The 144,179-nt window shown below is 38.0% G+C and overlaps 2 protein-coding genes and 1 non-coding gene across 4 annotated transcripts; all 3 read left to right on the top strand.

Annotated features, from left to right (window-relative positions):
- The first annotated feature begins 31,335 nt into the window (after positions 1–31,335).
- Positions 31,336–103,626, top strand: mmp2 (matrix metallopeptidase 2). The gene is made up of 16 exons (XM_061964534.2): positions 31,336–31,388; positions 63,858–64,235; positions 74,448–74,621; positions 81,112–81,483; positions 81,576–81,802; positions 87,486–87,634; positions 88,828–88,956; positions 89,192–89,365; positions 89,753–89,926; positions 91,765–91,938; positions 92,009–92,164; positions 92,237–92,363; positions 93,954–94,090; positions 97,506–97,665; positions 97,741–97,850; positions 102,696–103,626. The coding sequence occupies exons 4-16, from the start codon at positions 81,331–81,333 to the stop codon at positions 102,797–102,799; spliced, it is 1,974 nt and encodes a 657-aa protein (XP_061820518.1). The 5' UTR covers positions 31,336–31,388; positions 63,858–64,235; positions 74,448–74,621; positions 81,112–81,330; the 3' UTR covers positions 102,800–103,626.
- On the top strand, positions 71,787–71,857 carry trnas-gcu (transfer RNA serine (anticodon GCU)). Its single transcript has one exon. It is a non-coding gene; the product is annotated as a tRNA-Ser (tRNA).
- A 1,535-nt stretch (positions 103,627–105,161) lies between the features above and the next one.
- On the top strand, positions 105,162–137,941 carry lpcat2 (lysophosphatidylcholine acyltransferase 2). 2 transcript variants are annotated; one of them, XM_072913391.1, is made up of 15 exons: positions 105,162–105,198; positions 106,288–106,386; positions 106,629–106,771; positions 108,529–108,746; positions 114,599–114,711; positions 115,978–116,038; positions 118,325–118,383; positions 118,561–118,595; positions 118,706–118,760; positions 121,593–121,675; positions 121,762–121,887; positions 121,962–122,115; positions 126,434–126,532; positions 130,663–130,804; positions 132,763–137,941. In XM_072913391.1, the coding sequence occupies exons 3-15, from the start codon at positions 106,689–106,691 to the stop codon at positions 132,939–132,941; spliced, it is 1,407 nt and encodes a 468-aa protein (XP_072769492.1). In that variant the 5' UTR covers positions 105,162–105,198; positions 106,288–106,386; positions 106,629–106,688; the 3' UTR covers positions 132,942–137,941. The 2 variants fall into 2 exon arrangements, with proteins under 2 accessions (XP_072769492.1, XP_061820517.2); XM_061964533.2 differs by lacking the exon at positions 105,162–105,198 and having other exon boundaries at positions 106,102–106,386.
- Positions 137,942–144,179: the final 6,238 nt, after the last annotated feature.

Here is a 144,179-nt window from a genome sequence, read left to right as displayed (position 1 = left end):
TTTAATTCAAAAAAATAATATAAGTCATACAATTTAAACTGAATAAACACAAAATAAAACAGACAAAAAAATGAATGCATTTAGTTTAGAAAAAAATTACAAAATAAATAAATTATATTTTTGGGTTAAAAGCAATTTGCAAAAAAAAAAAAAAAAAATTTAAAAAAATTCAGGCAATTTTTTACTTAACAGTGTAAATGGGAAAAATCCGAATTTTTATTATAACTTTGGGTTGCACACTACTTTACTGTTTGGGTCTTAGGAGATCACCTGTGACACACCCAATAATAGTACATGTTACTTTACACACACTGTAATTTAAATTATAAATTGAAAAATATAAAGATAACAAATGTAAAATTACTAGATAAAAACTTAAACTTAAACGTTACAATTTGAATTGAATCAAATAAACGCATGCAGCTTAATTAAAAGTCAAAATAATGATAATGTTTTACTTTTTCACTCAAAAAAATAATATAAGTTATACAATTCAAACCGAATAAACACAAAATAAAACGAAAAATTAATGAATACATTTTAGTTTAGGGGAAAAATGCAAAATAAATCAATTATATTTCAAGTTAAAAGCAATTTGCAAAAAAAAAAAAAAAAACTATTAAAAATTCAGACATTTTTTTACTTGGGAAAATGGGAAAAATCCGAATTTCAGATTTTTTTAAATATTATAAATTGAAAAATATAAAGATAACAAATATAAAATTACTAGATAAATACGTTTTCATTTTTTGTACCCCTAAGAAAAATGAGGACTTTTTAGTTCAAAGTAATTTTGTAAAAAAAAAAAAAAAAAATTTACATTTTATTTTTAAACTCATTTTTATTGTCAATGAGTAAGTAAAAAAAATAAATAAAATAAACAAGTGTAAAAAAAAAAAGCAGTGTAGGATATCTCAACATTATGAAAAAACTCAATTATAGAAATGAACGTAGAATCGGATTTGCTGCACGTGCCTTACAAGTGGTGGCAAAATCTTTGACCCTGATTTTCATCGCCTGCTTTGCTTGGTTTACTTTAAAAGTCATCACTTTAGCCTCTGTGCTAACACAACCATGACCCAAAAGGCCAAAAAAAAAAAAGTCAACCCCCTCGTCTGCAGCGAGTGTGGGGTAACGTCCACGCCGTACCTGCTGGGAGGAGAGGAGGGTGGGTGGGTGTTTGGGTCTGACCCCCTGACGGCGCGGCGGCTCCTGCAGGCCTGAGTGCTCGCTCTCACCGCCCGACTTAAGAGGCGGCACAGAGATCGCTTTCATTGGGCTTGGCGTCCTCGTGAGTCCAGCATTTGATCCCCTTGAATTTGGAAAACCGTATCCCCCCTTCCCCCCCTGCCCTCCTTTGATTCACATTTTAAGCAGAATCTGAATGGAGGGTAACATTTCAGCTCTCGCTGTGTGTGTGAGTGTGTGTGCTAAAGCAACCCTTTTAATTGTTGCTTATTCCCTCGTTGTTGTGTTTATTCTCACTGATGATGTGTATTTTAAACATTGGATGTTATGCAACAAAATGTGATTATTACTATTCACCATATTCTTAAATGTGTTTTTTGTTCAGTTCATTCAGGTGGTTACCTCAAAATATTCTTAACAATGTTTCTTTTAATATTGAATAGTCAATATTTTACCCAAAAAAATCCTAAAATCCTCGTTTTCCTCATTCCTTGAAAGGAATAATTAAACATTATGCTGTTTTTTTAGGATTTATTGCAAAAACGCCAGTTAAAGATCCTCTAAATAACAAGATGGTTGTGGTTTTTTTTTTTAGGTTTCATTGCAAAAACACCAGTCAAAGATCCTTTAAATAACAAGATGGTTATGGTTTTGTTTGTTTTAGGTTTCATTGCAAAAACACCAGTCAAAGATCCTTTAAATAACATGATGCTTCTGCTGTTTTTTAAGGATCTATTGCAAAAGCACCAGTCAAAGATCCTCTATATATAATTAAACATTAATAATAATTAAAAAAAAAAAACATTTAACTCATTTACAATATTCAAACAATTTTTTTCATTTATATTATTATTTTACAAAAAAAAAGCCAAAATATTGACTTTTTCTAAAATTCCTAATTTTCCTCATAAAACAAATCACACTTGATAGTAATAATTAAACATGATGCTGGTTTTTTAGGATCTATTGCAAAAAAGATCCTCTAAATAACATAATGGTTATGTTTTGGGTTTTTTAGGTTTCATTGCAAAAACACCAGTCAAAGATCCTCTAAATAACAAATTGGTTATGTTTTTGTATTTTTTTAGGTTTCATTGCAAAAACACCAATCAAAGAGCCTTTAAATAACAAGATGCTTCTGCTGTTTTTTACGCATCTATTGCAAAAACGCCAGTCAAAGATCCTCTAAATAACATGATGGTTATGTTTTGGGTTTTTTAGGTTTCATTGCAAAAACACCAGTCAAAGATCCTCTAAATAAAAAAATGCTTCTGCTGTTTTTTAAGGATCTATTGCAAAAGCACCAGTCAAAGATCCTCTATATATAATTAAACATTAATAAAAAAAAAAACATTCAGCTCATTTACAATATTCAAACTGTAAAAAAGCCAAAAATATTCACTTTTCCTAAAATTCCCAATTTTCCTCATAACGCAAATCACACTTGATAGTAATAATTAAACATTATGCTGTTTTTTTAGGATCTATTGCAAAAACGCCAGTCAAAGATCCTCTAAATAACAAGATGGTTATGTTTTGTTTTTTTAAGGTTTCATTGCAAAAACACCAGTCAAAGATCCTATAAATAACAAGAAGCTTCTGCTGTTTTTTAAGGAGCTATTGCAAAAGCACCAGTCAAAGATCCTCTATATATAATTCCATCCATCCATTTTCTACATTTAGCTCATTTAAAGTATTCAAACTATTTTTTTATTTATATTATTATTTTACAAAAAAAAAGCCAAAAATATTCACTTTTCCTAAAATTTTTAATTTTCCTCATAACACAAATCACACTTCATTGTAATAATTAAACATTATGCTGTTTTTTTTAGGATCGATTGCAAAAACGGCAGTCAAAGATCCTCTAAATAACAAAATGGTTATGTTATTTTTTAGGTTTCATTGCAAAAACACCAGTCAAAGAGCCTTTAAATAAGATGCTTTCGCGGTTTTGTAAGGATCTATTGCAAAAGCACCAGTCAAAGATCCTCTATATATAATTAAATATTAATTAAAAAAAAAAAATTAAAAAAAAACATTCAGCTCATTTACAATATTCTAACTGTTAAAAAGCCAAAAATATTTACTTTTCCTAAATTTCCCAATTTTCCTCATAACGCAAATCACACTTGATAGTAATAATTAAACATTATGCTGTTTTTTTAGGATCTATTGCAAAAACGCCATTCAAAGATCCTCTAAATAACAAGATGGTTATGTTTTGTTTTTTTAAGGTTTCATTGCAAAAACACCAGTCAAAGATCCTATAAATAACAAGAAGCTTCTGCTGTTTTTTAAGGAGCTATTGCAAAAGCACCAGTCAAAGATCCTCTATATATAATTCCATCCATCCATTTTCTACATTTAGCTCATTTAAAGTATTCAAACTATTTTTTTATTTATATTATTATTTTACAAAAAAAAAGCCAAAAATATTCACTTTTCCTAAAATTTTTAATTTTCCTCATAACACAAATCACACTTCATTGTAATAATTAAACATTATGCTGTTTTTTTTAGGATCGATTGCAAAAACGGCAGTCAAAGATCCTCTAAATAACAAAATGGTTATGTTATTTTTTAGGTTTCATTGCAAAAACACCAGTCAAAGAGCCTTTAAATAACAAGATGCTTTCGCGGTTTTGTAAGGATCTATTGCAAAAGCACCAGTCAAAGATCCTCTATATATAATTAAATATTAATAAAAAATAAAAAAATTAAAAAAAAACATTCAGCTCATTTACAATATTCTAACTGTTAAAAAGCCAAAAATATTTACTTTTCCTAAAATTCCCAATTTTCCTCATAACGCAAATCACACTTGATAGTAATAATTAAACATTATGCTGTTTTTTTAGGATCTATTGCAAAAACGCCATTCAAAGATCCTCTAAATAACAAGATGGTTATGTTTTGTTTTTTTAAGGTTTCATTGCAAAAACACCAGTCAAAGATCCTATAAATAACAAGAAGCTTCTGCTGTTTTTTAAGGAGCTATTGCAAAAGCACCAGTCAAAGATCCTCTATATATAATTCCATCCATCCATTTTCTACATTTAGCTCATTTAAAGTATTCAAACTATTTTTTTATTTATATTATTATTTTACAAAAAAAAAGCCAAAAATATTCACTTTTCCTAAAATTTTTAATTTTCCTCATAACACAAATCACACTTCATTGTAATAATTAAACATTATGCTGTTTTTTTTAGGATCGATTGCAAAAACGGCAGTCAAAGATCCTCTAAATAACAAAATGGTTATGTTATTTTTTAGGTTTCATTGCAAAAACACCAGTCAAAGAGCCTTTAAATAACAAGATGCTTTTGCGGTTTTGTAAGGATCTATTGCAAAAGCACCAGTCAAAGATCCTCTATATATAATTAAATATTAATAAAAAAAACAACAACAAAAAACCATTCAGCTCATTTACAATATTCAAACTGTTAAAAAGCCAAAAATATTCACTTTTCCTAAAATTCCCAATTTTCCTCATAACACAAATCACACTTGATAGTAATAATTAAACATTATGCTGTTTTTTTAGGATCTATTGCAAAAACGCCAGTCAAAGATCCTCTAAATAACAAGATGGTTATGTTTTGTTTTTTTAAGGTTTCATTGCAAAAACACCAGTCAAAGATCCTATAAATAACAAGAAGCTTCTGCTGTTTTTTAAGGAGCTATTGCAAAAGCACCAGTCAAAGATCCTCTATATATAATTCCATCCATCCATATATTATTATTTTACAAAAAAAAAGCCAAAAATATTCACTTTCCCTAAAATTTTTAATTTTCCTCATAACACAAATCACACTTCATTGTAATAATTAAACATTATGCTGTTTTTTTTAGGATCGATTGCAAAAACGGCAGTCAAAGATCCTCTAAATAACAAAATGGTTATGTTATTTTTTAGGTTTCATTGCAAAAACACCAGTCAAAGAGCCTTTAAATAACAATATGCTTTTGCGGTTTTGTAAGGATCTATTGCAAAAGCACCAGTCAAAGATCCTCTATATATAATTAAATATTAATTAAAAAAAATTTAAAAAACCCATTTAGCTCATTTACAATATTCTAACTATTTTTTTCATTTATATTATTATTTTACAAAAAAAAAGGCCAAAAATATTCACTTTTCCTCAAACTCCTAATTTTCCTCATAACACAAATCACACTTGATAGTAATAATTACACATTAGGCTGTTTTTTTTTTAGGATCGATCGCAAAAAAGCCAGTCAAAGATCCTTTAAATAACAAGATGGTTATGTTTTGTTTTTTTAGGTTTCGTTGCAAAAACACCAGTCAAAGATCCTTTAAATAACAAGATGCTTCTGCTGTTTTTTTAAGGATCTATTGTAAAAGCACCAATCAAAGATCCTCTATTAAAACATTAATTAAAAAAAAAACCCATTTAGCTCTTTTACAATATTCAAACTATTTTTTTTCATTCTATATTTTTAACATTCAAAAATTTCCTGTTTTTTTTCCAGAAATTTCATTTTCATATAGCCTCAAACTTCCATAATTCCAGCATTCCATCCATCCATTTTCTACATTTAGCTCATTTAAAATATTCAAACTATTTTTTATTTATATTATTATTTTACAAAAAAAAAAGCCAAAAATATTAACTTTTCCTAAAAGTTTTAATTTTCCTCATAACACAAATCACACTTCATTGTAATAATTAAACATTACGCTGTTTGTTTTAGGATCGATTGCAAAAACCTCTAAATAACAAGATGGTTATGTTTTTTTTTAGGTTTCATTGCAAAAACACCAGTCAAAGAGCCTTTAAATAACAAGATGCTTTTGCTGTTTTGTAAGGATCTATTGCAAAAGCACCAGTCAAAGATCCTCTATATATAATTAAATATTAATTAAAAAAACAAACATTTAGCTCATTTACAATACTCTAACTATTTTTTTCATTTATATTATTATTTTACAAAAAAAAAAAGGCCAAAAATATTCACTTTTCCTAAAACTCCTAATTTTCCTCATAACACAAATCACACTTGATAGTAATAATTACACATTAGGCTGTTTTTTTTTAGGATCGATCGCAAAAAAGCCAGTCAAAGATCTGTTAAATAACAAGATGGTTATGTTTTTGTTTTTTTTAGGTTTCGTTGCAAAAACACCAGTCAAAGATCCTTTAAATTACAAGATGCTTCTGCTGTTTTTTAAGGATCTATTGTAAAAGCACCAGTCAAAGATCCTCTATATATAATTAAATATTAATTTAAAAAAACTAAAAAAAAAAACATTTAGCTCATTTACAATACTCTAACTATTTTTTTCATTTATATTATTATTTTACAAAAAAAAAAAGGCCAAAAATATTCACTTTTCCTAAAACTCCTAATTTTCCTCATAACACAAATCACACTTGATAGTAATAATTACACATTAGGCTGTTTTTTTTTAGGATCGATCGCAAAAAAGCCAGTCAAAGATCCTTTAAATAACAAGATGGTTATGTTTTTGTTTTTTTAGGTTTCGTTGCAAAAACACCAGTCAAAGATCCTTTAAATAACAAGATGCTTCTGCTGTTTTTTAAGGATCTATTGTAAAAGCACCAGTCAAAGATCCTCTATTAAAATATTAATAAAAAAACAACATTTAGCTCTTTTACAATATTCAAACTATTTTTTTTCATTCTGTATTTTTAACATTGAAAAATGTCCTGGTTTTTTTTCAGAAATTTCATTTTCCTATAGCCTCAAACGTCCATAATTCCAGCATCTTTCCCATTTAGGTTGAATGTGCTAATCTCGTCTTTTGTTGAGTCCTACAAAGTGTTTGTGCTGTAAGTGTTGTGCTTATGACGAAACAGCTGTCAGATTGTAACACACATCTTAGTGTGAGTTTTGATGACCACATTTGGAGGTATTAGAATTGCCATGTCTAATCTCTAATGCTAACATGCTAGCATGTGTACAGCATACCTAATTTAAATTAGCTTCCAGCTAGCGCATTTTAAAGTGGAGCCTTAAAAGTGGCGTTCTAAACTTAGATGGATGTTTTGTGAGGTCTAAATCACCTGTTTGATGTATAACCATGTCAGTGATTGACTTCTTTTTACACTTAAATGTGGGATTTGTGAAACCTAAATCACCTTTTGATGTATTAATATGACCGTGCTTAGCTTATTTTTGCACTTAAATGTAGGTTTTGAGATCCAAATCCCCATTGTGATGTGTTGCTATTCCATCTCTGAACTTCTTTTTACACTTAAATGTTAAATATTACTGTGCTTAATTTCTTTTTACACTTAAATGTAGGTTTTGTTCCATCGAATCACCTTTTTATTCGTCACTGCAGCGCTTAACTTCTTTTTACACTTTCATATAGGTTTTGTTAGATCTAAATTATGTTATGATGTGTTACAATTACAGTTTTTTAACTTATTTTACACTTAAATATGGGTTTTGTTCAATCGAATGACCTTCTGATTTGTTATTGCAGCGCTTAACTTCTTTTTACACTCATATGTAGGTTTTGTGAAACCTAAATCACTTTCTCATGTATTAATATTACAGTACTTAACTTATTTTTGCACATACATGTAGGCTTTATGAGATTTAAATCACCTTTTGATGGGTCATTACATCTATGAACTTATTTTTACACTTAAATGTAGGTTTTGTGAGCTCTAAATCACAATATGATGTGTTAATATTATAGCGCTTAGCTTCTTTTTGCACTTCAATGTAAGTTTTTGTCAGATCTAAATTACCTTTTCATTTCTTATTGAACTTAACTTCTTTTTTACACTTGCATGTAGGTTCTATTAAAACTAAATTATGTTATGCTGTGCTAATATTACTGTGCTTAATTTCTTTTAACACTTAAATGTAGGTTTTGTGAAACCTAAATCACTTTCTAATGTCTTAATATTACAGTGCCTAACTTCTTTTTGCACTTAAATGTAGGCTTTATAAGATCTAAATCACCTTTTGATGTGTAATTACATCTTAAAACTTCTTTTTGCACCTAACTGTAGATTTTTGTGGATCTAAATCCCCTTTTCATGTCTTATTGCAGTGCTCAACTTCTTTTTACACTTGCATGTAGGTTCTGTCAGATCTAATTTATGTTATGATATGCTAATATCACTGCGCTTAATTTATTTTTTAAGCTTAAATGTAGGTTTTGTTCAATCGAATCAGCTTTTTATTTGTTATTGCAGCGCTTTACTTCTTTTTACACTTACATGTAGGTTTTGTGAGCTCTAAATCGCCTGCTAATGTGTTGATATTACAGTTTTTAAATTCATTTTACACTTACATGTAGGTGTTGTTAGATCTAAATTATGTTATGATGTGTTACAATTACAGTTTTTAACTTATTTTACACTTAAATGTGAGTTTTGTTCAATCGAATCCCCCTTTGATTTGTTATTGCAGGGCGTAACTTCTTTTTACACTTGCATGTAGGTTCTATTAGATCTAAATTATGTTATGATATGCTAATATTACTGTGCTTAATTTCTTTTTAAGCTTAAATGATGCTCTAAATCACCTGTTGATGTGTTGAAATTACAGTTTTTAACTTCTTTGTACACTTGTTTTGTTCAATCGAATCACGTTTTGATTTGTTATTTCAGCGTTTATCTTCTTTTTACACTTACATGTAGGTTTTGTTCGATCTAAATTATGTTATTATGTTTTACAATTACAGTTTTTAACTTATTTTACACTTAAATGTAGGTTTTGTTCAATCGAATCACCTTCGGATTTGTTATTGCAGGGCGTAACTTCTTTTCACACTTGCATGTAGGTTCTATTAGATCCAAATTATGTAATGATGTGCTAATATTACTGTGCTTAATTTCTTTTTTAAGCTTAAATGATGCTCGAAATCACCTGTTGATGTGTTGAAATAACAGTTTTTAAAACTTATTCTTACACTTGTTTTGTTCAATTGAATCACTTTTTGATTTGTTATTTCAGCGCTTAACTTCTTTTTACACTTACATGTAGGTTTTGTTTGATCTAAATTATATTATGATGTGTTACAACTACAGTTTTTAACTTGTTTTACACTTAAACGTAGGTTTTGTTCAATCGAATCACCTTCGGATTTGTTATTGCAGGGCCTAACTTCTTTTTACACTTACATGTAGGTTCTATTAGATCCAAATTATGTTATGATATGCTAATATTACTGTGCTTAATTTCTTTTTCAAGCTTAAATGATGCTCTAAATCACCTGTTGATGTGTTGAAATTACAGTTTTTAACTTCTTTTTACACTTACATGTAGGTTTTGTTCAATCGAATCACTTTTTGATTTGTTATTTCAGCGCTCAGCTTCTTTTTACACTTACATATAGGTTTTGTTCAATCGAATCACCTTTTGATTTGTTGTTGCAGCGCTTAACTTCTTTTTACACTTACATGTAGGCTTTTGTGGAACCTAAATCACTTTCTAATGTATTAATATTACAGTGCTTAACTTATTTTTGCACACACGTAAACTTTATGAGATTCAAATCACCTTTTTGATGGGTCATTACATCTATGAACTTCTTTTTACACTTAAATGTAGGTTTTGTTAGCTCTAAATCACCATATGATGTGTTAATTGAATAGCGCTTAACTTCTTTTTGCACTTAAATGCGCTTTTGTCACATCTAAATGACTCTTTAATTTCCTATTGCAAGGCTTAACTTATTTTTTACACTTACATGTAGGTTCTATCGGATCTAAATTGTGTTATGATGTGTTACAATTACAGCTTTAATCTAATTTTACACTTTAATGTATGTATTGTCTGCTCTAAATCACCGTTTGATGCGTTGATATCGCTGTGCTTAACTTCTTTTTACACTTACATGTAGGTTTTGTTCAATCAAATCACTTTTTTATTTGTTATTTCAGCGCTTAACTACTTTTTACACTTACATATAGGTTTTGTTCAATCGAATGATGATGTGTTGATATTACAGTTTTTAACTTCTTTTTACACTTACATGTAGGTTTTGTTCGATCTAAATTATATTATGGTGTGTTACATTTGCAGTTTTTAACTTATTTTACACTTAAATGTAGGTTTTGTTCAATCGAATCACCTTCGGATTTTTTATTGCAGGGCTTAACTTCTTTTCACACTTGCATGTAGGTTCTATTAGATCTAAATTATGTTATGATGTGCTAATATTACTGTGTTTACTTTCTTTTTTGAGTTTAAATGTAGGTTCTGTTCAATCGAATCACCTTTTTATTCGTTACTGCAGCCCTTGACTTCTTTTTACACTTACATGTAGGTTTTGTTAGATCTAAATTATGTTATGATGTGTTACAACTACAGTTTTTAACTTATTTTACACTTAAATGTAGGTTTTGTTCAATCTATTCACTTCTTGATTTGTTATTGCAGCGCTTAACTTCTTTTTACACTTACATGTAGGTTTTGTGAGCTCTAAATTACCCGTTGATGTGTTGAAATTACAGTTAACTTCTTTTTACACTTACATGTAGGTTTTGTTCAATCGAATCACTTTTTGATTTGTTATTTCAGCGCTCAGCTTCTTTTTACACTTACATATAGGTTTAGTTCAATCGAATCACCTTTTGATTTGTTATTGCAGCGCTTAACTTCTTTTTACACTTACATGTAGGTTTTTGTGAAACCTAAATCACTTTCTAATGTATCAATATTACAATGCTTAACTTATTTTTGCACACACGTAAGCTTTATGGGATTCAAATCGCCTTTTTGATGGGTCATTACATCTATGAACTTCTTTTTACACTTAAATGTAGGTTTTGTGAGCTCTAAATCACCATATGATGGGTTAATATTATAGCACTTAACTTCTTTTTGCGCTTCAATGCGCTTTTGTCACATCTAAATCTTTTTTACACTTACATGTAGGTTCTATTAGATCTAAATTGTGTTATGACGGGCTACAATTACAGTTGTAATCTTATTTTACACTTTAATGTATGTTTTGTCTGCTCTAAATCACCGTTTGATGCGTTGATATCGCAGGGCTTAGCTTCTTTTTACACTTCATGACGTCCTTCTCAAACTCAAAGGCAAACTTCGGTGTAAATCCGTCAGGTAAACAGAAACAAAAGAGCACATTTCCTCGTGGCAAATATCAAATGAGCACCGCGCTCCCGTCAGTGCCATGTGCGGCTGACAGGAAGTTGATCCCTAACCTGACAACTTCCTTTCATGGAAGGTTTAAAGCTGACGTTGACACGTCGGTATACCCAGAAGATGCTCTTGAGGGGCGCGGTGCTGCGCGTCTAAACGAACGTTTGTTTGAACAAACGCAGCAGATGTTATTCCCGTGTCGCTAAAACTCCTTCTCGCCCCCTAAAAAAATAAAAAATATAAAAATAAAAAAAGGCTTCCTCGCTACGGGGGAGATCGAGTGACAGGAAGTAAAGAAGATGGCTGATGACGCTGAGTGATGCGACACCTGTGATACCTGTTTCCACGCAGCCTCCCCGGAACAACACCTGGATTTGTTTGACTCCCTCTCTTGTTGACGCTATAAGCCGCCATGTTTACACGCGTCCCCCCGGGGGGCTGTTTTCACTTTCCCCGCAACCAAAATAGCAGTCGTAACCCCTCCTTTTCCTCCTTTTCTCCCTCAAAACAACATCTTCTCGTGCCTTGATGAGGATAAGAGGAGGACAAGACGAGCTTTGGGGGATTAAGAGACTCTAAACTGCTCCCTACCGTCTGTCTTGAGGAGCGGTGACGACCGTGGATTAGGAGGCGTGTCTTCCAATCAGGTCACATGACACCGGGATAAGCAGCTTCGGCATTTTGGAGGTTAACGAGCACCTTAAAAGTGTGTGAAATGTGTCAATCATAAGTCCGCCGCGTCACAAATCCATCAAATCTGTTGTTTACTTGTGCGATTGTGTCTTAAATTGTTGCTCTTTTGTTGGTCCAACTTGACCTTTTTAAGCCCGGACCGCATGTTGAACCTCATAAAGGTCATGTGACCACATTCTCACATCTTGTTTGCTGCACCCAAAACGATTTAACATTAAAAATAAGCATTGGTGTTGTTCTTGGTTTTTTTAGAGACCTCTTCAAAGATCCTCTATATCAGTGGTCCCCCAACCACCGGGCCGCGGCCCGGTACCGGTCCGTGGATTGATTGGTACCGGGCCGCAGGGGCGCCGCTAGGTATTTTGGGCGCCATGAAAAGTGTCATGACTTGGTCCTGGGGTTTAGTTTTTCTCGAAGGCAACGGAAAGTTGGCTCGGGCGAGACGGGAATGCAGGTACATTTTTATTTAAACACTATAAATACAAAACAAGGAAGTAAACAAAAGGCGCGCACAATGGCGGAGAACACACTATGAAACCAAACACTTGCACAAAGGCAAAAACTATGAACAACAAAAAACACTAACTTTGGCAATAATAAACAAAACGTACTCTGGCATGGACAAAAAGGAGCAGCGTGAACGATGGACATGAAAAAAGAGTCAGAAATGTGCAGAAGCATAAATGTGGGGATGTCACCAGAAAGACAAACTGAAAACACTGAACTTAAATACTACAGACATGATTAACGAAAACAGGTGCGTGACACAAAACGTGAAACAGGTGCGTGACGTGACAGGTGAAAACTAATGGGTTGCTATGGTGATAAACAAGAGTGCACAATGAGTCCAAACGTGGAACAGGTGAAACTAATGGGTAATCATGGAAACAAGACAAGGGAGTGAAAAGCCAGAAACTAAAGAGTCCAATAACTAAACAAAACATGACTAAGACAAAACATGATTACACAGACATGACAGAAAATAATCTTTACAGGGCCCCCAACACACATGTCATTATTTTTTCTGTATTATAATTTCATCATCATTAGGGGCCTCTCTGGGCCCCCCTCCATCATGGGCCCCTAGAATCCGTCTCCTTTACCCCCCCTTTATGGCGCCCCTGCCGGGCCGCCCAATATATTTATTTATTTATTTTTATTAAATCAACATAAAAAACACAAGATACACTTACAATAGTGCACCAACCCAAAAAACCTTCCTCCCCCATTTACACTCATTCGCACAAAAGGGTTGTTTCTTTCTGTTATTAATATTTGTGGCTCCTACATTATATGTCAATATATATCAATATACAGTCTGCAGGGATACAGTCCGTAAAGCACACATGATTGTATCTTTTTATGAAAAAAGAAAAAAGAAAATAAAGAAAATCACCTCCTCCAGTCCGTGGGCCAAATTTTCAAACGTTGATCGGTCCGCAGTTACCAAAAAGTTGGGGACCACTGCTCTATATCATTGTTTTTCAACCTTTTTTGAGCAAAGGCACATTTTTTGTGTTGAAAAAATCCGGAGACACACCACCAGCAGAAATCATTCAAAAACGGAACTCAGTTGACAGTAAAAAGTCGTTGTCGCAATTGTTGGATATGAATTCAAACCATAACCAATCATGCATCAATATAGCTCTTGTCTCAAAGTAGGTGTACTGTCACGACCTGCCACATCACGCCGTGACTTATTTGGAGTTTTTTGCTGTTTTCCTGTGTGTAGTGTTTTAGTTCTTGTCTTGCGCTCCTATTTTGGTGGCTTTTTCTCTTTTTTTGGTATTTTCCTGTAGCAGTTTCTAAGCTTTTATTGTCCGCTATTCCGTTAGCTACCCGTGCTATCGGCACGCTGGTGCTCTTTTGTTTGTATCCCGCATGATTTATGGACAATATATAATTTCCTTACCTGCACTTTGCCTCCAGAGTTCCGTCTGCATCCTGGGAGAACGATCCACGCAGTAAAAATGACCATAAACGGCAATTCTCATAAAAAATGTCACTCATATCTTGCTTTTGAGTATATTTTAATTGAATAAAAATAATTTTGATCAGTAGTTGGGAAGGAGGAGGACAAACCAGCAGTAAAATTTATAATTTTTGACCAATTATTGGGTCAAGGAGCGCTAAATTGCGCAACCCAATAGTTGGGTCTGGAATAACCCAACATAACTCAGCTTTTGTGTTCAATAAATTCAACCCAATAGTTCGGTTATGAATCAACCAACATTGAGTTAGCATAACTCAACTTTTGGGTTAAATAATTCAACCCAATAGTTTGGTTGGGAATAACCCAACATTAAGTTATCATAACTCAACTTTTTGGTTAAATAATTCAACGCAAAAGTTGGGTTGAAAAAAGTAACCCAAAATGTTGAGTTAAAATAACTCAAATAAGGGGTTTGTCTTTTTCTGAAACAGCAGTTGGGTTAAAATTGGGTTATTTTTTAATCCAACATTTTTTAGTGTGTACTCAAAGATCTTCTTCTTGACAGGAGTGCTGTGCTGTTTTTATGAATTTTACTGTGAGAACACTAGTCAGAGATTGTTGATATGACAGGAGGGTTTATGATGTTTCCTGCAAACAGACTTATCAAAGATCCTCTACATGACAGGAATAGTCTGCTGTTTTTAAGGACCTACTGTGAGAATGCTTTATAACAGGAGCACTCTACTGTTTTTAGGAACCTGCTTCAAAAAAATGACACAAAGATCCTCTTTCTGACAAGAGCGCCCTGTGTGTTTAGGAACCGATGGTGAAAACACTAGTCAAAGAGATTTTATATAATATGAGTGGCCGCCTGTTTTTAACGAAAAATTATGATCAAAAATCTTCAATATGACATATAATTATGCTGTTTTTAAGGATCTACTGCCAAAAACCTAAAGTCAAAGATCCTCTATTTATGACAGGAGCACTTTGCAGTTCCTGTTCAATTTAACTTTCCTCTTTTTCTTTTTCTTCTTCATTGTCTTCCTTATCTTTTTAATCATAGTCTTTATTTTTGTGTTGTCTTCTTATCTTATTTTTCTTCTCCTTTCCTATTTTGTATTTTTCTTTTTCTATTTATTTCTTATTTTATTAAAACATTTTTGTATCTATGTGTTTTATTTTTATTTTTATCTGCATTTTGTTTTTGTTGTTTGTTTTCTTCTTCTTTATTTTCTTTTTCTTCTTTTTTCTTTTTTTCTATTTTTTTCTCTTCTTTATTTTATTTTTCTTCTTTTTTTTCTTCAATCAATCAATCAATCAATGTTTATTTATATAGCTCGAAATCATAAGTGTCTCAAAGGGCTGCACAAGCCACATTCTTCTTTTAAATGTTTTTGTTTTTAATCTTCAATTTCTTTATATCTCATCTTTATCTTCTTCTTAATCTTTTTCTGTACTTGTTTTCCTATTTCATCTGTAGTATTTCTATTTTCTTGTATTTGCCTTTGTTTTCTTCATTTTATTATATTTTTCTTCTTAATCTTCATTTTCTTTATTTTTTTTTTTCTTGACTTATTTTTTTCTAATTCTTCTTCTTCTGGTACTTCTATTTAATATTATTATTATTATATATGTTTTTCTTTCTTTCTTTTTCTTTTCTATTTTCCTTACTTTTTTTTTCTTTTGTATTTCCTTTTTTTTCTTTTTTTTCTTTTTTCCTATTTTTTTTTTCATCTGTTTTTCTTTTTCTTTATTTTGTTTTTTTTCTTCAATTACTTTTTCTTGACTTATTTTTTCTTATTATTCTTCTTCTGGTACTTCTATTTAATATTCTTAATCGTATTCTTCTTTATTTTTCCATTTTTCTTTCTTTCTTTTTCTTTTGTATTGTCATCTTTTTTCTTTTTCTTCTTTATTTCCTTTTCCTTTTTTCCTTTTTTTCCCTATCTTTTATTTTCGTCTGTTTGTCTTTTTCTTGATTTTCTTTTTTTCTTCATTTACTTTTTTCTTTTTCTTTTTTTTTTCTTTTTTTCCTCCTTTCCTTCGTCTTCCTCTTCGTGTTCTTATTTTTCGTCTAAACTCTTCACTATTGCATCAGCAAAGAAAGAGGAAAAAATTATACATACTCTGAAAGGATAGATTATTCGTACACTACCTATTTCCTGTCGTCTTTTCTCCTCCCTCCTTCCATCTTGGCTAAAGACCGATCAGAAGTGGTCTTTGACAGACAACGAACCTCCCCCAGGTTCCATCACGACACGTTGCCTGTCGTGTGACACATTTTACGGAAGGGCGGGCGTGTTGCTTGTTTTTGTTTGTTTGGTTTATTCATTGTTTCTTTCTTTAATGAAGCGATGCCTGGCAGATTGCAGACAACCCACTTCTGTCAGAGGGAGGAAGTATAAAGTAGGCTAAACCTCAGGAGATGGGCCTTGCTGTAGTTTCCAGCTTGCAGGCCAACATTTGGACTGGTGGTGAACAGAAGCATTCACAGTATTTATGGAAGGAAGTCTACAGAAGTTTGTCAAGATCAACCCATTTATGGACAATAATGACAATGCAAAAAAATGTTGATGCTGAGTAAATTTGTTGTAGCTTGATATGACAAAAAAAGTGTGAGTACATTTCCTCAAATAGTGCTCCCATCTCCTATAGATTTTGGATTTTTAAAAGGTCTCAATAATGATGTGGAGGGGGGCGTGGCCTGCGGGCCTGCCGCGAAGCGGGGTGGGGTGTGCAAGGACCGGCCTCTAAGACAGAGGCAGGTGAGTAGATTGCCCAGCTGGGCCTTGTTATCTAATCACCTGTCGCCTTTATTAGCAGCAGCCGGGACGAGACAAGTGGTTGGAGTTGAAGCCAGAGAGAGACACACACGGATGAGACAGAGTCTGCTGGAAAGCAATTCTGACATATATATGTCAATAAAAGACGTGCTCAACCCTGTCTACCGGGCTCCCGAGAGATCTGTCGGCACCAGGAGAGCCCCCCACACACAGAGACACTCACAAATGACAAATAGCAAATGAAAAAAAAAAGGTCTGCGGGCTATAGAGCGTTTTCTATCCGGGCTCCAGTACTCTGGAATAACCTGCAGTTAGATAACAGTTAGAGATGCCACCTCAGTAGAAGCATTTAGCCCATGTGTAATGTTCATATTGTTGTTACTCAGCCAGCGTTTGTGGGTCTGATGGACCCGTTGCATTTTGTGGCTTTTAATGCCTCACAATCAAACACTTTTATGTGAAAATACTGAACAGATGTTTACCTTATCCCAATAAACATCTGTTCAGTATTTTAGCATAAAAGTGTTTGATCGTGAGGCATTAAAAGCCACAAAATGCAACGGGTCCATCAGACCCATAAACGCTGGCTGAGTAACAACAATATGAACATTAAACAGATGTTTACCTTATCCCAATAAACATCTGTTCAGTATTTTAACATACAAGTGTTTGATTGTGAGGCATTAAAAGCCACAAAATGCAACGGGTCCATCAGACCCATAAACGCTGGCTGAGTAACAACAATATGAACGTTGCACGGAAAATTTCTCTGCCAGTTTCTGCATCCCACAGGGATTCTTCTTTTGTGTTTCTGCACCTGTGGTTCCCACACAAGGTTGCAACATTGTTTGTCAACACTGTCTGCTCTCATTTTCTCACACATTTGACCCTCTGATGTTCTGTGTACCTACATTCTGATATATGTTCTTCACAGAAAATGAATGAGCCAAAGTCCGTGAGTCTCAGTTTAAAAAATTAAGTAATTGTATAATTTTTCTTTGAATAAAAAATGAAAACGGGTCCCACAGACCCGAACACCACATAAGGGTTAATTCCCATCTTAAAACTCATTTGTATACTCTAGCCCAGTGGTCCCCAACCTTTTTGTAGCTTGAAATTTTTTAATTTTTTTAAATTCTTTTTTAATAAAGAAATACAATCATGTGTGCTTACGGACTGTATCCCTGCAGACTGTATTGATATCCATTGATATATAGTGTATATATTGTGTTTTTATGTTGATTTAATAAAAAAATAAAAAATAAATAAATAAAAAATAAAAAAAAAATTTTTTTTTCCTTGTGCGGCCCGGTACCAATCGGTACCGGTCCGCGGCCCGGTGGTTGGGGACTACTGCTCTAACCTTTAAATAGACCACTCTTTTAGACCAGTTGATCTGCCGTCTCGATTCTGCTCTGTCCCCCTCTCCTGCCTTGAGAGGTTATTAGGGGACCACAGTTGAGGCGCTAGCTGTTCAAAGTGGGGACCCGGGGTGGACCACTGATCTGTGCATCAGTTGGGGACATATGCGCTGCTGACTTGTCTCCACTCAAGATGATCCCCTGCTGGCCCCACTATGGACTGGACTCTCACACTATTAACTAGATCCACTCGACGTCCATTGCACGGTCCCCTCCAAGGTTTCTCATTGTATCCCATTGGGTTGATATTTTTCTTGCCCTGATGTGGGATCTGAGCCGAGGATGTCATTGTGGTTTATGCAGCCCTTTGAGACACTTGTGATTTAGGGCTATATAAGTAAACTTTGATTGATTGATTGAAGACCTCTGCTGTGTACAGTACTTTATGATGATGGCAACAATTTGACCTTGGGACTGATTAAGTCACATTTAGGGAACAATTTAGGTTTTGAAATTAGAGCAAGTTTGTAAGCCAACCAAAAACGGGATTGTGTTCAAGTTTGGAGATTCCGCAGATGAATAAATGCCTGTTACTCTCTGCAGCTGAGCAAATAGGGCGCTGTGTTTGAGGACAAATGGGACACTAAAATCCGCACCATAAAGATGAAGAGATAATCCACACCAATCCAAGTCGCTGCTCTGTATTAAATATAAAACGTATGTAGCGCCCCCTCTTGGCGGTGGCATCACAGCGACATCATCCAGTGATGTCACTGTTGCGTCAGAGCGTTATTGTTCATTTTAATGAGTTGCCGTCACGTCTCTAGTCTTTGCCTCTGCGACAAAATGCATCTGTGTTCCCAAAAAAAGGTCTCATCACGCACTTTCTTCAAACCTGGGGGGCTGTGGGAGGGGGGGCTGCACCACATCGCCTCAGGACACAACCCCCAGCCCCCTTTAAGTGTGAGGACAAGCTCCTCTTGCAGTGCTGCTGCCCTCCCCAGGAAGCAAGGCAGCAGCTGTTCTCTGCATCAAAGTCAAGTCAAATAAAAATAATAATAAATAGATCTGGATATAAATCATTCAGCTTTTGTTCCGCTATCACAATTCTTTTTTTTTTTTTGCGCACTGCCTTTGTTTCCCCGGGTGACGAGAGTGGGAACGTGCGACTTCCTGTGCAGGTTGTTTGTGCAGCTCCATCACTGGGAGGCCTCAGATAAGGCACGACACACGGCTGTCATGCTCCCTTTTAGGCAAGAGCACTTGAAAGATTGTCCATTGAAGTCTGCTGTGCTCCACTGTACTGGAGCTCATCAAGTCCTAGATTTAAATAGACAATCCCTCGAAGCATAATCGTGTCATAAACGTACGGAGACACGATGGATATCACTACTTGAATTCATACCCTTTTAGTTTGCTGCCTAACCAGGATTCCAAAGAAACAAAGAAAACATAACGTTTGTTTAGAATGCTGGACAATATTACAAAAAATGTAGTTAAAGGGGAACATTATCACCAGACCTATGTAAGCGTCAATATATACCTTGATGTTGCAGAGAAAAGACCATATATTTTTTTTACCGATTTCCGAACTCTAAATGGGTGAATTTTGGCGAAATAAACGCCTTTCTAATATTCGCTCTCGGAGCGATGACGTCACAACGTGACGTCGCATCGGGAAGCAATCCGCCATTTTCTCAAACACCGAGTCAAATCAGCTCTGTTATTTTCCGTCTTTTCGACTGTTTTCCGTACCTTGGAGACATCATGCCTCGTCGGTGTGTTGTCGGAGGGTGTAACAACACGAACAGGGACGGATTCAAGTTGCACCAGTGGCCCAAAGATGCGAAAGTGGCAAGAAATTGGATGTTTGTTCCGCACACTTTACCGACGAAAGCTATGCTACGACAGAGATGGCAAGAATGTGTGGATATCCTGCGACACTCAAAGCAGATGCATTTCCAACGATAAAGTCAAAGAAATCTGCCGCCAGACCCCCATTGAATCTGCCGGAGTGTGTGAGCAATTCAGGGACAAAGGACCTCGGTAGCACGGCAAGCAATGGCGGCAGTTTGTTCCCGCAGACGAGCGAGCTAAACCCCCTGGATGTCTTGGCTCACACCGTCCTGAAGATGATCAAGAGAAGAATATCGACCCTAGCTTCCCTGGCCTGCTGACATGAGGGTATGTCTACAGAATATATTAATTGATGAAAACTGGGCTGTCTGCACTCTCAAAGTGCATGTTGTTGCCAAATGTATTGCATATGCTGTAAACCTAGTTCATAGTTGTTAGTTTCCTTTAATGCCAAACAAACACATACCAATCGTTGGTTAGAAGGCGATCGCCGAATTCGTCCTCGCTTTCTCCCGTGTCGCTGGCTGTCGTGTCGTTTTTGTCGGTTTCGCTTGCATACGGTTCAAATCGATATGGCTCAATAGCTTCAGTTTCTTCTTCAATTTCGTTTTCGCTACCTGCCTCCACACTACAACCATCCGTTTCAATACATGCATAATCTGTTGAATCGCTTAAGCCGCTGAAATCCGAGTCTGAATCCGAGCTAATGTCGCTATAGCTTGCTGTTCTTTCCGCCATGTTTGTTTGTGTTGGCTTCACTATGTGACGTCACAGGAAAATGGACGGGTGTATATAACGATGGTTAAAATCAGGCACTTTGAAGCTTTTTTTAGGGATATTGCGTGATGGGTAAAATTTTGAAAAAAACTTTGAAAAATATAATAAGCCACTGGGAACTGATTTTTAATGGTTTTAACAATTCTGAAATTGTGATAATGTTCCCCTTTAAACCTCATTTTAGTGGAAAAAATATACTGTAAGGGCAGCACGGTGGAACAGGGGTTAGTGCATGTGCCTCACAATACGAGGGTCCTGAGTAGTCCTGAGTTCAATCCCGGGCTCGGGATCTTTCTGTGTGGAGTTTGCATGTTCTCCCCGTGACTGCGTGGGTTCTCTTCGGGTACTCTGGCTTCCTCCCACCTCCAAAAACATGCACCTGGGGATAGGTTGATTGGCAACACTAAAAAAAAAAATTTGCCCTAGTGTGTGAATGTGAGTGTGAATGTTGTCTGTCTATCTGTGTTGGCCCTGTGATGAGGTGGCGACTTGTCCAGGGTGTACCCCGCCTTCCGCCCGAAGGCAGCTGAGCAAGGCTCCAGCACCCCCCGCGACCCCAAAAGGGACAAGCAGTATAAAATGGATGGATGGAAAATATACTGTAACATAATTCATAGATGTATTTTGTTCCTTTTTCATATGGTTAAGATGCAAGATGACTTATGTTGTTATGGCTCGTAATATTGTGGCTTTTTTCCTAATTATTTTGTCTTTATTGTCGTGATATTGTGAATTTATTTTAGTAAAATTCAGCCCTGTGGTTCGTTACATTATGACTTTGCCATATAATTTATTTTTAATATAATTGTGATATTTGTCTTTATAAAACACATACTTTCTTCTCGTAGTATTGTGATTTTTTTTTTTTTTACTCAAACTTTTTTCTCATAACATAATGACGTCAGTGGAGTACAATTATGAAATTTAAATTTTTTTCCCCCTTACTTATATTTATTCACATTAAATTTGGACGTTTTTTTCCTGATCAAATTAAAACTCATGATATTGTGAACTAACTTGAATAAAATTAAGCATTTTTTCACATACAATTAAAAAATAATATAACTCTTTTCTCACTTAATTCTCATAAATTAGGAAATATTTGTCCCGATAAAACTACAGCTATGATGTCATGTTATTGTGAATTTATCATAATAAAATAAAGTTAAACATATATTTTTTGTACTTTATCCTCATAAATTAGCAAATAACTTCCTGATAAAATTATAGCTATGGTATCAGATTATTGTTAATTTATCATAATAAAATAAAGTTAAACATTTTAAAAAAAATAATGTATCCTCATAAATGAGCAAATAACTTCCTGATAAAATTACAGCAATGATGTCCTTTATTCCAGTAACATTTAGACATGTTTGTGATTATAAAGTGAACGACTCAGCCTTAAGAAGATTTTTTTTTTTCGTAAAAATTACACCATTCCTTATAATATGACTTTACCATAGTCATTGTACTACTTTGTGAGGTTTTTTTGTTTGTTTTTTTCCATAAAACTATGCCTTTTTTTGTTGTTGTAATATTGTACATTTATTCAGGAAAATTAAGACCTATTTGTCATGCAAGAATATGACTACAAATTGTATTATTGTGGATTTATACACATACAATATAATTATTCATTATTATTTAGTGTTAATATAAATATAATTTTTGTAGTATTGTGATTTCAAACATGTAAAATTGGGACGTTTTTAAAATAAAATGACGCCTTCATTCTTGTAATCTTTTGAATTCACCCAAATAAAATTAGGACTTCTTTTTTCGAGCAGGAATATGACTTAAAAACAATTGTAATATTATAAATGTATGTACCAGCAACTTGGCACAGCCATTGAAGAGGAGTGGACCAACATTCCACAGGCCACAATCAACAACCTGATGAACTCTATGCCAAGGAGATGTGTTGCACTGCATGAGGCAAATTGTGACCACACCATTTACTGACTGCTTTTCTGACCCACCGCAGATCCCCAATAAAGCAAAATTGTACATTTTAGGTTGGCCTTTTATTGTGGGCAGCCTAAGGCACACCTGTGCAATAATCATGCTGTTTAGTCAGTATCTTGATATGCCACACCTGTGAGGTGGGATGCATTATCTTGGCAAAGAAGAAATGCTCACTAACACAGATTTGTGAACAAAATATTTGAGAGGAATATATATTTTGTGTATTTAGTAAAGGTTTTAGATCTTTGAGTTCAACTCATGAGAAATGGGAGCAAAAACAAAAGTGTTGTGTTTATATTTTTGTTCAGTATCACAATTTAATGTGCAGCCACAATAAGGTTTGTGAATGCTACTCTTATTTTCACTTTACTAAAGCCACAATTTTCCAAGACAAGAGGCATAGGCACAGGAGATCGCAAAAAGCCGCTGCCTGACCAGGGCTCAGAAAGACTCCTCCCATCCCCACCAAGGACTGTTTTCACTGCTGGACTCTAGAAAGAGGTTCCGCAGCCTCCGACGCAGAACCTCCAGGTTCTGTAACAGCTTCTTCCCTCAGGCCGTAAGACTCTTAAACGCATCATAATTAAATTATCCCCTCAACTTCCCCCAAAATGGATTAACTCGCTGGAATAAAAAAAACAATATAACATACATCCATAAACGTGAACGCATGTGAACAAGTGCAATATATTTATCTGTACAGTAATCTATTTATTTATTTATATATATTTATATATATAAATAAATAAATAGATTACCCTGTGATGAGGTGGCGACTTGTCCAGGGTGTACCCCGCCTTCTGCCCGATTGTAGCTGAGATAGGCTCCAGCGTCCCCCGCGACCCTGAAGGGATTAAGCGGTAGAAAATGGATGGATGGATGGATGGATATATTTATATATATTTATTTATTTTATATATATATTATATATATTATTTATATTTATTTATTTATTTATATATGCACCTTATTGCTTTTTTATCCTGCACTACTATGAGCTTATGTAACAAAATTTCGCTCTTATCTGTGCTGTAAAGTTCAAATTTGAATGACAATAAAAAGGAAGTCTAAGTCTAGTCTAAGTCTAAGTCTCTAAGTCTAAGTCTATAATTTAACATAAGTCAAATTTGTGAGAAAAAAGTGTGTTGAAAAAATATGAACTGTGTAGAAAATCACAATCACAACAAAAAACAAAAGTGTTGCGTTTATATTTTTGTTCGGTGTATTTTAATATTGTGATTTTGACTGTTCAAAATGTTGACCTTTTCTCTCGTAAGATTAAGCGTTGATGCTTGTTTTTATTTGAATGAAGTCCGTTGAAATTAGGAGTATTTTTCTTGGGGAAAATATGTAAAATTGTGAATTTATACACGTAAAAGTGTGACATCTTTTAGTAATACTATAAATGTATACACGTAAATGTTTGGCTTTTTTTTCCTCACAAAATCGCGCTTTAACTCTGGTAACATACTAAGATTTTTGGGAATTTAAAAAATTCGGACCAGGCGTCCTAAACTGTAATATTACAAATGGGTGTTGTTTTCACCCATGTTTTCCATAATATTGTCAATTTATTCCAGCAAAATGACAACTGTATAACAATACTGTGTTAAATTTTTTTTTTTTTTTTTACTAATTAAGAGTATTTTTTTATTCGATTATTTAATTTTCTTGTATGGTTAGCATGGAAAACGACATGTTTCGCTGAGAGATGATGAATTCAAAGGAACTAATGGTAAAAAATGACAACCATCTTTGTTATTTCATGGCTGAGCAGAGCTACTGTAGTGTTTAATTAGTTTGAGCGTGTTCATTCTACTTCTTTTCTCGGCCTCTCATACGTCTTTCTACGCTCCGGAGCTTTCCAGCTTTAAGTACTTTAAAGTGACACAATGCAAATAGACAAACAATAAAGGGCGCTTATTAAATTGGATATTGCAGTAATGCATTAGTTGACGTGAAAGACTCCAGTGGAGATTCTTTGTGTCTCGCAGCTGAGAGCTGATAATTGAAAAGCCGATAATTCAATGATTCCAGCTTTATTATTTAGTCTTCATTTCCAGAATAACAATAGCACGGCGTATGATAATAAGATCAAAGGCAGCAAGCTAATAATGTGAGGGGTGATGTGTGTGTATGTGTGTGTGGGAGGGAGTCTTTTGCAGTGTGTCAGTCAAACACTTTCAAATGGTGTCTAATTCCACTCGCTGTTTTCCACTTCAATGGCGCCTGGCTGCTCCTCCAAAAGTGTCTTTAATCAATTCTTCAGCATTAAGGGCTTAGAGTTCATGTTCAGCTGTGTCCGTTTTTATGATAACATCCACTACCACTTTTAATAAGCCTCGTCTTACATTCTCGCTACATCGCTGAATTTGAAAAGGTGACTCACTTTAAGCACCTTTGTCTGCCAAAACGTGCATTTTTTTTTTGGTTTCTTTAATGACATCTGGTCATAGGTGACTTTTAATGATGTCAACTTATGTTCTTATATATTGTACTTTTATGCCCACATACGTTATATTTACACATCAGTAAAAGCATTGTAATGTGCATGCCAGACCAGTAGTTGGCGACATTATGAGAATGAGCAAGTTTTTAAAAGAAAAAAAATCAAAATTTTACCTAATCAAATTCAATAATGTTTATTTTATTTATTTTACCAACATAAAATAACTTACTACGAAAGCAATATTACGTCACACACATAATTACAACAAAATGTTGTTATTCCATTTGAACAAAATAATGTATTCTCTTGGGGAAAAATAATGCATAGTGTTATAAGAAATCCTTGCAATTTTACAAGAACAAATATCTTTATTAGTAAAATCTTGCAATATTCCTAAAAATAAAGTGTGATCTGTACGAATAAACTTGCAATTTTCCAAAGAAAAATGTTGCAAAAACAACTCAGAAAGTTACTATGAAAGCAATATTATGTAAACCACATTATTACGGGAAATAAACCTGCATTGTTTGAAAAAAAAGTTTCATTACTCAATATGACCAAAATAAAGTGTAAATAAAAATGTTGCAAAAACAACTCAGAAAGTTACTATGAAAGCAATATTATGTAAACCACATTATTACGGGAAATAAACTTGCAATGTTAGAAAAATAAGTTTCATTACTCAATATGACCAAAATAAAGTTTATTTGTAACATTGTTTTATAAGAAAACCTTACAATCTTACAAGAAAAAATTACGTTAGTATAATAACCTTGCAAAACTACCAAAATAGTCTGATTTGAAAAAAAAAAATGCTGAGGAATTTACCTGTGATTTTCCCAAGAATAACTCAGAAAGTTACTAAGAAAGCCAAATTATGTTAACCGCATAATGCAGAGAAATTAACTTGCAATGTTACAAAAATACTTTTTTTTAAATCAGTCAGTATGACCAAAATAAGTTTGCATTATAATGAGGAAAAATAACTTAGTCTTACAAGAAAATCTTGGAATTTTACCAAAAATGATTGGTAATTTTTTTTTAAATAAATTCTGGAATAAACTTGCAATTTTACCTACAAAAAAGCTGCTAATTTTAAGAAAAAAAACTTGGAAATTTACTATAAAAGGAGCATAATTACGAGGAATACAAAAAAAATACTCTTATTATGCATTAACAAAAACTTGTTGTAATCGTATGAGGGAAAATAAAAAAATGTTACAAGAAAATCTTGCAGTTTAAAATAATGTTAATAGAATAAACTTGCAGTATTAACCCGGGACGGCGTGGCTCGGTTGGTACATAACTTTCCTCCAGAAGGTCTTATCTTTGTCCATGTGATGTCAGATGAAAACATTTTTTTTAGCTGTTTGGCCACAATACCCAGCAATATGTTTGGAGGAGAAATGTGAGGCCTTTAATCCCAGGAACATCAAGCCTACCACCAAGCATGGTGGTGATAGTATCGTGCTCTGGGCCTGTTTTGCTGCCAATGGAACTGGTGCTTTACAGAGAGTAAATGGGACAGTGAAAAAGGAGGATTACCTCCAAATTCTTCAGGACAACCTAAAATCATCAGCCCGGAGGTTGGGTCTTGGGCGCAGTTAGGTGTTCCAACAGGACAATGACCCCAAACACACATCAAAAGTGGTAAAGTAATGGCTAAATCAGGCTAGAATTAAGGTTTTAGAATGGCCTTCCCAAAGTCCCGTGTGGACAATGCTGAAGAAACAAGTCTATGTCAGAAAACCAACACATTTAGCTGAACTGCACCAATTTTGTCAAGAGGAGTGGTAAAAAAAAAGCGCCTTATTGCAGTGAAACTTGCCAAGGGACATGTAACCAAATATTAACATTGCTGTATGTATACTTTTGACCCAGCAGATTTGGTCACATTTTCAGTAGACCCATAATAAATTCATAAAAGAACCAAACTTCATGAATGTTTTTTGTGACCAACAAGTATGTGCTTCCATCACTCTATCACAAAAAAATAAGAGTTGTAGAAATGATTGGACACTCAAGACAGCCATGACATTATGTTCTTTGCAAGTGTATGTCAACTTTTGACCACGACTGTATATGTGTGTGTATAAATGCGTATGTATATATATATTGTATGTATATATATATATGTATATGTGTATATGTATATACAGTATATAAATAATAATATAACGTAATAGTGCTTCATTGCAGAGTCCAGTCCAGGTGTGTGCATCGCTAAGTGTCTGCTGGGCCGTGCATCCTGCTGGGAGAACATCCATCTTCCCCCTTGAGGTTGACACCGCGTTTATTCCCACTTTCATTTGTCATGTCCACAATCGGCGGCATGAATAGCGGAGCCATCAGCGTGATGGACGCCGCCTCTCATTAAGATGAAAACAAAAGCTACAATCGAACATGTGATGACGGTCACTCTTCAACACAGGGAGGGTTTTCTCCTTAGTTTTTTGTTTTCGGAAAGTCAACTCAGGATGCTGTTTGTTTGCTGAAAACAAAAAGAGTGCTTGGCATGTGAAGGAAATCCCCTTAGAGAGGAGTTATTCAAAGGCATGCAAATGACATCGCCAGCCACGTGCTGCTACTGTTCATTTCGGATCCGCTTAATTGCTTTCTTTTCGAAAATAACTCGCCGCTTGTTTACTGCTGGAACACACGAGATGAACTGCATATGATGCATCCATTTTTTTTAAATTTAATTTAATTTTTTTGCACTTTGCATTACTTCACAGGCTGCAATTGAGCGAGTTAGCTAAAGTGCAAGGAAGGGGACTTCATTTTTTTTAGATTTGTTTCACATATAAATGTATAAAGTCAGTATTTACATTCCTGCAAATTAGTGGATTTTGGGTAAAAAAAAAACATATTTATTGTGTCTGAAAATAGACAGGGTTGTTTTTTTGTTTTTGTTTTGTTTTTGCAGAAAACAAGCCTAATTCCTCTTAAGTCTGTATTATTTATAAAGTCAAGGTTTAACCGTTCATATAGCAAAATATTAAAAACAACCACTACTGACCCAAAGTACTGTACACATTAAAAACAGAAGGTAAGAAAGTGTAGAATAAAAGTCACAATGATCACAATGAATATATAAATAATATTCATAAAAATAGTGAAACGGCATACAAAAGTAAAAAAATGCTCAATTAAATCAATATTGTTAAGGACTTACTGCACATTTAAAAAAATATGTGATGACAGTTAACTTTGTTACAACCAGACCTCAAAACTTGCTGCGAGTTGATACATAAGTCGTTCACTGTTAAATCTCCCAAAAATATAAATAGAAAAATAGGAACTTTATTCATCTGCTGTATCTACTCTTTATTTTATGCTGCCCTTTTTTTTTGCTGCAGCTGTTACATATACTGTAATATTGTACATGGTAATTGGGATTTGTTATATATTGTATATATCATATAATAATATAATATAATATGATAATGTACAAAACCCAAAACCAGTGAAGTTGGCATGTTGTGTAAGTCGTAAATAAAAACAGAATACAATGATTTGCAAATCCTATTCAACTTATATTCAATTGAATAGACTGCAAAGACAAGATACTTAACGTTCGAACTGGAAATTGTTGTTGTTTTTTGCAAATATTTGCTTGTTTCGAATTTGATGCCTGCAACATGTTTCAAAAAAGCTGGAACAAGTGGCAAAAAAGACTGAAAAAGTTGAGGAATGCTCATCAAACACTTATTTGGAACATCCCACAGGTGATCAGGCTAATTGGGAACAGGTGTGTGCCATGATTGGGTATAAAAGCAGCTTCCATGAAATGCTCAGTCATTCACAAACAAGGATGGGGCGAGGGTCACCACTTTGTGAACAAATGCGTGAGCAAATTGTCCAACAGTTTAAGAACAACATTTCTCAACCAGCTATTGCAAGGACTTTAGGTATTTCACCATCTATGGTCCATAATATCATCAAAAGGTTCGGAGAATCCGGAGAAATTGTGAGGAACTCGCATGGCTGCCGTTTGTGTGACCCCAAGATGCAAGAACCAGGATGAGGATGAGCAGGTAAGATGATTTTAATAATAAAACAACAGAGAAATGTAGCAGTCTTGCATACAACAGTTCCAAACATAGTCTATCGTCGAGCACTGAGGAGTGCTCGAGTGAAAACATAAATAGGCATCTGCTGATTGGCAGCCGGTGTGGACCGGCTGCCAATCATCGGCAGGTGAGGCGAAAACAGTGCTCAGCGGAACCAACAGGAAATATAACAAAATAAGAGCACTGACAGGAAGTAAATACAAAAACATGGAAACAAACCGAAATGAAGTGACAGATCGTCACAGAAATCACTGCATGTAAGCGATGGTATTACGGACCATCGATCCCTCAGGCGGTACTGCATCAAAAAGTGACATCAGTGTGTAAAGGATATCACCACATGGACTTAGGAACACTTCAGAAAACCACTGTCAGTAACTACAGTTTGTCGCTACATCTGTAAGTGCAAGTTAAAACTCTACTATCCAAAGCGAAAGCCATTTATCAACAACACCCAGAAACGCCGCCAGCTTCGCTGGGTCCGAGCTCATCTAAGATGGACTGAAGCAAAGTTGAAAAGTGTTCTGTGGTCTGACGAGTCCACATTTTTAATTGTTTTTGAAAACTGTGGACGTTGTTTCCTCCGGTACAAAGAGGAAAAGAACCATCCGGACTGTTATAGGCGCAAAGTTCAAAAGCCAACATCTGTGATGGTATGGGGGTGTATTAGTGCCCAAGGCATGGGTAACTTACACGTCTGTGAAGGCACCATTAATGCTGAAAGGTACATACAGGTTTTGGAGCAACATATGTTGCTATCCAAGCAACGTAATCATGGACGCCCCTGCTTATTTCAGCAAGCCAATGCCAAGCCCCGTGTTACAACAGCGTGTAAAAGAGGTACTGGACTGGCCTGCCTGTAGTCCAGACCTGTCTCCCATTGAAAATGTGTGGCGCAATATGACGCCTAAAATACCACAACGGAGACCCCGGACTGTTGAACAACTTAAGTTGTACATATAGCAAGAATGGGAAATCATTCCACCTGTAAAGCTTCAAAAATTGGTCTCCTCAGTTCCCAAATGTTTACTGAGTGTTGTTAAAAGGAAAGGCCATGTAGCACAGTGGTAAAAATCCCCATGCGCCAACTTTTTTGCAATGTGTTTCTGCCATTAAATTCTAAGTTAATCGATGGATGGATGGATGTATTGTTTTTATTTATGATTTACACAATGTGCCAACTTCAGTGGTTTTGGGTTTTGTATACAGATATTACTTTATTGTCATAGTGTTATTTTTTTCAGTGTGACGCAAGAATGCAGACCATAGTCCCTAAAGCCGGATAATAAATAAATTTACTATTAACGCAAACACTTCACAAAGCTAAGTCGGGTGAGAAATGAGAGTACAGAATGTGAGAAGGTGTTGACATGAGTTTTGGAGATGGAGATGAAGCAAACATAGCAGGGGGGGTTGAGGGGGAGTTAATCACCTGGGTCTGATGCAGAAAAGCTGTATTGCATTACCAAAATACAACAAAAAAAAGCAGCAGCAGTAGCAGCACATCAGCGGAGGTCAGCCATGCGTGACTGCGCCTTTTAAACATGCAGCAACGCCAGCAAGGAGCCTTCAGCGTTTTTGAAACCATTGAAAGGAATCAATTATTGTCCATGCAACAGGGGGCAGTCGAGCGTGTAACACATGACATATCTACGCATTTTCACTTTGCCCCGTCTAAAGCATGCATTTGCTCTATCTTTTGTCAGAGGGAGCGGGCGAGAGCAAACATTATTCAATGCTAATACATTACCAGAAGCTTCTTTGTCATACTTCGTCTCAGGAGATGGACTTTTTTCTTTGCTTGCGATTAAAATAAATGAATAATTCATCAACATTTTTTTTTTTGTAGAATTTCGTAATATTACTGAGTGAAATTGTGACTATGTATCAAAAACAGGCTTTTTAAAAATATTTTTATAAGTGCGTCCCATTTTCACAATTTTTTGTCATTCTATTGTACATTTTGAGTAATCATATTTTTAGATGGAACAATACTCAACATTTTAACCTTACAACATAATGCGTGTGAATAATTATCAATGTTTGTGTACTTTTATGCAGAAGCCTTTGTTTTGAAACGTTTTATTTTGACAGTTCAACTTCCGCTTCCTTGTTTGCTTGCATTAAATGTGGTAACTTGGTTTCCCTGCTGCTTTCAACAGGTGCACAAGTCATGACGATGTAAGTCTTATGCCATTTTATAAAAGACACATTTGACGTATTTTAATGGCCTTTCCTAATGATGTGATGTTTTTAAGTGGTGTTCTAAAATCATTATGGTCAGGATTACAGCCGTGTTGTTTAAGTGAATAGCATCTGACTGCTAAAGAAAGGAGCCAACGTGGCTAATTCTACACAAGCTAATGTGAGATTATGGTACAGTATATTGATGCTTGCTGTGTGCATATACCATATTTTCCGGACCATAGGGCGCACCAGATTATAAGGCGCACTGCCGATGAGCACGTCCAGTCAGGTTTATTTTCATACAAAAGGCAGACCGGATTATAGGGCGCATTAAAGGGGTTATATTATTATTCTTTTTTTTCTCAATTGAAAACAACTTCCTTGTGGTCTACATCAGTGTTTTTCAACCACTGTGCCGCGGCAAACTAGTGTGCTATGAGATACAGTCTGGTGTGCCGTGGGAGATTATCTAATTTCCCCTATTTGGGTTAAAAAATTATAATTATAGTCTGAAAATGATGTGTTGTTGTTGAGTGTCGGTGCTGTCTAGAGCTCGGCAGAGTAACCGTGTAGTACTCTTCCATATCAGTAGGTGGCAGCCGGTAGCAAATTGCTTTGTATATGTGGGAAACCGCGGGAGGCAGCGTGCAGGTAAAAAGGTGTCTAATGCTTAAATGAAAAATAAACAAAAGGTGAGTGCCCCTAAGAAAAGGCATTGAAGCTTAGGGAAGGCTATGCAGAACGAAACTAAAACTGAACTGGCTACAAAGTAAACAAAAACAGAATGCTGGACGACAGCAAAGACTTACTGTGGAGCAAAGACGGCGTCCACAATGTACATCCGAACATGACATGACAATCAACAATTTCCCCACAAAGAAGGATAAAAACAACTGAAATTTTCTTGATTGCTAAAACAAAGCAGGTGTGGGGAATAGCGGTCAAGGAAGACATGAAACTGCTACAGGAAAATACCAAATAAAGAGAAAAAGACACTAAAATAGGAGCGCAAGACAAGAACTAAAACACTACACACAGGAAAACAGCAAAAAAACTCAAAATAAGTCACAGCGTGATGTGACAAGTGGTGACTGTACACCTACTTTGAGACAAGAGCTATAGCGATGCATGGTTGGTTATGGTTTATATTCATATCCAACAATTGCGTCAACGACTTGTCAACTGAGTTTCGTTTTTTTTTTAAATTTTTTTTTTTAATTATTATTATTTATTTATTTATTTATTTATTTATTTATTTTTTTCCCCGTTTTTTATTGATTAGTAAGAAAAGTTGCTTTTGCATAATATTGCGAAAAAAACGCCAGATAATATGTCTTACCTTATACACACATCATAATAATACTCGTATGTTGAAGTACGTACAATGCATCAAGCGGTACAGCTTCATAGCTTACCAAAGTCATACTTAAACATGTTGACAGATTTTTGAGCGCTGTGTGTAATGTTCTATAATTTCACTACACGAATCTCGTATGTGTGACTGCCATTATATTGCTGTCTACATGTATCTCTTATGTGTGACTGCCATCTACTGGTCACACTTTTTTTCACCATGTACCAAATAAAATAATTTTGAGGTCGGTAAGCACAACCAAAATTATTCCGTACATTAGGCGCACCGGGTTATAAGGCGCACTGTCGAGTTTTGAGAAAATGAAATAATTTTAAGTGCGCCTTATAGTTTAAAAAATATGGTATGTTTACTGCCGTTGTTTATTTGTATTTTCATCTTATGAGCATTGAAATACACAATTTTGAGTTTGTTGAATTAGATGACAGAATAGTATTTTTTACTTGTAGTATTACAAAAAGAAACGTTTAGTAACACACAACTTTTTTTCATGGGAGGTTTTTTTTTAATTCTCCCAAAGCGCACCTTTTTCATTAGATGGTGACCTTGATTGCCGTTAACATTTCATCTGTCATAATCAGTCCCTCCAGGAAGTTGCGATGACGCGATCGCCGCAATGCACGCAAATTATGTGCCCACCCCAACCCATTTCGGCCAATCAGCGTGATTTTCGCCAATTGTATTTGTCTCGACAAAGCACTTAGGTGCGCACAGCAACTGTCTAATCAAAACTCTTGTTTTTTCTGGTGCATACGAAGCAGGAACGACAATGTATAAAAATATACAGTACAAAGTACAATTTCCGTCATCCCACATAGCTCAGACCTACTTCCGGTTCCCGTCTATGCCGCTAAACCTTCTGCGTAATGTAATATATTAACATTTATCAACACACTTCCCAGTTTAATTGATCTTATTTATCCAGGGTAAGTCATTGTGAACACATTTTCACTCGCAATGCTTAACCTACTGTCGCAAAGAGGCAGCATTTTCATGACTGACATGTTGAAGTGTGATGATTATCTCTTATCCCGTCTAATTTAATTTTTCTACTAAAAATTACAACTAAAGATTGCTCTTAACAGTTAACAAATGCTCTTAATGTGCTCAAGTGAATGTGTTGGAACTAGGGTTGCAAAGGGGTGGAAACTAGTTTCCGGTAAATTTCCGGAAACTTTCCGGAAATTTTCCACGGGAAGTTAAGCTCGGGAAGTTTGGAAATTTTGACCATTTTTTGATTATTCAAAGTTGGACACCGTCCATCTTATTCTGTAGAATAAGATGAGAAGCTTGTAAAACACTAATGCAATGCCACACACAGATATAAATAGTCAGCTAAACAATTGGAGTAGTCTTTAAAAATATTTTACTGATGGACAAATGAATAGAAATAGGCTAGATGCATAAATGAACACTCAATCAGCATGCTAAATCAAACTGTAACCTACATTCTTGTATGACAACAGAATGGCTAGCAGATAAAACTACACGATTTGATTTAGTATTTGCTCGTTGAACTTCACAGATCACAAAAAAGGTCAATTCAGATCGCTAACGTTTTTAGCATAAATGAATGGGATTTAACATAGAGAAAATTAGCATCACGGCTAACGGAGAAATATTTTCGGTTCGTTATGAGACTGTGCTGGTACATAAACCTAACTAGCTAGAGATTTTGGCCCCGAAATCATTTAACAAGTACAGGAACAGCTAGCTAGCTATCTTGAGTGGAAGTCTGCTGGAGTAGTCTATCATCAATCAATCAATGTTTATTTATATAACCCTAAATCACAAGTGTCTCAAAGGGCTGCACAAGCCACAACGACATCCTCGGTACAGAGCCCACATAAGGGCAAGGAAAAACTCACCCCAGTGGGACGTTGATGTGAATGACTATGAGAAACCTTGGAGAGGACCGCATATGTGGGTAACCCCCCCCTCTAGGGGAGACCGAATGCAATGGATGTCGAGTGGGTCTGACATAATATTGTGAGAGTCCAGTCCATAGTGGATCCAACATAATAGTAAGAGTCCAGTCCATAGTGGGGTCAGCAGGAAACCATCCCGAGCGGAGACGAGTCAGCAGCGCAGAGATGTTCCCAACCGATGCACAGGTCCACCCCGGGTCCCGACTCTGGACAGCCAGCACTTCATCCATGGCCACCGGACCTGTGCCCCCCGCCCCTTCACAAGGGAGAGGGGAGCAGAGGAGAAAAGAAAGAAACGGCAGATCAACTGGTCTAAAAGGGGGGTCTATTTAAAGGCTAGAGTATACAAATGAGTTTTAAGATGGGACTTAAATGCTTCTACTGAGGTAGCATCTCTAATTGTTACCGGGAGGGCATTCCATAGTACTGGAGCCCGAATAGAAAACGCTCTATAGCCCGCAGACTTTTTTTGGGCTCTGGGAATCACTAATAAGCCGGAGTTCTTTGAACGCAGATTTCTTGCCGGGACATATGGTACAATACAATCGACAAGATAGGCTGGAGCTAGACCGTGTAGTATTTTATACATAAGTAGTAAAACCTTAAAGTTACATCTAAAGTGCACAGGAAGCCAGTGCAGGTGAGCCAGTATAGGCGTAATATGATCAAACTTTCTTGTTCTTGTCAAAAGTCTAGCAGCCGCATTTTGTACCAATTGTAATCTTTTAATGCTAGACATAGGGAGACCCGAAAATAATACGTTACAGTAGTCGAGACGAGACGTAACGAACGCAGTTCTACAGTCATACAGTAACAAGCAATTACACCTCTATTAAACTTAAAGACCATAGATTAAATATATTTACCCCAGTAATATCATCAACACTTACCTGACTGGATGAAGTCCTTGGGCTCAAATACTAGTGTGGCCTCAATAGCCCTGCTGTGTGATGAAAGAATGCACTTCACATGTGATGGAGGAATGCACAATGAAGGGTTGAAATTCAACTGAATTTGCATGAAATCAGGTTGTTTTAGCTAATAATCATGCTGCAAGATCTAGCATGTTGCATTCAATGTTTATTCCCATTCATTTCCCATTAATTCCCGTTAATTCCCATATATTCCCGTTAATTCCCATGGAAAGTTTCCAACTTTGAATGTTCCCGGAATTTTACAACCCTAGTTGGAGCATAGATAAATGTTTAAGATGGACAAAAACGTTTAGTGTAAAACATAATACGGAGAATGCTTGCAAATTGTGTATGACAGAGCAGACAGTAATAAAATTGGTTAATTTCTATAATTATAACTGTCCAGGGTGTACACCGCCTTCCGTCCGAATGCAGCTGAGATAGGCTCCATCACCCCCCGTGAACCCGATAGGGACAAACGGTAGAAAATGAATAACCGATTATAGGGCTGGGCGATATGGCTGAAAACTGTATAACGATATATGTGTTCAATAGCGATAATTATTGATATTGTATATGACCTATCATAAATAATAACCACAAATATATTACAAAACCCAAAACCAGTGAAGTTGGCACGTTGTGTAATTCACAAATAAAAACAGAATACAATGATTTTCAAATCCTTTTCAACTTATATTCAATTGAATAGACTGCAAAGACAAGATATGTGGCTGCAATAGGTGAGCCACGTAAATAAGACCGCCCACAAAACGGCGCATCCTGAAGCGACTGTCAGAAAGCGACTTGAAGATGATCTGTAAAACATAATCTATGCAATATTTTGACTAAGGAGCCACCATTACATGTTATGTAGACCACAAGGAAGTGTTTTCAATTTAGAAAAAAATTCTAATATGACCCCTTTAATGCGCCTTATAAACTGGTGCGCATTTTGTATGAAAAAAGACCTGAATAGACCCGTTCATCGGCAGTGCGCCTTATAATCCGGTGCGCCCTATGGTCCGGAAAATACGGTATGTGATATAACGACTAAGCCATTTTCCAATTTTGGTCGAAATCCTCTGCTTTTTGAAGTTAGGGTTACAATGAACACTTGAAATATTGGTGACAAATTCATAAAATCACAAGTTGATTCAGTATGTTTCAAGAAAAAAATAAACCTCAAAACATTGCAACTTTTGCCATAACTTTTATAGAAAAAGCTGTGGGAAATTCAGGCTTTTTAGGCCGCGACAATAGGAAAAAAAGTGACTTCATAATATTACAACCTAATTATCATTAAATGTTCCTAATTTTAGTAATATTCTGAATGTATGCTCTTAAATTTCAAACTTTATTACAATGATAAAATGACTTTACTCATTTTGGACTTTTTTTTTCCTGTATTTTGAATAATACTATACAATTTTCAGCATCAAAAAACCTCAATTTTAATATTTTTTTGTTAACTCTATGTGACAAAAGACTACAGTTAGTAAATGATGGTCCTGTTTTGGGTGTGTAGGTTAATGTCCCTGTTCCTCAGGGATACAGATGATAAGATTATGTGAAAATAATCGGACAGGAGTAGAGGATGATTTTAAACTAACAAGTAACTCAAAAGGTCTGAGAACTAAGTCGCATAGAAATGAATTGAACAAAAAGTCAACAGTCCAGATGTGACTCTGTCAGAACTATTTTCCCCTGTGTGTGCCGTCTTAATCTAAGCCTTTCAAAATAACCCCAATATTGCCTAAATATTCTTATTATGTACATCACATAACCTGCTTTGCTTCCAATCATCCCACAAGCCCCTCACTTGAGCTTCATATCAGCGGCGACACGCGTAATCCCCGTGTTCCACTGAATAACACGTCATGAAAAGGACACAAAAATAAAAAAACATCATCTCAAGTCCCTCAGTACTAAATCTCTTTTTCCGTGTTCTCTCTGAGTGGACAAGCCGTGTTATTTATTTAGGAACAAGGACCGGGGACACGGATCAGAGCTCCCGCTAAGGACTTCCTAAGGACAGAATCGCTGTTTTCTCATCGTATTCGGTGTATACACGCTGTAAACCAGCATCGCCCGGGCCTGAGGCCTTTGTTAACACTTGTTTATTGGGCCTTCTCTCTATCAGACACACTCGTATAATATTGATCTCTACACATTTTCTGACATTGCCGCGACAACAACCTTGGAAAAAAATGAAGGGGGTATTAAAAGAGGAAGATGGCTGCTTGTGTGCTAGCTACATTATTGGCGACAGCAAAAACCACTAGTCAAAGATAATCTAGAAGACAGGACCACTCTGCAGTTTTTAAGGACCCACTGCAAAAATGCTACTCAAAAATCCTCAGTATGACAGTTGCTGTCTTTAAGGACTTACTGTGACAAATGCTAGTCATAGGTCCTCTACATGACAGGAGCACTATGCCCTTTTTTAAGGACCTACTTAAAAAAAACTAGTCAAAGATCCTCTGCAAAAACACGCAACTCAAAGGTTTTTCTACTTGACAGCTGCGGTTTTTAAGGACCTCCTGTAATAACTGTGAGTCAAAGATCCTCTATATGTCAGGAGCACACTTATGTTTTTAAGAACCTACTGCAAAAACACTAGTCAAAGATCCTCTTTATCACAGGAGCTTCTATTTTTAAGGACCTAAGACAAGACACGAGTCAAACATCCTTATAAGCAATAAAAATACCAATAGAAATAGTACCATTGATAATGACTGATAATAATAATTACCTCTATTATCAACAATACAATTGTTCAAATGCAACAATAAATATATGTAATGATAACTTGAATTACAAAATAAAGCAGATAAATGGAGAAGTGAACTGTATTAACCTTGTAGATTGTTATAGTAAAAATAGGTTAAGCTTTATCAGTGTGCTGTGTTTTACCCATTTTCCCATTGGGGAACAACGTTAACAACGATTTTCTGTAAAAAATGTGAGTGACCTACTGCAAAAGGCTTATCAAATCCTCAAAATGACAGCTGCTGTCTTTAAGGACCTACTGCAAAAGGCAAGTCAAAGATCTTCCAGCCGAGGCACTCTGTTGTTTTCAAGGGCCTGCTGTAGATAACTCTTGTCAAAGATCCTCTATCTGTTTGTAGGGACTGACAGCAAAAACACGCAAGTCAAAGGTTTTGTACATGACTGCTGCGTTTTTAAAAGTCAAAGATCCTTTATATTACAGGACCACATGTGTGTTTTTAAGCCCCTACTCCATAAATGCTTGTCAAAGATCCCCTTCTACTTTTAGGCACCTATGACAAAACATGAGTCAACAATCCTCTATATGATAGCTGATGTCTTTAAAGAGTTACTGCAACAATTGCGAGTCAAAGATCCTAAATATACCAGGAGCACACTGCTACTTTTGAGTCAAAGATCCTCCACATGATTGGAGCACACTTTTGTTTTGAAGGACATGCTGTACAAATACATGTCAAAGATCCTTTATATGACAGGGCCATGCTGCTTTTTTAAAGGGGAACATTATCACCAGACCTATGTAAGCGTCAATATATACCTTGATGTTGCAGAAAAAAGACCATATATTTTTTTAACCGATTTCCGAACTCTAAATGGGTGAATTTTGGCGAATTAAACGCCTTTCTAATATACGCTCTCGGAGCGATGACGTCACAATGTGATGTCGCATCGGAAAGCAATCCGCCATTTTCTCAAACACCGAGTCAAATCAGCTCTGTTATTTTCCGTTTTTTCGACTGTTTTCCGTACCTTGGAGACATCATGCCTCGTCTGTGTGTTGTCGGAGGGTGTAACAACACGAACAGGGACGGATTCAAGTTGCACCAGTGGCCCAAAGATGCGAAAGTGGCAAGAAATTGGACGTTTGTTCCGCACACTTTACCGACGAAAGCTATGCTACGACAGAGATGGCAAGAATGTGTGGATATCCTGCGACACTCAAAGCAGATGCATTTCCAACGATAAAGTCAAAGAAATCTGCCGCCAGACCCCCATTGAATCTTCCGGAGTGTGTGAGCAATTCAGGGACAAAGGACCTCGGTAGCACGGCAAGCAATGGCGGCAGTTTGTTCCCGCAGACGAGCGAGCTAAACCCCCTGGATGTCTTGAGACGAATATCGACCCTAGCTTCCCTGGCCTGCTGACATGAGGGTATGTCTACAGAATATATTAATTGATGAAAATTAAAAAAGTGCATGTTGTTGCCAAATGTATTTCATATGCTGTAAACCTAGTTCATAGTTGTTAGTTTCCTTTAATGCCAAACAAACACATACCAATCGTTGGTTAGAAGGCGATCGCCAAATTCGTCCTCGCTTTCTCCCGTGTCGCTGGCTGTCGTGTCGTTTTCGTCGGTTTCGCTTGCATACGGTTCAAACCGATATGGCTCAATAGCTTCAGTTTCTTCTTCAATTTCGTTTTCGCTACCTGCCTCCACACTACAACCATCCGTTTCAATACATTCGTAATCTGTTGAATCGCTTAAGCCGCTGAAATCCGAGTCTGAATCCGAGCTAATGTCGCTATAGCTTGCTGTTCTTTCCGCCATGTTTGTTTGTGTTGGCTTCACTATGTGACGTCACAGGAAAATGGACGGGTGGTTAAAATCAGGCACTTTGAAGCTTTTTTTAGGGATATTGCGTGATGGGTAAAATTTTGAAAAAAACTGATTTTTAATGGTTTTAACAATTCTGAAATTGTGATAATGTTCCCCTTTAAGAACCTAATGCTGGTCAAATATCAATGACATTTGCTGTTTTTAAGGACATACTGTAAAATTGCTTGTTAAACATCTGACGGGAGCTGCTGTTTGTAGGGACTGAAGGCAAAAACACGCAAGTCAAAGGTTTCCTACATTACAGCTGCAATAAACCTGAGTCAAAGATCCTCTATATAAGCTTTTATGTTTTAGGAACTATGACAAAACACAAGTCAAAGATCATCTAAATGACAGCTGCTGCCTTCAAGGACTGCAAAATCCGCCATATAACAAGAGCATATTGCTACTTTTAAGGATTTTCTGCAAAAAAATGTGAGTCAAAGATCCTCCACAAGACAGGAGCACAATTTTCTTTCTAAAGACCTACTGTAAAGAACACTAATCAGTCATAGATATGACAAGAGCATGCTGCTGTGTTCAAGAGCGCACTTTTGTTTTTAAGGACGAGCTGTACAAATACACATCAAAGATCCTTTACATGACAGGACCATGCTGATTTTTCAAGAACCTTTTGTAAAAGTGCTGGTCAAATATCCTCTTTATGACATTTGCTGTTTTTAAGGACCTATGCAAAAACACAAGTCAAAAATCATCTATATGACAGGCGCGCTCTGCTTTTTTAAGGGTGTACTGCAAAATTCTATTCAAAGGTGACCCAGGAGCAGCTAAGGGTGACTAACGTAACCTTAAAAGCATAAATGAGAGGTGTCGTAAAGATCGGCATTACGGATTCTTCCGTCTGTCTTTGTTCCCCTTGCTGAAACCCGTAATGTAGTAATAATGTATACCTCCTGTAAAAAAAAAAAAACATACAGCTCGGTTTCAAGAGAGCGACTTTCCATTACGCGTTCCTGTTCCTGTTCGGGCTTTACACGCGGTGCCGCCTCTTATAATGGAAAGTGCATCTCCACAACATCAAAATGATCGCAGTGTTCATTTTTACCTAAGACCTAACGTCACAACCCGCCTCCTCGCTCCCCAGATGTTATTTACAGGTATCCATCATCCCGCTGTCAATCCCTTCACACACACTCTCTCCTGATTGCATTGAGCTGCGTCCTATTCCACGCCCACTCTGCAGTGGCATGCAGGCAGAATAAATATGTATGAATATCAATATACAAAGGCCTGAGAGTCGCTTAAGGACACTTTCTATTTGGCATTATAAAGCCATTCATGGCCAATGGTGACTGATGTGAGGGTGTATGATGAAAAAATAGGTATTCCATACATATATAACTCGGACGCAAGATTTTTTTATATTTTTGAGAAATTTGGATGCCAGAATCTTTCAGTCTTTGGATTTGCTGCTTTTCAGTTCCTTTGTTTGTTAGCACAAATATGCAAATAGTACAAATGTTGATTGTCATTATATTATTTTCTGGGTTCCTACATGTTACAAACAAAGACCCATTAAGTTTTGATAATATTCCAATTAAAGAAGCGGATAGAATAATTTATTTTTGACTTTTCAGTGTTACAGTCCGCTGGCATCGGGGCCAGAGCTACTGTAGGCTATACGCCTGGAGCATAGGGGTGCACCTATTATTATAGATGATTTTTTGTGAACAATATGTTAATGTTTAATCATTAAGATTATTGTTGCAAACGTGGGTGCAATTGTAAAAATGTATATGTTTGTGATTCCCCCCCCCCAAAAAAAATTTAAGGGGATAAAATCAGATACAATTCATGTTCATAATTGGATAGTCTTCTGTATGTCGGTTGACTGCTGCTAGCAAGCGGTCAAAAAAACGACTTCCAAGTTTGTCAAGATTCCTAATGTGATTTATTTACTTATTGCATGCAACATTTTAAATTTAACATTTTCAAATTTCATTAAAAAATTTTTTTCTGCTGTAAGTTCTTAATTTTTATTCTGTTATTTTCAATTATTGCTGTTATTGCTACTATAAATCTCACAATGCTTTGCTTTTTTTCATTTATTAATTTAACATGTATATTTTATGTCTGTTTATTTTAAAATATATTTTATTAAAAATTGTAGATGTTAATTTTGGTTATTTTCTAGTATAGATGCCTCAAAGACAACGGTTTTCTTATTTTTTTCTTTTTTTTTTTTTTGTCCTGTCCAGCCACTCAGGCATACCATATTGTTAATGTAGATGCCCATATCTGCTGTACAGATTTACTTTACAAAAGAGAAGTGTGGGATAATTCTCTTGTTGCCTTATTTGCATTTGACTTTATTAAATGGATTTATATTAATGTTTAGCGCAGCCGGACCAGAGCAGGAGGGGGTGGAAAGAAGAAGAAAAAAGGAATACAGAGGGGGAAAATGCAGGGACAAGAGGGGGGATAAGACAACAACAGAACAAAATCAACAAATTTGATATGTATTAATATAATACAAAAAGTGATAGCAAAGAAGCAGTTAATGAATAAATATTAATAACACCGAAACGACAATGAACTATTGCATATTACTATATATTTTATTGATGCTATAACACTATTGCACTACAAATGGAGCGATAAAAATACCAATAGAAATAGTACCATTGATAATGACTGATAATAATAATTACCTCTATTATCATTAATGCAATTGTTCAAATGCAACAATAAATATATTTAATGATAACTTGAATTACAAAACAAAGCAGATACATGAAGGGTAAGAAAGAAAAGTGAACTGTATTAACCTTGTAGATTGTTATAGTAACTTTAGGTTAAGCTTTATCAGTGTGCTGTGTTTTACCGAGTTTTCCCTTGGGGAACAACGTGAATGTATGATGAAACGTGATTATATCCATGATGGCCATAAGACGTAACTGCACTTTTTGTCCCTAAGATAAAAAATAGTGTTCATGTATGAGATCAAAATAATGATTAAGATTATTTTTTGTCAATATTGAAATTGCTATTATTATGTTAGGTACAGCAGTGTTGGGTGGGTTGTGAACACAATGCCATCATGTGGTTTGTAATGTCTAATAAAAATGCTATAGATAAATATTATCCATATATTTAAAGACATGTTTTTTTGTTCATTAATAGTATCAACGTGTCATCTTTTTCTCATTACATGATGCCTTTATCTCTCTTTTGACCTTTTGACAGATGTATTTTTTTAAAGTTATGTACATTTCTACATATACATATATATACATGAGTTTGAGCAAAAATATGTCATACAGGAATTAACTATACACCATAAAACATTAACAAAATGACATGTCACATTAATGGGTTTTAAAGTAATACCTTTGTGACATGAAAATACCCACAAGTAATGTGAAATAAATCATGGCGTTTACTTGTTGATATCAATATAAAACACAAAGCAGTTTGACTAATGAAAATAAAGTGTAATAAACAAGCTTTGTTCTTCAATACCAAGTGGTTCAGTGCTACAGTTTGGCCAACAAAAATAAACAGGAGTGATATCTTTCACATCGAATACACAATCTTCACAGCCTGCAATCAGTTCGATGAGATGACAAAACATTATAGCTAGTATGCTTCCGCCCGATTGTAGCTGAGATAGGCTCCAGCGGCCCCCGCGACCCCAAAGGGAATAAGCGGTAGAAAATGGATGGATGGATTGATGTTATTGGAACACTGGTTAAGTTTGCAGTTAAATAAAGGATGAGAGCGCATCCCAGTAAACAAACCAAAGACTTTATAAACAAGTTGTTACAACGTTCATGACACATCGCCTGCTGAATGTTTCCTCACCTCATTGAAGCTCAGTCAAAGCAGCTGATGGACGCTGTATTGAGAAAATTAATAAATCACTCAATTTCTCCTTCGCTGTATATCTTTAGTGTGAGACAAATGAGTGTCTCCAAAATTGTCCACACCTGTTGCCATCTAAAAACAGCAGTGCACTTTTTAACGCACGCCAGGACTCTGCGGAAATTAAGTGAGGTAAAATGAAGTTAAAGGGGAACATTATCACAATTTCAGAAGGGTTAAAACCATTAAAAATGTATTGAAACGGATGGTTGTAGTGTGGAGGCAGGTAGCGAAAACGAAATTGAAGAAGAAACTGAAGCTATTGAGCCATATCGGTTTGAACCGTATGCAAGCGAAACCGACGAAAACGACACGACAGCCAGCGACACGGGAGAAAGCGAGGACGAATTTGGCGATCGCCTTCTAACCAACGATTGGTATGTGTTTGTTTGGCATTAAAGGAAACTAACAACTATGAACTAGGTTTACAGTATATGAAATACATTTGGCAACAACATGCACTTTGAGAGTGCAGACAGCCCAATTTTCATCAATTAATATATTCTGTAGACATACCCTCATCCGCTCTCTTTTCCTGAAAGCTGATCTGTCCATTCCAGTTGGAAATGCATCTGCTTTGAGTGTCGCAGGATATCCACACATTCTTGCCATCTCTGTCGTAGCATAGCTTTTGTCGGTAAAGTGTGCGGAACAAACGTCCAATTTCTTGCCACTTTCGCATCTTTGGGCCACTGGTGCAACTTGAATCCGTCCCTGTTCGTGTTGTTACACCCTCCGACAACACACCGACGAGGCATGATGTCTCCAAGGTACGGAAAACAGTCGAAAAAACGGAAAATAACAGAGCTGATTTGACTCGGTGTTTGTAATGTGTTTGAGAAAATGGCGGATTGCTTCCCGATGTGACGTCACGTTGTGACGTCATCGCTCCGAGAGCGAATAATAGAAAGGCGTTTAATTCGCCAAAATTCACCCATTTAGAGTTCGGAAATCGGTTAAAAAAATATATGGTCTTTTTTCTGCAACATCAAGGTATATATTGACGCTTACATAGGTCTGGTGATAATGTTCCCCTTTAAACCAAGCATTCGGTTCTGTATACTCCAAGTGGAAATCTCCGTAGTCAAGTCCATGTGTTTCACCATGTTTTTTCAAGCCAAATGACGCTAATGCGCCAGCGCTGCCGTGACTCTGTTTCCAGGAAGTAAGCAGTGTTGCCTAAAATGCATTAATAAACAAAGTTTTTTTGGGAATTAAAAATGTAAACGGTGTTACTAACTGATTTATCATTATACCGTTTACCGTTGCATTCCTAATACACACACATATATATATATATATAAACATACATACAAATACACAAACCATCTGTTGTGTGTGTGTGTGTGTGTGTGTGTGTGTGTGTGTGTGTGTGTGTGTGTGTGTGTGTGTGTGTGTGTGTGTGTGTGTGTGTGTGTGTGTGTGTGTGTTCCCGTTTTTTTAAACTGGTGTAAAGCAAATTTGCAACTTGCCTCTGCATGAAAAGTGCTATATAAATAAAGTTTGATTGATTGATAATGCTAATATATTAAAAAAAAACATTAAGAATTAAACAAAAAATGGACAAATGGTCCTGTACGTGTGACAGTTTACTTGTATTATAGATTAAAAAATGTTCAGGTGTTTTGGACTGTACAATAATTTCGAGTGCAAAAGAAAAACATATCTATCTCTGTCGACATGTTCATTTAATATTATTAGGTATTTATTATTTATAACGTTTTATGCACAGAACAAATGTTGTGAAATCAATCAATTAATCAAACTTTATTTATGGAGCACTTTTTTTTCATGCACAGGCAAATGGCAACACAAAGTGCTTTACACCGGTAAAATAAATAAGAGAAGAAAACTCACACAGAGCATGCATGCACAGCACTATTATCTCAGGGCCTTCCATCGATCACAACTGGAGTGTTGGGTTTGTCTTAGAAGATGTTTTGCCTCACATCCGAGTAGGCTTTATCTGTTTGTGCTCATAGACGTAGATTAGTCAGATTTATTGAACACAACAAAATAACAAAACATTAAAAAGAAGCTGTAAGGAGACAACTGCACAGTCAGCATTACTAGCGCTGACAAGTTCAACAATACAACAAATGTAACACGCACAAATTGTGCAACCAACATTCTATAGAGCATGAGTGTCAAACTCATTTTAGCTCAGGGGCCACATGGAGGAACATCTATTCCCAAGTGGGCCGGACTTGTAAAATCATGGCATGATAACTTAAAAAGTAAGCCAATTTCATATTGTTTTACTTTGGAAAAAAATTGAACAAGCACTTTCTGAAAATGTACAAATCACAAATAATCCTCTTGACAAAACACTTCAAGTTAGTTGAAATTTCCGAGGGGAAAAAAAAATGTTTCAAAAACACAATGAAGAACACAATAAACTTACACTTTGTCTCAGTCTATCTACAAAGCCATCAAACTAAGTCACAGCCTGTCTTGTATTAAAAAGATTAAATAATAAAGAGATAAAAACTCTACTAGGTCTTAAATACCTAATTTGTCATATCCATGTATTAAACCTGTGCTAGTTCAACAAAACCTTTAAACGGAGTTTGAAACTATTCAAGAGGTTTGCGTTACACTCTGTGTTCACTTTTCTCTTTTTCATCAGAAACATTTTGGGGCAATTGGGTGCCAAATAACAACACGTTCTAAGCAGAAGACGTAAAACGGCAAGTTTTACGTTTCATTTTTATCAAGGGGGAAGAACCGCAGCCACGCTTTACTGTGTACCTCTTGCTTGGCCTCGGTATAAACCATTTGCTTGCCTAACAGAATTGTTATAGTGACATCCAGTGGACACATTTAAAAACAGCAGTTTCTTTCATCAAAAAACAGCTCATTTTTATACTTAGTAAACTCCTCATGCGGGCCAGAGAAACCTGTTCGCGGGCCTGATCCGCATACTTGCCAACCTTGAGACCTCCGATTTCGGGAGGTGGGGGGGCGTGGTTGGGGCGGGGCGTGGTTGGGGGCGTGGTTAAGAGGGGAGGAGTATATTTACAGCTAGAATTCACCAAGTCAGGTATTTCATATATATATATATATATATATATATATATATATATATATATATATATATATATATATATATATATACATATAAGAAATACTTGACTTTCAGTGAATTCTAACTATATACAGTATATATATATATATATATATATATATATATATATATAAGAAATACTTGACTTTCAGTGAATTCTAGGTATATACAGTATATATATATATATATATATATATATATATATATATTTATTTTATATATATATACACTATATATATATATATATATATATATATATATATATATATATATAAATAAAAGAAATATTTGAATTTATTTACACATATACACACACATAACACTCATCTACTCATTGTTGAGTTAAGGGTTGAATTGTCCATCCTTGTTCTATTCTCTGTCACTATTTTTCTAACCATGCTGAACACCCTCTCTGATGATGCATTGCTGTGTGGCACGCACAAAAGTGCTTTCATCAAATGAGCTAGAGTCTGGAATCTTCCATCTCTCCCTAGCATGGCCCAAAACCGGTCAATCTTTGCTTCCTGAGGAAGATCTTCACTGCCAAGCACTTGGTAGTCCACTACTTCTTCCCAGAGGCTATCCAGGTCCAATCTCAGTTGCGGCTTGGAACTTACAAGCGTATTTCTTCATCTTACTCGTCGTCGGCGTCGCCACGGCTGTATCTTCCTCGTTCTTCTGCTTCGTCTCCTTGTTGTGTGCGCAGTTGTGCACTCTCTAAAAGCCGTAGATGTTATTGTCACATATGCATGTACAGTAGATGGCAGTATTGTCCTGTTTAAGAGTGTCACAACATTGCTGTTTACGGCAGACAAACTGCTTACGGTAGACGAAAATGTGACTGCTGTTGTGTGTTGTTACCGCGCTGGGAGGACGTTAATGAAACTGCCTAACAATAAACCCACATAAAAAACCAAGAACTCGCCCTCGATCATTCTACTGTTATAACGTGATTGGGCAGGCACTGTTTATATTGTGGGAAAGCGAACGTGAAAACAGGTCAGGTCCGCATGGAGCTGGAGGGGGCGTGGCCTCCAGCTCGGCCTGAATTTCGGGAGATTTTCAGGAGAAAATTTGTCCCGGGAGGTTTTCGGGAGAGACGCTGAATTTCGGGAGTCTCCCGGAAAATCCGGGAGGGTTGGCAAATATGCTGATCCGGCTCACGGGCCGTACGTTTGGCACCCGTGCTATAGAGCATTCAGATGTAGATAAAATATGTCTGCATGATCTACGCCACATGCAGATACTGCCATCTTGTGTTGTTAATGAAAAATATACCTCAGAATGTTCTCTACAGCCACAGCTATTGATGCTAATGTTTGTCGAACCTGTGGTATTTAGACACCCCAGTGGTTATTTTGTTTTTTAACTATATGAGAATATTGGGTAAGTGAGGCTTTAATTGGAGCATTTACAACAATCAACATTAGAATCATGTCTTAATTGCACACATTAACTCAAATCACCAGACCTTCTTCGTCTCTGCAGTTAAAGTAACTGCAGTCATTAGCTTTGCATTTTTAACACTAATAAATTCCCCGAGGTTTTAGCATGATAATAATGTTATTGCCTTCCTGCTGGAGGTTGTGTTTAACAGACGCTTCAATAGCAAATTGCAGGTAGGGATTGATGAAGAGCAGAAAGGGTTCAAATCCGCGTCCTCATTCATTCCTCTTCCTGTGGTTTTTGGAAGCGGTGGCGTGCCGCCGCGCCTTTGATCAACCCGACGGAGACAATTGGGCTCCCCCCTTCTACCTGCTGCTAAGTCAGGTATCACAGCCGGAGACCTTAAAGAGGCTTTAACCCTCCTCTGCATCAGGCTGACATGATTCACGAAGGCCGCCCTGTGGATTTGAGTCGCGGCGGGCGCCTTTCATGTCAGGCTGTTTATGAGAATATGGAGATGGGTTCTCGCGTGCCGCCTGACGTTCTATACGACCTCAGCCTCGGGGCCTTGCTGATCCCCCCTTACCACCATCACTTCCCTTCCCAGACCCGACCTCTCGATGAATCTCTTGTAGCGCACTTAATACCCGTAAGAACATGGCGCGCGAGGCTCGTCATCTTGGTAACAGAAAGGAATTTGAGAGCAGATTAATATTATGAACAGTAATATTCCCCCTGTGGCATCTGCATGTGCCGCGGATTACAGGGCTCCGGGGCGATTACCGGCGGGGGAGGGGGGGGAGAAGAAGGGTTACAAGTCCCAAAAACTTTTCATCTTCAACCTTGGCACAAGAGCACACACACACACACGAAAATACATATATAAAAGCATTATAATAGCATCTGTGTGCCACCTGCTGGCTTTATTACAGCAGGACATGTTTTTAGATAGTTGTTTTCACCTTTTGTTATGATCTTTATGCCGTCATGCAAGCCATTATCTAGCATTTCTGCCAGACACCTGTTATATTAGTACGCATATGACTAAATATGACGAAAATAGATTGTATGTCACGAATTTAACAAATGCTTTTATCTCTGGTTTCGATGTTGAGAAGAGGTGCCAGGAACGAGATGAAGCGAGACTGGTGTGTGAGTCCAAAATAAACGCTCAGGTTAACTTCCAGTTTTGTTGGACAATGCCAAAACAACTCAGTCAGGGACGGGCAACAAGGACGACAAAAGCACGTGAGCAGAGAAAAAATCGAGAGAGACCGCACAACTGTTTGTAAAACGCGATCTTCTCTCAAGCGCTGGTATTACTAATGTTTGGAGTTACCTTCAATTCTAGTCTCATCACTGTACTATTCAGGTAGTCGTTAGAACAAAAGAACCTCGGACGACTTGCATTTTGGGGTATTTTCAAAATACTTGTTAGCATACTTGCAACACAGACACAAATGGTCAATGACTTATGGACAATAAGTTGCTAAACCTTTTAAAGACATTTTAATTTTTTGTGTAGATTTTACACGCATGCGTTTGTCACTCGCCCGTTGACGTGCACCAAATGTTATGGTGATACAGCAAAACACCCTAAAGTTGTGTAGAGCGCATTGAGCTGTGCGAAAAATTTCAAGCCAATCTGACCTACATTGTCAAAACTTTGACAGGTTCATAACAGCGCCACCCTGTGGTGTATTTTTTATTTTTTTTTAATTTAAAGTAGCACTGGCAACACAGTATAAGTGGCACATTTTGACATATTTGAAAACTTTTGTGCGCAGCTGTTCATGAATGCATTGGTGAGGTTTTTATGAACATTTTAAAGCAAATGTATGACATAAAAAATTCTACAATTCTTCATCAAAATTGAAGAAAAATATACTCTGTTGAGAGCTGAAGTACTGGTACCAACACTCAAAATGTTAACAGGATTTTAAATATGCCTTAGGCAAGTATATTTATGACCATTGTATGCTTCAAATAATTATACGAGGAGTATTTCAAAACTAACCAGTGCATGGAATAAAGTATATCTGGTTTCGATGTTGAGAAGAGGTGCCAGGTACGAGATGGAGCGAGACTGGACAAATGTGTGTATATTCTATATTATATATTCTAGAAAGGAAGCATACACAGCTAAATCTCCCATAGGACTGCATTAGCGAGCCATCCATCCATCCATTTTCTACTGCTTGTCCCTTTCGGAGTCGCAGGGGGAGCTGGAGGCTACCCCAGCTGCAGTCAGGCGGTAGGCGGGGTACACGCTGGACAAGTCGCCACCTCATCGCAGGGCCAACACAGATAGACAACAGTCACACTCACATTCACACACTAGGGCCAATTTAGTGTTGCCAATCAGCCCCAGGTGCATGTCTTTGGAGGTGGGAGGAACCGACGCAATCAGAGGGAGAACATGCAAACTCCACACAGAAAGATCCTGAGCCCAGGATCAAACCCAGGACCTTTATATTGTGAGGCACACGCACTAACCCCTCCGTCACCGTGCTGCCGCATTAGAGATCCCTCAGGGCTCAATGTCCGGCCCACTCTAAGATATTAGTTTTCAGTGAGCCACAAGGACCTGCCGGGCTTTTGGGTCCGGCTCGCTTTAAGCCTCATTATACCCCCCGCCACCGGGCCGACGCCAAGCCACGCGTGCAAAGCGAGTCGAGGAAATCCCCTCGAGGGTTTGTCTTTTGACAGAAGACCCGGCAATTTCCTCGGCACCTTCTCGCGTGAGGATAACACTCGGACCACTATGGCCATGTGCAAGCAATAAGTCGGCCTAATGAATGGCAGACGGTAAGGGAGCTTAAGAACGGGCTTCTCATGTCTGAAGTCATCCGCAGGAAAACACCCTGACACGCTGTTCTGCTGCGTCAAAGCAAAGAAACAACACTGTTTCCATTTAGAGTAAAGTCGGAATCACATGGCGCCAGAGATCGCACACATTTGTGACAGATAAGCGGCGGGGGTATTTCCTGTCTTTAGGCAACCGCTGTTGACTTTGTAGATTCCTGCTCGGCCTGCAGGATCGAGCGGAGGAAGGAAGGCTGTATGCCACCACGCAGAGTCTGACTCCGCTCTTTGAACTGGAGGCTTAGGAGCTTCTGACAATCTGATAGAAAAAGCTGCCTTGGCTGTGGTTTCCTCCCATGTGGCCGCCAGGAGACTGCTTCTGTCGGACTGTGCCCAGTAGGCATCAATTAGAACATCGAAGGGTGCCATCCCCTCACCAACACATGTTGAGGTTGGATGGTGGGTAGAAAGACTGTGGTAATCACAGCAATCTAGCCAGCTGTCTTCAACTCAAGGATTTTCATAGTCAAATCTGGTTTGTTAGATTTTGCTTATAGTGTGCTAAAACTGCAAATTGATTTTTTTTGTATGCCATCAAGAGAATAGCTAACGCGGTTCGCATACATTAACAGATCTCATTGTGACTTTTCCACCTCATAAAGGCTAAAAAACTCAGATAAACAAATAAACAGGGCCAAGGATTATATAGTTTAGTGAGGTCCCCAGACATTTTGGTTTGAAGTAGCCATTTCAAGCTCATTTTGGATCATTTCTGGTTGTTATATTTTATATGTATATGATTATTTTAGTCAATTAACAAAATATGATTAAGGCTCAATGTTATCTATGTTACGGCTATGCATGGAAGCGGTAGTTGTGACCCCAAGATGCGAAACAGGCGAAGACATGGAGTGTACGAAAAGTATTTAAATCTCCAAAATAAAGAAATAGTGAAGCAGGGTAGTGCACAAAAGCATAGGAAAGCTTGACGATTAAGAAAGCCGTGTAGAAAAATACAACGCACACAAAAAAGAAACAATGTTCCAGCGACTGAATGGTGAGACTGGCCTATGAACCGGTGAGTCTCCTGATCACTTATCAGAGGCAAGTGAGAAGAACAATCTCAGGAGCGGTGATGACACAACGCAGGAAGTCGATACTAAACTAAGAGCGCCAAACAGGAAAAACACCAGCAAACCCAAACAAGGAATGACCTGGAGTAACAGGTCATGACAATCCACTTGCCTACACTAAAATATGCTTAACTAAGTTCATTCATTGTATAATAATGTATTACATGTGCAATGATAGCTGTAGTTGTATTGCATAAATGACTGTAAAGGATGGGTAAAAACGGGAAGGTTGACATGTCTGCATGAAGTCCTTTGTGGAGTCCTTGACACGTAAATAATTTGATGCCGGCGCAAAAAAAAATCGTTTTCAAGCAATTATTTTTGCAATCATATTCGTTTGTTTTACAAAACACAAGGAGTAAAATGTATTTCTTTTTTATTTTTATTTTTTGAACTCTTCAAATACGGATATGCATGTTCTGTTTTATTTATTGTTAAATAGCTTTCTGGTAGTAGGTTGTCTGCTGCCAACAAGTGGTCAACAAAAATAATTTCAAGTATCTTGAAGTAATATTAGCTGGTTACATTTTTTTTTCATTTTTAAAATTACTTTTTTCTAATATTGTAAATCTTTAATCTGTTTGTTGAAAACCATTTATGTCCACTTTTTGACAGTTTCGACTTTTTTAAAAATATGATTAGATTCTCTGTGTTCTGTTGTCAAATCTAGCTTAACATTTTTTGTCCTATCAAGTACTTGACATATATTTTCATAAAAAAATACAACATGGACAATTGTTTTTGGACAATAAAAAATGTCCTAAAATTGTTACAATGGTCATGTATGTCCCCCTCAGGTGGTGAACTATAGACATCACTTTCGCCTTTCTTTGAAGCTGTTTGCGAAATATATTTTGTTAATGTAGCTGACTGGCAAATAGAGCTATTTTAAGATGGGTAGTGAAGCCTGCTTTTTTTTTTGGAGTTTACTTTCTTTTAATATCAGTTGGATATTTTGTCAATTCAAACAAAAATAATAATTTTGTTGTTAGATAACTCATTTTTATTGTGGTATTATCATGAATTTCCCCAAAATGGCAAAAAAACTATGGAAACATTTGTTTTCTTAAAATTATGTGTTAAAGGACATCCTATCAGTATTCCATAAAGCCATGAGAGTGATCCTGTTTCATTCCCCCCCACGCTGATAGCCCGTGTTATAATGCATCAATCACAGCTGCTTTTGGGGTTGACAGGATTAGCATTTAGGGCACATGATAGAAAAACCATCTGTTACAGCTCTAAACCCTCTTAAACCCTCTGATCTGCCATTGACAAGTTTTATATCCTCAATGAGATGCACACAGTACTCTATTTAAATACAAAAAAAAAACACTCTTATGTTATGTTACTGTGATTGACGGGAAGAAAAACCCTGCATGCCTTCATTAGGAAGAAAGTAAGAAGAGACTAGACTATTAATAACAACAGTTCAGAGACGGGTAAGCAGCAAGAACAAGGATGCTGCAGAAATCAATACACTATTTCATTTGCATCGCTTTGATGGCCAAAGAAAAGAGCCGCAGATTAAGATCACGCCTGACAGATTGATCGTTAACACTCGTTTGCAAGCCACCTGCGCTCCCCCGCCTGGCCCGTCTAACGCCTTAGGAAAGACAAGTGTTCTACATCGGCGAATTTAGGAGGGCGCTTGTAACACCGTGTTCCAAACAACGTGCAAGGTGAAGGGCTCTGTGTTAATGGCGGCCTCGCTTCAATCATACCTAGGTCGGATTGAAAACAGACGGGGGATTTGCGATATGGGGATTGATGGAATTTGGGCTAGCGTGTTTGACCTTTTGCAAGCATGTCACCAAAGGTCATCCTGCTTAGATGATTTAACACACTGACCCCCAGGATGCGTAGCGCCATAAAGTACAATGCTATTCAATGCATTACACTTGACCTCTCGACCAACCCTTAACATGACCTCTCACCCACACTGAATTTACATTTTGTCACGTGTAGAAATCTCCTGTTAAGCCTGGTGTATACTCTCACGTTGCATAGCTTGCGCCGTAGTCCACTCTACATGTACCTACGAAAAATCCTCGGCCCGCAGAGCTATGATTGGTCAGTTTTTGCCAGGAAGGGTTCCTGAACACAGGCAAGCAGACTTTATGCTTGAAATGCACACATTATTGTATGAAATGAAACAACGGTGATCAAACATTTGCATGAAAAACGATATTGTGTATTTAATCTCGCGGTGCCCTCTAAAAATAATTACTGAATTTGTGTTTTTCAGCTTTTTGTGTTGTTGTTGCATAAAGAAGAAGTCACAAAGTGAAAGTGCGACATTTAATAATCTGGAATATTTACACAACACCGGTGAATGGAGTTTCTGCAGCACATGTAATTGGTACTCTAGAACATTAACAGTTGCATGGCTCGGATCAAACCATATATATATATTCAACCTACCATTCTCAGTTAAGGTGTACTTACGGCATCTTGTATTCGCACTGCTTTCTGGGTATTTAAACGATACCATGAGTCAAAGTAACCTTGTATATAGATTTAAAAAGCCTAAGATCACCCTTTGGTATTTGTTCGTAGCATCTAAATTCACTTTCATGTGGAATGGATAACAAAACCGTATAGAATATGCAGGAATGAGCATTCCGACTAAATATGGTCATGTTTATGTCCATAAATTGTTGCACAGAGTTTATATATTTAAAAGAAAATGGTGAAATATACTAAGCAACACAAGCTTTAACAATACTGTGTGTATATATATATAAATATCAAATTTCTACCGTTTTGTCTCTCACTGGGTGGTTGGAAACTATCCCAGGTGCGTTCGGGCGGAAGGCGGGGTACATCCTGGACAAGTCGCCACCTCATCGCACGGCCAACACAGATAGGCAGACATTATTCACACTCAAATTCACACACTATCGTCAATTTAGTGTTGACAATCAACCTATCCCCAGGTGCATGTCTTTGGAGGTGGGAGGAAGCTGGAGTACCCAGAGGGAACCCACACAGTCACGGACAGAACATGCAAACTCCACACAGAAAAAAACAGAGGCCAGAACTTCCTTACTGCGAGACACTAGAATTTACCCCTGTGCCACATACAAGAGTATGCTGATTTACCCAATGCCTTACTGAATATGTTTACCACTCCAGGCTTTGGGCTGGGGGGCAACAAGAATTGCCACCCCAGCCGGTCACCTCTCACTGCATGTAACACCAGAGTGGATGAGAGTCCAGCCTCTCTCAAGAGAACTGGACCCAGAGCCCTAGCTGTGCATAGAAGTGAGTCCAACTATTTCTAGCCAGAATTTGTCCACCTCACACTCTAGCACAGGCTTCATCACCCCAGCGAGGTGATTTGTGGTCTCATCCAAAACTAATGTAAAGTATCAAACAACAGAAGAATAAATGATTATTAAATTTTCACAGAAGTGTAGATAGAACATGTTAAAAAGTAAGCAGATATTAACAGTAAATGAACAAGTGGATTAATAATTCATTTTTACAGTTTGTCCCTCATAATGTTGACAAAATAATACAATGATAAATGACACAATATGTTACTGTATACGTCAGCAGACTAAATTAGGAGCCTTTGTTTGCTTACTTACTACTAAAAGACAAGTTGTCTTGTATGTTCACTACTTTATTTTAGGGACAAACTTGCAATAAGAAACATATGTTTAATGTACCCTAAGATCTTTTGTTAAAATAAAGCCAATAATGAAATTTTTTAGGATCCCCTTTATTTAGAAAAGTATCGAAATACATTTTGGTACCACAATATTGGTATCGGGACAACCGTAGTCCCTAATCTAGCCTTGATGCTGGACTTTAGACCGTTTAAACATGTTTTTTGTATAGGCAATACTGGAAACGAGTCAAATTTGAACAGCAACACCATGTTAGGTGAGCGGCCTGTTTGCTTAGGAAAAACTAAAACTAAAAACAAACTAAAACTTACAGCTGTCACATCTGTAACTGTCTGGCGGGTCGTTAAAAGCTCCAGGCTTTCGGATGTGTAGCAAAGCCTTTAAACAAACAAGTAATGAGATGATTTGGTGCCCATAAACACACTTTAGCGACACATATTACTGTAAGAACATCCTTAAAAAGTCCTATTTGCTGAGTAGGGTCACTTTGATTCGATAAATTATGTTATCCTGAACAAAACCCAAGAAGTTGGCACGTTGTGTAATTCGTAAATAAAAACAGAATACAATGATTTGCAAATCCTTTTTAACCTATAGTCAATTGAATAGACTGCGAAGACAAGATACTTAACGTTCGAACTGATAAACTTTGTTATTTTTTATTTTATTTTTTTTCAAGTTCAAAAGCCAGTATCTGTGATGGTATGGGGGTGTATTAGTGCATAAGGCATGGGTAACTTACCCATGTGTGAAGGCACCATTAATGCTGAAAGGTACATACAGGTTTTGGAGCGACATATGTTGCCATCCAAGCAACGTTATCATGGGCGCCCCTGCTTATTTCAGCAAGACAATGCCAAACCACAATCTGCACATGATACAACAACGTAGCTTCATAGTAAGAGTGTGCAGGTACTAGACTGGCCTGCCTGTAGTCCAGACCTGTCTCCCATTGAAAATGTGTGGCGCATTATGAAGCGTAAAATACGACAACGCAGACTTCGAACTGTTGAACAATATAAGCTGTACATCGAGCAAGAATGGGAAAGAATTCCACCTGAAAAGCGTAAAAAATTGGTCTCCTCAGTTCCCAAACGTTTACTGAGTGTTGTTAAAAAGAAAGGCGATGAAACTCAGTGATAAAAATGTCCCAGTGCCAACTTTTTTGCAATGTGTTGCTGCCATTAAATTCTAAGTTAATGATTATTTGCAAAAAAAGTTCGAAAAATTAAATATCTTATCTTTGTAGTCTATTCAATTGAATATAAGTTGAAAAGGATTTGCAAATCATTGTATTCTGTTTTTATTTATGATTTACACAACGTGCCAACTTCACTGGTTTTGTGTTTTGTATATAAATGCACCTACAAAATAATATTAACAATAGATAGAACCTATTCCTACTTTATCTTTCATCAGAAATATGTCACCAAATGTATGCAAAGACAGGAACTCACACGCACACACACACACATGCGCATGCACGCACACTCACACTCACACACACACACACACACACACACACACACACACACACACACACACACACACACACACACACACACACACACAGATAATGAAATCAGGTCTCATTGTGCCCCAGATACTGACTAATATCTCAAATATAATAATATGGCTGGATTATGGCTCCATTTCAGCTCTTATGTGTGCAAATGAAAAAAACACCTGCCCTTTATTGCAACAGGATCAGTGGATTAATCACAGTAACACACACACAGATGGTCAGACAGGAAACATTTGAAAATATGCAATATGAATACATTTGTCCGACGTAATACGGACTGTGATTCATCCATCACGGGGATATCAAGGTTTGATGCATGGGTGTACTTAGCAGGGAGACAAAGTTAATTTCTTTATAGGCCAAACATTCAAAGCAATATAGCGTCGCAGTATGAAACCATCCTTCTGGGAATATTGCGTAAATTAAATTCAGGCCATCTATCTGCCGTGCATGTATTGCCTGTAAATTCTGCCTTGCATTAATTCATGTTAGCGCGGTGTTATATTGTTTCATATGGTAATTGATACATTTACCTTATGTCCATTTAATACAAGACAATGACTGCAAACCAGGAAAATTACCACACACTCTCTTACTGTCTGATGTTGCTTAAGCATGTTCTTCTATGCACCAAATTGCATAAAAAAACTAAACTTTTAAAGTAGAATGCAATTTGTTTTATGAAACACTGCTGCACCTCCAGTTTGCCTAGATTGAACATGATAAAATAATTCCTCCAGTGATGCCATGTTGACCTTTACACAATACTAACAATCTGATTGTCAGACAAACATAAAATAAACTGTTAATTTTACAACGTATAAGTAATAAAACATGAATAAATGTTACCGTGAAGATCTCACAAGTGTAACATTAAGGTATCCACTGTTAATTTTAGAGTTAATTTTTTTGTTTAAACATAATTTCCAAATGATCAAGGTATTTATCTATGTATTTACAGACATACATAGTTTTGTATTTCATTATTGTTTCTTTTGTTAATATCAGAGTTTGTTCTGCAAAAAGGTCATCCTTAGAAGCACACAGCTTATGGACAGGGACCCACAGTTAAAATATGGCCATCCATCCGTCCATTTTCTACCGCTTATTCCCTTTGGGGTCGCGGGGGGCACTGGAACCTATCTCAGCTACAATCGGGCGCAAGGCGGGGTACACCCTGGACAAGTCGCCACCTCATCGCAGGGCCAACACAGATAGACAGACAACATTCACACTCACATTCACACACTAGGGCCAATTTAGTGTTGCCAATCAACCTATCCCCAGGTGCATGTCTTTGGAGGTGGGAGGAAGCCGGAGTACTCGGAGGGAACCCACGCAGTCACGGGGAGAACATGCAAACTCCACACAGAAAGATCCCGAGCCCGGGATTGAACCCAAGACTACTCAGGACTTTCGTATTGTGAGGCAGATGCACTAACCCCTCTTCCACCATGCTGCTAAAATATGCATCATCATATAATATACAAAATACAGTACAATATAGGGCTGGGCGATATGGCTTTTTTTAATATCTCGATATTTTTAGGCCATATCGCGATACACGATATATATCTCGATATTTTGCCTTAGCCTTGAATGAACACTTGATGCATATAATCACAGCAGTATGATGATTCTATTTGTCTACATTAAAACATTCTTGTTCATACTGCATTAATATATGCTCATTTTAAACTTTCATGCACAGAGGGAAATCACAACTAAGTCAATTGACCAATACTGTATTTATTAAACAGTTATTAAACAGTGGCACAAACATTCATGTCATTTCCAAAACAGAAAGTGCAAAATTGTCAGTAATTTTAAAACAAGCTATTAGTACACTTTTGTGCATGATGTCACTAAGATGACATATCATAACAACACTAAATTAAAGTGCACTTTTTGTACAGAACGCCACTACAATAGTTTAACACAAATAAAGTGCACTTCTGTGCATGATGTCACACAAGATATTTCAATAAGTGTCAAATAAAAATTAGCTACATAATAGGAAATCAAATTGTGCACGTCCTTCGCTATGTGGTAGGTTCCTGCGGACGTTATCTCCTTTTGTTGTTGACAATTTTTTTCATACGGTGTTGATCTGGAAATGTTTGCCTCGGCATTTTGATGGTGTGGGCGTGTGGCACCGAACGGAGATGTTGACATGCGGAGTAAGCACTCTTCATTCTCATGCAGGTGACTTTTCAAATGATGCTATATATTAGCAGTAATGCTACTTTTTGTAGCAATGCTTTTCCCCCACACTTGACAAATTACGGTTGTCTGTTCGACATATTCCCACTTGAAGCCAAACCACCGCCAGACGATGGACCCGCTGCTGTTTTTCTTGGGAATTAATTCTTCCTTCATTTGTTACCATTTTCGCACCTTCTTTCTCTCGTATTACCGCTCGCACCACTCCGCTAGCATCACAGCTAACGTTACCCATGCTGCTACCTCTTTGCTCCGCGAGGGTGTATACGTATGTGACGTATGTAAGAAGGTGCGCTTGCTGTCTGTGAGAAGGACAGACAAGAAAGAGTGAGAAGAGCCTGTAGTGTAATGCCCGCAGCTAAAAGCAACTGTGTGAGAACGTATACTCGAATATCACGATATAGTCATTTTCTATATCGCACAGAGACAAACCCACGATATATCGAGTATATCGATATATCCCCCAGCCCTAATACAATACAATACATTTCAAAATCTACCCACCAAATACCCATTTACAATTTCATTTATAAATAAAAAAGGAATCTTTAAATCCACCAAATCAGTCTCAATAGCCTACTATTCAAATATGATTTAAGGGTTACATCTTGAAGTTCTGCGGCAATCTCATCATACATACAGAGGTCAAGACCAAAATTATGTAGTATGCAAAAGAGAGTGGCATTTACATTTTTTTTAAACATTTTCTTTGTGACGCAAGTGCAAAAAGAAGCCAACCTCTATTGAAAGTAAAATTGGATAAATAACACTTAGTCTTAGCCTTAATGGTAAATGGTTGCATCGTATTGCGGAGGTAAGTTGCGTTACTCATCTTTTAAACCGCTTTTATTGTCACGCAGGTGTCAAAAAGTAAACAGTCTTTAACCTAAATGAGAAAAAAAGTTAAATGCAGAGTCAAAGTTCTAATTTTGTTGAACATTCTTAATTATTAAAAGGAAAAGTCAATTTTGAAAAAAACATTGAATCCTTATTCTTAACACTAGAGACAAACGATGTAATTTGTCAGGAATTCTAAGTGTAAAAAGAAGTTAACCACTTGTAATGTTGAAACAAAAGAACAACAACCAAGTCTACATTGACTAACTGGTCTAAATGTGTAATTGGTCACATTCCTTCTGTTACACCGTATATTCTTCTAAATTTGGGTGTAATAATAGATGGTAAAATGAACTGGAAATCCCATATAAAAAATATACAACGTAGGGTGGCAAGAAATACTTCTATAATGAATAAAGCAAAATATGTTATTGACCAAAATTCACTTCACTTCCCTTCATATTCTCTACTGCTCGCTCGTGTTACCGTATCTGAGTTACGGTGTAGAATTATGGGTTAATAACTACAAAAGTACACTTCATTCACGAACTGTATTACAAAAAAGATTAGTCAGAATAATACATCATGTTGGATATAGAGAACATGAAAACACTTTATTTATGAAATCCAAAATATTGCAATGGTTTGGTGCATTTGCAAACAGCTAAAATTATGCACAAAGCAAACTATAACTTGGTAACCAAGAATATGCAACAATTCTTCTCAACAAAAGAGGAGAAATATAACCTTAAAGAAAAATGTAATTTAAAACATCTGTATGCACGTACAACACTTAAAACCTTTAGCATATGTGGAATTAAATAATGGAATGGATTAAGTAAAAAAAATCAAACAATGTACTAATATGATCCAGTTTAAGAGGCGGTTCAAACTACAAGCCTATCTCAGCTGCATTCGGGCGGAAAGCGGGGTACACCCTGGACAAGTCGCCACCTCATCGCAGTGCAAAGAAGAAAAATTATTATAAATGTCGTTGATTTATTGAAAATGAAATATTATCAATCTCATCAAGTGAATAATAAATGATTGAACTACTTATGGGAAGAACTGATGTATTTAGAACACATCCATGTAAATTGTGTACAAATCGAATACAGGAAGTATGTGTTAGTAATTGTTATGAAGAGTAAAAGGGGGAGTAATAAATAAGCCTTGCTTCTTCCTTCTCCTTTTTGGACATGCTGTAAAGAAAATATGTGATATATCATATTAATATTGTATACATGTTCGAAATAAATTTTAACCAAATAACCAATATCTGTATGTGGAATTTAATTATGGAATGGATTAACCAAAGAAATCAAATAAAGCACCAATATGACTCAGTTTAAAGGGGAACATTATCACCAGACCTATGTAAGCGTCAATATATACCTTGATGTTGCAGAAAAAAGACCATATATTTTTTTAACCGATTTCCGAACTCTAAATGGGTGAATTTTGGCGAATTAAACGCCTTTCTAATATTCGCTCTCGGGAAGCAATCCGCCATTTTCTCAAACACCGAGTCAAATCAGCTCTATTATTTTCCGTTTTTTCGACTGTTTTCCGTACCTTGGAGACATCATGCCTCGTCGGTGTGTTGTCGGAGGGTGTAACAACACGAACAGGGACGGATTCAAGTTGCACCAGTGGCCCAAAGATGCGAAAGTGGCAAGAAATTGGACGTTTGTTCCGCACACTTTACCGACGAAAGCTATGCTACGACAGAGATGGCAAGAATGTGTGGATATCCTGCGACACTCAAAGCAGATGCATTTCCAACGATAAAGTCAAAGAAATCTGCCGTCAGACCCCCATTGAATCTGCCGGAGTGTGTGAGCAATTCAGGGACAAAGAACCTCGGTAGCACGGCAAGCAATGGCGGCAGTTTGTTCCCGCAGACGAGCGAGCTAAACCCCCTGGATGTCTTGGCTCACACCGTCCCTTATGCCACCGAAGATGATCAAGAGAAGAATATCGACCCTAGCTTCCCTGGCCTGCTGACATGAGGGTATGTCTACAGAATATATTAATTGATGAAAACTGGGCAGTCTGCACTCTCAAAGTGCATGTTGTTGCCAAATGTATTTCATATGCTGTAAACCTAGTTCATAGTTGTTAGTTTCCTTTAATGCCAAACAAACACATACCAATCGTTGGTTAGAAGGCGATCGGCGAATTCGTCCTCGCTTTCTCCCGTGTTGCTGGCTGTCGTGTCGTTTTCGTCGGTTTCGCTTGCATACGGTTCAAACCGATATGGCTCAATAGCTTCAGTTTCTTCTTCAATTTCGTTTTCGCTACCTGCCTCCACACTACAACCATCCGTTTCAATACATGCGTAATCTGTTGAATCGCTTAAGCCGTTGAAAGCCGAGTCTGAATCCGAGCTAATGTCGCTATAGCTTGCTGTTCTTTCCGCCATGTTTGTTTGTGTTGGCTTCACTATGTGACGTCACAGGAAAATGGACGGGTGTTTATAACGATGGTTAAAATCAGGCACTTTGAAGCTTTTTTTAGGGATATTGCGTGATGGGTAAAATTTTGAAAAAAACTTCGAAAAATATAATAAGCCACTGGGAACTGATTTTTAATGGTTTTAACCATTCTGAAATTGTGATAATGTTCCCCTTTTAAGAGACTGTTCAAACTACAGGTGTTCACTAAGTACACAGAACAATATTTATGATGAACTTTTTTTTTTTTAAATTTTGAGATAAATATTATTTATGTATTTAATATTTGTTTACTTACTATGGTATATTATTTATTTATTCACTGTTCTGTTACAGAGAACAAGGAAATGGGATAAAATTGCTATGGTATGAAAAGGGGTAGGATTAAATAAACTCAGATTCTTCCTACTCCTTTTCGGACGTGCTGTAATGAAACAACTGCAAATATGTGATGCATTACATTGTATCGTATGCATGTTCGAAATAAACTGAAACTGAACTGAATATTGTCAACATTAAAATATAAAGCAATCCTGTCAGGTTGCGATTGATTGAACGCCCTGAGAATTATTTTCTCTTGTCAACATTCAAATCTAAAAGCAACAAAAAATATAATTTAACTTGTCTTGGAGGTGAATGCTAACACTAACGACTTATTGTTGTATTATTGTTTTTTTCCCCACAGTGCCCTCCGTTGTCTACGTTGAGGAACTACATCTCCTGCAGTCTATATCAGACTTGACCATGTGAGAAAGCTGATATGCTAATCTATGCTGCTATCAGTGCTCCCCAATGGCCAGTTGGCTTCAGTTTTCCATCAAGAGGTCATTTCCAATATCCTGCAAACATGGCGTGGCACGGCGAGCCATCCGGTAACTTCATAACCGCCAACAACAGACGACAGCCATGCAACGGGGCGGGGGTCGGGGGGCTTCCGCAGTAGCTCGTGCGTTGACACGACATGGTGGGTTTCACGCAACAGCCTTGACAGCAGCTTTACATTTCAACAAGTGACTACTATTACCAAGACTAGGATCCGGAAAAGGCCCGTAAATGATATCATGTGAGTTTTTTTGTTCAGCCAAACATGTTTTTACAAGACTTTTCATCACTTTCATCAGCCTTTTCATCAAGTCTTGCAACTGGCTAAATACTCCACTGTTCTTGACTTGTCAACACCACTTTACTGTTGACTAGCAAACATAGAAAAAGTATATACAAGGTTTTGACTGGTGGCTCAGTTGCTATTTGAAGAATACAGCGTCATTTAAAAACAAAAAAACCTTCATATATTTACAATTGGAGTGGCTGACTATTTATTTGATAAAAAGATGAGTTTATTTAAGGAAAACTACAACAGTTTTTTTCTCAAACATATATGACTTTATACGTTTTATTTTGCCGAATAGTTTTCTGTAAAATATACAACTTTATGTACAAAATTATATCACCTAATTCTTGTAAGTTTATACCTTTTTTCACCAGAAGTGACTTATTTTTTCCAAACTTTTCCTCCAAAATATACTGTAAGATATTGTGTGTGTGAGATTGAGACTAAAAACAAAAACAATCAAAACTACTTTTTCATTAAAAAAATATACGTTCTTCTGTAGGGGTGTCGAAATTTTTTTATTTTCAAATCACTCGCGATTCTTATTTGTAAGAATTTTTAATCGATTTTAAAAAATTCTGAAATCGATTAAAAATATATACACATTTTTATTTATTTTTTTGGCTAAATCTGTCCTGTCCAGCCTCTCGGACAAATCATATTGTTGCCTAATTTGTATTTGACTTTATTAAATGTTTGGGTAGAATTTTATTAAACAAAATCAGTTTTTTTTATAAGTAATATAGACATTTATCTCAGCTGTTTATCTATTTTATGGAGGAATGTAGTTAAGTATTGCACTGGGATTCAATGTTTTAAAAAAAAAAGCATAGATTTTGAATCGAGAATCGATTCTTAATCAAATCAATACCCCCAAGAATCGAATCGAATCTAATTGTGTGGTGCCCAGAGATTCACAGCCCTTTTTTTCGGACAATATTACAACTCTGTTTGTGGAAAATATCTGTTTGTTTGTTTTTGCTAGATTATGATACTTATATATATATATATATATATATATATATATATATATATATATATATATATATATATATATATATATGCAACTTTCTTGCCTCTGAAAACAGACAATTTCATTTACATATGACTTTGGGTTGAAAAATGTTTTTCATAGACAATATACAACTTAATTCTTATGAGAACTCTTTATGACAAAATGCGTTTTTTTTTTTTTTTTTTAAATATACGCCTATTGTACGATATTACTTTCTAAAGAACTATAAATAATTTAATAAATAAAAAGTAATTTTTTCAGATTTTTTTTAACAGAACTTTTATTCATAATGTTGAGACTTTGTTCTCTAAAAACATGCTTTAGTCTTGTAAGATTGTGACTTTTTTCTGTAAAAGAAAATAACCTGTAAAAATTAATGTAAGATTAAGGCTTAAAAATATACTTTCTTTATTTAGATTTTCAAAAATATATTTGGCGAAATAAAATAAAAAAAATGTAAACTGCTTTTTCACAAGTCTCTTTTTGTTAAACATGTTTTACTTTTTCCTCCCGAGACTAACATTTTTTTCTAAAAAACTAAAATTTGACTTTTTTCCTCAAAAATAGACAGTTAAATTTGCTAATGTTGCCTTTTCTTAAAAGATTGTTTTTTTTAATGTGACACGATTTTTTTCCCCTGAAATACACAGCCTAACACAACTTTTTTCCTCGAAAATAGACAGCTAAAATTCCGTATGTATCCTTTTTTCTTGAACAATATTTGACTTGATTCCTAAAAGATTACGTTTTTTAACAAAGACAACTATTTTGTTCCTCTCAAATACACAACCTTATACAACTTTTTCTACTTTAAAAAATGCATGACTTACTTTATTCTTGCAAGATTAGTACTTAAAAACTACTTTTTTTGTCAAGAATATACGATATAATTGATTTTTTATTACTGAAAAAAAATATATATACGACATTCTCCAAATATTGTCTTTTTTTTGTTGAATTTAAGATAGCAATACTTATTCCTGAAATAGTACAGCTTTTTCACTGAAAAATAAACTTTTTCTCAGAAAAATTTTGTCTCAAAATTATACAACTCCCTCCCCAAAATCTTCAATACAGCCAACTTCATTCTCGTAATGTTACTAATTTATTTTTGTATCTAGAAATTATTAATATGAATTTTTATTGTAGATTTACAACGTTGCTTTGTCCAATTCCAGGCCAGGGGTCGGCAACCCAAAGTGTTGAAAGAGCCATATTGGACCAAAAAGACAAAAAAAAAAAAATCTGTCTGGAGTCACAAAAAATTAAAAGCCTTATATATGCGTTATGATGAAGGCAACACCTGATGTAAGTGTCTATATTAGCTATAGTAGCCTACTATCAACATGACTATGTGTCGCAGGCTGAAGCAAATCTTCGTTGACAGAAATGTTCAAATGTAAAATGTATTCTTCACATTTTTACAACATTGGAAAACATTAGTAAAACAGAGGCTTCTCAGAGGGTGAGATAACTCCTGGAAATGACTGGCTTTTAATGGCCAAAGGTAAAGATGTGTGTGTCCACGTTAAATGAAACTGTCTTCTTCTAATAGATTTATTACAATCTTTGCATTCTGGGTAATATTTGCTGTGGTCTGTAACGGCACACAAACAATCAAGTACATGTACAGGTAATGTGTCATGAGACATGCAAATTTAAATTAAATAGACAGAGGACATACTGTAAGTAAAGGAAGTTAAATGAGCTCGAATATACTTACAAACGAGGCATAATGATGCAATATGTACGTACAGCTAGCCTAAATAGCATGTTAGCATCGATTAGCTTGCACTCATGCATTGACCAAATATACCTGTTTAGCACTTCAACAAGTCAATACCATCAACAAAGCTCACATTTGTGCATTCACGCACAGCATAAAAAGTTTGGTAGACAAAACGAGACAAAGAAGGAGTGGCATAAAATATGTATTTTTGTGGCAGGATCAGAGAAAGTTGTACATGTAAAACAAACTATGGTTAGTTCAAGGACCGTGAAAAAAAAAAAAAAAAAAAGGCCCTTGCCAAATACTCTCATCAGTGGAGCACGTTTCATATAAACAGTGGGATTTCTAACAATTAGGAAGATTTGTGTCATGTTTGTCCTCCTACAGAAACCGCATTGAAACAAAAGATACATATTTTACCTCATCTTTTTCCATTTTCATACATTTTTGAAAAAGCTCCATGGAGCCACTCAGCGCCGCGGGTTGCTGACCCCCGAGCTTGGCGGTTTAAACACAAAAACATTGTCTTAATTGAAAACGAGCATACTCCAGTTATTAAAGCAGTCATCTTTTTCCAGGTAAACAATCAAATGGATGACGGTTGGCGTTCTAACATTTCCACATCCTTGCGTCAAGCTACGTTTTATTTTCACCCAGGTGGCGATGTTCCTCATCCAATTAGTACAGCTCACAACAAGCAGAGGGAAAAAAGAAACAAGCCAATAACACACTTTGAATATTTCACCATGCCTAAAAGCCATCCCAGGTAGTCATTCATATTTCAACATCATCACAAAGGCTAATTTGTCTGTGACGTGAGCCACGCATCAATATTTTAATTTCTTTAACAATCACACAGGACAATAATGTCTCCCTGGGGGAAACCAACGCGGTTTCCAAACAGCACGTTTGGGTTGTTCTCAGCGCAGGCTACGGGACTTTAGCACAAGCATCGACACAAGAATCATACCGAAGTTGGAAAAAAACAATTCATGATTTTAGACCATTTTTAGATACATATTACAAGTCCCAAAATGCACTGCAATAGCGAGCTGGTTGTCCCGAGGCTTTTACTTTTCATGTTTGTTTTGGATGCAGTTTAAAAGGTAAGTTCATTCAGCAAAACAGTGATTTAAAAACAACAACAACAAAAGTATTACCTTACCTTGGATTTTTGTCAGCTCCAAAGTTACAATTTAGCTCTTATAGTGAATACAGGGGTGTCAAACTCATTTTAGATCGGGGGCCACATGGAGAAAAATCTACTCCCAAGTGGTAAAATCACGGCACGATAACTTCAAAATAAAGACAACTTCAGATTGTTTTATTTGTTTAAAAATAGAACAAGCACATTCTGAAAATGTACAAATCATAATGTCGTTGTTTTTTTGTGTTTTTTTTACACTTATATGTTGCAGTTTATAGTATTCTATCTTTATTTGTCGTTATTTATACTTTCTGAATAAATTATGTGATAATGTTCATCAGTCAACTCATTGGTGTTAATTTTCAATCTATCAAGATGAAAAAAATTATGTGGTTTATTTTTATTTTTTTATGTAGCATAATCTACAATGATACAAAGGATTGCTATTGCAACATCCAGTGGACACATTTAGAACAGCAGTTTCTTTCATTCAAAAGTGAAGTGAATTATATTTATATAGCGCTTTTCTCTAGTGACTCAAAGAACTTTACATAGTGAAACCCAATATCTAAGTTACATTTAAACCAGTGTGGGTGGCACTGGGAGCAGGTGGGTAAAGTGTCTTGCCCAAGGACACAACGACAGCGACTAGGATGGCGGAAGCGGGAATCGAACCTGCAACTCTCAAGTTGCTGGCACGGCCGCTCTACCAACCGAGCTATGCCGCCCCAAAATTTCAGTTAATTTTTATACTTAGCAAACTCATTCCGCGAGCCAGATAAAACCTGTTCGCGGTCCGTACATTTGACACCCCTGCTCTAATAGGTAGTCAGCATTTAATTTAAAAAAAAGCTTTCACCGCTCAGTTTTGTTGACAGTTAAGTAGATAGCTTGTTGGCAACATAGCTTTATATCTTAGCAGTATTTCAACTAACTAGTCAACATTTACCGTATTTTTCGGAGTATTAGTCGCTCCGGAGTATAAGTCGCACCGGCCGAAAATGCATAATAAAGAAGGAAAAAAACATATATAAGTCGCATTTTTTGGGGAAATTTATTTGATAAAACCCAACACCAAGAATAGACATTTGAAAGGCAATTTAAAATAAATAAAGAATAGTGAACAAAAGGCTGAATAAGTGTATGTTATATGAGGCATAAATAACCAACTGAGAACGTGCCTGGTATGTTAACATATTATGGTAAGAGTCATTCAACTAACTATAACATATAGAACATGCTATACGTTTACCAAACAATCTGTCACTCCTTATCGCTAAATCCCATGAAATCTTATATGTCTAGTCTCTTACGTGAATGAGCTAAATAATGTTATTTGATATTTTACGGTAATGTGTTAATAATTTCACACATAAGTCGCTCCTGAGTATAAGTCGCACCCCCGGCCAAACTATATAAAAAAAACTTTATTAGAGAGACATTTTTTAACTTTAGCAGCAAAAAAATATAATAATATAATAGTAGTAATAATATAATATGTATTTTCTGTAAACAACACATTGAACATGAATCGTTCTCAGGACTGGACTGTGCACCTTAACTCCTTTTGCACTATTTTTCTTTTCTTTTCTTCCCATGTTTTGTACATTGTGTAGACCAGGGGTAGGGAACCTATGGCTCTAGAGCCAGATGTGGCTCTTTTGATGACTGCATCTGGCTCTCAGATAAATCCTAGCTGACATTGCTTAACACGATAAGTAATGAATAATTCCGCTGGTAATCACAGTGTTAAAAATAACCATGTATCAATCAGACTGCAAAGCCATCAGCAAAACCATGCAGCACCAGAAGTCACATTAATGGTAAGAAGCATTTTATTTATTATTGGTTACCTTCAGAATAACTGTTATTAAAAAGAAAAAGAGACTTCTTATACCGTATTTTACGGAGTATAAGTCGCTCCGGAGTAAAAGTCGCACCGGCCGAAAATGCATAATAAAGAAGGAAAAAAACATGTATAAGTCGCACTGGAGTATAAGTCGCATTTTTTGGGGAAATGTATTTGATAAAACCCAACACCAAGAATAGACATTTGAAAGGCAATTTAAAATAAATAAAGAATAGTGAACAAAAGGCTGAATAAGTGTACGTTATATGAGGCATAAATAACCAACTGAGAACGTGCCTGGTATGTTAACGTAACATATTATGGTAAGAGTCATTCAAATAACTATAACATATAGAACATGCTATACGTTTACCAAACAATCTGTCACTCCTTATCGCTAAATCCCATGAAATCTTATATGTCTAGTCTCTTACGTGAATGAGCTAAATAATGTTATTTGATATTTTACGGTAATGTGTTAATAATTTCACACATAAGTCGCTCCTGAGTATAAGTCGCACCCCCGGCCAAACTATATAAAAAAAACTTTATTAGAGAGACATTTTTTAACTTTAGCAGCAAAAAAATATAATAATATAATAGTAGTAATAATATAATATGTATTTTCTGTAAACAACACATTGAACATGAATCGTTCTCAGGACTGGACTGTGCACCTTAACTCCTTTTGCACTATTTTTCTTTTCTTTTCTTCCCATGTTTTGTACATTGTGTAGACCAGGGGTAGGGAACCTATGGCTCTAGAGCCAGATGTGGCTCTTTTGATGACTGCATCTGGCTCTCAGATAAATCCTAGCTGACATTGCTTAACACGATAAGTAATGAATAATTCCGCTGGTAATCACAGTGTTAAAAATAACCATGTATCAATCAGACTGCAAAGCCATCAGCAAAACCATGCAGCACCAGAAGTCACATTAATGGTAAGAAGCATTTTATTTATTATTGGTTACCTTCAGAATAACTGTTATTAAAAAGAAAAAGAGACTTCTTATACCGTATTTTACGGAGTATAAGTCGCTCCGGAGTAAAAGTCGCACCGGCCGAAAATGCATAATAAGGAAGGAAAAAAACATGTATAAGTCGCACTGGAGTATAAGTCGCATTTTTTGGGGAAATGTATTTGATAAAACCCAACACCAAGAATAGACATTTGAAAGGCAATTTAAAATAAATAAAGAATAGTGAACAAAAGGCTGAATAAGTGTATGTTATATGAGGCATAAATAACCAACTGAGAACGTGCCTGGTATGTTAACGTAACATATTATGGTAAGAGTCATTCAAATAACTATAACATATAGAACATGCTATACGTTTACCAAACAATCTGTCACTCCTAATCGCTAAATCCCATGAAATCTTATACGTCTAGTCTCTTACGTGAATGAGCTAAATAACATTATTTTATATTTTACGGTAATGTGTTAACAATTTCACACATAAGTCGCTCCTGAGTATAAGTCGCACCCCCGGCCAAACTATGAAAAAAACTGCGACTTATAGTCCGAAAAATACGGTAGGCGTCAAATAGCGTACAACTAAATAGTATAGTATGTACACAATAATTTAAATTCTATCTTACAGCTGTTGGTCGGCTAACCAGTTAGCATGTCTACAATGTGACTTGTATCTCTTAGCAATATGTCAGGTAGCATTTAGGTACGTATCAAATAGCGTTTAACTATTAGCTAGATGGTCATTATGACAATAGCTTTTATCTCATAGATGTTAGCGAACAGGCATTGATGGTTCAGTGGTAGAATTCTCGCCTGCTATGCGGGAGACCCGGGTCCGATTCCCGGCCAATGCAATTTGTTGCTTTAAGGGCAGCATGGTGGAACAGGGGTTAGTGCATGTGCCTCACCTGAGTAGTCCTGAGTTCAATCCCGGGCTCGGGATCTTTCTTTGTGGAGTTTGTATGTTCTCCCCGTGACTGCGTGGGTTCCCTCCGGGTTCTCCGCCTTCCTCCCACCTCCAAAGACATGCACCTGGGGATAGGTTGATCGGCCCTAGTGCAGGGGTCGGCAACCTTTACCAGTCAAAGAGCCATTTTGACCAGTTTCACAAATTAAAGAAATCAATGGGAGCCACAAAAATCTATTGAAATTTAAAATGAAATGACACAGCATACAAAGTTTTTTTTTTGCTTAGTGCTATGTATAAACCAAGGGTCTCGAGTTTTGTATGAATGGCGCTTGACAGTGTCATACTTTTCAACCCTCCCGATTTTTCCAGCATACTATGAATTTCACGGCAACCATTCTCTCGAACGTACCGTGATGGTACAGCATTTTGCGCCCACTACATCCAGCGCACCAGCCTAATCACACTTGGTATGGGACTTCTGCTTACTCACGTAAATGACAGCAAGGCATACTTAGTCAACAACCACACAGGTTACACTGACGGTGGCGGTATAAACTTTAACACTTTTACTAATAATGCGCCACACTGTGAACCCACATCAAACAAGAATGACAAACACATTTCGGGAGAACATCTGCACCGTAACACAACATAAACACAACAGAACAAATACCCAGAATCCCATGCAGCCCTGACTCTTCCGGGCTACATTATACACCCCTGCTACCAAAACCAACGCACGGAGGGGGGGGGGGGGGGGGGGGGTGATGTGTGGTGGAGCAGGGTTGGGGTGGGGGCGGGGTTTGGTGGTAGCAGGGGTGTATAATGTAGCCCGGAAGAGTTAGGGCTGCATGGGATTCTGGGTATTTGTTCTGTTGTGTTTATGTTGTGTTAAATGGGTTGTACTTGTATAGCGCTTTTCTACCTTCAAGGTACTCAAAGCGCTTTGACACTACTTCCACATTTACCCATTCACACACACATTCACACACTGATGGAGGGAGCTGCCATGCAAGGCGCTAACCAGCACCCATCAGGAGCAAGGGTGAAGTGTCTTGCTCAGGACACAATGGACATGACGAGGTTGGTACTAGGTGGGGATTGAACCAGGGACCCTTGGGTCGCGCACGGCCACTCTCCCACTGCGCCACGCCGTCCCTGCACGGCGTGGCGCACGCCGTCCCTGAACATCTGCACCTTAAGGTGCAGATGTTCTCCCGAAATGTGTTTGTCATTCTTGTTTGGTTTTGGTTCAAAGTGTGGCGCATTATTAGTAAGAGTGTTAAAGTTGTTTTATATGGCCACCGTCAGTGTAACCTGTGTGGCTGTTGACCAAGTATGCCTTGCTGTCACTTATTTGTGCAAGTAGTAAATGCATACAACAAAAGGCTGGACTGGCACGCTATTTGTATATATTGTACAGACCGCTGAATGCTGTATCATCATGGCACGCCCTTATTATTATTGTAAGGGTGAAAATCGGGGAATATTAATCCCGGGAGTTTTCTGCGAGAGGCACTGAAATCCGGAAATCTCCCGGCAGGGTCGGCAAGTATGTCAGTTGAGCCGCATCAGAGTAATCAAAGAGTCACATGCGGCTCCGGAGCCGCGGGTTGCCGACCCCTGCCCTAGTGTGTGAATGTTGTCTGTCTATCTGTGTTGGCCCTGCGATGAGGTGGCGACTTGTCCAGGGTGTACCCCGCCTTCCGCCCGAATGCAGCTGAGATAGGCTCCAGCACCCCCCGTGACCCCAAAAGGGACAAGCGGTAGAAAATGGATGGATGGATGGATGTTTGTTAGCTAACCAGTTAGCACGTCTGCAATACAGCTTTTCTCTCTCAGCAGTATGTCATCTAACGAGTTAGCATGTCGGCAACACCGCTTTTATCTCTTCGCTGTTTGTCAGCCAACAAGTTAGCACATCAAGAACAAGAAGCTTTTGTGTGTGAGCACTATAGAATTGTGCTGAAGTCGAGCTGTTCTTGGCAGAGATGGCGGGCCAGCCCCGTGTCCTACAAACACACACAAATCATTTACACGCTGTCCTCGTCAAAGGCAGCTTCCCTCATCCCCGCCGAGCTCCGACGCCAACGCTCGCTTCCAAGTCGGCGTCCCCCGAGCGCTCCGATGAAGGGCCCGGGCGACTGCCAAAGATGCGATAAATGTTTTAAAGACAGCTGTTGACCCATTATTGTGACGCCACCAGAGAGGCGCTTTGGAGGCATCAGTGTTTACAAGGAGGAACACGGCGTTAAATAAAGCAATGGCGCTAATGTCGCTAAGGGCCTGCTACGCAAAAACAAATTGTCAGTCAAACAGCGCGCGGTTCTTTGATTGCAACAATAATTAGCCCCGCAGTGTTAAAGTCCTCTGGCGTCATAAATAAAATATGGCAGAGATAATGGATTTACACTCAATAATTCATATGATGCAGTGATATAGTAGGAGCGTAACACGCCGCTTAGACATCATCAAACACTTTTATTGACGTCTGGCGTTCTTTCACTAATCACTGTCGCCCAAACGCCATGTAGACTGACCGGCGACGCACAGTCGGTCCTTGCGGCCTACAGGTCTGCAGCTGGACGAGGGTGGAACAGGCGAGCCAGCTGGAGAGTCCTGACTCTGGGCGAAGTTCACAACAAGACGAGGAGGTGGAAGCGGCGCCGCTGCAGGTGGCGTTCCTGGAAGAAGCCATCTTGAACGACGTGAGTTAGTAAACACACACACAAACAAACACACTGTAATGTCGACACTCAAAGGACACAACATTATCGGCGGTCACTCGAACGAGTATGACGATCCTCCTGGTAGGGGAGTATCCCTTTATGGAGGATGCCTGTGCGTGACTTTGTTTTACGTGGGGAGACTGGTGCACAGACAGTCACCACACGATCCTTGACAGAATCGGGTCAGGGTCCAGTGGCATGGAGTCCAAGACGACTGGGGACCCTTTTCTGCTGCAGCCTTATTCCGCCATCCCAGCCGTTGTGGTAGTTCTTAAATCTACTGTCTTCCGCCTGCTCCGCCGTTGAGGTCTTCACCGTATCCCTGGCTCGGGGGCAGTCAGGTACGAGGCCTTTGCCAAGGGCCACCTGGAGTAACAGTAGTAAAGGGGTTAACCTCCTAGTGCAGGAGTCGGCAACCCACGACTCCGGAGCCGCATGCGGCTCTTTGATTACTCTGATGCGGCTCAGCTGCATACTTGCCGACCCTCCCGGGAGATTTCCGGATTTCAGTGCCTCTCGCAGAAAACTCCCGGGATTAATATTCCCCAATTTTCACCCTTACAATAATAATATGGGCGTGCCATGATGGTACAGCATTCAGCGGTCTGTACAATCTGTACAAATAGCGTACCAGTCCAGCCTTTTGTTGTATGCATTTACTACTTGCACACGTAAGTGACAGCAAGGCATACTTGGTCAACAGCCACACAGGTTACACTGACGGCGGCCATATAAAACAACTTTAACACTCTTAGTAATAATGATCCACACTTTGAACCAAAACCAAACAAGAATGACAAACACATTTCGGGAGAACATCTGCACCTTAACACAACATAAACACAACAGAACAAATACCCAGAATCCCATGCAGCCCTGACTCTTCCGGGCTACATTATACACCCCTGCTACCACCAAACCCCGCCCCCACCCCAACCCTGCTCCCCCACACATCACCACCCTTGGTGCGTCGGTTGAGGTGGACGGGGTTTGGTAGCAGGGGTGTATAATGTAGCCCGGAAGAGTCAGGACTGCATGGGTTACGGTGCAGATGTTCTCCCGAAATGTGTTTGTCATTCTTGTTTGATGTGGGTTCACAGTGTGGCGCATTATTAGTAAGAGTGTTAAAGTTTATACCGCCACCGTCAGTGTAACCTGTGTGGTTGTTGACTAAGTATGCCTTGCTGTCATTTACGTGAGCAGGCAGAAGTTCCATACCAAGTGTGGTTAGGCCGCCGCGCTGGATGTAGTGGGCGCAAAATGCTGTACAATCACGGCACATTCGAGAGAATAGTTGCCGTGAAATTCATAGTATGCTGGAAAAATCGGGAGGGCTGAAAAGTATGACACTGTCAAGTGCCATTCATACAAAACTCGAGACCCTTGGTTTATACATAGCACTAAGCAAAAAAAAAACTTTGTATGCTGTGTCATTTCATTTTAAATTTCAATAGATTTTTGTGGCTCCCATTGATTTCTTTAATTTGTGAGACTGGTCAAAATGGCTCTTTGACTGGTAAAGGTTGCCGACCCCTGTCCTAGTGCCCCAAGACCCCATAGAGGAGCCTTCACTGCCGGATGCACTTTAACGTCATGCCCAGAACACCATTACCACAACATTAGGCACATCCTAGAGATCCAATAGAACCTAGGTGTCAAAGTCAAGGCCCGCGGGCCAAAATAAATGATCTACAGTCGTGGTCAAAAGTTGACATACACTTGTAAAGAACATAATGTCATGGCTGTCTTGAGTTTCCAATAATTTCTACAACTCTTATTGTTTTGTGACAGAGTGATTGGAGCACATACTTGTTGGTCACAAAAAACATTCATGAAGTTTGGTTCTTTTATGAATTTATTATGGGTCTACTGAAAATGTGACCAAATCTGCTGGGTCAAAAGTATACATACAGCAATGTTAATATTTGGTTACATGTCCCCTGGCAAGTTTCACTGCAATAAGGTACTTTTGGTAGCCATCCACAAGCTTCTGGCAAGCTTCTGGTTGAATTTTTGGCCACTCCTCTTGACAAAATTGGTGCAGTTCAGCTAAATGTGTTGGTTTTCTGACATGGACTTGTTTCTTCAGCATTGTCCACACCAGGGCCATTGTAAAACCTTAATTCTAGCCTGATTTAGCCATTTCTTTACCACTTTTGACCACAGAACTTTCCTCCAGAAGGTCTTATCTTTGTCCATGTGATGTCAGATGAAACAAAAAATTGAGCTGTTTGGCCACAATACCCAGCAATATGTTTGGAGGAGAAAAGGTGAGGCCTTTAATCCCAGGAACACCATTTCTACCGTCAAGCATGGTGGTGGTAGTATTATGCTCTGGGTCTGTCTTTCTCCCAATGGACCAGGTGCTTTACAGAAAATAAATGGGACAATGAAAATTCTTCAGGACAACCTAAAATCATCAGCCCGGAGGTTGGGTCTTGGGCGCAGTTGGGTGTTCCAACAGGACAATGACCCCAAACACACGTCAAAAGTGGTAAAGGAATGGCTAAAATTAGGCTAGAATTAAGGTTTTAGAATGGCCTTCCCAAAGTCCAAACATGTGGACAATGCTGAAGAAACAAGTCCATGTCAGAAAACCAACAAATTTAGCTGAAATGCACCAATTCTGTCAAGAGAAATGGTCAAAAATTCAACCAGAAGCTTGCCAGAAGCTTGTGGATGGCTACCAAAAGCACCTTATTGCAGTGCCAAGGGACATGTAACCCAATATTAACATTGTTGTATGTATACTTTTGTACCAGCAGATTTGGTCACATTTTCAGTAGACCCATAATAAATTCATAAAAGAACCAAACTTCATGAACGTTTTTTGTGACCAACAAGTATGTGCTCCAATCACATACTTTAATATTTCTTAATATATATTTTATCCTTATCTACACTTTTATCCAGATTGTCACCACATTTTAATGACTTCATCGTCCACCTCAAACCCTACAGAATTTTGCTAAAGTAAACTCTGTTTGCTGCTAAAATTTGCTCTTCTACTACAGTAAAATTCCAAAGCATTTTATTGGGTGCAAATCAGCTGTAATCGAGTTAAAGTCAAGGCAATCCCAGCAACATGAATCCAACAAACATTTCAGGAGGACAGTACCTACCTACAGAAAATACAACAATTTACATGCAAATCGAACCTTATCATCTCCTTTTTGCCACTTTCAGTTTGCACAGTTGCATATACGGCATTCAATTTCTCCTCACATTTCAGTATTTTCTATTAGAAGAGGCAGACAATGTGTGTTTATTATAGACAGAAGTACAGGTCTGCTTTCACGTATATAGTGTAGATGGCCTTACATGAATAGACACTAAATTCACTGCACAGCAATGAAAAATGAACTATATCTTGGCTAAAGGGGGAGTAGGAATTGCTTTTTGTGAGTCATGCCCCCACTCCTGAGGCCAATTTGGATAGAGGTGCAAGGCTCACTTTAGGCCACTAGATGGCAATGATGAATAGTTTTTTTAATTACTTATTTTTCCCTGAGGAAAAAAATATTGTATTTTTTATTTATCATAGTATAGTTTCCAAGTTTTTGTTCTTATTAAATGAATTTTAAATTTTTTGCAATTAATTAATTATTAAATATCACATGACAGCTGAGTCTGACACATATCTAGAAGCATGTTTTCCAAAAAATACTTTGTTCAAGGGTCATAAACTAAATACTATAAATCTTAATTAGTACGTGTTATCTTTTACGTTGTTATTTTGAAAGTGAAATTTGTTTTTCCTGTTTTAGTATTGTTGTTCCCTATTTATTAAAAAATAAATAAAACATTTATTTATATATAATTTTTAATCCATTCATTAATATCAAGTTAACTTGTGACAGAATACACTTTAAAAGCTATAAATGATAACAATGAATACATTTTTTGCATTTATTAATAGCGTTACATTATTTTGTTTAGCTCTTATTATACTGCATATATATATATATATATATATATATATACAACATTTTGTCCTTTAACATTGCCCCTTGGGGTTTTTTTTTTGTTTGTTTTGTTTTGTTTTGTTTTTTAGAAATAGTAATTACAGTGAATATCATATATAGTAAAAATAATAAAAATAAAAATGAAATAATACTTTAAAAAAACAGACACATGAAGGAGAGAGAATATATATATATATATATATATATATATATATATATATATATATATATATATATATATATATATATATATATATATACACAGTGGGGCAAAAAAGTATTTAGTCAGCCACCAATTGTGCAAGTTCTCCCACTTAAAATGATGACAGAAGTCTGTAATTTTCATCATAGGTACACTTTAACTGTGAGAGACAGAATTTGAAAAAAGAATCCAGGAATTCACATTGTAGGATTTTTAAAGAATTTATTTGTAAATTATGGTGGAAAATAAGTATTTGGTCAAAAACAAAAATTCAACTCAATACTTTGTTATTGCCAACAAAGGTTATATTACAGAGGTCAAACGATTACTATAGGTCTTTACCAGGTTTGCACACACAGTAGCTGGTATTTTGGCCCATTCCTCCATGCAGATCTTCTCGAGAGCAGTGATGTTTTGGGGCTGTCGCCGAGCAACACGGACTTTCAACTCCCTCCACAGATTTTCTATGGGGTTGAGGTCTGGAGACTGGCTGGGCCATTCCAGGACTTTCAAATGCTTCTTACGGAGCCACTCCTTCGTTGCCCGGGCGGTGTGTTTGGGATCATTGTCATGCTGGAAGACCCAGCCACGTTTCATCTTCAAAGCTCCCACTGATGGAAGGAGGTTTTGGCTCAAAATCTCACGACACATGGCCCCGTTCATTCTTTCCTTAACACGGATCAGTCGGCCTGTCCCCTGAGCAGAAAAACAGCCCCAAAGCATAATGTTTCCACCCCCATGCTTCACAGTAGGTATGGTGTTCTTGGGATGCAACTCAGTATTCTTCTTCCTCCAAACACGACGAGTTGAGTTTATACCAAAAAGTTCTATTTTGGTTTCATCTGACCACATGACATTCTCCCAATCCTCTGCTGTATCATCCATGTGCTCTCTGGCAAACTTCAGAGGGGCCTGGACATGCACTGGCTTAAGCAGGGGGACACGTCTGGCACTGCAGGATTTGATTCCCTGTCGGTGTAGTGTGTTACTGATGGTAACCTTTGTTACTTTGGTCCCAGCTCTCTGCAGGTCATTCACCAGGTCCCCCCGTGTGGTTCTAGGATTTTTGCTCACCGTTCTCATGATCATTTTGAACCCACGGGATGAGATCTTGCGTGGAGCCCCAGATCAAGGGAGATTATCAGTGGTGGTATGTCTTCCATTTTCTGATAATTGCTCCCACAGTTGATTTTTTCACACCAGGCTGCTTGCCTATTGTAGATTCACTCTTCACAGTCTGGTGCAGGTATACAATTCTTTTCCTAGTGTCCTTTGACAGCTCTTTGGTCTTGGCCATAGTGGAGTTTGGAGTCTGACTGTTTGAGGCTGTGGACAGGTGTCTTTTATACAGATAACAAGTTCAAACAGGTGCCATTAATACAGGTAACAAGTGGAGGACAGAAGAGCTTCTTAAAGAAGAAGTTACAGGTCTGTGAGAGCCAGAGATCTTCCTTGTTTGAAGTGACCAAATACTTATTTTCCACCATAATTTACAAATAAATTATCTAAAATTCCTACAATGTGAATTCCTGGATTTTTTTTTCACATTCTGTCTCTCACAGTTGAAGTGTACCTATGATGAAAATTACAGACCTCTGTCATCATTTTAAGTGGGAGAACTTGCACAATCGGTGACTGACTAAATACTTTTTTGCCCCACTGTGTATATATATATATATATATATATATATATATATATATATATATATATATATATATATATATATATATATATATATATATATATAATAACAACGAATACATGAATGGATATTTTTTTGTTTAGCTCTAATTATACAATATTGATATAAAATGTTGTCGAATAAATAGGTTGATCATCAAAACTGAATTGTTTTTCAGAGGAGCACATTGTTCGAATTTTTGTACGTTTGAAGTGAAATTGATTCGGCCACCAGATGTCACTATTACAAAATTCTAAAGTAATTGCTCATAGACGCCACTAGATGTCACTGTGTTACTCTTAATATAATAGCAGTGACTTCAATCGAAATGTAAACACACTTGCTTTGAATGCTGTTGTTGCAAAAGAACGAATAAGATATGGATATAATATGTATATATATGTGTATATAAAGTCCAATATTACATGACATAGTTTGTATTATTGTGTCAAATTAATGGCATCAGTATAAATCTTCAAGTGTGGATAGAAGTATAAAGCAAGAAATATCCTCAAATGGGCACCATTGCATGCAAAAACACATTTTACTCACTTGGTTTACTGCAAATTTGAAGCATTAAGTCATCACTACCTCCAGTCTGTGGCCTGGTTTCTTCATAGTTCTGAGGCTGCGCACTAAGAAAAAGAAAAAAAAAAGTGCATATGCAAGCAAAAAGTCAGACAGTTCATAGAAGTCGGGTGCAGGATGTCCCTCTAAGGAAAAGAAAGGAAGAAAAAAAAGAAAACTCTCCTCCAGAAGAGCAGCAGAGGCGAGACAAGCAAGAAGGACTGCAAGAGACCAACTTCTAAAGACACCCAGAAGAGTTTTTACAAACCAAAATGGGGTTTGTGTTGATTTTTAGCAGGGCTGGGATTGTCCTCAGTGTGTTTTTGTTGCACTTTGTCCACTTTAAAGCAACATCTGCAGCCCCTTCTCCTATTATCCGATTCCCTGGAGATGATACCCCCAGAACAGACAAAGAGGTCGCACTGGTAAGCTACTTTTTTTTTTGCACACAATGCATCTTTTTAGCACCTTCAAAAAGTTATTGTTTACATATTTTCTTCACGTTGTCCTCTTGCAGCGCTACCTTAACAAGTTTTACGGGTGCCCTCAAGACAGATGTAACCTGATGGTGCTGAAGGACACCCTAAAGAAAATGCAAAAGTTCTTCTCCCTGCAAGAAACCGGCGAGATCGATGCCAAGACTGTTGAGACCATGAAAAAGCCCCGCTGTGGCGTTCCAGATGTGGCCAATTACAACTTCTTCCACAGGAAACCAATGTGGCAGAAGAATGACGTCACCTACAGGTCAGAAATGGACTTACAGTGTAGTTTGTAAAATACATTTTAATGCGACTTTTGTATTGGTGACATGTTTGGATACTCGAACAGGTACAAAAAGTTAGTCCGGATCAAGTCTATGAATGTTCTCAGTCATCTAGGTCATTGTAATCTCAGGGCATTCAATCGATCGCAATTGGACTGTTTGGTTTGTCTTAGAAGACGTTTCGCCTATCATCAGAGGAGGCTCCATCAGTTCATGCTTATAGACTTAGATTTTGGCACCAGCCACTAGACTAGATCTGACCAATCTAAGTCTAAGACTAGATCTGACCAATCTAAGTCTAAGACTAGATCTGACCAATCTAAGTCTATGAGCATGAACTGATGAAACCCACTGAGGTCTTGGCACCAGCCGCTAGATTCGACCTGACCAATCTAAGTCTAAGACTCGATCTGACCAATCTCAGTCTATGAGCATGAACTGATGAAGCCTACTCGGATGAGAGGCGAAACGTCTTCTAAGACAAACCAAGCAGTCCAGTTGCGATCGATTGAATGCCCTGAGTCCGGATCAAGTTTTCCGAAACTTTTTGGTTCCCAGTCTACACACACTAAAAGCTACAGTTTTGACGTAAAACTTGCAGGATTTTTTTTTACATGGAATCAATTGAAAAGCGGTACCATTGTTATTTTATTGGTAAAATTCTGGCGACTGAGCTACCAGTTTTTTATCGTAAACTCTAAGGTCGTTTTTACAGCGAATTTCTGTAAATTGAAAAGCTGTACCACGTTTCTTTTCACTGTAAAATTGTGACGACTGAGCTGTCAGTTTTTTAGTGTTTTTACCATAAACTCTACGGTTGTTGTTTTTACAGTGCATTACTGTAAATGGAGATATGGTAGGACTGCTATTTTTCCTGTAAAATTCTGACAACTGAACTGCCAGTTTTTTCTACTGTAAAATCTATGGTCTATTTTACAGCAAATTACTGTAAATTAAAAAAAAAACAGTGCCACTGTCATTTTTACAGTAAAGTTCTGGCAACCAAGCTGTCAGTTTTTACTGTAAAATCTGTGGCTGTTTTTACAGCAACTTACTGTACATTAAAAAACAGTACCACTGTTATTTATAGATTTAAAATTCTGACGACTGAAATCCCAGTTTTTTACCGTGAAATCAAGTTGTTTTTCTTACAATGCAATACTGTAAATAGAAAACTGGCACCACTGTTATTTTTACAGTAAAATTAAGGCAACTGAGCTGCAGTTTTTTTACTGTAAAATCTTTTGTCGTTTTTTTGACAGTACATTATTCTAAATGACAAAAACAGTACCACTGTCTTTTTACAATCAAATTCTAGTGACTGAGCTGCCAGTTTTGCGTCCAAATCTGCAATAGACGTTTTACAGTGTATACAAAAGGAGCACTGTGCTGTTTTAAGGATTTACTGGAAAATTAGATCATCTACATACTGTAATCTCACACAAGTTTGTTTTTTTTGACTGGCAATAACACCACACTGGATTTAAACCGCGGGCCGCCACTTGAATAACCCTGATGAAGCCTAAACTATAAAACCCCTTAAGTTAACATATTCGAACAGGGTACAAAAAATGAGTCCAGATCAATTTTCTTTAGGCCAAGTAGAAAATATAGTAGCTCACCAAAATAACTAAAAAACACCACGTAATCCATAATCTTGTGCAATGAGGCAACATACCTGCACCTTTTTAGGTTACTGGAACAGGTACTAAAACTTCCTCTAGTTTAGGGTTTATCAACTATTTTTATTGTCAAGTTATGGTTCTTTCTTCCCCATTCCCCAACATGACTAAAACACACCATGTTAGACCCATAAACTTGACACACTTTGACCCTATAACCACACACAAAACACAACTTTAGAACATACCTGTACATTTTTGAGCTACTGGAACAGGTAAACAAAATTACTCTAGTTTAGGGTTTCCCAAACCTTTTCATTTACAAATTATGGTTCTCCCCCAGTTCTTCAAAACCACTAAAATACGTCATGCTACCCATAACGTTGACACACTTTGGCACTTTAGCCACACGCACAACTTTAGAACATACCTTTAGAACATACCTGCACATTTTTGGGTTACTGGAACAAATTGGCCTAAGAACAAATGTTGTTCTTAGACCCACTTACGAAGTTTTTAAGGACATTTTTGTATTCACCAATGTTTTCTTAGCTGGGATTTGTTTGTAGGTTAAGAACAAAATCTACGACTGCTCCAGAGCACTCTTAGGGGGGCCTATTTGTTCTTAAGTGTGACCTGTTCCCTTACTTCACACACACACACAATCACCAATTACCGGGGCGTTGATTTAGTGATTGGTGACTCTTTAATCAATCAATCAATCAATCAATGTTTTTTTTATATAGCCCGAAATCACAAGTGTCTCAAAGGGCTGCACAAGCCACAACGACATCCTCGGTACAGAGCCCACATAAGGGCAAGGAAAAACTCACCCCAGTGGGACGTCGATGTGAATGACTATGAGAAACCTTGGAGAGGACCGCATATGTGGGTAAACCCCCCCCCCCCCCCCCCCCCTAGGGGAGACCAAATGCAATGGATGTCGAGTGGGTCTGACATAATATTGTGAGAGTCCAGTCCATAGTGGATCCAACATAAGTAAGAGTCCAGTCCATAGTGGGGCCAGCAGGAAACCATCCCGAGCGGAGACGAGTCAGCAGCGCAGAGATGTTCCCAACCGATGCACAGGCGAGCGGTCCACCCCGGGTCCCGACTCTGGACAGCCAGCACTTCATCCATGGCCACCGGACCTGTGCATCTCTAATTGTTACCGGGAGGGCATTCCATAGTACTGGAGCCCGAATAGAAAACGCTCTATAGCCCGCAGACCTTTTTTGGGCTCTGGGAATCACTAATAAGCCGGAGTTCTTTGAACGCAGATTTCTTGCCGGGACATATGGTACAATACAATCGACAAGATAGGCTGGAGCTAGACCGTGTAGTATTTTATACGTAAGTAGTAAAACCTTAAAGTCGCATCTTAAGTGCACAGGAAGCCAGTGCAGGTGAGCCAGTATAGGCGTAATATGATCAAACTTTCTTGTTCTTGTCAAAAGTCTAGCAGCCGCATTTTGTACCAATTGTAATCTTTTAATGCTAGACATAGGGAGACCCGAAAATAATACGTTACAGTAGTCGAGACGAGACGTAACGAACGCATGAATAATGATCTCAGCGTCGCTAGTGGATAAAATAGAACGAATTTTAGCGATATTACGGAGATGAAAGAAGGCCGTTTTAGTAACACTCTTAATGTGTGACTCAAAGGAGGGAGTTGGGTCGAAGATAATACCCAGATTCTTTACTGAGTCGCCTTGTGTAATTGTTTGGTTGTCAAATGTTATGGTGGTATTATTAAATAAATGTTGGTGTTTAGCAGGACCGATAATCAGCATTTCCGTTTTCTTGGCGTTGAGTTGCAAGAAGTTAGCGGACATCCATTGTTTGATTTCATTAAATTAAAAAATTAAATTAAATGACCAACAGGCCTCTCACACCCTGTTGCAACTCAACTTACACAATGGCAATGCTCTTCCTGCTACTGCAAGATGCCGCAGATCGTGCCCTGGGGAGGGAGCGCATATTTCATGACCATGTAGACCTATTTGCCCGAAGTGACGAATATTTATTTCAACGCTTTAGGCTACCGCAGCGGTCCCCTCTTTCTTGAACTTACGTATTGACATTATGTATTTCCCCCGTGGGATAATACAATTTTCTCTTCTGTAATCTGTTTGTGTTTTCTCCGTGTGGTTGATGTTCGGCTTTTCCGCCGTAATTGTAAATTAAGGGCGTTTACCTATGCAAATTACGGAATTAGGGGTGTTTACATATGCATATTGGGGAAATAAGGATGTGTATATGCAAATTATGATAAACACGCACACGCTAACCATTTGGCATTCAGCAACTTAAGAACAGCGGGGGGGGACCAATTTGGCCGTTTAAGAACACGTCATGAATTTGAATGGACTCCTCTTAGGAAATCACTTAGGAAGAAAGATAAGAGGAAAAGTTCGGAACTTATTGCTGAATGGGGCCCATTTTTTCCAGCATTTTAAGCACATTGTCATCCAATTCAGGAGTCCAAACACCCTTCTCAAGTAAACCGGTCCCCATATTGACACATTATTCAGTTTCTTTCTGTTAAAAACAGACCCTACAGAGGCCCTTACAAGTGCATGTGTTTACATATTTAAATGGACCACAACTCGGCCTGGTTTGACCCTAACCCTCCCCTCAACATTCCCCAAACGCCCAATCCAGTGGACCATGAAGTGCTTTCTTACAGTCTGTGTGTGTGTTATGGAGGTTGTGCAGTTGGTTTATCCAGATGAGTGGTTTTAAAGGGGAACTGCAATTTTTTTTTTAATTTTGCCTATCATTTTACAATCATTATGTAATACAAGAAAACACATACTGTATGTATTTTTTTTTTTAATGCATTCTAAACTTTAAATAAACGCTAGCATGGGGTGGCTATGTACTGTGTTTTGGTTCTGCATTACGGCGGCCGTTGATTTCACAGAGTACATTAAAACATTCGCTACTTCCTTCAACAAAAACTACTACTAAACATGGCAGACTTCATGAGAGCCAACGACGACTACCTTTGGACAAATGATGATCCAGAACGTTACATTTTGAAGCCTGGATATACAGAGGATGAGCTACAAGTTTTAGAAGCTAAGTGATAAGGAGATTCAGCTTTAGTGAACAAATAATAGAATAGAATAGAATAGAAAGTACTTTATTGATCCCTGGGGGAAATTCAGCACCACAGTTCGCTCACAATAGACAATAATAATAATAAATAATAAAATATATATAATATATATGAATGATATAAATATATTCTACATATATTCTGCATCATGTAGCAGTGTTGCACTAAGTGCTGAACAAGATGTACAAACTATGGACATACTATCAAAATTACTTACTGTACAATGTTTGCTCTCACTGGGATGCAGACTGATACGATGTTTATATCTTTCAGCACAAGATGATAAATTCATTATTCCTCACTCCTCAGGTGGGGGAAAAAACGGTGGGATCAAACTAACATATTGTTGGGTCTTAAATTCCTAGCAATAAATTGAATGTCAGAGTTGACCAACTTCTCGGTTTATAGCCACAACCTTCTACTGTACAAGTGGGGGGCATGATTTATAACCCAGCGCAAACTTTTACCAACTCAGAGGCAATGCAGCAGCTCAGTGTGTCAATAGCTGCATAAGCTAGTTACCTCTCTGTGATCAATGCACCATGTTTTTAAAAGTAGTTCCTCGACGTTAGCTCTTATAATAACAACGTTGCTAACGCTTGGTTAATATTCAGGTAAATTGAAGTATTGTTGGCGTTTTTTTAATGTTTTTTTAGAGGGCTTTATGGGCGCAATAAATTACTCATATTAGCTACATTGTTAGCTATCCACTGCAAACTCTATTTAACCATTTTGAATACACAAAAAAGAAAGACATATGTCTTCTTGTCTCACTTAGGGATTGTGAACGATAGGCAAAATAAAAAATGCAGTTCCCCTTTCAGTACCCCAGCTTGTTTGCCCGGACTATTACTCAACACCTCTATTTATGGCCTTGAGCTAACAGATTAATTCTTCTCCATTTTCTTTCTTCAGAATCCTGGGCTACACTCCTGATCTGGACGAGGAAGTCATCAACGACGCCTTCTTCCGAGCCTTCAAAGTGTGGAGTGACGTCACGCCGCTTTCGTTCACCCGTCTCATGGACGGCGAGGCAGATATCATGGTCAATTTTGGACGCAACGGTACATGACTCATGAAGAGAACGAAGGTCGAGACGTTGGAATAGGATATTGACCTACTCACCATAGTATTGATCATATACTGATACTACCCTTGTTTCCCTTGTTATCACTAATTTATGGAACGATCCTTTTACGTGTCGTGTAATGCGACAATACTGACACACCAACACTACTTTATATTATGTTGTATTATCTTCTCACTAAACTCCTATTAATCTATTTTTAAATTTCCTGTTAATATCTCCTTACTTTCTACGATAACATGGTTCCATCTACACTTCTTAAAATTTACTAAGCACTTATTTCTTGTTTATTTTAAGCTAGCTTAACAGTTAGCTTAGCCATTAACATACCTCCTCCAGCGATAATACTACATTATAGTTACACTTAAGCTACTAAGAAATGTGGTTTATTTCGCGTAAAGGAGGTGATTATTATTAGCTGTAGTGAGCGGCTCCAGACTGTGTATGGAAACACACAATTAGCTGCTAGCCGGGGAACTAAAAATAAATACAGTGTCAGCAATAGATGATTAGGGTTAGTAATCAACATTAAAAGGAATTAATCTGCAATGATGATCACATACCTTTTTTTAAATACAACTGTGGACAACTGACAGTTGGCAGAGTGCCAGACTAAATTTCAAGATGTGTAGCAAAGCCTGATACATCTATAAAAGTTGTACATATATACAGTACAGGCCAAAAATGTGGACACCTTCTAATTTCGATGCATTTTCTTTATTTTCATGACTATTTACATTGTAGATTGTCACTGAAGGCATCAAAACTATGACACCTGTGAAGTGAAAACCATTTCAGGTGACTACCTCTTGAAGCTCATTGAGAGAATGCCAAGAGTGTGCAAAACAGTAATCAGAGCAAAAGGTGGCTATTTTTGAAGAAACTAGAATATAAAACATGTTTTCAGTTATTTCACCTTTTTTTATGTTAAGTACATAACTCCACATGTGTTCATTCATAGTTGTGATGCCTTCAGTGACAATCTACAATGTGAATAGTCATGAAAATAAAGAAAACCCATTTGGCCTGTACTGTGTACAGGTATATATATATATACATTTATACTGTATATGTGTGTGTGTGTGTGTGTGTGTGTGTGTGTGTGTGTGTGTATGTATGTATATATATATATATATATATATATATGAGGCTAATGACTGTCTTTAACAGAACACGGTGATGGTTACCCGTTTGATGGCAAAGATGGCCTCTTGGCTCACGCTTTCGCCCCTGGACCGGGAATAGGTGGCGACTCCCACTTTGACGATGATGAGCAGTGGACGCTAGGAGACGGCCAAGGTAAAAATAATTTAAAAAAAAGCAACGTTAGCCAAAGTGCTGCAACTCGTCTGAAATGCAACATAACCAAAGAACCAAGATACTTTTCAAGGATTGTTTTGTTGAACCTTCTGGCGCTAGGCATGCCAAAAATCAGTCTGGAAGACAAAGACATCCCAAACTCCCACATGCACACGCTGACCCAGATAGAGCTGTTGCTGCAGATCTGTTTATCACGAAATTCTCCTTCTGACAGTGGTGAAGGTGAAGTTCGGCAACGCGGACGGAGAGTTCTGCAAGTTCCCCTTCCTGTTCATGGGCACCGAGTACAACAGCTGCACGTCTCAAGGTCGCGACGACGGCTTCCTGTGGTGCTCCACCTCCTACAACTTTGATGACGAGGGCAAATATGGCTTCTGTCCTCATGAACGTAGGTTTCCGCCAAAGTTACATCGAAGAACATTGCATGTTTACACCTGCAAAATTCAGCGTCCTCAGAGCAGGAGTAGACAGAAGCAGTGATTAATCCTACCTTGTCGACGTGTCTCGGCAATTACTCAGTTTGTTTACGTGTTTAACGTTGACCTCAGATGCACTCCTTGAAGCACAGGTTTGAACGGTATTGAGTTATTCCTACTGGACAGACACAAGGATGTTGCATTGTATGCCAAGAAAATGTTCCTGCCCCACTTTTTGCAAACTTGGCTTTGTCTCGTTTATCAGCGTAGCATGCCTGTTGTTTCATCCACCTAAAACCCGTTTTGTATCACGTGTACATGACTTTGGATGGATGCTGTGTCTTCCCTTTGCATTGCAGTGCTGTTCACCCTGGGCGGAAACGGCGACGGCGCCCCGTGTAAATTCCCCTTCACCTTCCAGGGCGAGAAGTACGACGGCTGCACCACCTCTGGCAGAGACGACGGCTACCGTTGGTGCGCCACCACCGAGGACTACGACCAGGACAAAACCTTTGGCTTCTGCCCTGAGACCGGTTGGTGGTGTCTTCTTCTTCTGTTGGAGTTCATCAGCTGTGTTTACTGGGCTGCTCTGATATGCATCATACTCTCCAGGGGGGGCAAGCTCCATTGGGGGATTTCCGCACTCGGTTATGGTTGGCCGAAGTATTTTGAGATTTCCCTGGGTTAGCACTGTTGAAATATGGTTTGTGGTTCCAATGTCGTTGAGGTTTGTCCTTTGTCTGTGGATTCTGACATCCACAGACATGTATGTTGAAGACCCTAAATCAGGGATATTCAACTGGTGGCTCACGGGCCAAATCAACCTCAGTAATGACATCAGACTCGTCTGCTAGTTAAGCTTAAAATATAGGAACACTTTTACAGTAAGCACAGCAGAGTGCTTGTGTCATGTAGAGCAGTGTTTTTCAACCACTGTGCCATGAGATACAGTCTGGTGTGCCGTGGGAAATTATCTAATTTCACCTATTTGGGTTAAAAATATTGTTTGCAAACCAGTAATTATAGTCAGCAAATTATGTGTTGTTGTTGAGTGCCGGTGCTGTCTAGAGTTCGGCAGAGTAACCGTGTAATACTCTTCCATATCAGTAGGTGGCAACCGGTAGCTAATTGCTTTGTAGATGTCGGGAACGGCGGCAGACAGTGTGCAGGTAAAAAGGTGTCTAATGCTTTAATCAAAAATAAACAAAAGGTGAGTGCCCCTAAGAAAAGGCATTGAAGCTTAGGGAAGGCTATGCAGAACAAAACTAAAACTGAACTGGCTACAAAGTAAACAAAAACAGAATGCTGGACGACAGCAAAGACTTACTGTGTAGCAAAGACGGCTTCACTAAGTACATCCGAACATGACATGACAATCAACAATGTCCCCACAAAGAAGGATAAAAACAACTGAAATATTCTTGATTGCTAAAACAAAGTAGATCAGGGAAATATAGTTTCAAGGAAGACATGAAACTGCTACAGGAAAATACCAACAAAAGAGAAAAAGCCACCAAAATAAGAGCGCATGACAAGAACTAAAACAACACACAGGAAAACAGCAAAAAACTCCAAATAAGTCAGGGCGTGATGTGCCAGGTCGTGACAGTACACCTACTTTGAGACAAGAGCTTTATTGATGCATGGTTGGTTATGGTTTAAAGTCATATCCAACAATTGCGACAACAAATTTTTAATGTCAACTGAGTTTCGTTTTTTAATGATTTCTGCTGGTGGTGTGCCTCTGGATTTTTTAATCGCAAAAAATTGTGCCTTGGCTCCAAAAAGGTTGAAAACCACTGATATAGAGTATCTTTGACAAGTGTTTTTGCAGAAGTTTCTAAAAATCAACAGAGCGCTTCTGTTATATAGAGGATCTTTGACGAGCATTGTTGCAGTAAATCCTGAAAAACAGCAAATCAAGCTGGTTTAATAGAGGATCTTTGGAAATGTTTTTTGCAGAAGGTTCTAAAAAAACAGCACAGTGCTTCTGTCATATAGACGATCTTTAACTTGACTTTTTGCTGAAGGTTCTAAAAAAACAGCACAGTGCTTCTGTCATATAGACGATCTTTAACTTGAATAGGTCCTTGAAAACAGCTAAGCACTATCTTTGATGAGTCTTTTTGTTAAGTAGTAGATCGTAAAACAGCATAGCGCTATTGTCATTTAGAGGGTCTTTGACTATCGTGTTTACCTTTTACCTTTGAGAGACATCTGAATCAGGCCTTTGCTGACTTTAATCGTAAGAAAAGGGTTCATAGTTGTACTGTTAAGACCTCATGTCAGGATTTGAGGGTACACAAGCAGAACCTTTCTACCGCCCCTATGAGGTACTTTTCAAAATGTGAATTGTCGTCGGTCTTTGCAGCCATGTCAACAGTCGGAGGAAACGGCGAGGGCAGCCCATGCGTCTTCCCCTTCACCTTCTTGGCAGACACCTATGACTCGTGCACCACATCCGGGCGCAGCGATGGCAAGATGTGGTGCGCTACTACCAAGAGCTACGACGACGACCGCAAGTGGGGTTTCTGTCCAGACCAAGGTAATTCTTGCTAAGGCTTTGCTGAAGCACACCTGCAAGGTACATATGTTACGCTGTGGTTTGCTTCCAGGCTACAGTTTATTCCTGGTGGCTGCTCACGAGTTCGGTCACGCCCTCGGCTTGGAGCACTCTCAAGACCCTGGTGCACTGATGGCCCCCGTCTACACTTTCACCAAAGACTTCAGACTTTCCAGCGATGATATCAAGGGCATCCAGGAGCTCTACGGTAAGACGGAAATACCACAGACGGTTTTTATTACAGCCCAGACAATGATAATTCCCTTTACATTCCCAACAGGTGTTCCTACGGACAAACCCATGCCTCCAACCCAGGGACCTGTTACCCCTATGGACATCTGTAAAGAACCTGTTGTCTTTGATGCTGTAGCACAAATTAGAGGAGAGACCTTCTTCTTCAAGGACCGGTAAACTACCAAAACTACTTGGTTTGCATGTTTTCCTTGTTTTTGGATGCTTTCAACCACTTGAAGTGTTTTACTGCTGCAGCAACCAAAAGGTGACGAACTGTAAACACACCCAACAGGCGCCTTTTTGTAAGCAGTTACTCATACAGCAGTAAAGTGATGAGCAAGACCCTGTTTGAAGTTTTTGCTGAGGCTCTCAATTCAAATTAAAAAAATATTTTTGTTACTAAAAACTGCTTTCATCCTGCTACATTGGGTAGATAAAACCGGTACAGCTCACAACCTCACAGAGTCTCTGCTTTGAAACTTTCTGGCCCGTTGTTGGGAAATCCAGCTGTGATGAAATTTACATCATGTGACTCATGATGCTCAAATAGTCCAAGCGCATAGTTGCAATGCAAAACAGTCCAAAAAAAAAAAACTTTATTCAGTGTCTCAAAGGTAGATTCATGTCAAAGCAGAGAATTACATATACATCAGAAAGGCCAGCCATACCACATGTATATGAAAATCACAGTCATAAAGTTGCATCTCATTTACAAAAAGGAAAACATCTAATATTCCAACTGCGTTCTAAAAGTATAGTTTTTTTTCTCTTACTTTTATGACTTTTCTTTGTAATATTACGCCACATGCGATAATTATAACTATCATGTTGTAACACTATAAGAAAAAAAGTCACGTTATTAACTAGAATTAATTCATAAGAACACAAAAAAACAACATTTCACTAAAATAAAGTTGTTAAATTGTGAGGGGAAAATCTGTTAGTATATTAAATTAAATATATACATTTTGCAAAACAGTATAATCATAAATCTACTTTAAAAACGTTTTTTCTTCTAACATTATAATTGTTTCCATTATAAACGTTTCAATTTCTAAACATTTAATCTTTTTCATAAAATTACACCAGAAAAAAACGATGTGTATTATAAGGAAAAAGTCATAAGTATAAAGTTGTAGTAGGGAAAAAAAAAATCTAAATAATACTTGATAATAATACAAAAAGTTGTTTTAGTAAAATTATGTCGTAACATTTTAAGTAAAAAAATCTATTTTTTTTTATAATTTCTTTAAATTAGAAAAATTTGAAGTTCACTTGTTTTTTCATACAGCAAATGAACTTCTTTCAATTCTTGTAAACATTGATTTTTTCCACATATCGTACCCGATAAAACGTACAAACTGTCAAAAGGTCACAGAAAAGTGATTAATCGCTCCTGGTGCAATCGTACAAACACTTTTTGCTGTCATTTAAAAAAAAAAAAAAAGTAACCCCATTCTCCGCTCTACTTTTACTTGGCCTATCTTTTTGCCTTAAAAAATAAACTGGGTCAGCGGAAAAGCGTTGGGGAAGCTGTGGCGGTTGTTGTTGTGCAGCTTTATTGCAAACCCAGGCAAGATGGGTCTTGTTCCACTGTGTAGCCTCTCGCCTTTAACGACAACCAGATGCTCATGAATCAGGTCTTTGTGGCTGACTCTGCCAGTGCAGCCCCTACTACTACTCCCACTCTAAAACACTGAGCCCACCTCTACACCCCCGCAGACCCCCCTTTTTTAAACCACTCCTTCTCTTCTTTGTGTCAGGTTCTTGTTCAGGTCGGTCAACTTCAGAGGCAAGCCCAGTGGGCCCATGCTGGTGGCCACCTACTGGTCAGACCTGCCGAGCAAGATCGACGCTGCCTATGAGAACCCATTGGAGGAGAAGACGGTCTTCTTCTCAGGTTGGATGAATAAACTGCTGATTTCTGGCATTGTAACGTCAGAAAGAAATAGTTGGATGACTTTACTTTGAACGGTCAGCCCTTTTTTACTTTGTGGAACATCATGGAGACATTGGCTGATACTTTGCAAGGTCTGCCAAAACATCCCAGTCTACTTATTAGTGGCTCTTGCTACATTTTTGGGTATTTTACTAACACAATGATGCTCTTGCTTTCCTGTTAGCGTTACATCGTCTGTCAAAACACAGCTAGCTACGCTTTTAGCTGACATTTGGGTGCTTTATTTTTTACACAGAACCCAGTGTGCACCATTAAATAATTAGTAGAGGTGGGACTCTTAGGACACCTCACGAATTGATTCGATTACGATTCTTGTGGTTACGATTCGATTCAGAAGTGATTCTCGATTCAACACGATTCTCGTAATATATTATTTGGTATACGTATTATGATAAAAAACCTTTTCAAAACAGGATACAGGTTACAAAAGCTCCTTTCGGCTGCTGAGGTATGACTTAAATATATATATATATATATATATATATATATATATATATATATATATATATTTTTTTTTTTCTTTTTTTTTTTCTTCCCCAAATATCACAGAATGTATTAAACGAATGAAGAAAAATAGACTCATTCCAACACGGTCCCAGCTTTTTAATACTTAGGATATAAATTTACAAAGGAATTGAGAAGACTACTACTATATAATACTTACTACTACTAATTATAATGATAATATCAATAATAGTTGTTTAATGCAGAAACTGATTCTTAAAAAAATATATACATATATACATACAGTACATACATACGTTGTGGTGAAGAAGGAGCTGAGCCGGAAGGCAAAGCTCTCGATTTACCGGTCGATCTACGTTCCCATCCTCACCTATGGTCATGAGCTTTGGGTCATGACCGAAAGGACAAGATCACGGGTACAAGCGGCCGAAATGAGTTTCCTCCGCCGAGTGGCGGGGCTCTCCCTTAGAGATAGGGTGAGAAGCTCTGTCATTCGGGGGGAGCTCAAAGTAAAGCCGCTGCTCCTCCACATCGAGAGGAGCCAGATGAGGTGGTTCGGGCATCTGGTCAGGATGCCACCCGAACGCCTCCCTAGGAAGGTGTTTCGGGCACATCCGACCGGTAGGAGGCCACGGGGAAGACCCAGGACACGCTGGGAAGACTATCTCTCCCGGCTGGCCTGGGAACGCCTCGGGATCTCCCGGGAGGAGCTGGACGAAGTGGCTGGGGAGAGGGAAGTCTGGGCTTCCCTGCTTAAGCTGCTGCCCCCGCGACCCGACCTCGGATAAGCGGAAGAAGATGGATGGATGGATGGATGGACATACATACATATACACATATACTGTACATACATTCACACACGCATATACTGTATGTATATATATATATATATATATATATATATATACTGTACATATATACACACATACATTTCTAATTGATTTATATATATATATATATATATATATTTCTAATTGATTTATATATATATATATATATATAGTCATATATATACATATATTTCTAATTGATTTATATATATATATAAATCAATTAGAAATATATGTATATATATGACTATATATATATATAAATCAATTAGAAATATATGTATATACATATACATATATATATATATATATATATATATACATATATTTCTAATTGATTTATATATATATATATGTATATGTATATACATATATTTCTAATTGATTTATATATATATATAAATCAATTAGAAATATATGTATATATATGACTATATATATATATAAATCAATTAGAAATATATGTATATACATATACATATATATATATATATATATATATATATATATATATATATATATACATATATTTCTAATTGATTTATATATATATATATATAGTCATATATATACATATATTTCTAATTGATTTATATATATATATAAATCAATTAGAAATATATGTATATATATGACTATATATATATATATATAAATCAATTAGAAATATATGTATATACATATACATATATATATATATATACATATATATATATATATATATATATATATATATATATATATATATATATATATATATATATGTATATGTGTATGTGTATGTATAGTCGAGGTTTCTGTGGTACATCCGTTATACAGTGCTCAATACCGGGGTAGAGCGGAATATACGTTAGGTCAGGAAAAAACACAGAGACTATATCATCCCTACAAGCCTGTTTCGCAGGTTAAAAATCTGACCTTTATAAAATCCTGACCTAACGTGTATATATATATGTATATATATATGTCTAATCAATTTTTGAAAATAAATAGATTTAGTATCTAAATTAATAAAAATTGCGATTTGAAAGTAAATAAAACATTTTTAGCACCACAAATGCTTTGTATAAAATGTGTGACTTCATCAACCCACTAAAAAGACACTATTTTTCCTCCTCGATAAGTCTAATAAAAATTGGTCATGCCCAAGCAAGTCTGGGCTTTTCCGCCAGTAACTCTCACAATCTAGTGCCCTGAAGGGACAGATATCACAGGAAAATAAGAGATTCAAAGTCAAAGTTGAAGCGAGTCTTTTTTTTCCATCACTTTAAACACAAACGATGCGATAAAGGTTTTTTATCGACGACGTCTTAGTTCTTGGACCTTTCAGGACAGGCAAACTAATAAGGGTTGTTAGCCTCAGCATATTGAGTCCACAGATGGCAACAGGTGGCGCCAAGGCGTCTACCAAGCGAGTCAGAGGTTTTTCATCCTGTCGCTCACACATGCCAGTGGCCTTGAGAAATGAGAGAAGGGTGTCAGCAAGTTAGCAAAAAGTGGAGGACTGATGACACTAATTTAAAGAAACTCGGAATCAATTAGGCAGAGTCATCAAGCAACTGTCCAAAAAAAAAGAAGGCAATTTTGTCTTTGACTTTCCCCAACAATCAAGTCTGGAAAAGGATTACCTTAGAAGGCGGATAATTGTCTTTTTAATAGAACAGCACAACATCAAGAGCAATGCCAGCTTCCTGATTCATAGCCTGGGCTTTTAGACTTAGACTTAGAGACTTAGACTTCCTTTATCGTCATTCACATTTGAACTTTACAGTACAGATAAGAACGAAATTTCGCTGCATTGGATTGGTAGTTAGCGCGCATGTTTCTCTACTGGGTGACCCAAGTTCAAGTCCCCGGCGGAACAGAAAAAAACAGGACTAAACCAGGCTGGTTACACTTATATGGTCGAGATTTACCCCAAGACCTTTGTGCGAGTTCGCCATTGTATTCCAATGTTGTAGTCCATATGTTCCTTCTTTTTCCCTATCCTTTTGCCTTCAAAAGGGTGAAAAAAAATACATTACATGTTTTATATTTTTGTTTTGGTATTCCTCCAATAGGCAATGAGATGTGGGTCTACAAGGCCGACGAGTTGCAGAAGGGCTACCCCAAGAAGCTGAGCAGCCTGGGCCTGCCAAGCGACGTGGAGCAGATTGACGCCGCCTTCAGCTTTAGGAAGAACAAGAAAACCTACCTCTTTTCCGGCGACAACTTTTGGAGGTGAAGAACAAAACACGAATGTTCACCGCAGAAGTTTTATGTTCGGTGTTACAACCACTGTGTGTACATTTGTAGATATGATGAAAACACAAAGGCGATGGACAGCGGATTCCCCAAACTTATTGCTGAATCCTGGAATGGCATCCCAGATAACGTTGACGCTGCCTTCAGTCTCAACGAAATTGGTAATTTTTGCTTGTAATGTTTTGGTGTCGATGATAAGTTCAGGTAATTAAAAAGCATGACAACACTTAATGTTAGCTTTGCTTTGTAGTGAAAAGTTTTAGTAAATGCTGGGTAAATTTAAGGAATGCACATCGGCGAAGACCACTGTCGGCTTCGGATTGGATTGGAATATTTTGCCAGTGGAATGTGACCGAGGGTTTTTCCATTGCGGCTTTCCGAATAGACGCAGCACCAACATCTTGATATAAAGCGAGTCTGTGCAACTTTACAGGCGAGCCTCTGTTTGCTTCCTTGAGGAGCGACTTTCAGCGAGGCTGCATTATATGTGGGCCATAGACTGTGCGGGTGAAGCCTTGTTCACAGTGGGGGGATAGACTTTAGAATGCTTTCAAGTAATCAACAATTGGTATGTTCTGATTTGTCGTAAAACATTGGATACGTCTCTAGAATGCCAGAAATTTGACGAACAGTTAGGACTGAAGTTTCTACTTCTTAAGCCCTTTTTCCAGTCACTTTTTCAGCGCCAACTGGCAGATAATAAATGATGTTTTAAAGGGTTTTAGTGCATGTTTATACTGCCCGTATGCTGCGCTCAGATCAAATGTGTCTGCTTTGAGAATACGGGAGACCTTTCACTAATTTTGTTTGTCAGTGTATATGGTTAGGACTGACGCATTCAGTGCAGTGTAGTTTTTAGCAGTTGTTCACATTTTATTGCTGTCCTATGAGCCTATAGGTATTTTTTTGAGGGTTTTTAGCATGTCGCTTTGTTGTTAGCATTGTTATTAGCATTTTGGAAATGTTTTTTTTTCTACTCTCTACACAGTAGGTATTAAGATGTTTGGAGACATCTAAATTAATAGTGACAGCTATGGACTTCACTCGTCTTTTGTTGCCCTTCATCTCCTTTCAAGTTTCATTTATTCAGACATTTTTAAACATTTTGACAGATAAAGAGAGGACATTTTTTAAATATACATATTGTCTGAAATGGAATAGGCAGAAGCGAAAGCTTATTACATCTATCCCAGTGTATTTACAAAATAGAAATAGAAAAAAACTATCAATGCATGTAGTTGTAAAAATGTTTTGTTTTCCGTTAATCACAAAATAAAATTAAAATCAAATGTGGAAAAAGTTCCAACATGTTTATTTTACATGCTTAGCATCCATTCTCAACATGTTTTTTTACAATTGATTTCTGTAAAATAATTTTAAATTGAATTCAAGTTTTACAGTCTTTTAACTCTGGGTCCTAATTATTCCATACATTAATCCCAACGATTTCGGAAATGATAAAGTCTCGTTTTTGAAACAATCCCTGTATATACACTGGTAACTTGTTTTTGTTCGTTATGCATACATTGTGCTGTCTTAAAGTCAACCAAATCCATTAATTTTAGTTCTTTAAGTCAATGAAAAGATCATTTGTATGTGCCCTGTAAGCCACTTTATTCACAATGCGGATCACTCTTTTTTTAATTCAACTAATTGGATTAAGATTGTTTTTTTAAGTGTTTCCCCATACTTCTCGGCCAAAGGTCATGTAAGGGAGAACCAGGGAACAGTATAAATAAATAGTTTTTTTTCATTTAGCAGTTCTTTGACTTTAGATATTATTGCAAGAGATTTACATAGCTTTGCCTTGATAAAGTTCATATGGGGCTTTGAACTGATTTTATTTTGTAAAATTACTCCAAGAAATGTTATTTAATTTCCTCTTTCGATCTCAGTAATATTTATGTTTAATTTTCTACATACATAATTTTTTTTAAATAAGAGTTAAATTATTTGTATCAAACCACTTCTTTAACAACAAGTACATTATAATTTTTTTTTTTACATGTTTTTTTGCCATTTTCTTCAATACAGTTTAGTTTTTGCAGTCCCTCACTGTTCTTGTTTGTCTATGTGCATGGTTAAGACCGGTGCGTTCACGGCATTGTAATTTTAACCAGTCTCTCATGTTCTCTTGCTGCCCTCAGTCTCCCCTCGGATAAAACAGTACTGTAAATAGTGCTGAACAATGTTCTCTTTCAATGTTGTTTTCATCTGTGTGACTGAATAGTTTAAAGGCCTACTGAAATGCGATTTTCTTATTTAAACGGGGATAGCAGGTCCATTCTATGTGTCATACTTGATCATTTCGCGATAATGCCATATTTTTGCCGAAGGGATTTAGTAGAGAACATCGACTAAAGAGGTCGCAACTTCTGGTCGCTGATAAAAAAGCCTTGCCTGTACCGGAAGTAGCAGACGATATGCGCATGACGTCACAGGTTGTGGAACTCCTCACATCTGCACATTGTTTAAAATCATGGCCACCAGCAGCGAGAGCGATTTGGACCGAGAAAGCGACGATTTTCCCAATAATTTGAGCGAGGATGAAAGATTTGTGGACGAGGAAAGTGAGAGTGAAGGACTAGAGGGCAGTGGGAGCGATTCAGATAGGGAAGATGCTGTGAGAGGCGGGTGGGACCTGATATTCAGCTGGGAATGACTAAAACAGTAAATAAACACAAGACATATATATACTCTATTAGCCACAACACAACCAGGCTTGTATTTAATATGCCACAAATTAATCCCGCATAACAAACACCTCCCCCCTCCCGTCCATATAACCCGCCAATACAACTCAAACACCTGCACAACACACTCAATCCCACAGCCCAAAGTACCGTTCACCTCCCCAAAGTTCATACAGCACATATATTTCCCCAAAGTCCTCAAAGTTACGTACGTGACATGCACATAGCGACACGCACATACGGGCAAGCGATCGAACGTTTGGAAGCCGCAGCTGCATGCGTACTCACGGTACCGTGTCAACTCAAAGTTCTCCTAGTAAGAGTCTCTGTTGTCCCAGTTCTTCACAGGCCAATGGTAAAGCTTGACTGTCATCTTCCGGGAATGTAAACAATGAAACACCGGCTGTGTTATCCGGCACACCAGTCAAGGAGTGCATTCTACGGCGGGGGTGCGTTATCCAGCACAACACCTGCCGCAATACACCGCTTCCAATCTACAGCTTTCTTCTTTGCTGTCTCCATTGTTCATTGAAAAAATTGCAAAAGATTCACCAACACAGATGTCCAGAATACTGTGGAATTTTCCAATGAAAACAGACTACTTAATAGCTGGCCACAATGCTGTCCCAAAATGTCCTCCACAATCCGTGTTGTGACGCGCAGACGTCATCATACCGAGACGTTTTCAGCAGGATATTTCGCGCAAAATTTAAAATTGCACTTTAGTAAGCTAACCCGGCCGTATTGGCATGTGTTGCAATGTTAAGATTTCATCATTGATATATAAACTATCAGACCGCGTGGTCGGTAGTAGTGGGTTTCAGTAGGCCTTTAATGCAGTGTGATTTTCACATTTTGCAAGATTTTTTTGCCGCCCTCAGTCTCCTCTTGGATAAAGATGTGTCACTTGAGAGAAGTAAATATAAAAGACCCCCCATTGTTGTTGTTGTGTGTTGCTGTGTTTCCCATTAGGACTAATGCGTTAAAGGGGAACTGCACTTTTTTGGGAATTATACCTATCGTTCACAATCATTATGAATGACATGTCGATGGATGTATTTTTTGCATTCCAAATATTAAATAAATGCAATCAAAAGTTTGCTTACAATGGAGCCTAAGGGAGCTGCTCTATGCTGCACATAAAGCCCTTAAAAAACATCCAAACATCTCCATTAAGGTTTTATATACCTGATGTAAGTATATACTGCATGTAATGTAGTAACAGGCACATTTATTATAACATGTAATATTTACGTATTTTTCTCATTTTAAGCATACATGACATTTGCTTTTTTTTCATCAATGATTAGTATTCACTGCAGACTTTGAGAGCCAACAAACATAATGAAACATCACTTACTGTACAAGGTCTGCTGTCATTAGGATGCCGACTGCTAGGATGTTCATATATTCCCGTTAAAGAAAGAAAAATGTCTCATAATTCTCATGAAGATACGGAGTCAGGGGGTTCAAGTGTCTTTCTGTGTCGTTCTGGCCCTTTTCGGGTCCTTAATGGCTGTCAAAGTGTACCAACTTGTCAGAATACCTACTCAGACTACTTCTGTCCAGGCGAGAGGCATGATTTATGATCTAGAATCAACTTAAAGGGAGCAACAAAGCGAGCAAGCAGCAGACCACTCAATGATGTAAACATAGGGACACACGCGAGTGATCACGGCATCGCTATAGTTTGTCAACGTTAGCACTTATAATAACAGAAAAAAAAATACATCCATGGTCATGTTTTTAATAATGATTGTAGTAAACTATAGGCAAAATTCCCAAAAAAAGTGCAGTTCCCCTTTAAATGCAGTGTGGTTCTTGTAATTTCTCACCTTTCTTGCTGCCCTCACTCAGTCTCTTCTTTAATAGAATGTGTCACTGGAGAAGTAAAGACTTGTTTTTTTAAAAGCATGATTCTTTAGGACTGACGTGTTCAATGCGGTATGTTTTTTTTCTCCAATTTCTTAAATGTTCTTGCTGCCATCAGTCTCTTCTTAGATATGATTTGTATATTTTTATGAGTAAATAAAAGGGACCCTCCATTATGGTTGTTTAGAGGGAGTCTCTGTCAGACTGATGGGTTCAATGCGGTTTCTTAAATGTTCTTGCTGCCCTCAGTCTCCTAATAAGAAAATAGAAGGTGTCTTCAAAGTGGAATGGAATACAGGAGACCCTTGTTCTTCTCCATTGTTGTTGTTTTCATAAGGGACAAGTGGTAGAAAATGGATGGATGGATGGTTGCTCAGCATACTTATCCTAGTGCAAACTGTACTAATGCCAATACGCTTTTATGTGATTTTCTTTGGCCAGATTACAGCTACTTCTTCAAAGGCCACCACTATTTCAAACTGGAGGACAGCAGCTTGAAGATCGTGAAGTTGGGTGAAATCACAAAGGACTGGCTCGGCTGTTGAGCGCATCCCGAAAAAGCATCCGGCTACTCCCTGTGACGAGGACTTTGCCACGCTATCGTACTCGACCCAAGACCTACTATGGACTCATTTACACCGTGATACTCATCAACTTGATGTTCCACGTGTTTATGTCGATTCACATTTACTATACAATGTACTCGTATTTTGTTGTTGTTGTATTGTTGTCTAGTTGTATTGTAGTTTTGAAAAAAAGACATCAGGTATGTCCACACTGCATTGACCACAGTGCTAGATTGTGCTGTGAGAGGAGGTTGTTGTGAACAGTAAAAGGAATTCATGTAGATGAAGTGTGTAAAGTAGTGTTTTTATTTTTAAATGTATGTTTTTTTTATTAGTTAATTTGCTCATAATTGTGCAATACATTTGAAAAAATGATTTTTGCACAATCTCTTTAACCGAATATGGTGCTTTCGAAACTTTTTTCTGAAGAAAATGCACACAATCGGGTGTCAAATGAATGGAAATCATTACTGTGTAGTTTTAGATGACTAATTTTATTTTGGCACCCATTTGTAAGTATATGCATTTTATATTATGTTTGTCTGACGATGTCCGAATTTTTTTTTTTTTTTACATACTTTCCTCTCAGTGAGCACTTTTGTAGGAGCTTTGTTTTATTTCTGACTTAAGGTAAAGAGAGAAGGCACAGGTTGCCTCTTGAGGTGGTGTAGGTTTGAGTACTGCAGTAGTGTTACTAAAAACATCTTTTTTTTCTCCTCTAAAGTTGTCAATTATTTTTTTGTTGTGGTTTGTAATGCTTGTGCACTTTGTTACTGTCAGCAATAAAGATGGTCATTATAACTTAATATGGTAACAAGTATGTATAATTCTAATACTGAATACCACTCATAATACTTTTGTACATATAGTGTAAAAAGGACAAAAATGGCTTGGGCTGTCTTGAAAAAATAAATAAATAAATAAAATTAAAAAAAAAAATATATATATATATATATATATATTTTTTTTTTTTTCTTTTTTTTTTTTTTTCTTTTTCTACCATTTGTCCCTTTTTGGGGTCACGGGGGGTTCTGGAGCCTATCTCAGCTGCATATATATACACACACACATATATATATATATATATATATATATATATATATATATAAAATCAGGGAAACAGGCATATATATATATATATATATATGTATATATATATATATATATATATATATATATATATATATATATATATATATATATATATAATTAAAAGGCTATTTATAAATAAATGATAAATGGGTTGTACTTGTATAGCGCTTTTCTACCTTCAAGGTACTCAAAGCGCTTTGACACTACTTCCACATTTACCCATTCACACACATATTTCATACCTATAAACCAGTTTCGCAGGTTTCCCTGATCTTATATATATATATATATATATATATATATATATATATATATGCAGCTGAGATAGGCTCCAGCACCCCCCGTGACCCCAAAAAGGGACAAATGGTAGAAAATGTATATATATATATATATATATATATATATATATATATATATATATATATATATATATATATGTATATATGTATATATATATATATATATATACATATATGTATATATATATATGTATATATGTATATATATATATATACATATATATATATATATATACATATATATATATATATGTATATATATATATATATATATATATATATATATATATATATATATATATATATACTGTATATATATATATATATATATATATATATATATATATATATATATATATATATATATATATATATATATATACAAAATGGATGGATAAATATATATATTGCGCCTCCTGGTGGAAATTCTTGAAAATAACCATGACTCAAAAAAATTTACAGCCTGTACTCATAAATAGCAGAATCCACCCATCCATCCATTTTTCTACCGCTTGTCCCGTTCGGGGTCGCGGGGGTGCTGGAGCCTATCCCAGCTGCAGAATATTGTGTTTTAATGCTACTGGATGACTTTAATTTGATTGTCTTAATGTAAAATAAATATATTCTAACAGATATACCTCAATGATCATGTGAGAGAAAAACTCACCTAAGCATATTAGTACAAAATATACAAATGTACATTTAGACAAAATATTTTCAAGCAATATGAGAAACATGAAAGGCAAGAAATAAAAAAATTCACAAACATGATTAAAGTTCGGTATTTTTTATATATATATATATATATATATATATATATATATATACAAAAGCAAAGTGTCAAAAAGGCAAACGTATGCTGTTCTTTTCCAATCCTGGAGGTGGCGGTAAAGCGCACTAGACACTATGAACTTAAATAAGGGACAAAATCATGAAATCTTGAAAACGAAGAAGATAATGAGGACAACTTGACGGTGAAGCTAACTTGTGAGTTCACATTAAATTTCAATGTTTAATATCTATCAGTCTCATTTTTAACAGACCAAAACGTTTTTGTGACGTTTTATGAAGTAGTTTGTGTTCATACAAACACCAAGAGAAGGGCGCGCGTGATTCATATATTTTTTTTAGTATTATTACTCTTATCTGTATTTGCTTTTTTGTATTATTTCCTTGATGTGGAAAGTGCCTAGTTTATATTTTGTAAGTATTATTCCTCTTATCTGTATTTGCTTTTCTTTTCTTTTCTTGATGTGGATATAGTGCCTTAATTGACTTTTGTGTGAATTATAAATGTATGTTTGTTGTTCAATTAAAAAAAAAAAAAAAAGGGCGGGCGTGAGCAAAAATGGCGGATGCAATCAGGGAAATTATTTAAAAAAAATGACATTTAAAGGTGAGGCTTTGTAAGTTAAAAAAGAAATGGTGAGAAAAAAAACTTCATATTTAAAAACAGAAAATGACTCAAAACATGGAAGTTGTGACGTGCGAGGTCCGATGTCCGTCTGTTTGAAGGCGGGGCGGGTTTTTTGTGCCTTTAAAAAATATTTATAACTCTATACATTAAAACACTCTCTAGCTCTAACAACCAAAAAGTTGTGAAAACGATAATGCTGTGTTCCAAATTTAAATTATTTACTGAGATTTAGTGAGCCTATGGCTTTGCACTTTATTATATATATATATACATATATATTTTGCATTCTATTTTAGTTACTTTGAATTTACAACCCCCTGGCGCTGTTTTGTACTTTTTTTGTACTTACTTTGATTATTATTTTCAACTGTTTGTAAATGTTGAAATTTATAAATAAAGGTTTATATATAAAAAAAATTATAATAATTAAAAAAAAAAAAGGGGGGGAAAAAGGCGGGGCTTGTAATGTGTCACTTCCGGGTTGGCCGCAGTGCGTTGTTATGCTAGCATGAAGGCTCGCGTGAACTAGGAAGGCGAGATAACGGAAAAGGGGGGTAAGCTACGGCCCTCTGATGAGGAAGTAGTGCGATGATAACATGAAGCTTCTTCTTCTGTGATTGCGACCTGCATCTGTTTCCTTGCCCGCGATGCCGTCCCAGCGCGTCTTCGCCCTGCCGAGGCAACAATCTCTGCTCCTGCCTGCCATCATCAACCCCTTCGTGCAGAACACCAAACTCTCCAACGCCACCATACTCAAAGTGAGTGATTGTGCGCTATCTAATATAATCATGCATGAAATAAGCATCGACATGTGTGAAATGTCGTGCGCCAAGCTTGGGCTTAATACTATTGTGATTATTATCATAATCAGCTTTGCAATGTGCAAAGCCATGCATGCCAGGAACAATGGAATCCTTTATGTGCTGCCTACTGATCTGGGTTTAACACGTGGAATGTATACTGGCCTCATTCATCTAAATCATGTGTTTTCTTTTTGAAGTGCGTCCTCCAGGGAATCATCCTGGTCCCACTTCGTGCCATCCTCATTTCATTGGTGCTCATGGTGACATGGCCAGTGGCTGTCATCATCACCTTCAAGCACCCTCTCAAGGGGGCTGTGGGCCCGATGACGGGATGGAGGAGGTAACGTCAAAAAGCAGGCGCCTGTTTTATACCTGCAGCTGCTGTGCGTAAAAAGTACCTACTGTATACTAGGGTTGTACGTAGAGATGTCCAATAATGGATTTTTTGCCGATATTGTCCAACTCTTAATTACCGATTCCGATATCAACCGATACCGATATATACAGTTGTGGAATTAACACAATATTACCGTATTTTTCGGAGTATAAGTCGCTCCGGAGGAAAATGTATAATAAAGAAGGGAAAAAACATATATAAGTCGAACTGGAGTATAAGTCGCATTTTTGGGGGAAATTTATTTGATAGAACCCAACACCAAGAATAGACATTTGAAAGGCAATTTAAAATAAATAAAGAATAGTGAACCACAGGCTGAATAAGTGTACGTTATATGACGCATAAATAACTAACTGAGAACGTGCCTGGTATGTTAACGTAACATATTATGGTAAGAGTCATTCAATTAACTATAATATATAGAACATGCTATACATTTACCAAACAATCTGTCACTCCTAATCCCTAAATCCGATGAAATCTTATACATCTAGTCTCTTACGTGAATGAGCTAAATAATATTATTTGATATTTTACGGTAATGTGTTAATAATTTCACACATAAATCTCACTTTTTTTGTCGTTTTGTGGTAAAAGCAATTATCGCTGTCTCACAAGTATTTTTTTTTTTACAATATGGGTTCAAAAACGAGGCTGTGTCCGCATCCTCCCCCCAGATGTCCGACATCCTGTCTACGCTTTAAATGCTTGCGTGTCACAGATGTACTGCCATAAAAACACGGTCCGCTTTGCAAAATGAGCAAGGCATTCATGTTTTTAACAAGAATTAGGGGATATATCCTCAAACTTTACATGGTAACCTACTGGCGATGTTTTTGCGAGTTACCCACTTCAACCCGAGAAAACACAAGTGATGACGTCCGGACAAAGATAAGTGTCAGCAACAAATTTTATTTTTGACATTTGTCGACAATTTCGACTAAAAAATCAACAACCAGGACAGAAGTGCGTGTATTGTTTCCTCGCTGTGCAGTACTATTTTTTCTTCTTTGGTTATCATCACACTTTTTAATCTTTTTTAATTTTTAATGGCATCCGAATAAAACTTAGAAAGGTCAGAGATTTAAAAAGTCTGCCTTGAATGCTCACTGGTATTGAATGATACAAATATTGTGTCCAACCACTATTAATCTAGTGGGGCGAAGCAGGAATCCGATTTATCTTGGGGTTACGATCTGGACACAAAACGGCCATCAGCCAAAGCAGCGTATTGTCACAACAAATAGGTCTTGACACGATTTGTAGAAAGTGCTTTTTATTTGTCTTAAAGATCATATCAGTACCACCAACATGACTTGTTCCCAGAACAGTTGTTCCCATAAGCTGAGTGACTGTTTTTCTTTATACTTAGAATACTTGATGCTCTCATAATTGGATTTTTTTTAATCAAATTTGGGAGTCTGTCGTCCAAATAGTTATGGATGCAGACTGCGACAATGAGGAAGTGAATGGTGGAAGTCAAAATGGTTGCAATATAACGTGCGAGCAAAGTACACGGTTGTGCAACTTTCACAGCAGCAAGACCTGAAACCATAAAGGTAGAAAAAAGCAGGTCTACTTTCCCAATCGTAAAATTTGTTAAATAAATATCTCTCTGACAGAAATTGAAACCATTTTTGATACAGCTCCAGTATTCAACCGCAATAAATTGTGCCTAATGTTTCATGTGTCGTCCACAGGCTCATGTGTCAGAGTGTAATGGCCGCCCTGGGTAGAGCCTACTACTTCTGCATGGGCTTTCGAGTGGTGGTCAAGGGCAAGCAGGTGGGCAGCAGCGAGGCCCCAATCCTAGCTGTGGCCCCCCACTCCACTTTCTTTGACGGCATCGTGTGCATCATGGCCGGCCTACCCTCCACCGTATCTCGCATTGAGAACCTGGCCACGCCCATCTTCGGCAGTAAGACACTTCATGGAAATAGAATGGAACTTTCTTATCATTACACTTAAAAAGTACAACAAAATTACATGTTTAGTACAAACCCATCCAAGATCAGACATACAGTTACATTTCGACAGAACGGCAAGGTCGATGGGGGACGGCGTGGCGCGGTTGGTAGAGCGGCCGTGCCGGCAACCTGTGGGTCCCTGGCTTCCGCTATCCTAGTCACGTCCATTGTGTCCTTGACCAAGACACTTCACCCTTGCTCCTAATGGGTCATGGTTAGGATATGTGATGGCAGCTCCCGTATTTAGTGTGTGAATGGGTGAATGTGGAAATAGTGTCAAAGCGCTTTGAGTACTTTGAAGGTAGAAAAGCACTATACAAGTATAACCCATTACCATTAACCATTACTAGAGATGTCCGATAATGGCTTTTTTGCCGATATTGTCCAACTCTTAATTGCCGATACCGATATATACAGTCGTGGAATTAACACATTATTATGCCTACCGTATTTTTCGGAGTATAAGTCGCACCGGCCGAAAATGCATAATAAAGAAGGAAAAAAACACATATAAGTCGCATTTTTTGGGGACATTTATTTGATAAAACCCAACACTAAGAATAGACATTTGAAAGGCAATTTAAAATAAATAAAGAATAGTGAACAACAGGCTAAATAAGTGTACGTTATATGACGCATAAATAACCAACTGAGAACGTGCCTGGTATGTTAACGTAACATATTATGGTAAGAGTCATTCAAATAACTATAACATATAGAACATGCTATACGTTTACCAAACAATCTGTCACTCCTAATCGCTAAATCCCATGAAATCTTATATGTCTAGTCTCTTACGTGAATGAGCTAAATAATATTATTTGATATTTTACGGTAATGTGTTAATAATTTCACACATAAGTCGCTCCTGAGTATAAGTCGCAAACTATGAAAAAAACTGCGACTTATAGTCCGAAAAATGCGGTACTTTTATTGTGATGCCCCGCCGGATGCATTAAACAATGTAACAAGGTTTTCCAAAATAAATAAACTCAAGTTATGGAAAAAATACCAACATGGCACTGCCATATTTATTATTGAAGTCACAAAGTGCATTATTTGTTTTAAAATGCCTCAAAACAGCAGCTTGGAATATGGGACATGCTCTCCCTGAGAGAGCATGAGGAGGTTGAGGTGGGCGGGGTTGGGGGGGCGGGGTTGAGTTGAGGGGGTAGGGGGTAGCGGGGGGTATATATTGTAGCGTCCCGGAAGAGTTAGTGCTGCAAGGGGTTCTGGGTATTTGTTCTGTTGTGTTTATGTTGTGTTACGGTGCGGATGTTTTCCCGAAATGTGTTTGTCATTCTTGTTGGCCGAAAATGAGTTTCCTCCGCCGGGTGGCAGGGCTCTCCCTTAGAGATAGGGTGAGAAGCTCTGTCATCCGGGGGAAGCTCAAAGTAAAGCCGCTGCTCCTCCACATCGAGAGGAGCCAGATGAGGTGGTTCGGGCATCTGGTCAGGATGCCACCCGATCGCCTCCCTCGGGAGGTGTTTAGGGCACGTCCGACCGGTAGGAGGCCACGGGGAAGACCCAGGACACGTTGGGAAGACTATGTCTCCCGGCTGGCCTGGGAACGCCTCGGGATCCCCCGGGAGGAGCTGGACGAAGTGGCTGGGGAGAGGGAAGTCTGGGCTTCCCTGCTTAGGCTGCTGCCCCCGCGAAGAAGATGGATGGATGGATTCTTGTTTGGTGTGGGTTCACAGTGTGGCGCATATTTGTAACAGTGTTAAAGTTGTTTATACGGCCACCCTCGGTGCATTCACTTGTGTGTGTGAAAAGCCGTAGATATTATGTGACTGGGCCGGCACGCAAAGGCAGTGCTTTTAAGGTTTATTGGCGCTCTGTACTGCTGCTCCCTAACTTCCGTGTACACAGCGGCGTTTTAAAAAGTAATACATTTTACTTTTTGAAACCAATACCGATCATTTTGAAACCGATACTGATAATTTCGGATATTACATTTTAAAGCATTTATCGGCCGATAATATCGGCCATCTCTAGTACAAACTAATCCAAGATCAGACATACAGTTACATGGTCGACAGACCGGCAAGATCGATGGGGGACGGCGTGGCTCAGTTGGTAGAGCGGTCGTGCCGGCAACCTGAGGGTCCCTGGCTTCCGCTATCCAAGTCACGTCCATTGTGTCCTTGACCAAGACACTTCACCCTTGCTCCTAATGGGTCATGGTTAGGATATGTGATGGCAGCTCCCGCATTTAGTGTGTGAATGGGTGAATAGTGTCAAAGCGCTTTGAGTACCTTGAAGGTAGAAAAGCACTATACAAGTATAACTCATTACCATTACCCATTACCATGGGTTGTCACAAGGGCGGCGCTCCGTAAAAAACTTAGGGAAACATGGGGAAAGAGGAGGACAAAAAATGGCAAGTCACAAACTAAACTTCTGTGGAAAAAACCTTGAGCAAAGCACATAAACATATTACAACACACAACTCGAGACATGCAACAAGGAAGGAGAGGTCGGGCACTTTCGGAGTGTAAAGATAGGCTCTGTTGTCTAGATCGTGCCGCTACTAGCCCAAAAAGATGGCACAGATAATAGTTGTTTGCGGGATGTTGATAAAATAAAACACCACAGGCTGCAGCATGATGCCGGATGTGCAGTAAATGAGTGTCTCAATGGCGACAGCCATTAGTGTACACAAAATCCTCTTAAATAGGGCAGTCTGCACCACTTTTGCATTCGTTATTAATCGCCTGCAGTGGTTATCATTACTCTTTTTCTCAACTCGTACCTTTTCTGTTGGGGCGTGACGCATAGTCAAAGAAAAAGCTGATTTCTCACGAGATTTGCTGCTCTCTCGAGTGGCGCCCATGTGACGGTTTGAACTCAGAGGTTTTGACTTTTGAGGGCTCTTTTTTCCAGTTTTTCCAGAAGATGTGGCCTGAGGTGACAATGTATACCGCGATACATGCATGTCTAAATATATTATAATACCATGTAGGTACGTAGCGATGTGAACATTTTATATCACGGTTATATTATTGCGGTATTGTTGAATGTGTTTGTACACTGTGCTTTACAGACATTAAAATGTTTAAACAATTGTATATTATATTATATATTATACTTTCTTGGCAGAATAAACATTCAATTTTGTTCTGCACTTTTAAGAGCCATATTTTAATTTGAGTGTTTAAATGTTTGTTTTTCCATTTTAATTTGTAAAAGTTTTAGAATGTTTTTTTTTTATTGAGTGTTTACTTTCTATGTGATGGCAAGCGAGTTCACTTTCTTTTGTAGACACCTTCGACATTGTTAACAAAGTAAAAAAAAAAAATCTATGCAAAGAGCGCACCGACTATAGGTTCAATGTGCACAATTGATTATCTTAGTTACTCAGACAGTATTTGTGTTTATACATGTCTAGCTGGTGATATGTTGTTTCTTAATGTGAAGAGACCTGAATGCCTCCTGTAATCATGTTAGCATTTAGGCAAGCTAGTGCTAGTCGGTCAGTGAGATTATTTAAATGCAGTTATCAATCACATTTTTTCGATAATTTTAATTGAAAACAGTTATACCAACTGTCAGAAGTTTTATCACGGTTATCATTAATACAGTATATCATTACATCCCTAACAACAATATAACGATTATGATGGGTTATAGGTAAATATAACAATAAAAAAGTAAAAATCGTCCCTTCAAAATAAGTAATGGATTACATGAAATGTTATAGTATTTCAAAAGTGGGTGTAAAGGGTTAGGTCAGTAAAGCAGGCATGTGTGTAAACATATGCGTCACACACTTGAACTCCTTAATCTTTTTGTCCACAGTAGCTGCATAATATCACACCCTCTAACAATGTTTAATCCAAGTCATGACAGGTTAATGTTTTATTATAAGCAGGGTAAGTGGGGATCTTGTATCGTGGCGCCTGTGCTTTTGTAAAGTTTGAAAATACTGTTCTGACATTTAAATATGTAAGTTATAAAAAACTAAATCATAAATATATCCATCCATTTACTACTATCCCAGCTGCACTCGGATGGAAGGCAGAGTACACCCTGGACAAGTCGCCACCTCATCGCAAGGCCACCACAGTTCGACAGACACACATTCACACACTAGGGCCAATTTAATGCATGTTATATAAAATTAATGCCGTGAAAGTTCGATAATAAGGGTGCATTAATCAAATTAAGAATGTTGAACTACCTACACCCCCTATCAAAAATGCAAAATGGTTTGTTCCACCAAATAGCATCAAACCTAACTTCTAATGTTGAACTACCTACACCCCCTATCAAAAATGCAAAATGGTGTGTTCCACCAGATAGCATCAAACCTAATTTTGAAGACTTCCCTCAACACAAACATAACGTCATCAAAGGTCACCTTTAAGCATTTACAAACAGCACCAAGATTTTCAAATCAGGGTGAGGTGATACAACTAAGGAAAAAATGTAATACATTAATTTGTGACAGCATTGGAGAAAGTTTCACTTTTGCATCTCAAAAAAAAAAGACACTTCATTAAAGTTAGAAATGGATGTGTCACTAATTTTTAAAGACAGGTGAAGACTTAACCTCCTGGAGACGTACTAATAATATTATCATACTAAGGCTGCAACAACAAATCGATTAAAATCGATTATAAAAATAGTTGGCGATTAATTTAGTCATCGATTCGTTGGATCTATGCTATGCGCATGCGCAGATGCAATTTAATTTTTAATTTTTTATAAACCTTTATTTATAAACTGCAACATGTACAAACAGCTGAGAAACAGTAATCAAAATAAGTATGGTGCCAGTATGCTGTTTTTTTTTCAATAAAATACTGGAAAGGATAGAAATGTAGTTTGTCTCTTTGATCCGATTATTAATCGATTAATCGAAGTATTAATTAATGCATCATAATTAAATTATCTCCTCAACTCCCCCCAAAATGGATTAACTCGCTGGAATAAAAAAGACAATATAACATACATCCATAAACGTGGACGCATGTGAAAAAGTGCAATATATTTATCTGTACAGTAATCTATTTATTTATTTATTTTATATATATATTATTTATTTATATATGCACCTTATTGCTTTTTTATCCTGCACTACCATTAGCTTATGTAACGAAATTTCGTTCTTATCTGTGCTGTAGAGTTCAAATTTGAATGACAATAAAAAGGAAGTCTAAGTAATAATCGATAGATTAATCGATTATCAAATTAATCGTTAGTTGCAGCCCTAAATCATACTAATAAAGATGTATAATTATTCCTATTATCCACTGATGATCATCTGTACTTTACACTCTAAAGTAAAGGAATACATGACAGATTTGTATTCATATTTAAGGAAATAAGTATTTATATTAAAATTTTAACCACTTCATATTTAAATTGTGAGCATTTTTAATAATAGAATGTTAATCCCATCTTTAAAAAGTCAAAAACACAATTTAGGTTTTTATGTGTGTTTTTAAGAAGCTGTTTTGAACGAAATCCATGCAATAATTAATATTTTAGTGCATGTAAACATACCTAGTGTGTGTATGGGGCGGCGGCGTTGGGTTTTGGGTGGGTTAGAGGTCCCTTTAGGAGGGGGAGGAGGCTCAGAATGTGGCGCTGTGCCCCTGACTATAAGCTGTGCACTTGTTATGACCACAATTGCTTGAAAAGGAGTTCCGAATTAAAACTGCAGGGGAAGCCTTAAAGACCAAAAAACTGCTAACGCTTATGGTGGTGCATCCGAACACTTTGTAAAAAATAATGTCTTCCTCATGTCTAATAAAGACGTATGTTCTTCAATGTGCGTTTCTGTCCCTGCCTGCAGGGTTTGTACGCTGCCTCCAGCCGGTGCTTGTGTCCAGGAAAGACCCCGACTCGAGGAAGAACACCATCCAAGAAATCGACAGCAGGGCTAAATCAGGAGGCCGCTGGCCACAGGTCTGTAAAGAAAGGGGAAAAAAGTTAGAATATTGACTAAGGAGAGTTGCGGAGTTAATGTTGAAGCTGGTTGCATCATTTCCTTTTGTGTGTACCGTATTTTCCGCACTATAAGCCGCACCTAAAAACCACAAATTTTCACAAAAGCTGACAGTGCGGCTTATAACCCGGTGCACCTTATATATGGATTAATATAAATATTTATTTTCATAAAGTTTCGGTCTCGCAACTACGGTAAACAGCCGCCATCTTTTTTCCCCGTAGAAGAGGAAGCGCTTCTTCTTCTATGGTAAGCAACTGCCAAGGTAAGCACCCGCCCCCGTAGAAGAGGAAGCGCTTCTTCTTCTACGGTAAGCAACCACCCGCCCCCGTAGAAGAAGAAGCGCGCGGGTATTACGTTTCATTTCCTTTGTGTGTTCCATGTTGATATACGACTCCATGCGCGCCCACATCACAGATGGTGTCAAAAAACAAGTGAAGCACACAAATACAACACTCGCCGTCATTCCGGGTGGATTAACCAAAGAACTCCAACCGCTTGATATTGGTGTCAACAGGGCATTTAAAGCACGACTGCGAACGGCGTGGGAACAATGGATGACCGAAGGCGAACACACCTTCACTAAGACAGGGAGACAGCGCCGGACGACATACGCCAACATCTGCCAGTGGATCGTAAATGCCTGGGCGGATATTTCGGTCACAACTGTGGTCCGAGCTTTCCGGAAGGCAATGACTTCGACGAGACGGAGCCGGCCATTTTGGATCCCGTATTCGCCCAACTTTTTAATTCGGACACCGAAGGAGAAGAATTCGAGGGATTTATGAATGAAGAATAACTTCAGAAAGTGAGCGTTATGTTTATTTTGTGTGTTGTGACATTAACGTTCGAGCAACATTAAGTTATTGATGTTATTGCTCTGCACTATTTTGAATTTTACTATGTTTGTGATTGCACATTTGCACATTACTGTACATTTTGGGAGTGAACAGAGTTGTTAGAACGCTGGTTTTTAATATATTATTAAAGTTTGACTGACCTATCTGACTGTTTTTTTGACATTCCCTTTAGCGCAGTTAGATGCGGCTTATAACACGGGGCGGCTTATAGGTGGACAAAGTTTTGAAATATGCCGTTCATTGAAGGCGCGGCTTATAACCCAGGGCGGCTTATGGTGCGGAAAATACGGTAATCCTCTTTAAATAGAATATTGTTTAATATTTTGGATTACCAAACTGACTTGTCTCTGCTGATTTGTCCCTCAGGTGTTGATATTTCCAGAGGGGACGTGTACAAATCGCTCATGTCTCATCACATTCAAACAAGGTAAGACATCACACACAAATGCAGAAACTAAATTGCATCAACATCACTCGTCCTTCTCCAGGGTATTTGCGGGGTCTTAAAAAGTCTTAAATCCAACAATTTAAATGTAATAATGATGGATTAGACTTATATAGCGCTTTTCTAGACACTCAAAGCGCTTCACAGAGAAGTGAGAACCCTTCATTCATTCACACTTGGTGGTGGTAAGCTACATTTGTAGCCACAGCTGCCCTGGGGTAGACTTGACGCAGGCGTGGTTGCCAGTTTGAGCCTACGGCCCCTGCGACCACCACCCATCATTCATCATTCATTCACCAGTGTGAGCGGCACTGGGGGCAAGGGTGAAGTGTCCTGCCCAAGGACACAACGGCAGTGATTTTGGATGGCAAGTGGCGGGGAGCGAACCTGCAACCCTCAGGTTTCTGGCAATGCCGCCCTAAATTGAAGGCCTTAAAATGTCTAAAATTCTCCTAAAATCTCATGAAAGATCTTGAATGCGATTTTGAAAAGTCTTAAAAATCTATTAACGTTACTTTTATTTAAAACATGCATAAACTTCAGTCTTGCTTTTAAATGTTTACATTTTTGAGGATGCTATAACGTATTTACAAAATGGAACCAAAGGAGGCTACCTATGCTGCCCCGCAAACCATCAGGTAGTGTGGTGTGCGTGTGTTGTTACAGTTTAGCATAGCAGTGGAGAAAACTAAACGAAAGCCCACAGCAAAGCCAAACTGCATGCATAAGATGGGTAAGTGCAAGTTTAACGATTTGTAACTCCAGAATGTTCAATTTAATGCATGTGTGAAGCCGATGGGTGGAAATGTATTAAGTGTTTAGGACCCGGATGAGGAGACATCGAAGAGGGAAGCGTTTGTAAACGTTGCGGTGAAAAGGGAATGGAATGATAATGTGAAAGTCAAAAAGCTGGGACAAGTCCGTGTCAAACGCCACAAACACTTGCAGAATTATACAAGGATCAACTTTGTGCAGATTCAGTAGTAGTACTGTAGATGTGTTTATCTGTTTGTGCTATTCTGACAGCTGAAAAAACACTGCCAAAGTTAACCATTTAGCTTTAGCAGAGATGTTAACAGTCCCTTTCACAGACAATATATTGTTGTGCTTTCCTCTACCATTGCTGACGTTCTGGTTGTTGTTATATGAAAACACTTGATATGAGCACTAGAGGTGGGGGAAATAGTCGATTTTTAGATGCATCGCAATTCGGACATGGAAGATAATCGAATCGATTAGTAAACGTCAATAGTCTATAATCGATTTATTTATTATAAATAAAGTAATGCAGACAATTCTAAAATTTGGCTGACTGCAGCGAGCCACCTCACTGAGAGGTCTGACCAATCTCTTTACTATTTGGCACTTATGGCCCAGTTTTGCTCACATAATCACTAATGATTTCACACATGATTCTTTTAAAGTTGCAAATGATAAACACTTTTTTAACGAAAGAAAATAAATGTAATACTGCATCCGTATAGATAAACTAAAGATGCATCAATAATCAATTTTTAATCTAATTGTAGCTCTTTAATCGTAATCGAATCGTGAGGTGCCCAAAGATTCCCACCTCTGATGAGCACACTGCACATTTTGCAAGAAACCACTTCTATGGCAATCTGAAAAATGGCTGTTCAGATGTTTGCTGACATTTTTTTCAATTAGTTTACATTAGGGCTGCAACAACTAATCGATTAAATCGATTATAAAAATAGTTGGTGATTAATTTAGTCATCGATTCGTTGGATCTATGCTATGCGCATGCGCAGAGGCAATTATTTTTTATTATTATTTTTTTTATAAACCTTTTTATAAACTGCAACATGTACAAACTGCTGAGAAACAATAATCAAAATAAGTATGGTGCCAGTATGCTGGGGTTTTTTCCCCCAATAAAATACTGGAAAGGATAGAAATGTAGTTTGTCTCTTTTATCCGATTATTAATCGATTAATCGAAGTAATAATCGACAGATTAATCGATTATCAAATTAATCGTTAGTTGCAGCCCTAGTTTACATTAGAGAAGCTTCTGGTGTTTTAAGTTAGTTTAACCCCTATTTTTTTTCAATGTGAAAGAGCAGTGAATGCATTCATATACTTACAATTCATTCTGGCCCTCTGATTTTTCTTTCTCTTTGTACTTTTTTGTCCGTATGAATGTGAAATGGTCCTAAATTATTTTCAATATTGTTTTAAAAAAAGTCTTAAATTTGACTTGTTGAAACCTGCAGAGACCCTGTTCTTAAATGAGTTCTATCCTTAGGTGCCTTTATTCCAGGCGTTCCCGTGCAGCCTGTGCTTTTGAGATACCCCAACAAACTAGTAAGTGTGCAACCACAATAATGGACATCTTCTATGACAATGTCAGTTAAAACTGAACATTATTATCCGTTTAAAGGCAGAATTTATTGATTCATCTCTTGTGTTAGATCTCTGTAAGAAGTTCAGGTTCAACAAGTTGGTTCATTTTGTTGTATTTGTCTCTTTCCTTCCGTGCAGGATACAGTGACGTGGACCTGGCAAGGTTTCAGCTCGTAAGTATTCTCCTATCAGGGCTTGTTTATTCTTAGATAACAGCCATAAACATAAATAAGTCATTGTGTTGCTGCTGTTTACATAAATGTCTTGATCAAATTACGTGTAGGAGGACCCTGCTGCTTCTAACACTGTGCCAGCTTTACACCACGGTGGAGATTGAGGTAACCGACCTTATCCCAAATGCAGTAATGAATGAATGATCTTAACTGTCATTGTACGTGCAGAACGAACGAACGAACGAAAATCTATATTGGTAACTTCAGTTAATCCAGGTTTTCGCTTTTATTTTTTTATATTGTTGTGGCCTAAAATGCATAAATTTATGGAAGCTTTTTTCAGTATGTTGTGAAAAAAGTTGTAATGTATTGAGGCTTTTTTTCCCCACTAACATTGGATCAAAAATAAACTTAAACTAAACCTCAAACCTGTGATTTAATTAATTAGTTTTGTGTTCATTGTAACCTTAACTACACAATGCACAGGATTTCTTGAAAACAAATTGATGTTTTACTCCTTTAATACTACACAGAGTCAAAGATCTAAAACGTTTACTATATACACACACAAGACCTATTCCTCTCAAATATTGTTCACAAATCTGTCTAAATCTGTGTTAGTGAGCATTTCTTCTTTGCCAAGATAATGCATCCCACCTAAGGTGTGGCATCACAAGATGCTGATTAAACAGCATGATTATTGCATAGGTGTGCCTTAGGCTGCCCACAATAAAAGGCCACGCTGAAATGTGCAGTTTTGCTTTATTGGGGTTCTGGGGTGGTCAGAAAAGCAGTCAGTATCTGGTGTGACCACCATTTGTTTCACTCGGTGCAACACATTTCATTCGCATAGAGTTGATCAGGTTGTTGATTGTGGCCTGTGGAATGTCGGTCCACATCTTTTCAATGGCTTTGCCAAGTTGCTGGATATTGGCAGGAACTAGAACACGCTGTTGTATAAGACGATCCACAGCATCCCAAACATGCTCAATGGGTGACATGACCAGTGAATATGCTGGCCATGCAAGAACTGGGATGTTTTCAGCTTCCAAGAATTGTGTATCAATTTTTGCAACATGGGGCTGTGTATTGTCATGCTGCAACATGAGGTGATGGTCTCTGGTGAATGGTATAACAATGGGCCTTAGAAACTTGTCACGGTATCTCTGTATTCAAAATGCCATCAATAAAATGCACTTGTGTTCAGTGTCCATAACAAATGCCTGCCCATACCATAACCCCACCCCCACCACGGGCCACTCCATTTACAACGTTGACATCAGCAAACTGCTCTCCCACACTACGCCACATACGCTGTCTGCCATCTACCCTGAACAGTGAAAACCGGGATTCAACGTGCCAGACGCCATCGAATGTGAGCATTTGCCAACTCAAGTTGGTTATGACCACAAATTGCCGTCAGGTCGAGACCCCAATGAGGACGACAAGCATGCAGATGAGCTTCCCTGAGACGGTATGCAAACCAATTGTTGCAGGAGCTGTTAGGGTAGCTGGTCTCAGACGATCATGGAGGTGCACCTGCTGGATGTGGAGGTCCTTAGCTGGTGTGGTTACATGTGGTCTGTGGTTGTGAGGCCGGTTGGATGTACTGCCAAATTCTTTGAAACACCTTTGGAAACTGTGGTAGAGAAATTAACATTCAATTCACGGGCAACATCTCTGGTGGACATTCCTGCAGTCAGCATGCCAACTGCACACTTACTCAAAATTTGCCACATCTGTGGTATTGTGCTGTGTGATAAAACCGCACATTTCAGAGTGGCCTTTTATTGTTGGCAGCCTAAGGCACACTTATGCAATAATCATGCTGTTTAATCAGCATCTTGATATGCCACACCTGTGAGGTGGAATGGATGATCGTGGCAAAGAAGAAATGCTCACCAACACAGATTTTGTGAACAATATTTGAGAGGTCTTTTGTGTGTGTATAGTAAAAGTTTTACATCTTTGAGTTAAACTCATAAAAAATGGGAGCAAAAACAAAAGTTTTGCAGTTATATTTTTGTTCAATGTACTACATTACCCAAAAAGCTTAGTGTTATAGACAAGAACCAAGATTAGGTTTAAATTATGTGGGAGAGCAACAATTGTGCGGTTTGTGCATTAGAAAGTTGATTCAATGTTAAGTGTCCTTGTTTTCGTTTACACAAGAAACAAACATATGTTTTGATTGGACGCTGCTCAGAGACAAATTCAATTGGCGAAAATCACGCCGATTGGCCAAAATATGCGGTGAAGACCAAATTGCGAAGCGGTCCATCGTTTGCGGGGATTTGTTGAATTGGCGAGATTGCGAAACCACAAAACTACCTCCTCAAATAGTGGCCTCTGCTTTAATAGATACTGTGCCCCAATAATGCACTTGCAATAATTAATGAAACAAAAAATAACTGGTGGAGGCATAATGCCATTAGATGTTTTTGCTGCATTAGCAAAGCAGACTTGGCATCTGTAAAGCTGAGGTTTACAAAGGGGTTTATAGAGAAACAACATTATTCTATTTTTTACTTTTAACACCGGTTATATTGTTTAATGTATTATTTTTATTAAGTATCCTTAATAAAAATAAGATAGTAAAATATATTTTTATAGGATTTCATTGTATGTTTCATTTATGCATGTCAAATGATTAAAACGTGTTAATCAGATTAATCACAGTTTACAAATGAATTAATCATGACGCAGCAGTATTGTTGACGTGTCAGACTGTAATGCTATACTACCCTCCAGCTGATGTCAACAGAGATGTGGCTTTATTATTTTTTACGTATTTAGTTAAATAAATCACTTACTGTCGTTAACAGCCCTAATTATTCTGTTCAAAGAATTATGTAATATTTGTGTAGTAAATATGTCTGATGCTCTCTGCAGTTGAGTAAATAAATGACCCTGGCTACTAAATTGGCAAATACGGTATGCAGTATGTTTTTATAGATGAAACATGTCTACTTGACCTTAATCTTGCATGTTTTTCAGTTCTTGCCACCTCACATCCCCACAGAGGAAGAGAGGAAAAGTTCTGCTTTGCTAGCCAGCAGTGTGAGACACATCATGGCCCGGTAAGTAAAGAATCCCATGCATGGAATCAAACTCTTGTCTTTTTTAGCCGTCCTTTTGTGACATTTGTGTGTGACGGTGTTTCCAGGGCGCTGGGAGTCCCCGTGACAGACCACACGTATGAGGACTGCCGCTTGATGATCTCTGCTGGGGAGCTGACACTCCCCATGGAGGCCGGCTTGGTGGAATTCACCAAAATCAGTCGCAAGCTCAAGTAAGACCCAATTGATTCAAATCGCATCGCTTTGAGACAACTTTTGTCTGAACCTGTCGGCTGCTCCTCATTAGTTTGAAGTGGGACAACGTGAGAAAGGAGTTGGACGGTTTCGCCGCCATGGCCAGCTCATGTAAAGGAGGACGCATCACCATCAAGGAGTTTGCTAGCTTCCTCAAACTCCCCGTCAGCCCCGCCCTACAGGAGCTCTTTGCCCTGTTTGACAGGGTAAGGCAACCATACATCCCAAACTGACTACAGCTCCTTCGAAGTAATTGAGTATAACTCCAGTGCGCTGCTTGTACTAGTTTGCTGTCAAAAGAAGGGATTTAGCTTGGAAGTTGAGCTACAGGACTGTCTCCGAAAATTACAATATTGTGATAAAGTCATTTATTTTCTGTAATGCAACTAAAAACATGAAAATGTCATACATTCTGGATTCATTACACATCAACTGAAATATTGCAAGCCTTTTATTATTTTAATATTGCTGATTATGGCATACAGCTTAAGAAAACTAAAAAATCCTATCTCAAAAAATTAGAATATTTCTTCAGACCAAGTAAAAAAAAAAAAGATTTATAACGGCAAAACAAAATCAAACATTTGAAAATGTCAATTAATGCACTCAGTACTTGGTTGGGAATCCTTTTGCACGGATTACTGCATCAATGCGAAATGATGATTTCATTTTCCAGCATGATCTGGCACCTGCCCGCAGTGCCAAAACCACCAGTAACTGGTGTACTGACCATGGCATTACTGTCCTCGATTGGCCTGCCAACTCCCCTGACCTGAACCCCATAGAGAATTTGTGGGGTATTGTGAAGAAGAAGCTGAAAGACACCAGACCCAATAATGCAAATGAGCTAAAGGCCGCTATTGAAGCATCCTGGGCATCCATAACACCTCAGCAATGGCACAGGCTGATTGCCTCCATGCCACGCTGCATTGATGCAGTAATCCGTGCAAAAGGATTCCCAACCAAGTACTGAGTGCATTAATTGACATTTTCAAATGTTTGATTTTGTTTTGCTGTTATAAATCTTTTTTTTTACTTGGTCTGAGGAAATATTCTAATTTTTTGATATTGGATTTTTGAGTTTTCTTAAGCTGTATGCCATAATCAGCAATATTAAAATAATAAAAGGCTTGCAATATTTCAGTTGATGTGTAATGAATCCAGAATGTATGACATTTTTGTTTTTTTTAGTTGCATTACAGAAAATAAGGACTTTATCACACTATTCTAATTTTCTGAGACAGTCCTGTATATTCACTTTAAGTAAGTGCAGTATAATGCTGATTTAAAAAAAATCATGGAAACAGGAGTTCAGAACATTGACACAAAGCTTTTTCCAGTCCTTAAATAATATAAATGTAAATAATAAATGTAAATAAAGCTTTATTTAACTTTTTTTCTATAGTTCCGAGCCATTCAACTGGCGGCCTCAGGGCCAAATCCAGCCCAGGAGTGACACCATACCGGCCCCCATGTTTAGTACAAAACTTGGGAGACAAACATTTTTGCAGCAAATTCTTAAAAAACACTACAGTGGACCACTGTAAACACATGGGCAGATCCCTTTTTATTGACATTTTAACCTCGTCAGCAAACACAGAACACTGGGGTGCAAACTTGTCATTTACATAACTAAGGCGGTTCTCAAGGCACCCCTTTAAGTCCTCTCCTTTTTGGCAGTTGTACTTTTTTTTTGGTAATGTGGTTTATGTAACTAAGGTGTTGTTGTAAATGGTTTACTTCAGATGCAGTCAATAGTCATTCAATAGTTGTACTTCTTTAGTCATACTCGTGGTGTTCCCCAAGGTTCCATTTTACGTCCTCTCTTTTTAATCATTTAGTCTATTCAACTAGTGGCTCGCAAGTTCAGTTCAAAGACACTCACATTTTTGCAGCAAATTCTTAAAAAGACTAGTGATGTCCTAGAGATGATCTTTGACTATTATTTAGGCAAAAGGTCGTGAAAAACAGAAGAGCGCTCTTGTAACTTTGACAAAATAAATAGACCAAAATCAAATGTCTACTGTGGAGGATGCTGGTTCTCCGAATATACAAAATAAGACTAATAGTGAAGGGAGAAGTCTGCCCCCAGGTCCTTTCTGGAAATGTGGACCCCAAAACAATTTAGTTGCAAATACCCGCTGCAGTTGATCACGGAAATGTAACCCATAATGTTTTAATAGATTATATGTAGAGAGGTCCGATAATATCGGTCTGCCGATATTATTGGCCGATAAATTCTTTAAAATGTATAATCGGAAATTATCGGTATCGGTTTCAAAAAGTAAAATGTATGATTTTTTAAAACGCCGCTGTGTACACGGAGAAGTACAGAGCGCCAATAAACCTTAAAGGTATTGCCTTTGCGTGCCGGCACAGTCACATAATATCTACGGCTTTTCACACACACGTGAATGCAAGGCATACAGGTCACACTGAGGGTGGACGTATAAACAACTTTAACACTGTTACATATATGCGCCACATTGTCAACCCACACCAAACAAGAATGACAAACACATTTCAGGAGAACATCCGCACCGTAACACAACATAAACACAACAGAAGAAATACCCAAAACCCCTTGCAGCACTAACTCTACAATATACACGCCCCGCTACCACCAAACCCCGCCCCCCCCCCCCAACTCCGCCCACCTCAACCCTGACCCCCCCACCTCAAACCCCCCCCTCCCCATCTCCCGAATTCGGAGATCTCAAGGTTGGCAAGTATGCTCTTGTATACTCTGGACTGAAGCTGTGTGCCTTCATTGTTTTTGTAGCTGTTCTTTTGAGGCATATTTAAAAATAATAATAATAATAATGCATTTTGTGAAAGTCAAAGTATAATATTTCCCATAGTTGTAGTGGGTATCAGGATTATCTCAGGGAGAGCTTGTCCTAAATTCCAAGCTGCTGTTTTGAGGCATGTTAAAAAAAATAATGCACTTTGTGACTTCAATAATAAATATGGCAGTGCCATGTTGGCATTTTTTTCCATAAATTGAGTTTATTTATTTTGGAAAACCTTGTTACATTGTTAAATGCATCCAGCGGGGCATCACAACAAAATTAAGCATAATAATGTGTTAATTCCACGACTGTATATATCGGTATCGGTTGATATCGGTATCAGTAATTAAGAGTTGGACAATATTGGAATATCGGATATCGGCAAAAAAGCCATTATCGGACATCTCTAATTATATGTCATACCCTTGTATTGTAATTGTATATACATTGCTAAAGAAAAAGCAAAGACTGCATTATTTGACCTGTGGGACCAATTGTTCTGTAAAACTTAGGTCATGTGTGAAATGCTGAATTATTTGGGTTCCACAGGTCTTCAGCTTTAAAGGGGAACTGCACTTTTTTTTAGAATTGTGCATATTGTTTACAATCATTTTTTTGTTGTTGCTTTCTAACATAGAAATCGTCTCGTTCTCGGTGGCTATCAATACAGCTAATGAGAGCAATCAATTCTACTTCTAAATCACTTTAAAATGCATTCAAAAACGGTCAACAATACTTCATTTATGTTCCGTAACCTGTATAATAACCGAGCTGGAGCAACATTGTTATTGTAAGAGCGAAGACTAAGGAACTATTTTTCTATCGTAGTAACACATCGGCGTGCTACGGTATTGGCCGTAAAAGCTTGGGTTTGTAATGCACAACACTGCGATACAACACCAATCTGTACTGACTGAAAAACATGAACAATCATATTACAGTATCTTTAAAGTTTTAGCCCACATTTTATGTTTTGTTTGTACACAGCTAGCCAGACAGCTTATGTGGGCTTTGTACCGAGGATGTCGTTGTGGCTTGTGCAGCCCTTTGAGACACTTGTGATTTAGGGCTATATAAATAAACATTGATTGATTGATGTACTGTAGTTGTAATAACACGCATGGCGTGCTGTGTGTATCATGATCAATATTAAAGTGACTCACTGGATGGACAGTTGGTCGTCTGGTCCAGCTGGCCGGGGACATTTCCTGTTGATTTTGGGTAAGCAATCCATTTATGTCGAAGTAGCTTGTCTCCAAGTTCCATATTTAATAAATAAAATAGTCTTCCTCGTTGTGTGTTACCAAGTCTGCCTTGATTAGAAAACACACTCGTGTTTGATTCCGGAAGTAGTAACAAACGTTGTTGCCAGAACTCGTGCGCTGCTATGGAAACAGAAATCAATGCACGTAAAAAATCAGTCTGAAAATGAATACAATTATCAAAATAGGCTTTGAAGGCTACAACGGTGACTCCCATTAGCCGCATTTTTCAAGCGTTTTTTTTATTATCTTTATAACCGTAAAAAAAAAAAAAAAAGGTGTGTTCTTGTCTCTCATGATTGTGAACAATAGGCACAATTCCCCCCAAAAAGTGCAGTTCCCCTTTAAGCCAAAAATAATTTACAGCTCCATAACCCCGTTTTTCTCAGGTATTTGTGTGCCTTTGTGCTACAATAACATATACACAATTGTCGACTTTTGTAACATGTTGTTTTGTGTTTCTTTTCCAGAACGGCGATGGCACCATAGATTTCCGAGAGTACGTCATTGGAGTGACCATCCTGTGTCGACCAGCCAACACTGAAGACGTGCTTCGGATGGCATTCCGGGTATGACAAAGATTGTTATGTGTGAATTAGGCCTGTCAAAGTTCATGTGTTAGTAACAAGTTAACGTTAATTGCCTTTAATTGTACTATTTTCTGTGACGTGCGTCATGTGTTATCGTCAACCCACTCTGTAAGTGTGGGAAAAAGCAGCGACGCCCCGGCAACGAGCATTAAGTTCTAATAAATATAGCCTGCTCAATATTAAAAACATGATGCTGGATGATTCAGCACTACAATAATGATACTGACTTGAATTAAAGCTTTGTCAAGAGGAGATATGTGCTGAGCTTCCTAATTACTTTAGAAATGTTAGTTTAACCGCTGTAGCAGGATCTATCATCATTACTTCACAGCCTATAGGCCCACACTAGTAAAACTAAAATCAAGCCCACAGTAGGATGAAAGCACAGTAATATACATTTACACATTTTGGCAGGGAAACAATCTGAATTGTTTGAGTCAAAATGTTTTGTTTTTTTACTAATCAAATGTAATAGATCTTTACAGATTATTTTTTATGATACAGTTACAGTTGAGTTTGAGGTTTGAATATGTTTGCACTAGAGATATTATCGGCCGATAAATGCTTTAAAATGTAATATCGGAAATTATCGGTATCGGTTTCAACCTACCGATTTTCCCGGGAGACTCCCGAATGTCAATCCCCCTCCCGAAAATCTCGCTGGACAACCATTCTCCAGATTTCCACTCGAACAACATTATTGGGGGCGTGCCTTAAAGGCACTGCCTTTAGCGTCCTCTACAACAGTGGTTCTTAACCTTGTTGGAGGTACCGAACCCCACCAGTTTCATATGCGCATTCACCGAACCCTTCTTTAGTGAAAAATAAAATGTTTTTGTTTTTTTCAAATTCAAGACAAAGTTATATGATTTTTTTACTGGTGCACAAAATTAACCGTGCATGAACATCACCCTGTTCAAAGAACAAAACCAACACAGTGCATAAACTCACAACAAATTACACACCTGCAAATCAGTTTGACTTCTGCTGTTGCCGTATCCATAATATGCCGGTAGGAAGAAGTTTTTATGTACACGATAAGTCGGGTGTGGCTTGACCTCCACCGAACCCCTGAGGCCGACTCACCGAACCCCAAGGGTTTGATCGAACCCAGGTTAAGAACCACTGCTCTACAACCTGTCGCCACGTCTGCTTTTCATCCATACAAACAGCGTGCCGGCCCAGTCACATAATATGTGCGGCTTTTACACACACCTAAGTGAATGCAATGCATACTTGATCAACGGCAATACAGGTCACACTGAGGGTGGCCGTATAAACAACTTTAACACTGTTACAAATATGCGCCACACTGTGAACCCACACCAAACAAGAATGACAAACACATTTCGGGAGAACATCCGCACCGTAACACAACAGAACAAATACCCAGAACCCCTTGCAGCACTAACTCTTCCGGGACGCTACAACATACACCCCCCGCTACACCAAATATTTGTACACAAGGTGATTCAAAGTGCTTTACAGAAAATATAAGAAGGCACAATTAAAAATAAAAGTCATAAAAATAATCATAATCCAAACAAAAGCATTATAAAACTATTATAATTTAAATTAAAATCAAATAGTGTAGATAAAATCTTTTCAGTTGTCAAAGGTGTTTTCTGCCTGGATTTGAACTTTTACAACATTGAGGCCTGTCTCACATCGTCTGGAAGATATTTCCAGATTTTAGGAGCATTAAACTGAAACGCAGCCTCACCATGTTTGGTCCTGACAGCAGGAGACCACACCCTGAGGTTCTCAGAGCCCGGGATTGTTCATATTTCCGTAACATGTCAGAGATGTACTTTGGCACAAAACCATGAAAATGCTTGTGGACAAGCAGTGCTGTTTTAAAGTCTATTCTCTGAGCAACAGGAAGGCAGTGCCGTGACCTGAGCACTGGATTAGTATGGTGGTATTTCCTGGTTCTAATCAGCAATCGAGCAGCAGGTTATAGGTTGTCATCACATTATTTTAACATAATAGGTTGGTCAATGATCTGAAATAGGTCGGTCTGAGGCATTAAACTTCAGGGCTGAAAATGAGTCCCACTTTGACCATGGTGTGTCGGTTAGTAGGGATGGGTACAGAATCCGGTACTTTTTTGGCACAGACCGAATGCCGCCGGTCCTACAGGACACCGATTCACGTAAAAATCCAACAGCGCCATGTTGCGGTACCTGTGTTACGCGTGACGTCGCTGCAATTTCCAATGCTAACAAAGACGTTTACTCAAAAAATCTTCCAGTAAAGTAGGGTCTCCACTTTTCCATAAATGCCTTAGCTTGATGCTAATATACATTGACTTTGCTATTGACGTGCTACTGATTAGCATCAGCAATTTTTCATGGCGATTTCAATGCCTCCAATTTTGATAATGAAAAGTACAACTAAGATGCACGATACAATCAAACAGTTGTTCCGTATTAAAATATTAACACTAGAGATGTCCGATAATGGCTTTTTTGCCGATATCCCATTTTCCGATATTGTCCAACTATTAATTACCGATTCCGATATCAACCGATACCGATATATACAGTCGTGGAATTAACACATTATTATGCCTAATTTTGTTGTGATGCTCCGCTGGATGCATTAGACAATGTAACAAGGTTTTCCAAAATAAATAAACTCAAGTTATGGAAAAAAAAATGCCGACATTGCACTGCCATATTTATAATTGAAGTCACAAAGTGCATTATTTTTTTAACATGCCTCAAAACATCAGCTTGGAATATGGGACATGCTCTCCCTGAGAGAGCATGAGGAGTTTGAGGTGGGCGGGGTTGGGGGGGCAGGGTTGAGTTGAGGGGGTAGGGGGTAGCGGGGGGTATATATTGTAGCGTCCCGGAAGAGTTAGTGCTGCAAGGGGTTCTGGGTATTTGTTCTGTTGTGTTTATGTTGTGTTACGGTGCGGATGTTCTCCCGAAATGTGTTTGTCATTCTTGTTTGGTGTGGGTTCACAGTGTGGCGCATATTTGTAACAGTTTTAAAGTTGTTTATACGGCCACCCTCAGTGTGACCTGTATGGCTGTTGACCAAGTATGCCTTGCATTCACTTGTGTGTGTGAAAAGCCGTAGATATCATGTGACTGGATGGAAATCGGGAGAAATTCGGGAGAATGGTTGCCCCGGGAGATTTTCGGGAGGGGCACTGAAATTCGGGAGTCTCCCGGGAAAATCGGGAGGGTTGGCAAGTATGACTGGGAGATGCAACTGCTCTGTACTTCTCCCTACGTCCGTGTACCACTCCGTACAGCGGCGTTTTAAAAAGTCATAAATTTAACTTTTTGAAACCGATACGATAATATTACATTTTAAAGCATTTATCGGCCGATAATATCGGCAGTCCGATATTATCAGACATCTCTAACACTTTTTAGGGAGCAACAAAAGACTAGACAGCAAAGACCGAACTGATAAACACACCATAAACTATACACTACAGCAATATAACTTCTTGGACTTGCTACTATAATTAAGACTCAGATAATTGATAATAAAACAAGATATAACAAATGGGCAGCAGTTATCATAATCAGCGAGTTTTTGAATGTTGCAATAAAAAAATTTGATTTTATTATCAAAAACAATATTTAGTAACACAAAAGTGCTGAAAATTGGTACCATTGAGTACCGGTATCGATTCCCAGGTACCGGGAATTGGTACCGTATCGATTCAAATGTGAATTAATTAAAGGTTTTTTAAAAAATGTACAATTTTTTTAATGCGATTATTTTAATCGTTTGACAGCGCCAGTATAAATGAATTATCACTAGGTGTACGTTGGTTTTATTGATGTTGAACGAACTCGAAAGCGGAAGGCGCCACTGCAGTGAAATGGAAGCAGACAGCAGCACTAAGAGACGTTTGCGTCATGTCACAGTAATAACATGTGGCTGCTGTGAAGCGCCGTGGCAGTCTTGGAGTCAGTCTCGCAGTCAATTTTCCGTGCAGAACATCAAATGTGGTTTTAGAAATTCAACAAAGAAAGGAGGTAAAAAAAAAAAAAAATCCTATTATAAAGTTCAGCTTCAGGATAAATTGCATCGGAGAGGAACAAACATGAAGGTTTAATCCACATGTTTTCTTCTTGCAGCTCTTTGACACAGATGAGGATGAGAAAATCACCCGGGAGGAGTTCACAGCGCTGCTACGCTCAGCTCTGGGCGTGTCCGATATCAACATGGTCAAACTTTTTAAAGAAATCGACGCAGACAACTCTGGTTTCATCACATTCAGTGAGTATACAGATGCGTTCATGCCCTTTAAAACAAATCATATTAGTGTTATTATTGGCAAAAATCATGAAATATAGCCACAGCAGTGGTGTTCGACCACATTTGCAGGCTGTGTACCGTATTTTTCGGAGTATAAGTCGCTCCGGAGTATAAATGGCACCGACCGGAAATGCATAATAAAGAAGAAAAAAAACATATATAAGTCGCACTGGAGTATAAGTCACATTTTTTGGGGAAATTTATTTGATAAAACCCAACACCAAGAATAGACATTTGAAAGGCAATTTAAAATAAATAAAGAATAGTGAACAACAGGCTGAATAAGTGTACGTTATATGAGGCATAAATAACCAACTGAGAACGTGCCTGGTATGTTAACGTAACATATTATGGTAAGAGTCATTCAAATAACTATAACATATAGAACATGCTATACGTTTACCAAACAATCTGTCACTCCTAATCGCTAAATCCCATGAAATCTTATACGTCTAGTCTCTTACGTGAATGGGCTAAATAATATTATTTGATATTTTACGGTAATGTGTTAATAATTCCACACATAAGTCGATCCTGAGTATAAGTCGCACCCCCAGCCAAACTATGAAAAAAAACTGCGACTTGTAGTCCGAAAAATACGGTAATGCATGTCAAAGGTGACATAACCAACAGCAGGGCCATTGTAGCCAATGAGAAGCCTGAAGAAAGTCATTTCTAGAAAAGGCACAATAAAATAAGACTCCAATAAAAATTGGATAATGGATTATACTTGTATAGCGCTTTTCTACCTTTTTTTTTTTAAGGAACTCAAAGCGCTTTGACACTATTTCCACATTCACCCATTCACACACTGATGGCAGTAATATATCTATTCTGTTAAACTGCTGAAAAAAAACAACCATCAAGTAAGGTCAAACGGTGCCATATTTTGATACCTTTGTTGCACGTGACATCATATCCAGTTTCAGCACTGGCTCAAGCACCTGGCCGGGAAACAAGCAGTCAATCACTCAGCCTGCCTTTCGTTAATGTTACAATGTTCCATTTGAACAAAGCAAGAAGAAGGCGCTCAAAAGTGCAGTAAGGCTCCACTTTTCAAAATGGTGCTAGCCCAGTGCTAATTTACGTTGGATTTGCCATAGACATGCTATTAATTAGCATGAGCACATTTTACATGGCGATTTCAACACCTCCAATTTTGGTCATCAAAACTAGAACAAGCATGTGTGTAATAAACACAATACTTAGAGTATAAACACTTTGTAGGGCTCAGCAAACAACTACTTGCTAGCTTGGCAACACACCATACTATATCTACTACTGCTATCTAATGTTTTGGAATTGTAACAGCATGCAAAGTCTACTATAAAATACAGTACAGTACTTGCGAAGGAGACAAAGAAATGTAAGAAAACAAGATGGACAACTGGATAGCAAAGCTCAGTGTTGTAATTAAGGAGGAATACATGTTTTTAAAACAATTAACATTTATTAACACATTGGAACACACAAAAGTACCAAAAATTGATATTGTTGATTCCTGGTATAGATTCCCAGGCTATGGTAACTGGTACCGTATTTTTCGGAGTATAAGTCGCACCGGAGTATAAGTCGCACCTGCCGAAAATGCATAATAAAGAAGGAAAAAAACATATATAAGTCGCACTGGAGCCCGGCCAAACTATGAAAAAAACTGCGACTTATAGTCCGAAAAATACGGTACCTTTTCGATTCTAAATGGAAAGGTAACATCCCTAGCTGTGGAATTACCCCTGAATATCTAATTTTAATATGAAGTAAAAAATACAACTCTGCCAATGCCACAAACTAACATACCGGTGTGTTAGTTTGATTTCCACTGCAAGCAAAAACAACTAAAAAACATTTTTTTAAAAAGTCATTTTCCATGCCTGTGGAATAGTTTTATTTCACAAAATATTCCGTGTATCCCCTCCCAGGTGAGTTTCAAGCCTTCGCTATGACCCACCCGGAGTACGCCAAGCTGTTCACCACCTACCTGGAGCTCCAGCGGTACCAAGCCATCCAGGAGGCAAGTCCCGGCGATCTGGAACTGTCCGGTCAGGTCAGTTCAGGAGATAGCCAGGAAGACAGCATCTCGGATAAGAAAGACGACTGACAACCCGATCCGTGGTCCACTCCGCTCCCCCCTGGTCCGAACCATGTCTTAGGTCGCGTGCTTGCGTTTTTATGGACGTTTTTAGACCACTTTTTTTTGTTTGTTTGGTTTCAGTCTCAGTGCCTTATGGTGCAGACACAATAACTCCACCTGTCGAAGTTGCAGCTAAGTCACAAATACTCCTTCTTTTATATATATATTACTATATCATGTTGCAGCCTTATTCTAACATTTTTGGAAATATACAAATCAAAAAATATCATTAACACTCTTTTTTGTCTTATTAGTACATTTTTACTGTATTTTTGGCCATATTTTTTGTTGTTACGCCTTTGTACATGATTTGTCCGAAGAGGGTTTTTTTCATGTTACATTTTAAAATTTCAATGTCTATACAATGATCGTTAATTCAATAAAAGCCAAAAAGGACATAAAAGTCATCCTTTTTTTTTTTCCAAAGGGCAAAAAAACTTCAACCCTAAAAAAAATACCAAACAGGAAATATTTGTATTTATTATTTTAACCTTTTAGTGGCCTTTTGATCAAATCATGTCACAATTTTCAAGTACCGGTTGTACAAATTTGCATACTTGAGTTATTTTACCAGTTTTTCAACCTGTGACATTATCTGATCAAAAGGCCTTCAAAAGAGTAAAAATTTAAAGAAATGAAAATAAAAAAAAAACATGACATGTTTGATATTTCTGTTTAGAACTAAGGTTTATGGAGGTATGTAAGCAAAAAAAAAAAAAAAAATCCAAAATGTAACACCCTTCAAAAACTAAAGAATTGTATTGTTATTGTTCTTACTATTATTATTATTTATAGTAGTAGTATGTTCTGTTTTGCTTTAAAGATACTTAAAATCAAGAGGGTTAAAAAAAAAATTAAGCAAAAGGTAGATTAGAAAATGGCAAATTAAATAGGTTATAAAGTCACATTTTAAAATACTAAAATAAAATTAAATGTTTTACATTTATTTTTTCAAATATGTTATTAAAAAAAATGTGACATTATGTACTAACTGACTCAACAGCGCCTCTGCTGGTTGCAGACATGTACTGCACTCTATTTTGCTTCAAGCCAACATTAATCAACTGTCAATACAATTTGACCATTTAATCAATAATCGCCCCCCCATCCGCTCGTGGGTCCGACTCGATGTATTGGACATGATATGTAAAGACGCTGATGTGTCCACAAAGGCCTCGGAGATGACGCAACATGTCCACCAAGCTGACATGATGGTGACAAGACACAGATGTTTCTGGAAGAGGCTTCTGCTGCCATTGATGTTCTCAAGGACACACAAGCCTCTCCTTGACTCTAATTCGTACATCCTCGGGACAACCTCGACTTTTCCCAGAGCCGCAAAGGCGGGCCTGCCTGAGGGAAGCCACTTTGCAATTACAGTAGAGCGGAACCTCTTAAGAAGGTCCATCAGCGAGCCTTCCCAAAACTAATCATCTGTTCCAAAGTCAAACTGTGCCCATCTTTACTACAGCTTAGCATACAAGTGTAAAAAGAAGTAAATCACCCTATGATGGTACTTATGTGTTTTAAGGAAGCAACCAGTCCAATTTAAATCACATTTCCCTCTTCTTCTTTTTTTTTTTTTTTTCCATGTCAATAGATATTAACTGCGTTTAAAAAAATTGTTACTTAGCCATGTTGTACCGAGCAGCCACGACTGGAGCGGGATATCATGGCCAAGTTACCAAATCAAGTCGATTTCGATTCATAGGCTCCTAAATCCATTAATCACGATTCGATTAAATCTACACTTAAATATTAAAAATTTCTACAACAAAAAATACAAATATATTTTTTCTCTTTATCATAAACAGCTATGGACAGTTTCAACTTTCCTAAAAGTTTCAAAGTACAATTTTTAAGAGGAAAAGAATTGCAAGCGCAACATTCCGCTACTACGAATTGTTTCTTCCAGTGCAAAATAATTAAGAGTAAATATGTAAGCTGTTCTTTTAGGACTCTTATTTTCTTAACAAAGTCCCACAGAGATGTTATTGTAAAAGCCAGAATTGTGCACTGGGTTTTTCTGGGGGCATTAATTAAGCCTTGTGAATTATCCATTCATCCATCCATTGTCTACCGCTTGTCCCTTTTTTTGGGTTGCAGGCCTTGTGAGTCAATATTGCAAAATTAAAAAAAAAAAGATTCATAATCAATCAAATGGGTTTATTTTACCCAACTATGTTGCATTGAGCTCTATTTTTCTGTTCTATGGTTATCATCACACTTTTATTCATATGAGTGTTTATGTTGTTTTTCCTTAAGTGTTGGTCCAATTTCAAACCGTATTTTGAGATTCTAATGTGAATGTAAAAGTTTGTATCTTTAAAAAAAACAGATTTTAGCATAAGGCTGCAACATAACAAATTAAAAAAGCAAATACATTGCATTGTTTTGTGCTTCAGTCTTGACTGGTTTTAATCACTAATGCTAGTTTAAAGTCTCTTTTATGCACATTTGCATCACATTTAAATATTATCATGTTACATATCACACTGTGTATTCAATTCAGTTGATGGGCACATTTAAAAACACTAACAGCGAGGGGTGCACAAAAAATATATTTACATCCGAAACATGATTCTTATTCAACCCGATTATAAAACGATTCAATATAAAAAAGAAAAACAAATTCTTATCTCCATGAAACCTGAAGGCGTTCTTCTAACCTGTGACCTGTTTTGAATAAGTTCCATTGTATTTATTATACCAAATTATACATTGCGAAAATCTGTTTGAATTGAGAATCGATTCTGAATCGAATCGCAGTCCAGGAATCAGATCAAACCGTTAGGTGCTCAAAGATTCACACCGCTAATGTCCATAACCACGTCACAAAACATTTCTTATATGTTAGTCAAACAACAAGTGAGTGTTTTTAACTAATTCTTGTGTTTTGCTGCGTGTCATTCCTTATATCAGTGGTGTCCAAACTACGGTCCGCGGGCCAAATGCGGCCCGCACAAATTCAACAAACAATGGCAGGAGTCATATCATATACAAATAGCCAGGGGTTCAGATAGCTTCCATTATGTCACCATTTGGTAGCCAACGAAATTAACTCAACCTTTAATTATACTTGCAAGATAAACAGCACCTCATTTACTTATATGACCCAATCCAAACAACCTTCCCTAGTCATTGGAAGAAGAAAATAATCAGCACAAAAGTCAACAAAAATGACATCCTATACAAGGGATGATGGGAATAATGCAAAACACTCTCTTCACACTTATCCATTTTAGCTGCTTGATATTTTTGATTGATTAAAACAGTTTAAGGAGGTTGTCACGGAAGTAAACGAGGTAGATGTTGAATTTAGGGCTGCAACAACTAATCGATAACATCGATTATAAAAATAGTTGGCGGTTAATTTAGTCATCGATTCGTTGGATCTATGCTATGCGCATGCGCAGAGGCAATTTATTTATTTATTTAAAAAAAAAAAATTTACATTTTTTATAAACCTTTATTTATAAACTGCAACATGTACAAACAGCTGAGAAACAATAATCAAAATAAGTATGGTGCCAGTATGCTGTTTTTTTTTTTCCAATAAAATACTGGAAAGGATAAAATTTGTAGTTTGTCTCTTTTATCCGATTATTAATCGAAGTAATAATCGACAGATTAATCGATTATCAAATTAATCGTTAGTTGCAGCCCTAGTTGAATTTTCACATACTCTTAATAACCAACTATAATGATGATTAATTATATAACCATTATTATTATAAATAAAAATGATAAATGGGTTATACTTGTATAGCGCTTTTCTACCTTCAAGGTACTCAAAGCGCTTTGACAGTATTTCCACATTCACCCATTCACGCACACATTCACACACTGATGGCGGGAGCTGCCATGCAAGGCGCTAACCAGCAGCCATCAGGAGCAAGGGGTGAAGTGTCTTGCCCAAGGACACAACGGACGTGACTAGGATGGTAGAAGGTGGGGATTGAACGATAATATAATATATATATGTGTGTGGGCAGAAATATATACCGGTATATATATATATACGTTAGGTCAGGAAAAAACACAGAGGCTATTTCATCCCTAAAAGCCTGTTTCGCAGATTTCCCTGCTCTTCAGGGGATTTTAAAATCTATAACGGATAAACCACAGAAACCTCGACTATCTATATATATATATATATATGCAGGTCTCAAATTTTAACTTTTTAAGGTCAAGGCAAGTGTTGCCTTAAAGGAGGGCTCAAATATTAGGCCCCCGGTCAAAAAGTTTGGACACCCCTGCCTTATATCCTTGCCATCAAGCCTTTTTTTTTCATCACTTTCTGTGAGTTTACCAAGCCAACCACTTTCTATTTTGTTAAAAATAGACGCATCTCCGTGTAATTAGTGTGTACTGTAAGCTTTATTAGGATCCCGGCAAGTGTTGCTAATCCTGTGGATGTTGTTGTGTGCACTCAGGGACATGGCCCTTGTAAAGACAGCTGTATAATTAAGCCGAAGGTTTGCTTTGCATGTTGTATCTGTTTGCATCCCCGCTCAACATGTTTGCTGCTGACACAGCAAGAGCGTTCAAGTAGAAATAGAGCAATTTGTGAGCAAACAGGAGTGTGTATTCCGGAGGGCTGCACGTTCAGCTTAACAAGCAGTCATCTTTTCTTGCTTTGTTTGTTTTTGTTTTATGCTGATGCCGCAAAGTTTGGAAGTATGACACAAATGCATATTTAATTGTTTTGCACAGAAAGAAAAACTTGTTTCTTCACACTGGGGCTTACATTGCCACCAGGTGGCAGCAGACATCTTACTATGGTTTAACCCTGCTGCTTACTTACCGATTGTTATTTGCCTCTTTCATGCATGCCTGCGCTGAAGTTTGAATTACTTGTCTAAGTCATGTGACTCCAAACATTATTGATATGGACAAACGTGACTATTCAAGCTCCTGTAAATGAGACATTTAATTGTAAGCAAAATAAAAAGATTAAATATGCACTATTGTTGATTTTTTTTAATTAAGTTAGACCAACTGACAAATGTAAAAAAAAATTTAAAAAAATTATTAATAATGAACTTTTTTAATATTGGATTTAAATACATTATTTTCAATGTTCTGATTGGAAAACAGGGATATTTTCTGGAAAGATTTGTACTATATTATACACTTTTGCTGGGTTCCGTGTAAAAGGTAAATAAATGGTGATCTTCTGTTTGAAATATTTTGTGTCGAATCCAGCACAAAGGACAACACCTTTTTTTTCATTGAATGACTGTACCTGGTGGCAGGACGCTGGCTCGCGGTGTGAGAGCTAACATACTTAAGGCAATATTTCACTTTGCTCGGTTCTGTGTAAAGACACAGGTGGATAAAAGCAGATTCAACGACTGTTATGCCCCTGATGCTGCAATTTTGTGTGGTCTCGGTTCAAAACAGGCCTTTAAAAATCAAGTACTAACAATGAACATACAGAAACAGACAAATTAGCACCAACGTAGAAGAGAATCACTATTACGAGTACTACACTCCTTATTGGCTGCATCAGGGGCTGGTATGGGGTCTGCCGGTCACGATGTAGTAACCACAACGCGCTTGCACACAGTAGTACTCAGTGGCCTAGTGGTTAGAGTGTCCGCCCTGAGATCGGTAGGTTGTGGGTTCAAACCCCGGCCGAGTCATACCAAAGACTATAAAAATGGGACCCATTACCTCCCTGCTTGGCACTCAGTATCAAGGGTTGGAATTGGGGGTTAAATCACCAAAAATGATTCCCGGGCGCGGCCACCGCTGCTGCTCACTGCTCCCCTCACCTCCCAGGGGGTGATCAAGGGTGATAGGTTAAATGCAGAGAATAATTTTGCCACACCTAGTGTGTGTGTGACAATCATTGGTACTTTAACTTTAACTTTAACTTTAGACCACGTCAGAGAGTTTTTTTCAGGATGGTGCACGGTCTCACCCAGTGGCTTATCAGTTTGGGGGACCGTCCCTTCTTCCTCTCGGGGCAGTAGACCCACACCTGCGCAGCAGTGGCAAAGTCCTCACCTCTGCAGCGGACGTGGTACGCCCTCTTCTGGCATCATTTGGCCTTGTCGAGAGTTTGTCAAGCCACGAGGTGCACCTGTGGTTCCGGTGGAGGCTCGAAACGCCAGATTGACAGCCAAGCAAAGTTCTCGTCTGATCATGCCAGGATGCACTTTATCGAGTCTTTGACCGCCGTCCCATATGCCCACAAGACTAGGGGCAGGTGCAGGTCTCAGTCACGTTGTTGGCTGATGGTGAGGATGGCGAGCTGGGTGGCCATGTTTGCAGTTGAAGCGTTAAACCGGATCATCGCTCTGGGGATGCAGTGGCGTCGTGCAGGTCTTCTTGGTCCCCAGGCGCTGGCAGATCTAATCGAAGACGTGGACATCGAAGTTCCAGCCTTGGTCGTTGTGGAGCTCCTGCGGCATGCCAAACCTTAAGAACATCTCATTGACCAGGTGATCAGCGGTAGTGGTGGCACTCTGGTCTGGGACAGTCACTTAGTGAAGTTGGCTGTTGCCACTAGGACATGACAGTTCCCTCACTCAGGCTCAGTCTAAGATGTCCTTCACCACCCGTTCGAGGGTTACCCCCATATGGTTGGCGAGCGCTTGGCGGGTCATTTCTGTGCCGTAAATGACAGTTGCGGTGGCGGTGCATTTACAGCTCCACATCCAAGTGACATCCTGGCCAGTAGAACGTGGAGCGAAGGCATTGGAGAGTCTTGATTACACCTGTTAAGCTGTGGACCACCTGGAGCACCTGCCTCCTCAGATTGCAAGGCACAAAGATCTGTTGGAAGAATAGCAATCCCAGCCAGCTGGAACTTGTGGTCCACAAATTGTGTGGCCACTGTCGCTGCAATTGTTTTTTAGTTTTTTCATGTTGCTGGGCAGGGTGCTGGGGATGCGATATGGAGGACCGAGTATCAGCTCGGGCCTTGCACGGTCTGCCATCATAGTTCGCAAGCTTGTTCGAAAGGCCCAGGCGTAGCTTAGTTTCGTCATGTTCTGAGGCAGTTCTCCCTCTATGCCAACCCCCGTTAACTTCATGGCTGTGTCTTCTGGTGCCAGGCCTGGGTGTTACATGCCCCGGTTCTCCACATCAGTAACAGCTTTCTGGTGGGCGTCTGCTGGCTTCACGTTGCTTGCGTCGTGGCTGATGACAGGTGGGCCTGGCAGTTTAGCAGATCTTGTCGTCACCGTCGCATTCGTCAAAGGCTTTGTCCCACCTGTTGCTTCCTCTTCTCTCGCCAAGGATATGTTTGACTCGCTCAGCTTTCTTCAGGCAGTTTCGGAAGTTCTTAGGGGCTCTGGTTTGATGCTGACTGGATGCCCCGGATGAATCCTTACAGGGCCAGCTCATCTTGCGCTGGGGTGCTGAAGGTGTTGTATCTTTAGCGTGCGTAGTGATTAGTTTCTTCTTCTTTGTCGGATGAGCAATTTATCTGTTGATGCGCTGACCAAAGCGCCTTCTATCGTCCGCCAGTCGAGAAGTTCTCGTGGTTGGATGCCAGTGAGGATTTGTTGCGTTTTGCCTTTTAAAGCAATGGCAGCTTGGATTGGTCAGCAACCGTCCAAGCCACCAGCTGTACTTGGACGAGGAAGGTCTCTGGAGATCCTGCGCCGTTGCATCTGGACATCTTTGCCTTTCTTCGTGGCTGTGGCGTCTCCTTCGTCGTGGGTTCCATCAGGACACCGTCATAGCGTTCACCTCATTAGGTTCAATGCAGTGGGGGTTGCCGGACAACTCTCTGTGGCCATTGTTGTTTTCGCCGTTGGTTGTCCCTCATCTGTTCAGAGGTGGGGGTTTCTTCTTTTATCAGTGGTCACCTCTTCACCGGGTTGCTCTTCCTCGGCTGTATCTTCAAGCAAGTGACGAACTCCTTAATCTCTTCGTAGATGGTTGCCATTCTTTGTCCCACTTCTGACACCAATCTGGCACTGACGAGAGGAGACAGTTTATCTATCTATAAGAAGCAATACTCACACTACACACCAGGAAGCTTGAACATTGAGGTAATAATAATAAATAATAACGGCAGCTGCCTAATTACTATGTGTGGAGCAAGAATGGAATGCAGAAGAACTCCACCCAGCACCGCTACAATATAATGGTCATGGGGGGGCGTCCTGTGCTTCAGTCTACCCACGAATCCGGTCCTGCCCTCTCTTAGCGTCTGCTGAAACGACCACCACAAAAAGGCCTTGTTTTCCCGGGCAGTGAGGCCTGGATCAATGGTTATGGGGGTGCGTGGTTTTTATTAAAAGCCTGTTGCTAAAACAAACTGTGATTTCCACCTTCTCAATTGGATTTAACCTTTTCAAAGAGTCTCATTTCATTTTAATCCAAATTGATGAGATCGATGGGGGCACGTGGCTCTTGTCTCTTTTTACGACGTTGGGGACTTCTTCCTGCGTGACAACCGCCCCCTCCCTCATTCTCACCATACACACACACACACACACACATCCTCCCTTTTACATGACTGTTGTATATTGCTATATCCATTTCAGCAGCGCCCGGGGGCTGATCCTGTCGCAGTAGATTGTGGAAGATATGCGGCCCCCTAATGTGCTTTGGTGGCAGGACCTGGCACAGCGAGCAGCCTCCCTTTGGTGGACCACGGCCAGACACGGGTCTCCTGATACACGGTGGAGTCAACGGGCCGGCCTTGAGAACGGAACAAAGGTCAGAACAGACGGGTTTTGTCAGTATGTGGAGGTGACACCAGCAGGTTTGCCACGCAATCTCATCCATCATGTATGATCGCCATATTGCACCCGTCATAGGGCGGGAGTCTGTTTTAGGAATGTTGCATAAGAGGAAGAATGGGTTATTTAAGCTTTATGGTCCTGCAAAATAGAGTGTCCTGTTTATGACCTCAGGATACATGCCCACTAGAGATGCGCGGTTTGCGGACACAACCGCGGAGTCCGCGGATTATCCGCGGATCGGGCGGATGAAATTAAAAACAATAAGATTTTATCCGCTCGCGGGTCGGGTCGGGCGGATTAATTAGATATTTTTTTTATTTTTTTTATTTTTTTTGCGGGTGGCAGTTAAACCAATTCGGAAATATATATACATAGTTAAATGTTGTTACCCACATACGAAAAACGAGCAGGCACCTGCTGCATATGCCACAACAGAAGAAAAAAAAAGAAAAGAGATGGACACTTTTACGGAGCGGAGAAGGGACGCCTCGCCGGGGTCCGGGACCGAGGCCCCTTCCCCCGAGAGGGCCCCACCGGGAGCCGTAGCTGAGGCGATCCGCGAGAAGGGCCCGACGCACGTCCAGGGTCACTACCGCGCCCACCGCACCGACACCCCGCCTCGTCCGCTTTCGCAGTGCGCTCACGAAAGGGGTGGGGCTCACCCTGGTTGATATAGAGAGCAGGACGGTGGCCATGGAATTTCATTTAAGGTTTGTGATAAACCATCAAACTCATTCGTTAAAAGGACTCTATAGTAATATAAAGCAAATTTTTCTGGACATTATCATGCAAGAAAAGTTTATTTTTGGGATCGCGATCACCGCGTAATGATTTTTAAAGGTTGCATTACATTATTAACTGTCCCATGTGATCAGCCAGTGCGATTGGAAGTCCATGCTCAATTATTGCCTCCGTAAATAAAACTTCGGCATTTATCACATCCAAAGAATCTGTTTGGGCGACGAAAAACGTTGAAAGTTTTCCACTTGTATCGCTAGCAACGGCATTAGACTTGTGTTTTTTTGTCCCAACGTGGTCTTTTACATCGCTAATTCCTCCGTGTCCGATCGAAAAATCTTGTCTGCACAAGGTGCAATTCGCGTAGTTTTCACCCTTTTTTTTTTTTTTTTTAATTAATATTAGATATATAACAACGGGCGGATGGCGGGCGGGTGCAGTTCTGATCAAACGTTACATCGGGTGGATGGCGGATGGTTGACGACTTTCTGACGCGGTTGCGGATGAAATAAATTGCCTATCCGCGCATCTCTAATGCCCACACACCCACTTCTATGTAAAAAGCAACAGTCTGAGCTAATTTGTTAGCAAGTTATGAATTAGAGTTAGAGTGCAGGAAATGCCCAATACTTGACACATCCCTATTTGTGTGTAGAAAACAAAATACTAACAATCTGAGCTAATATATAGGGGCGGTATAGCTCGGTTGGTAGAGTGGCCATGCCAGCAACTTGAGGGTTCCAGGTTCGATCCCCGCTTCCGCTATCCTAGTCACTGCCATTGTGTCCTTGGGCAAGACACTTTACCCACCTGCTCCCAGTGCCACCCACACTGATTTAAATGTAACTTAGATTTTGGGTTTCACCATGTAAAAGCGTTTTGAGTCACTAGAGAAAAAGCGCCATATAAATATAATTCGCTAATATGAGAGCAAATTCTGCATTAATTTCACCTTTGTAGGAGCTAGAGTTCAGGAAATAGTCAATGAATGAGCAAGGAGATGTCTTATGTGTCACACTTGACACATGTCCACTTGTGTGTAGAATAATAAATAATCTAACCAAATATGTTAGCAAATTCTGCATTAGCCTCATCTTTGTGAGAGCTGGAGTACAGGAAGTACCCACTCTACAGTACATTGTCCAAAAGGCCTCTTTTAGCGCACACTTTTCACATGCTCACTTGTGTGGTTTGCAAGTTGTGTATCAGCTTCCCCTTTGTGGGAGCAAGAGTGCAGGAAATACCTAAATAGTTATTAATTTGTGTAACAAAAAAAAAAATCTGAGCTAATATGAATTCTTCATTATCACATTTGTGAGAGTTCGCGTGCAGGAAATACCCAATGGACACTACCTCTTTTTTTTGCACACTTCTAACACACTTGTTTGTGTGGTTTGAAAATTATGTATCAGCTTCCCCTTTGTGGGAGAGAAAGTTCAGGAAATACCCAATGTACTCTACAGTACATGGTCCAAAAGGCCTCTTTTATCGCACACTTTTGACGCGCTCGCTTGTGTGGTTTGCAAATTGTGTATCGGCTTCCCCTTTGTGGGAGCTGGAGTGCAGAAAATACCTAAATAGTTATTAATTTGTGTAACAAAAAAAATCTGAGGTAATATTTAGCAAATTCTTCATTATCACCTTTGTGAGAGCTAGCGTGCAGGAAATGCCCAATGCACACTACAGGGCCTCTTTTTGTTTGCACACTTCTAACACACTTGTTTGTGTGGTTTGAAAATTGTGTATCAGCTTCCCC

This window comes from Nerophis lumbriciformis, linkage group LG06 (assembly GCF_033978685.3).
Source record: "Nerophis lumbriciformis linkage group LG06, RoL_Nlum_v2.1, whole genome shotgun sequence".
Classification (NCBI taxonomy): Eukaryota; Metazoa; Chordata; class Actinopteri; order Syngnathiformes; family Syngnathidae; genus Nerophis; species Nerophis lumbriciformis.
The sequence above is the reverse complement of the archived record's forward strand: the minus strand, read 5'-3'. Positions and strand labels throughout refer to the sequence as shown.

Excerpts from the sequence above, each read along its gene's own strand:
- mmp2 (XM_061964534.2), top strand. The coding sequence starts at position 81,331 with ATGGGGTTTGTGTTGATTTTTAGCAGGGCTGGGATTGTCCTCAGTGTG. Across the intron at positions 81,803-87,485 it reads AAGAATGACGTCACCTACAG|AATCCTGGGCTACACTCCTG; the intron begins GTCAGAAATGGA and ends TTCTTTCTTCAG. Across the intron at positions 87,635-88,827 it reads GGTCAATTTTGGACGCAACG|AACACGGTGATGGTTACCCG; the intron begins GTACATGACTCA and ends TGTCTTTAACAG.
- lpcat2 (XM_061964533.2), top strand. The coding sequence starts at position 106,276 with ATGCCGTCCCAGCGCGTCTTCGCCCTGCCGAGGCAACAATCTCTGCTC. Across the intron at positions 121,888-121,961 it reads AAAATCAGTCGCAAGCTCAA|TTTGAAGTGGGACAACGTGA; the intron begins GTAAGACCCAAT and ends GCTCCTCATTAG. Across the intron at positions 126,533-130,662 it reads TGCTTCGGATGGCATTCCGG|CTCTTTGACACAGATGAGGA; the intron begins GTATGACAAAGA and ends TTCTTCTTGCAG.